Below are 144179 nucleotides of genomic sequence, written 5' to 3' on the forward strand. Positions count from 1 at the left end.
TTTTAAAAGTTTTTTTTTTGGTTAGCTCCCGGTACGCGTACCGGGAAGCTAAACCGGAAGCGAACCAAAAGAAATAGAGCTTGCCAGAGTGCTAAACATTCTAGCAATTTTTTTGGAAAGGGAAGGTAGTTCTGAAAAGAACTTTTTTTTTTATATTTTTGTTGTTTTATATTTTTTTTGTATTTTTTGAACATTTTTTGTTTTTTTTGTATTTTTTGAACGATTTTATATTTTTTTTGGTTTTTTTGGGGGGGGGGAACAACAAAAAACAGGCGTTGAAAAGGGCTCAACAGGAGCAAAAAAAAATTACTGGGGGCGGTTAGGGCAATTATGATTGTCATAAGCCAGGTTGATGGCATTAATACTCATGTTACCACATGATATCAACGCACCACAGTGCATACAAGTATGTTTCATGTGCCCAAAATTCTCTTGGATGTTTGGCACAGTTTCCCGTGCCTCTGCTGGTGTCAATGATATTGACGATGTTGACCTGGCCACAGGAGTTGCTGTTGGGTTTTGTTCCATATCCCGTATTTCCGCCCGGCTGTAATTAAGTGGATGCTTCCTGGTCATGTGCCGATGCATGGTATAGTTCCCATAGCTATACTTTTTATCAGTCCCTCTTGATAATTTCTCTTTGCAGATGAGGCAGGTGACATACCTCGCATTCACTTTCTTTTGCCCTGGAGGGATTGAATAAAACTGCCAGATGAAACTGGCTTTCCTATGGGAAACCCGGGGCACCTCTTCCAAGAACTGTGGTTCTTCTCTCTCCTCTTCCTCTAGTTCTTCCTCTTCCTCCTCTGTGTTGGTGATCACCTGGGGAGGTGGTCCTCTCTTCCCATGAGGAGGTGGAGGTGGTGGTGGGGGTCCACCAGCTGAAGCAAGTACTGAAGTCATTTCTCAAGTATTAATAAAGGTCTTCCTCTCACAATGATGAAAGTCAGAGTGAGGAAAGAAGGAGGGGTTTTCATCATTTGGAAAAAACAATACTTCTCAACCAATGAAAAGTGTTATTTTTAGGTCACCTGACCTAGCCTTCCATAATTATGAAACTAAAAGTGAAATGAACCAATGAAAAGCTTTATTAACAAGTCACATGACTCTAACTTTCATGTTACGCGCTGCGGAACGCTTCCCGGTTAGCTTCCGGTTCGCTGCGCTTCGCGCCTCGGTCCGCGCCCGGGGACACTTCCGGGTGCGCTAACGCAGTACGTCACAAGACGCATTTCGCGGCAACGCGATACGTCGCGCTTTCGCGCCGCGGATCGCTTCCGGGGAGTTGCGTTTCGCGCCTCGGTCCGCGCCCCGGGGCACTTCCGGGTGCGCTAACGCAGTACGTCATAAGACGCATTACGCGGCAACGCGATACCGTCACTATGTTGATTTGTTACCGGTTCGCGGACCGGATCGCGGAATCGAATTGAGCTAACGGGAAGCTTCCCGGTTCGCGGACCGGGAGCGAAACAAAAAAAATATTAAAAAAAAATTATTAAGAAACATATAAAATATATTTTTGGATTTAAAGAAGAATACATTTTACTTCTGTAGATATTAGCTTTTAAAAAACCAATGAAATTCACTGAAAAAACCATAGGTTATAGACCATATATAGTTAGGAATTAGCATTTACAAAACCTTGAAAATTCACTGAAAAAACCATAGGTTATAGACCATATATAGTTAGGAATTAGCATTTAAAAAACCTTATTTTACTCACACAAAACCATTGAAATTCCATATATAGTTAGTTGCACTAACTATATATCGCGCACCCGCAATCCACTGCTGATCATGTCACATATTACATCATTCATGACATGGTCAGTGACATCACTGATGACATCACTGATGACATCTCAAATGACATCACTGATGACATCACTGATGACATCTCAAATGACATCACTGATGACATCTCAAATGACATCACTGATGACATCACTGATGACATCTCATTTGACATTACTGATCACATCACTGATGACATCATTCATGTGATAATATGATGAACCTCTTCAGACTCTAATATAACCTTAGATACACTCAGTGTAAACAGACACTCATAGACTGTCACTCATCCATGGAGTTACTCAGACACTTAGTCAGTCATGCAAAGAATCAATCACACCTTCATTTCCTCAACTATACAGTTATACACACCTTACTTATTCAAACATATACTAAAACATATTTACTCACTTATACAATCCTGTATACAAGTTCACAATGATCCATACAGCCACTCACACATTCACTGGCTCTTATGCACAGTTATTTATATATGTCAACTTTCACATGTACTGTGTTTTACATATGTACTTACTTTGACATGTAGCACTGAGATATCCATTCACTCACCAATACACTCATGCACACAGTCAACCGCCCATACAGCTGTTTCCACATGCACTTTTGAACCCATACATCTAGTCAATCAACTGCTCACACATCTATGCAGAGAGTCATACACCTCCCAGCCACCCACACACACACTCAGTCTCCCATACAAATGCTTTGGCAACCAATCAATAACCCATACAGTTAATCATATAGCTAATGATCAACACATGCAGCAGCTTACACACCAACAGACATAATGATGCACAAATTAAGACAGTTTAGTCACTAACCCATGCACTCAGTGAGACACATTTAATCAGTCACTCATACAGTCAGCCATGCCCCTACTAAATCCTTCATCAAGACACTTATACATCCACTCATTCTTCAATATGTAAGACATATTTTAACTTTACAGAATTATACAGTCACTGGATGTAGTCATCAGTGATGTCATTTGAGATGTCATCAGTGATGTCATCAGTGATGTCATTTGAGATGTCATCAGTGATGTCATCAGTGATGTCACTGACCATGTCATGAATGATGTAATATGTGACATGATCAGCAGTGGATTGCGGGTGCGCGATATATAGTTAGTGCAACTAACTATATATGGAATTTCAATGGTTTTGTGTGAGTAAAATAAGGTTTTTTAAATGCTAATTCCTAACTATATATGGTCTATAACCTATGGTTTTTTCAGTGAATTTTCAAGGTTTTGTAAATGCTAATTCCTAACTATATATGGTCTATAACCTATGGTTTTTTCAGTGAATATATATATATATATATTTTTTTTTTCTAAAACTCCTCCATTTTAACTTCTTTTCCTCAGGAAAACTACCTCCAGCCTTCTCCTGACTACTATTGCTCCTTCACATCAAAATGCTTAGTTTATGGATTGCGGACCACAGCTATATCTATTGGGATAAAAAAAAAATGCAAAACAGAGAGGTATTGACAGGGACTTGGGTTTGCCAAATGCGCAGATTACTCGGTTTGGCCAGGGAGGGTTAAAGTTTCATCAGTTGCTGGCTTTGATTAAACCCATTGTGGATTACCAAACAACTCACCTCATGGTTGTGCACATTGGTGGCAATGACCTAGGCTCAAAGACTGGGGTAGTGCTGGACATCCTAATAAAAGATACATTGGCAGAACTGATGTCACTTTTTTCTCACAGTGTCTTGAAGTGCTGTGATATATGGCAAAGACAGAAATAGAGTGGTCAAATGAATTCTGTCCACAGATTGACAAAGCCAGGAAACATGTTAATAAAACGGTTGTTGCATTCCTCATAGACCATCATATGAGCTGTATCTATAACAACAATCTGTGTTTTGAAGTACATGGAATTTTTAGAAACGATGGAGTGCACTTTACAGATGAAGGCAACAGGGTGTTTCTAAGTAACCTGAAACTTAGCATCGGTATTATGTGTAGCAGCCATATACACACAACCAACACAACAGCTCTTGTCAGAGTCACCCTAGTACCCAAAATATTGTGAAGTTCTTTTCTAAAGTTTTTTTTTTCTTTAATATTTGGGGATCTTTGCGACAATGTCGCGATCCCCATGGACACATCGCGAAAACGGAAAACAAAAGCAGACATTCAATGGCCACCAACAAACCCAAAAAGAATATGTAAAAAAAAAATCCATTCTGAACATTGGCCTACACACATTATTATATACTCACTTCTTTTAAAGAATGTTTAAACTCATATTTTTGTAGTAAGTTTCTTTAAAAACCATTGTTCTGACCTATTTTACGTGTTTGTGGTTATTTGGGACATTGCGTTGACGTCGTTAACCACGACAATCGCAACTTTCCCATAAAGTACAACACATACATGCACACACATTACAGCATTCTACACACTAACGGTTTATTACCTTTCAAACTCATGTTTTTCTACTGTATTTCTAGGACAACCATCTCTAAAACCTATTTTCCATTTTCGAAGTGATTCCGGATATCGCAAGGACATAATGATCCACATGAAAGAGGAGTGCAAAAGCTTGATTTCAATAGCCACCACCACATTTGAAAATTATAATTATATAATTAATTCTAACCCTCACAGTAGATAACTCACTATATAAATATTGAAACATTTATCAGAATCGCAATATCCCTATAGGAATTTGCATTAAAGAGTCACCAATGTTCGCGATGACGATGATAGTCATGTTGTCCCCATGATGGTACACAGAGGACCATGCTGGCAGTCACGGCGTCATTGCGAATATCGCACACAAAGAAAAATTCAATTTTAGACACATAACTTGAACACCTCAATTTCTCAACTATGGGGTCTGAGTATACTCACCCTGACCGTTCACGTGGGCATTCACACACATTGTCAGTCCAAAGAACCGTTCCTGATGGATGAAATATCAGCCTCAACTTTCTATTCAGGTTGTGACCAGCTAATCAGAGCATTCCCCTTGGTTCATGCATTCGTGATTCATCACGAAACCACCATGAAATATACGCGGCCAGAGATATCACTATAATTTTAAACTTACAATTCTCAAAAACGACTGATTGCATTGACACCAAATAGGCAAAAGGCACTTCCTTGAACCAAGATCAATGTCCATGACAAATTTGGTGCAAGGTTGTTCATCGGCTCGGGTTGTAGAGGTGGCTAAAGGTTCTTATGGGACTTACCATTATAAACACAACCTTATTTCATGCCCCAAATTCTCAGTCCCCACTGCACGGATCACCCCCACACTTACCCAATCAAGAGTACCCACCATGGCACTTTCTGGCAAAGTTTCATCCAGATTGGTCAAACAACGCCAAAGTTATAGCCAATTCAAAAAACACTTTCCTATGGAAACTAGGTCCTAACTATACCTACCTACGGGTGACCATCAGTAGGTAATATATGTGTATATATACATATATACATTACCTACTGGCGGTCGCCAGTAGGTATATATAGTTAGGATTTTTTCTCTATGGGATTTTTGAAAATTCTATGTCTAATAACTTTGGCGTTTGTGGACGGAAATGGCTGAAATTTTCAGGAAAATGGCACATTTTGTTTCTGAGTAGCCCATGAAATTTTGGGGGGGGTTTGTCAAGGGGGGGGCCGAGAAAAAAGGGGGGTCCCAAAACATGTTTTTAACATTGAGTTTTCCATAGGGCGGTTGGCCTCACTTTTAGCCCGAACGGCTGAATGGATTTGCACGAAACTTGGCAAAATTGTAGGAACTGGTAGCCCGATGTGCCTTTGCTAGGTCTCAATATATGTGCTTCAGTGGATTTTGAGAAATTAACGTTCAAAAAAAGATATATATCTGTAACAGCGGACCGGGCAGCGCTCCGGTTCGCGGACTTTTCGCGGTACGGAGCTTTGTGAAGCGAAGCTGATTGGTTCTCCGGCGTCTGTGAACATTCCAAACAGTCCGTAGCGGCCGCCATCTTGTCTCTCGGTAGGATCGAGAGACAAGAGGAGGCCAAAGCGAAGGGGCAAATGACCATAAGGGGGCATAGTAGATCCTCGCTGACCCCCTAGGTTTGATGTGGAGGTTTTAAAAGGGCCCCGTGGGGCAAAAAAAAAAAATAATAATAATAATCGAACGGCTGAATGGATTTGCACAAAACTTAATAAAATATTAGGGACTGGTAGCCCGATGTGCCTTTGCTAGGTCTCAATATATGTGCTCCAGTGGATTTTGAGAAATTAACGTTCAAAAAAAGATATATATCTGTAACAGCGCTCCGCTTCGCGTAACGGAGGTTTGCGAAGCTGATTGGTTCTCCGGCGTCTGTAAACATTGCAAACAGTCCGTAGCGGCAGCCATCTTGTCTCTCGGTAGGATCGAGAGACAAGAGGAGGCCAAAGCGAAGGGGCAAATGACCATAAGGGGGCATAGTAGATCCTCCTTGACCTCTTAGGTTTGATGTGGAGGTTTTAAAAGGGCCCCGCGGGGCAAAAAAAAAAATTATAATAATAATCGAACGGCTGAATGGATTTGCACGAAACTTGGCAAAATTGTAGGGACTGGTAGCTCGATGTGCCTTTGCTAGGTCTCAATATATGTGCTTCAGTGGATTTTGAGAAATTAACGTTCAAAAAGAAGATATATATCTGTAACAGCGCTCCGCTTCGTGGAGATAAAATTATATCTGTATTACCTAGCTGTTGCTAACACCAGTTAGCGACGGCTAGTAGGAGATAGCGACCATCTTGGGCCCCACTTTGCATGTGAGTGATATTTATCACTAATGACATGCAAAGTGGGCATGCCAAGATGTTAGCGACTGGAAACAGTCGCTAACATCGCTATCTCCTATTATCAACTTTTGGAAATATTCGCGATAAGCGCGAATATCTCCAAAAGCTAGCACCTGCCCTGAGCAGTTCTTAGCCATGTTATCCAATGGGAGGTGGATAACATGGCTAAGAGCATTAGCTCGGTAATGCATGAATATCGCTGAGTTTTCAGCGATATTAATGCATTGCGGTCGTTTTTTATCGTATTTGCGATAAACCTTGATAATAGCAAGGTTTATCTGCGATAATTTCTGACGATGCTTAGCGGTAAAAAAATCGTTGCTAAGCATCGTTAGGGATAAATATCGCTTAACTTTGGTAATATGCCCCAACGTCTGTTAACGTTCGATTCGAAGGAAATCAGGAAGTGTTGAAAAACATTGTCTGAGCCATCTTGCCTTTTTTCAAATGCCACACTTTTGTCGTGCACGGCAGTCATTTTAGATGCCTTGACCAGACCCACTCTGTGCACGCTGTCGATCCTTAGCATGGCTCCCCACCCTCGCAAGCATCTCCCCCAGGCAGTGGTCACCCCCGCTCTCTGTCTTATGCATGGCTAATAAACCACCCCCCATCTGCGCTGCTCTTCCCTGAGAATCACACCCTGTGCCCGCCCGACACCTCCCTTTTGCCATCTTCACTTCCGCACCCTCTGACACTCCTTTTCCTCTGTGTCCGATTGTCCAGGCCGGTCCTAGGGTATCAGCTAGCCCTGCAGATGTAGTTTATGGCCCCAGCTGTAAAGAATCACCCCTCTTCAAAGGAGTTATAGTAGATCAAGGCCCACACTCGATGAGATCCGTCACAGCAGACGCGTTCCTATTATCTGAAAACCATCCTGTATTGTGATTGGGGAGGGGACCGAGCCTGAAGCGGAAGATTCCAGGGATGACTCTTTGTACATCAAATTTTTTACAATTATGTGTCACATTAAAAATATATAGCACTCCAACAAAGTAGTAAGATTATAAAACTTTAATAACTTATAAATATATACAAGAAAACAAAAACAGTAATAACATATAAACATTTTTAGGGAAAAACAACGAAGTAGCGGTCGGCTGTGCGAATAGTCCCAACGCAGCACAACGTCCAGATTTCTGGTGTGGGGCGTCGCGGGGGGTGGGTCATCAGTAGCAAACTGTTGTGCGAATAGTTCCAAGGCAGCAGAACGATGGCACCAAGGTGATGTCCAGTAAGTTACCGCACTGGTTTTGGTATCCTACAATACTGCTCCGAATAACGGCGTGGGGCGCCCCGGGGGAGGCGGCGTGAACGGGCCTCTCCAGGTGGAGTCTCGTCTGTTGTAGTGGGGCGCCCCTTTACCGTTTCAGTTGCCATTCCGTCCGCTTTTGGTCCACTGTGTCAAAAGCCGCAATTCAGCTGAGTTGCGCCCACTCTTGCGGTGCAGCGATAGGCGGCTGTCACAGGACTCTCAAAATGGCGGCAGGCTGTTTCATTTTTGGGCCTGGTCCACTGAAATGGCCCTGGGACACCTTGGAAATCGGACGCTTGTCTGCTAGGTCTTGGACCCCATTCTAGAAAGCGTCCCCTCCGCCTTGAAGATTCTACAAAAGTCTTGGGGGCCCCCGACTCCTGCAGGTTTCCGGTGGGGAGCGGCTGCCATGATTGCTCGCGGAATGACCACGACGAAGCTACGAGATGGTGGTGCTCTCATGCTGACGCCAGCTTCAGTCTCAAACATCCAGAAACAAGGTGGGGCTTTCATCGTTTGGGAAAAAAAAAAAGTTTTCATCCAATGAAAAGTGTTGTTTTTAGGTCATATGATCAAGCCTTCCATCATTAGGAAACCAAAAGTAAAATGAACCAATGAAAAGTTTTATAAACAAGTCACATGACCTGTTATGCGGCATAGGGTATAAAATGCGGAGAAAATACGTTGGCACGTGAGGCGGCGTCAGTAGCGGACCGATGTGCGAATAGGCCGAAGGCAACACAACGCGCCAAGATCCGGATGGCACCGAGGTGGTGTCCAGCAAGTTGCAGCACTGGTGTGGCCATCCTACAATGCTGAAAGTCGGCGTGGGGCGCCCCGTTGGCCTGTGAGTTTGCGTCAGTAGCGGACCGATGTGCGAATAGGCCGAAGGCAGCACAACGCGCCAAGATCCGGATGGCACCGAGGTGGTGTCTAGTAAGTTGCCGCACTGGTGTGGCCATCCTACAATGTTGAAAGTCAGCGTGGGGCGCCCCGTTGGCCTGTGAGATGGCGTCAGTAGCGGACCGATGTGCGAATGGGGCCAAAGGCAGCGCAACAATATTTTCTGACTAGAAGACACGACAAGGCGCTGAGATGCCAAGATTCGGATGGCACCGAGGTGGTGTCTAGCAAGTTGTGGCACTGGTGTGGCCATCCTACAATGGTAAAAGTCAGCGTGGGGCGCCCTGTTGGCCTGTGAGATGGTGTCAGTTGCGGACCGATGTGCGAATGGGGCCAAAGGCAGCGCAACAATATTTTCTGAATAGAAGACACCACAAGGCGCTGAGATGACAAGATCCGGATGGCACCGAGGTGGTGTCTAGCAAGTTGTGGCACTGGTGTGGCCATCCTACAATGGTAAAAGTCGGCGTGGGGCGCCCTGTTGGCCTGTGAGATGGTGTCAGTAGCGGACCGATGTGCGAATGGGGCCAAAGGCAGCGCAACAATATTTTCTGTATGGAAGATACCACTAGGCGTTGAGATGCCAAGATCCGGATGGCACCGAGGTGATGTCTAGCAAGTTGCTGTACTGGTGTGGCCATCCTACAATGCTGAAACTCGGCGTGGGGCGCCCCGTTGGCCTGTGAGGTGGCGTCAGTAGCGGACCGATGTGTGAATAGGCCCGAACCAGCACAAGGCGCCAAGATCCGGATGTCACCGTGGTGGTTTCATAGTTGAGAGGCACTTCATCTTCAGTGGGGCGCCGAGATCCGGATGGCACCGAGGTGATGTCTAGCAAGTTGCTGTACTGGTGTGGTCATCCTACAATGCTGAAACTCGGCGTGGGGCGCCCCATTAGCCTGTGAGATGGCGTCAGTAGCGGACCGATGTGCGAATGGGGCCAAAGGCAGCGCAACAATATTTTTGGAATAGAAGACACCACAAGGCGCTGAGATTCGGTTACCACCGAGGTGATGTCTAGCAAGTTGCCGCACTGGTGTGGCCATCCTACAATACTGCTCCGAAGGGGGAGGGGGGGAGGCGGCGTGAACGGGCCTTCCTAGGTGGAGGCTCGTCTGCTGTAGTGGGGCGCCCCTTTACCGTTTCAGTTGCCATTCAGCTGAGTTTCGGCTGCTCTTGATGCTACAGCGAAAGGCGGCTGCAACAGGACTCTCAAAATGGCGGCCTGTTCTTTGGATTTGGGCCTGGTCCACTAAAATGGCCCTGGGACACCTTAGAACTCGGACGCTCGATTTCTTTTTCCTTTCCTGTACATGCAAAAAAAGGTAAATGCCCGGTACGTTACACGCTTCATCTGCCACGATGAACTCTCCAGAGGAACCGAAAAAAAATATAGTTATGGTAACTATACCATGCATCGTCATATGGAGAGGTGGCACCAATTAATTATAGTGCTGCATAAAAGAGAGATTTGGAGGAGAACCCCTGACCTGCTAGTACATTCATCAAAGAAGTGGCACTGACAGCATCAGAGGCAAGGGAAACGGTCCCAAATATTTAGAAGAACTTTGGAAAGATTAAAATGACATGTTTAGATTGTGGCAAATTAATTTCATGTGGACAGATGAGTGTTACTCTAATAAATACAGCATATGAACATCATCATAGTCGATGGTTGGTAGAGACATTTTGACTATATCCTGGACCTGCCCGTCCTCGCCCAAAATGGCGCCGGAATAAATGGGACTCGTAACTCCTTGTTGTGTACTGGTTGCAGAACCTTGAAATCACGAGATACGTATGCAGTTTTGAAGCACATGGCGGGCGGGGACGAGAATTGATTGAATATTTCGACATCCCTATTGATATTAAGTTCTGATGTGTTATTGATTACTGTACTATTGAAAGTTCGAATTAACGTCACCCATGGTACTTGCCCGCAAATGTATATCTAGATAATTTTATTGTAACTGGCCCTGTCGTATTTTAATTATAAAATGTACGTCCACCGATTCCGTAACTGTTAGACACCTTAGTTCTTGCAACCTAATGGCCCGCCCGTTACGTTCCTCTACAGTGTAAATGTCTACTCATCATATACGATTACAGTTTGCTCCGTGGCCGGCCCACGTGGTTATAGGCTCGTATTTGTATAATGAAATTTTCACAATAAAGGTTTTTAAAAGAAAACATGGTAGTAGTATATACATTGGTAAAGTTTTTAATAATAGTCACTGTTTTAGAATCATTAAAAGGCAAGTGAAATAAAGCAGACCAATTACATGAAGGGTAAAAGGTATAATACGAAGGAACGCAGTAAAGATAAATGGTCAAGGGCTGTTGTGTTTTCTACTCCTGCAACATAAAGTGATCGATAAGAATCTCATATTCAGGCGTATCGGCGACTAAGACAGCAGGTCGACCCTCTTTTGCTCAACGGCTCCATCATGGGACGAAGAAACGCTCTTTTTCTCGAAAAAAGAATATATTTTACTTGCAGGACAGTTGTAAATTTTCCGGGAAAGTACATTAGCCTGGAACATTATAACATATATTTAAGAAAAAATAATGTTCGGAAGTAATAAAAAGCGTAATTTTTAGGTCATATGACCAAGCCTTTCATCATTAGAATAAGAAAAGTAAAATGAACCAATGAAAAGTTTTAACAAGTCACATGACTTGTTATGCTTACGTTACGCGCTGCGCGCCCCGGATGACTTCCGGATGCGCTAACGCGGCGCGTCATATGACGCATTACGCGACAACTATATATGGTCTATAACCTATGGTTTTTTCAGTGAATATATAGTTAGGAATTAGCATTTAAAAAACCTTATTTTACTCACACAAAACCATTGAAATTCCATATATAGTTAGTTGCACTAACTATATATCGCGCACCCGCAATCCACTGCTGATGATGTCACATATTACATCATTCATGACATGGTCAGTGACATCACTGATGACATCACTGATGACATCTCAAATGACATCACTGATGACATCACTGATGACAACATCCAGTGACTGTATGTTTCTGTAAACTTAAAATATGTCTTACATATTGAAGAATGAGTAGATGTATAAGTGTCTGGACGAAGGATTTAGTAGGTGCATGACTGAATGTATGAGTGAGTGATTAAATGTGTCTCACTGAGTGCATGGGTTAGTGACTAAACTGTCTTAATTTGTGCATCATTATGTCTTTTGTTCTGTAAACTGCTGCATGTGTTGATCAGTAGCTATATGAGTAACTATATGGGTTATTGATTGATTGCCCAAGTATTTGTATGGGAGACTGAGTGTGTGTGTGGCTGGCTGGGAGGTGTGTGACTCTGTGCAGATCAATGTGTACTTGTATCAATGATTGTATAAGAGAGTAAGTATGTGTTAGTATATGTTTGAAAATGTAAGGTGCTCTATGTTTAACTGTATAGATTAGAAAATGGAAGTGTGATTGATTCTTTACAGGACTGACTAGGTGTGTGAGTAACTCCATGGATGAGTGGCAGAGTGTGAGTGTCTGTATAGGTGTATGAGTGCATATGATAGTGTTGTAAAGATGAGTGATTGTATGTATGAATGATTGTATGGGTGAATAAGTGAGTGTTTGTGTAAACATAGGAATCAGTGAGTGCGTATGTAGTAACTAGTATTGGTGTGTCAATGGTTTAAAAAATTATACTCTGTATTTAACACTGGGTGTAACAGAGGTTATATGAAAGTGTGAGGAGATGCATTGTATTGTCACATGAATGATATCATCAGTGATGTGACCAATGATGTCAAATGAGATGTCATCAGTGATGTCATCAGTGATGTCATTTGAGATGTCATCAGTGATGTCATTTGAGATGTTATCAGTGATGTCATTTGAGATGTCATCAGTGATGTAATCAGTGATGTCATTTGAGATGTCATCAGTGATGTCATCAGTGATGTCATTTGAGATGTCATCAGTGATGTCATCAGTGATGTCACTGACCATGTCATGAATGATGTAATATGTGACATCATCAGCAGTGAATTGCGGGTGCGCGATATATAGTTAGTGCAACTAACTATATATGGAATTTCAATGGTTTTGTGTGAGTAAAATAAGGTTTTGTAAATGCTAATTCCTAACTATATATGGTCTATAACCTATGGTTTTTTCAGTGAATTTTCAAGGTTTTGTAAATGCTAATTCCTAACTATATATGGTCTATAACCTATGGTTTTTTCAGTGAATTTCATTGGTTTTTTAAAAGCTAATATCTGTAGCTGTAAAATGTATTCTTCTTTAAATCCAAAAATATATTTTATATGTTTATTAATAAAAAAAAAAAATTATATTTTTTTTTCTTCGCTCCCGCTTCGCGAATCGGGAAGTTTCCCGTTAGGTGACCTTGATGCCGCGAAATAGTCTGCGAACCGGTAAACGTTCCTTTAGCGCAACTGCCGCGTTAGAAAACAACATCGTGACGCCTCGCGTCCGCATGACGTTTCGCGTTGTCGCGTGATACGTCATATGACGTGCTACGTTAGCGTACCCGAAAGCGAACTGGTACGCGAACCGAGGCGCGAAGCGCAGGTTCACGGAAGCAAACCGGGAGGCGGCGCAAAGCGCGTAACGTAAACACAGCAGGTCATGTGACTTGGTAATAACACTTTTCATTGGTTCATTTCACTTTTGGTTTCCTAATGATGTAAGACTAGGTCATGTAATCTAAAGTTAACACTTTTCATTGGTTGAGAACTATTGTTTTTCCCAAATGATGAAAACCCCTCCTTCTTTCCTCACACTGACTTTCATCTTTGTGAGGGAAAGACCCTTTGTTACCAGTGAGCAATGGCTTCTTTAGTACCTTCAGCTGGTGCTTCCCCACCACCTCCACCACATCCAAGGAAGAGAGGACCACCTGCTGAAGTTATAATTCAGCAAGAAGAGGAAGAAGAGGAAGAGGAGGAAGAGCAGGAAGAGAGGCAGTTTTTGCCTGAAGAGCCCAGGAGGTCTCACCGGAAAGAAAACTTCATTTGGCAATTTTTTAAAATTCCCAAAGGCCAGAAAAAAGTAAATGCAAGATACGTAACTTGCCTTATATGTCAAGATAGACTGTCCAGAGGACCGAGAAGAAATACAGTTACGGAAACTACACAATGCATCGCCATATGACTAGGTGGCATCCTAACAACTACAGTGCTGCACAGTTTCGTAACGATCTAGATAATCCCCCTATTATGGCCAGAAGATCTGTTGTACCGGAAGTGACGGGACCAGAGGGCAGGGAGATGGTGCCAAATATACAAATGAGATTTGGGGAAGTAAAACAAATCTGCGTACATTGCAATGGATTCATTTGCTACAGAGAAAGTAGCATCACTCTGATCAACAGAGCTATTGACAATCATCTTCCAGTTTGTCCGAAACGCCCCAAATAATAAATTCTTTTTGTTTTGTTGCTCCTGTTGAGCCCTTTACAATGAATCGTTTTCGTTTCCCCCCCCAAAAAAAACCCAAAAAAATATAAAACCGTTCAGAAAAATTCAAAAAAAGTAAAAAAATGTTCAGAAAAATAATAAAAAAAATATAAAACAACAAAAACAATTACGAAAAAAGTTCTTTTCAGAACTACCTCCCCGTTATTAAAAAATTGGTAGAATATTTGGAACTCTGCCAACCTCTATTTCTCTTGGTTCGCTTCCCAGTTCGCTCGCCGGTACGCGAACCGGGAGCGAACCAAAACATTTTTTTTTTAAAAAAGAACAGTAAGTATAAGGGAAGGAAACAGACAGTTATGTTAAAAGAAAGACAGCTATAGGGGAGTAAACTAGAGATACTATTACCCGTAATCCACTGCTGATGATGTCACATATTACATCATTCATGACATGGTCAGTGACATCATCAGCAGAGGATTGCGGGTAACAGTATCCCTAGTTTACTCCCTATAGCTGTCTTTCTTTTAACATAACTGTCTGTTTCCTTCCCTTATACTTACTGTTCTTTTTAAAAAAAAAATTTAGATCAGTCAGAAACAGTGAAAGTAATAGAGACAGAGTGAGTGACCAAGAGTGAAGAAGTATGAGAAGAGAGGGACTAAGAAAAATAGTGAAGGAGTAGAGTAATTAAGTAATAGAGAAAGGAATGAGGGAAGTAGCAAAGGCAGGAAAGTGATTCTTAAACAAATGAAGCAGTGGAAGTAATAGAAGTTAAATGTGATAGAATTATAACAAAAAGAGTACAAAACATTTACCTTATAATTGTCGTTAAGTTAGTCATTTGTTCTTTTTATACTAAAAAATCTGTGAAAGAGAGAACAAACATTTGAAAAATATTAAAACATGTTTTTAATAAATTAGAAAAAACAAGGGAAAAGATTGAAGGACAAATAGTTTTTCAAGAACTTTGACACTTACAGAAGCCTCTGCTTCTCCATGCCCCTACACAGTCCTAAAAATATACATTTTAAACTAATAGTATCTTGATGCAGATGAAGTGAGTCCTATCTTGCAACATTGTGCATCTTTTGCATGACTGCTGCATCGGTTTCGTGTGGCATTGTTTTTTTACAGCATGACACATCTGCCTAGATTCATCATTTTATAATTTTGTCCCCTCATAGCAAATCTTTTCAACCGCGACTGCGTCACAAAAGTGACGCACAGTGGCGCAAAAGAGGCATACACCTATCATAAATCTGTCCCTAACATGTTAAATAATTGATTCAGGATGACAATAAGGTGTGGCCTATCCAGAGGTTTGTTTAAGGTGAGGCCTACTCAGGGTTGCAGATCAAATTTACACTTATTGAAGAATACAGAGGAGATAATACATGTGAACGCCTACTAATGAAGTAAGTCATGTCCACTTCACTCTTGAACAAAGGCTAGACCTCTTCTGTGTCCGTGGACAGACCTAAACTTCATCTGCACAATGTCATTCGTAAACTTAGGAAACACAGGTGATGTAATTGAAAAATGTGGAGTTTATTTTCCTCATTTCACAATCACATTACCTGTTTTGCCTTTGCTTAGGTATCTCATAGTGCAGATGGAGTCTACCATATCAAACAGTACACAGAAGTTGAGCAGTGTATACAACAATTTTGACACTTAGAAAAGCTTCAGCTTCTGCATGTCCCCTACACAGTGCTAATTATCTACATTTCAAAGTGATGGTATCTTGCTGGAGATGAACTGAAAGCTATCTTGCAACATGGTGCATGTTTTACACAAAAGTGACCCACAGCGGAGCAAATGAGGCGCACGGTCATCATAAATCTCAGCCTAACATTTTAAATCATTGTTTCAAGATGCCGATAAGGTGTAACCTATTCACAGATTTGTTTCAGGTAAGTCCTACTCAGAGTTGCAGATGAAATTTAGGTTTGTTGAAGAATACAGAGAAGAAAATACATGTGCAGGCCTACCAACCAAGTGTGTCATGTCGACTGCACTCTTGGACAAATGTTAGACCTCCTCTGTCTCCAGGAACAGGCCTAAACCTCATCTACACAATGTGATGTGTAATGTTAAGAAACACAGGTAATATAATTGAAAAACGTGCAATTTTTTTTCCTCATTCCACAATCATATCACCTGCGTTTCCTTTGCTTAGGTATCTCATTGTGGAAATGTAGTCTATCATATGAAAGACTACGTAGAATATGAGCACTGTATGCAACAACTTTGACACTTACAGAAGCCTCACCTTCTCCATGCCTCCTACACAGTTCTACATGTACATCATAAATGCAAACAGAACAGAATTAATTATACATGTTAAATGGTTTATTTTTGCTGTTCTCAGAATGTATCAAATTTCACTAAAAACAGTGACTTGAAGGTATTCATCATATAACAGCGGGGAAAGAAAAACACAATCAAAATGATTGTGTTTAAAAAACCCATACAACATAACAAATCAGAATTCAGAACTCCTTAAAGTTAACTTACTTTCCATGACGGCGAAGGATGTCCTATGAACAGCTTACACTCTGTTGTGCTGTTATTACTTTCAACCCGCCACTTTCTGAAAGAAAACCTCCATCGTTTTCAAAAACATGTTACATACAATAAATGACTTCTCGCTCTCTACCACACGTTTCCACAAGGCCAAATCGTGTCAGAGCCATTTATAACTCTTGGAATTCTTGTAAGCCAATCCCGTCATGTTGTATTTCCGCAACTTTCAGAATTAAAATGTTGAAGATCATTTTCACAATCCTGGATTACTAATATCTTACCTTTCTTGCTCACTCATGTTCTACATTTCCTATGACACTGATACTGCTTACTATAAAGCAGACTTACACTATCTCTATGACTACTACAATTATTAAATTCTCTACATCACTTTTAATCACAAAGCAATATAAAACAGTAGACAGCATTGCAGACTTACATTCCCTCTACTCCATGTTTTGATTGGCTGCTTGAATTTGCTTATAAAAAGAAACAGTTTTTCTGAATTCATTCAAAGTGCAGTTATTTCAACATGACGTCCAGTGTTATGGTAAGAAGTTATGTCTCTGTACTACACTTATCCTCAAGGCCAAATCGTGTAGGAGCCATTAGAACTTCTTGAAATTCCTCAGAGCACATCCCGAGATTTTTTCCCTAAAATTTTGGTTTTAAAAACACCAGGTAAGAGTTTTTAAGGTCATACGGCAATTTTTTTGGGAAAATTAAAACAGAATCATTGCAGAATGACCAGCCGTTTCTAGACTTTAAATAAGCTGTGTAATGTCCTGATGTTATTGAAGGACCGTCAAGATATATAATTGCTGCAGTTACAAAAGTCCTTCCTGATATTGACAACTGTGAAGCCACAACATTTTTAATTAAAGTTGTCAATTTTGTTCCATCAGGCCTACATCGTTGGAACATTAAAATAACATACTGGCCATATGTTCGTATAAATAATGTGGACATCATTTCAGATTTACATTGGCTACACTCCATGTTGTGATCAGCTGCTTTTACTAGTTTATTAAAAGAGACTGATTTACTGTCTGGCAAAGTTAAATATATAAATCTTTCTGAGTCTACACTAGTACTACTTGATACCCTACAGTTCTCGCAGTCATGCTGCCATTGATAAGAAAGCCCAAACAGGTGATCTACATCTACACCTTCAGCATGCAATACATCAAGTATATACATTAAAAACTCCTGACAATCTTGCTGAATATTTTGAGAGAATTGTGTTTGGCCTGAACATCTGTCTAACAGATTTCGAATTTCAGACACACTTTCTATTTTTGTTCTATCTGTGTTACATTTCTCTAACACAGAATTTAACAAACTGCAAAATCTTTGATCAGAATTGACCACAATCTCTTCTTTTACATTTTCTAGAGAAAACAAAACATTAACCACTACATTAGCATAGCAGTTGACACCAGAACTGTTTTCAAATTGAAAACCAACAACATCTTCAACAGAATCCTTTTTGTTTCTGCTTATAATTTCAGGTTCATCGACTTTTCGTCTTTTTGCTGCAACCTCCCTAGTATTTGTCACATTTCTTCGTTTCCGACCTACCACACGTTTCTCAAACAAAGGATATTGAGGCAAATGTGGCGCATACTCTCTTCTTAACCTATTGTATTCCTTAACACAATCTAGATCCGCACAAATGTTTGTGACATCACACTCAATCAAGTACAATCCCGATAAAGTTCTAACTCGTGACAATGCCACATATGCCATACCCTCCTTGAACACAGAACTGCCAATATTCACCAATGCACTGTCTACACTTGAACCTTGCGATTTATGGATTGTCACCGCATATGCCAAGCAAACAGGAAACTGCTTACGGCGAACATATAAGTCTTTTACAAGCAAAAATCTAGCAGAGCAACGACCAATTACCTGTACTTCCTCAATGCCATCAAATTTAATTTTTAAAAATTCAATTCCATCTCTATTTCTGTATTTCACAAAATCAACAACATTACCCATTGATCCATTTACCAGACCTCTTTCAACATGTAAATTCCTTCTTAAAATTATACGGCAGTTCAAGCACACGTTCAGAGTCTTTTCAAAACCTGCAGTTTTAGATATAGTCTTCTCTAATGAATCCAATTTTGATTTCAAATTCTCAGACAAAATATTTGTTGATCCCATATGCTCTACTCTCTCAATAGCTTCTAGTTTCACAATCTCCTGCTTTTCCAAATGCAACATTTTGTTGTTGAATTTGGCACATTCTGCAAGAGTTGGCATCAAACATATTCCAGATTTCTTCTCAGTAATTTTCTGAAAAATATTCTCAGGCACAACATCTTGTTCTGGATATAAATTTGACAGTAATCGTGCATGTAAAGCTTCTTTCCCATGCTCGGTCACTTTTCCAATTCTAACATCTTGTAGAATACTCTTGTAAACTTCATCCTTCGCCTGACGCATATTTTCATGCAGTTCAGCATAATTGAAGTTTAACCATATATTGACGTTGCCAATGCTCCCTAGGCACTTCCTGGTATCTTCATGCGTGAGCATTTTGAACACAGGTTGCCCTTTCACTGGTGTCAGCTGCAGAAGATCTCCGAAAACAATGATGTGTTTGCCACCAAATAACACATCATACTCTGTTTTGAGAACTTCTTGCATTCTCAAATGCACAAACGCAAGCATGACATTGGAAACCATGCTTACTTCGTCAATGATAAGAAGTTTCATTTTCCTCAAGATTCTTGAAACTTCAAAACAAGCATCTCCAGATAGCTTGTGATATTGTAATCTGTTGTCATGCTCCACTGGCAGCATCAGTAAACGATGTAAAGTAATCCCTTTATTGTTATGTGCTGCCAGTCCAGTTGGAGCGGTGACAACACAAGACAGCGATGACTCTGTCCTTTCCTGCAAATAGCATGAAATTGCTTTAATAAGGAAACTTTTTCTAGTTCCCGCTTCTCCACTCACGTACAGTCGGACAGGCTTCAACGACGTACATGAACACTCTTTCTTCTCATGACTTAATCCATGATCAATTTGCATGGTAACTTCGTCATATATTTTCCTCTGCTCAACGTTGAGTTGTCTTTCCAACTCTTCTAAGTTAACCGCATCCTCCTGAGCATGTGCCATGGCTCTTTCCACTTCATTCATAGCAGTGGCAGCTTCATTTTCGATAACAGGTCCTCCTAGTGGATCCTGACTCAATGAAGCAGAACTCTGACTGTCCTGAGAACTGTCTCTGGCAATCTCGGCTGCAATCGTTGCTTCCTGCTCAATTTCCGCATTCAACATTTCTACATATTTGGGAAAAGCAGGACATTGTATGGTCTCCTTGGCAGCATTGAAAGAGTCTTCATAACAGAGGAAATCTCCAAGCAGTTCCTCTTCTGCACGTCAAGGCTTGAAAAGTTGCAAAAGTGCTAAATAGAAAAACTCCTTTTTTTCAGGAGATTCGCCACTCAATTTTCGATGGTTTACCAAGTGGCATTTTCTTTGCTTGACCAGACATCCCTCACTTCCTATTACAGCATACACTCCTTTCTCAGTATCTTCTTTGATGTTCCTCTTGAATATGTAATTTTGAAGAACCTCATACAGACAAACATTGTCGAGGTGTTTGCTTCGATTTGGATAATATGTATCCAACATGTTGGTCTTCAAAATGTCGGTACTGTTTGGCTCCTTTTCCGCCAAATACTCAATTTCCCGCACAGGTTTCAGAACTCGATTACGCGTTGCAGCAAGACCAAGACTCGCCCAAACGATACTCCTGGACTTGGCATAGAGACTTGCTGAAGACAACCGGTCAGAGCATTCGTAAGCTCCGATTTCTCGATGCGACAACATCTTCAGACTGAAACTGTACAACTTCTTGCTGAGGCTCTTTTCATGTGAAATGTCCTCCCACATATCCTTCAATTCTGTCTTCTCTTTTTTGGTGATGTAAGATGTCACATACCGAGCCACAGCCATACAGTTATCAGCCACAAACTGTATATCCATGTTAGCATTCCACATGGACAAAATCACCGGGTTGTAGTCATTGATGTACTTGGACTCTTCGTTCCTCTTCAAATTGTATGTGTTTTTAGGTGATTTCTTCATCACATTATGTTGCAGCGAAGACATCAAACTGTTTACTCTTCCTTTAGAAATCACCGGTCGTGGAAAGCCGAAACGACATTTGGTGTAGAACTTGTCCTTGTTTCGGAATTTACGACGACAGTACTTTCCACATCGATGGCTTTGGAAATGTAGAACTTTTTCTCTTAGGCTTTTCTTCTCCTTTGCGTTTGGAACAGCACACGTAGAATACTGTTGTATGAAACTCATCACTGACTCTTCTGGATCCGTTCCAAATTTAGGTGCATCCTTGATCCACAGCAGCATATGTATATGAGGAGCACCTCTTGCTTGGTACTCCTTTCTCCAGAAGAAATCCAACACCTCTCCAAGAGGTGGATTCGTCTTATTCATGATGAAAGACATCATAGCTTCAAATCTATGATTGAAGTACCTGCATACATTGACTGGATCCAAAGAGCACAGTTCTCCGGGTGTCTTGAATTCGATGTTTTCGATGTTTGCATTTGCCTCTCGTAGAAATTCAAGTAAGTCTTCCCAGCCATACTCGGCACAGCTCAGAGTGAGGAACCATGTGGGAGTTCCTAAGTTCCTCAGCATACATTTTAAATCACCATGATGACGGTACCAGTACTCATTAGTACCACGCTGACACGCCATGAGATTAATCAGGTGAGAATCCAAAATACTGTCTTGGACATTGACTTTATCCATAAAGTCACTTGCCGACATGTTTTGCATGTGTATACCACTTTTCAAGATGTGGTTCACTGCATATGACAGTCCAGACAGATCGCTTTCAAACAGGAGATGAAACAAATAGGGAATGCATTGTCGAAACCTAGCATCTCCTGCATACAATCGCAAAGTCCGGTATTCAGAAGCAGGAATTTGATGAGGTCGCTCATCATATCTTCCTCCCTGACCTGTTGGAAAAAGCTGTGGGAAACACCGAGCTTCCAAACTTTCCTCCCAAACACTAATGGGACTCCCTTTGGCTTGTTTCATTTGAAACAACTCAATAGCATTCCCCATGACTTCCTTGGAATGCAAAGGATGAACACTATAATGTTCATATATTTCTTCACTAGTACAGGGTTCTACTTTCTCAATTTGACCAGCACACAAATCGCTATCCTCTTCCTCACTTACTTCCTCTTCTGCAACATATACATTTTTATAGTATTTATTATTTTTTTTCAAATACAATGTTGCCTTTTTGAATTTCCTAACATCCACTAAATCTTGCCATATTTTCTTATTCTTTGTCGGAACCCCATTAACTAAGATAACCAGAGGTTCCTCTTCCACTTTTTCTACTCCAATTATGTTAATGTTTTTCTTCAAATCTAGAGGCAAATAAACAACTCTTCCCTTTAATCCTCTCTGTAAATCTGATGGAGGCAATTTCCATGTCTTTGGCTCCATTCTTACAATAGCCTGAAAGGGATGGATACTTTGAATCAAAATAGATTCATAAGAATTTAAATCCTTCAATTCAGAAGGAATCTCAACCAATTCCAGATTATTATGAACTGCTCTAGCAGGCATCTGGTTTTGATTTAATTTGTTACAACAATAAGTACACACACGTTGATCCAATCCCAAATCAAAACAATTTTCTACCATCAAGTATGTTGTAAAATCCTTCCATTCACTATTATTTTCCCTTTCACTTTTTGCATATAAATCCACTAACTTAGTCTGATTCTTATAATAAGTGCGTCGACAACACACACAAGTGAAATTTGGCCTCTCACTTGATTTCACCTCAAACGTTGCAATTTCCCTGTACTGGAAACCTGTACACTATCTTCCACATTACTCTCTTCTTCTTGGTCAATTTCAACATTCTCCTCTTTACTTCCAAAGTAACAAAACTCAATTTCTTCACATATATTCTTCACATCTATTTCAGAACCATGCAAAAGAGCAGCGCATAATTGTTTAAGCATAATTGCTGGACTCTTAGCATAATACAACATTCTAAGTAATTTCCTCACTTTATTATGATGCACTGCTAGCATCCTGAAATGATGAAAAACACTCTGGCATACTCTCCTGGAAAGACAAGCCAGTGAATGCCCATGCAAACCTGTCACTTCTCTCACTCTGCAAGGATCTAATTCTTGCAACAACTTCATTTTCTGCTTCAAACTTTTCTTATTAAATGACCGTATAAAATCACAAAGCAAATTGATGGAATCCTGTCGTACACTGCAAATACTACTACACTTCCAGGTGTACACAGGACCCTTAGGACGTCTTCCTAAAACCTCATTACCTAACACCTCTTCTATCTCTGTTGTCACAAGTTTTTCTTTTTCAACTGGACAACCATCTTTCACTTCATAAGCTCGACCACTGGTGTCAACTGCATGCACCAAATCATTATCCTGGAAATAACTCTCCTCATTAAAAAATGCCTCAGAGCTTGAACTATGCATCCATTCTCCAGAAAAAACTTCACAAAAATTACTACGATTAACTATTCTCTTCCATCTACTATTTCTTTTGAAATCATAAATTGCCTTGTTTACCTTCCTAATTCTATTGATTATCAAAATAAATAACTTACGTTTAATTTCAAATGCCTGATCAATGACTTTCTCAACTATTTGTTTTCTCTTATAAAAAAACACTTTCTGTTCACCTTTCTTAATATTTTTTAACAAATTGCCAATTATCCTGTTGCGGAACATTCGTTTACGAATGTCCCTAAACTGTTGTTTCCTTCTACTATCATGCACAGAGTTATCTCTTGCTCTAGCAGTAACATTTTTCATTGGCCTTTCCTTTCCGTTTGAATTGCTTCTCCTTTTCTGGACTGAAACATTTTCTGTAGTAATATTTTTTTTACTACAGATATTTCTTATGAATGTTTTTGTACTCTTACCCGGTGCTTTCTTGGTGACTTGACAAATATTTTTGTTAGAGGACTGCTGCTTTTTTTCATTGACCTGCTGTCTTTGACGTTTTGCAGCCTTTCTCAGTCTTTCTTTGGTTGGCATGCTGAAATCTTCAAATGATCTGCAGTTGAATCTGTGGTAAAATATAATAAAAAATGTTATTAACCACTATTACCCAACAGTAAATCAATAACAGTCATCAAAAACTTAACACACTACTAAACATTTTTACATAGAAGATTTTTTAGTGCTTGGCAAATTTAGATTACAGAAATAGCAGAAAAGAAATGGAATTTATATTCATTTTACCTGTGCTGTTTTATATGTGAATCTGATCTAATTTTATGAGCATATTTTAATATTTTATTGAAGACACTACACATAACCTGTTTTTGAAGGTGTCTTTATTTTTAAATTAAACGGTTTACATTTTTACTTTTTATTTGTTATACATTTTTTAAATAAATGTTTATAGTTCCATAGGCTCAAGCACGTCAGCTTCCCATCCTATGTCATACAATTCTGACAAATCTGCATCCTCATCACGTTCTTCTTCATCCTCAGGATTTAAATCATCCAAGGGATCAACATCCACTGATGTTTCAATTACGAGTTCAATGATGAGGTCGAAATCAACTGATTGCTGATTGTCGCTCATGTTGATGTTGTCTTTATCTTTAAAGAAAGATAACAACAATGAGATGTTGCAGAGTAAGAGACAAATCTCAGAGATTATAATAGTAAAATTGTTTAACAAGAGTAACATTTTGCAGCTATTATTTAGCCATGTCCAGCGATGCTGAGGAGGTGAAGCCTATGTCCAATTTTTCAGTGAACAGGACTCATATCTTCTTAACCTTGGATAAGCCTCACCGACTCTGTGTCCTCTGCACATACTTAAATGTAAAGGGGCAGATTGATGTTAACTAGCACATCCCCAGGAATGCACCAGTTAACGTGCACCGCTGCTCTGCCACCCATGGTGTGCCGCATTTACAATCAGATAGGACAAAGCTGCGTCAAAACCCTGCGCCTGGTTGAAGCAGGCATACGTCTTGACGCACGTAGGCTGAAAGCTAAAGCAACAACTAAGTGTCGTGTGCAGAAGTTGCAAAAAAGGAAAAATGGCGTTTAAACCGGTAATGAGCCCATGCTAACTTAACACGGTGTAAAGATATCCAGGATCTACATCAGTTTGTGGTTCACAAACCTGGCAGGTACAAGGCACTGAGGCTTTGCACCGTGCATGTCTCATCCCGAATCATATGTTGTTTCTGAATGAAACAATTTCCCAGACCACATGCTTTGGATTGGCTACTTCTAAAAAATTAAACACCCCTACTATCCCGGAGTTAGAGGAATATAATGGTTGGAGTAATTTTACTCGGTTGTCCATTAGTGATTTACAGGCCCTACTCCGTAATTCTTCCTTTAACATTTCCAGTATAAATCCAAAAGGTTGGCTGCTTTGGCAACGTAGTTCAGATTCTTGCAATTTGCTTGGACCCTTCAAACTCTGAAAAATGGTAAAGTTCCCTGGGAATACATGAACGTTTCTTCTTTATTTGCCCCATTCAATTTGACTAACAAACAACGCTTGCTGTCAATGCGTGATGCTTCCTTTTCAATGTTACATATTGAAAGGTTAGAATCTTTGCCTTTTTCAGTGGCAGAGGCCAATGCTGCAACGTGCCTTATCCACGGTTTAATAACGCTGCCTTTTGCTTTATATAAGTTTTCAAATTGTATGAAATATGTACCAATAGGTCGTTATGAACCTTTAGGTAGTGGTTTTCTTCATGAGGTCTGGTCGCTTCCATACACATACAGATGTTTCAAAGATGACCAAGAAGTTTATCTGAATGGAGAGGAATGCACTGAGACGCCAGATCATTCACTAATGTGTAGGCACATACAGTTACACGGTTCATACAACAAAGACCGACCAAATATGGCTTGCGTGTTGCAAGGCACGCCAGTTCCTGCTATCATCCCCACGTTCAAGTTGTTGGAAAATGGTAGTTATTTGATGCTCAATAATGAAGATTGTTGTGGGTTAATTACAAGTATTCCTTTTATCGTAACAGTAAGTGAACGGGTTATTTGCTGCAGAAATGTTCTATTTCCTCCCACACATGAACATAGGGAGTTTTCAATCTGGCCACAAATACCAACCTTGGGTGCAGATTTCAACGGCATGGCAAGAATAAGGGCTCTTTTGTCTCAGAGAGAGGTGGCCTTGAGTTCGGCCCGTGAAACTTTCGTGCTTCACATAGCGAACACCCGTACAGAGGTGCAGGCCCTTTTAAATACTGATTCGCCTTTGCATTTCACCGAGATGGTTCGGACTATCTTTAACGCGTCCTCCACAAAGGACCTGGCACATTTTTATAAAGTTGTTAGCAGTGGTCTCGTGACTTCATTTGAGAAAATCTTTGGAGTCATCCCTGCTTTCTTTCATTCTATTTTTTCCACTTTGTTTGGTGGATTCCCAGTTTTACTTGCATTAGCAGCGGACGCTCTTGTGCTTTTTTACATTTTTAAATATGGATGTCCTTCCTGTGCAAGGTCCCGCCCTGCAGCTGCTGACGCTGTTCCGCAATCGCATGCTTGAATATTATGGCCCAATGCCGTTGGCGATATTAAGCACGGCATATGGATTATCTTTTCGATTCTCCTACTTCACCTGTGTCCAGCCTGTATTTCACTGCCTGACCTGTGATTTCGATTGGGCCATTGATTTGTGTCTTTCCGGACCGGTTTCTCCTGACGTCGACTTTAATCAGCTGATGAGTCCTATCATTACTCACGAGTTGGTTTGTCCTGGCGAAAGGATTATGGCTGTGGCATTGATGCATGGACTAATTGGTCCCTGGAATTTACTGGCGGCAACACAGTCTTTCTTGGAACAGAGCTTTCTTGAAAACCCACCGAGCTGTCCTCTGATGGTGATAGAGGATCCGGTGCTGGGAGAGCACGTATGTTCTTTTCCGCTTTTAAGTTGGATGGCTGAACTGTTTTCGGATGAAGACGGTGACTTCCTATTGGAGGCTGTTGCAGCTTATTTTGCATACACAGTTATGTCATAGACCTTTTTCATGTTTGATATGCTGAGTACTAGCATTTCATTGACAATTCATTGACTTATTTGTCAAGTTTTTATTATTTAGCTTGCCTATTGGCTTAAGCCTCGATAAAGTAGTTGGCTGTTTTATTTTTTTTTAGCATTAAATTTTGCTAGTTTTTAATGTTTTACCTTGTGGACCGTGCACATATAAAGTTGCAATCTGCTCTCATGAGATGGCACTTCTATTATCTTATTCAGTTCGTTTCCGGATCATGGGGGGGGTGTCATGTAGATCCTGGATATCTTTACACCGTGTTAAGTTAGCATGGGCTCATTACCGGTTTAAACGCCATTTTTCCTTTTTTGCAACTTCTGCACACGACACTTAGTTGTTGCTTTAGCTTTCAACCTAGTAGTTCATCGTGGTTTACATGAGAATAATATGTTATTGCTCTACTATCTGCTTTGCTTGTTAAACTATATCTGTACAGCGAGTGCTGAAGTTTCAAGAACAACACGATACAGAATTGTTATGAGGTCTGATCTCCACGACTTCATAGTCATAACATAAGTGCAGCTTCTGCCAATTCTGGGCATGAGGCGGGTTTTATATTGCTTTGCCGAACACACATACACAACACTTGATGCGGTTCACATGAAGAGAGAGCTGGTGTATGCTGATGTGTGTGATTCCTTCAAATCTAGGACACTAAGGTATGGGCCCGCCCTAAACCAACCCAAAGAGACCTTCTTAACAAATAATATAATATGTGTATTAGGGAGGGTGAAATATAAGTGTTGCTAACTCTTATTCATTTACAGCATGTTAACATACTGTCACCATTCCCTTTTTATGTACTAGTAACTATGCTGGTAATTTTGCTACTGATAATATGTGTACTTGTATTATCTAAGATACTACGCCTGAGAAGACGGCATTAGTAAATAAACATTTCAAATGCACATGTGTTCTTCTTAACTCCATGTTCTCGTTTGTAATGAATATATAACGACCGAGTGTTCATGAGTTCCACGTATCCAGAGGTACTGTAAGTTCATGTTCTGAATTGTCTAAAGATTGGGAGTTTGTTATATCCAATGTGACACTGTACCTAGCTTGTTAGGGGGTTTTTGGGTACTAAGGTCAGTTTTGGGGCACCCTAATTCGCCGAGGTTCCAATCCTCTGTGCTTAGTTCTGTGTGAGAACAGAAACCCTACGACAGGGGCACCCCTGAGCCTTGCTGGAGCTTCATCACACTTGCGATACAACTCCAGCAATGCGCCACCTTTACGGCACAGATGCGTCACGCATCTGTGGTGTTTTTGCCCCATGGTGTGCCGCATTGTAAATGCAGCACACCATGGGTGTCGGAACAGCGACGCAGGATGACTGGCACATCCCTGGTGATGCGCCAGTCATCATAAATCTATCCCTAAGCTTCTTATCTTGTTAGAGATGAACCGCCATATGTATCATCAAAGTTTTTTGCATTTCCTAAATAGCGAACTTTAAGGAATAAATAGCGATTCTTTACCATTCCTAATTTGCGATGAGCAAATTGCTAATTGCAAATTACCCATTCATTTCCATGGAGCAGGAGACCCATAGGAATGAAGGTGCAATTAGCTCATCGCAAATTTGGAATTTTTTCGAGGGTGCAGGGGTCTCTCAAGAACACCCTGCTGCACCCCTGAAAAAGAAATTTGGAGGCATATGGCCCACATAAATTTTAAAAACATTCCTTTACCTCAAAAACGATTTTCAACTCATAATTTGAAAACACTGCCACGGGGAAATGACTTAAAATGTCCTCAAGACACATGAAAGTGTTTTTTTAAAGCCTTTGCAACTTTTTTGGGTCACTTTTAACATGGCTATGTAACTCAAACAGTCAAAATTTAAATTTACCATGCACAGGTGGGAGCATATTTACAAGGAATTTGCTCCACGGGGAAAGGTCTTTTAATTTAATATTGGAAAAATAACTTCAGAGACACTGAAATGCCTTATAAAGAAGCATACACCATTATGTCCTTGTCATAAATTTTAAAAGCATTCCTTTTCCCCCAAAACGATTTTCAAGTCATAATTTAAAAACACTCCACATGGGGAAATGACTTAAAATGTCCTTAAGACACATGAAAGCGTTTTTTGATTGCCTTTGCAGCATGCTTGGGTCACTTTTAACACGGCTATGTAACGCAAACATTCAAAATCTAAATTTGCCATGCACAGGTGGGAGCATATTTACAAGCAATTTGCTCCACAGGGAAAGGTCTTACATTAAAATGGAAAAAATAACATCAGAGACACTCAATTGCCTTATAAAGAAGCATCCACCATTATGTCCTTGTCCTCAAAAATGTTTTACAAGTCATAATTTGAAAACACTCCACAGCTCCTATGCACATAAAAACCCTGTCAGTACTAATACTTCACATTTTCTCCAATTACAATTTCTCAAAGAAACAAAATCTATTTGTAAAACACTTGACACAAAGCAACATTTGAAAAACACAACTTTCTTCATAATTTTCTCCTTAAAGCACACTATTCTGTATCTAAATTAAAGAAATCTTTTCTCACCTAAGCAAATACTTTGAGTTTCAAAACAGTCTCAGAAACACACCAATTTGTCTTCAGCAGAGCAAAAGGTATGCACTCCAGAGTCTGCAGCTATCAAAAGCACAGAAATGCTGTAATTCTTCACACATATCTCTCATGTCACCCAATCAAAACTCTTCCCTCACTTTTTTTCAAATTAAAACCCTTCCCCCCCCCTCTGCCCTCTCTGCTTTTTTTGCATAGCAACCACCTCTTGGAAGACCTCTGGTGTTTGCAAGTTCACACAACAATGTTGCAATTGAACTCTGAACTCTCAGTGCACCTGCATATCCAGTGCATTCTTTCATTTAATGATTTTTTCTTCACCACTCAAAATACATCTTTCAAAGAACTCATCCATGCACCCTAACTTTCTGTTTTCAGTAATCAAAATCCACCAATCACTCTTACTGCTTCATTAACACAGAAACTCCACAGTTTTTTTCATTTTACACTCCTATTTTTTCAACTGCCATTTCATTGCCACACTTCATCTGACTGCAGGAGAACCTTCTCTCACCATGTTTTCTGTCTGGATTGTTGGACATAGTTACATCTATTGGGCTCAGAGGTACGCTGAGAACAGGAATTTACCTAACCTCAATTTACAAGATGTGGAAATTAAGTGGTTTGGCCACAGAGGATTAAAATGTCACCAATTGATACCATTGGTGAAAACCTTTATGCATTTGCCAAAACCTGACCTGTTAATTGTGCACTGTGGAGGTAATGATTTGGGCACTTTGACTGGGGTAGGTCTGGAAATGCTTTTAAAGGACACCTTTGAGCAATTGATGGCACTTTTTCCTCAGACTGCCTTGGTATATTCAAATATATGCCAAAGACAGAAATGGAGGTGGTCGAACCAATTTTGTCCACAAATTGAGAAGTCGAGGAAACATGTAAACAAATCTGTTTCAGCTTACATGAGAGACCATGGAATGGGCTCCTTGTACAACAATAACTTGCGTTACTACATGCAAGATATCTACAGAGGAGATGGAGTTCACTTCTCAGATGAGGGCAACAGAATTTTCATTCTGAATTTAAAAATGTGCATTGGTACCTACTTATAAGTACCTAAATGTACCATAAACCCAAAAGCTCTTCTCAGAGCTACCCTACATCTGATCACTCACAATTATTATTTTACTCTAACTTTTTTCACTAATTTTCAACAAAGTACGCTCCCCAGAACGCTTCCAGGTTCGCGAACCGGACGCTCCCCACGCAAAAAAACTATTTTTTTTTTTTTTTTGCCCTTCGGGGCCCTTTTAAAGCCTCCACATCATACCTAGGGGGTCAGGGAGGATCTACTATGCCCCCTTATGGTCATTTGCCACTTCGCTTTGGCCTCCTCTTGTCTCTCGATCCTACCGAGAGACAAGATGGCGGCCGCTACAGACTGTTTGGAATGTTTACAGACGCCGGAGAACCAATCAGCTTCGCAAAGCTCAGTAACGTGAAAAGTACGCAAAGCGGAGCGCTGTTACAGATATATATCTTTTTTTGAACGTTAATTTCTCAAAATCCACTGGAGCACATATATTGAGACGTAGCAAAGGCACATCGGGCTACCAGTCCCTACATTTTTTTAAAAATTTAGCGAGGTTAGCTCCCGGTTCGCGTACCCCAGGGAGCGTACTTTGTTGAAAATTAGTGAAAAATGTTAGAGTAAAATAATAATTGTGAGTGATCAGATATAGGGTAGCTCTGAGAAGAGCTTTTGGGTTTATGGTACATTTAGGTACTTATAAGTAGGTACCAATGCACAGTCTTAAATTCAGAATGAAAATTCTGTTGCCCTCATCTGAGAAGTGAACTCCATCTCCTCTGTAGATATCTTGCATGTAGTAACGCAAGTTATTGTTGTACAGGGAGCCCATTCCATGGTCTCTCATGTAAGCTGAAACAGATTTGTTTACATGCTTCCTCGACTTCTCAATTTGTGGACAAAATTGGTTTGACCACCTCCATTTCTGTCTTTGGCATATATTTGAATATACCAAGGCAGTCTGAGGAAAAAGTGCAATCAATTGCTCAAAGGTGTCCTTTAAAAGCATTTCCAGACCTACCCCAGTCAAAGTGCCCAAATCATTACCTCCACAGTGCACAATTAACAGGTCAGGTTTTGGCAAATGCATAAAGGTTTTCACCAATGGTATCAATTGGTGACATTTTAATCCTCTGTGGCCAAACCACTTAATTTCCACATCTTGTAGATTGAGGTTAGGTAAATTCCTGTTCTCAGCATACCTCTGAGCCCAATAGATGTAACTATGTCCAACAATCCAGACAGAAAACATGGTGAGAGAAGCTTCTCCTGCAGTCAGATGAAGTGTGGCAATGAAATGGCAGTTGAAAAAATAAGAGTTTAAAATGAAAAAAAACTGTGGAGTTTCTGTGTTATTGAAGCAGTAACAGTGATTGGTGGATTTTGATTGCTGAAAACAGAAAGTTAGGGTGCATGGATGAGTTGTTTGAAAGATGTATTTTGAGTGGTCAAGAAAAAATCATTAAATGAAAGAATGCACTGGATATGAGGTGCACTGAGAGTTCAGAGTTCAATTGCAACATTGTTGTGTGAACTTGCAAACACCAGAGGTCTTCCAAGAGGTGGTTGCCATGCAGAAAAGGCATGAAATGGCAGAGGGGGGAAGGGTTTTGATTTGAAAAAAGTGAGGGAAGAGTTTTGATTGGGTGACATGAGAGATATGTGTGAAGAATTACAGCATTTCTGTGCTTTTGATAGCTGCAGACTCTGGAGTGCATACCTTTTGCTCTGCTGAAGACAAATTGGTGTGTTTCTGAGACTGTTTTGAAACTCAAAGTATTTGCTAAGGTGAGAAAAGATTTCTTTAATTTAGATAGAGAATAGTGTGCTTTAAGGAGAAAATTATGAAGAAAGTTGTGTTCTTCAAATGTTGCTTTGTCTCAAGTGTTTTACAAATAGATTTTGTTTCTTTGAGAAAATGTAATTGGAGAAAATGTGAAGTATTAGTACTGACAGGGTGTTATTGTGCATAGGAGCTGTGGAGTCTTTTCAAATTATGATTTGAAAATCGTTTTTGAGGCAAATGAATGGTTATAATATTTATGACAAGGACATAATGGTGAATGCTTCATTATAAGGCAATTGAGTGTCTCTGATGTTATTTTTCCCATTTTAATGTAAGACCTTTCTCTGTGAAGCATATTGCTTGTAAATATGCTCCCACCTGTGCATGGCAAATTTAGATTTTGAATGATTGTGTTACATAGCTATGTTAAAAGTGACCCAACCATGCTGCAAAGGCAATCAAAAAACGCTTTTCTGTGTCTTAAGGACATTTTAAGTCATTTCCCTATGTGCAGTGTTTTCAAATTATGATTTGAAAATCGTTTTTGGGGAAAAGGAATGGTTTGTAAATTTATGACAAGGATATAATGGTGTATGCTTCTTTATAAGGCATTTCAGTGTCTCTGATGTAATTTTTCCCATATTACATTAAAAGACCTTTCCCCGTGGGGCACATTCCTTGTAAATATGCTCCCACCTGTGCATGGCAAATTTAGATTTTGAATGTTTGTGTTACATAGCTATGTTAAAAGTGACCCAACCATGCTGGAAAGGCAATCAAAAAACGCTTTCATGTGTCTTAAGGACATTTTAAGTCATTTCCCTATGTGCAGTGTTTTCAAATTATGATTTGAAAATCGTTTTTGGGGAAAAGGAATGGTTTGTAAATTTATGACAAGGATATAATGGTGTATGCTTCTTTATAAGGCATTTCAGTGTCTCTGATGTCATTTTTCCCATATTACATTAAAAGACTTTTCCCCGTGGGGCACATTCCTTGTAAATATGGTCCCACCTGTGCATGGTAAATTTAGATTTTGACTGTTTGAGTTACATAGCCATGTTAAAAGTGACCCAAAAACTTGCAAAGGCTTTAAAAAAACACTTTCATGTGTCTTAAGGACATTTTAAGTCATTTCCCCCCTGGTGCAGTGTTTTCAAATTATGACTTGAAAATCGTTTTTGACGTAAAGGAATGTTGTTAAAATTTATGTGCGCCATATGCCCCCAAATTTCTTTTTCAGGGGTGCAGCAGGGTGTTCTTGAGACACCCCTGCACCTTTGGAAAAATTCCTAATTTGCGATGAGCTAATTGCTAATCGCAAATTGCACCTTCATTCCTATGGGCCTCCTGGCCCATGGAAATGAATGGGAAATTTGCAATTAGCAATTTGCTCATTGCAAATTAGGAATGGTAAAGAATCGCTATTTATTCCTTAAAATTCGCTATTTTGGAAATGCAAAATAGTTTGATGATACATATGGCGGTTCATCTCTAACAAGATAAGAAGCTTAGGGATACATTTATGATGACTGGCGCAATGAAGCGGACATCACTTACTTCATTGGTAGAGCTTTACATGTATTATCTCCTCTGTATTCTTCGTCAAGCGTAACTTTCATCTGCAATCCTGAGTAGGCCTCACCTTAAACAAACCTCTGGATAGGGCACACCTTATCGTCATCCTGAATTAATCATTTAAAATGCTAGGGACAGATTTATGATAGGTGTATGCCTCTTTTGCGCCACTGTGCGTCACTTTTGTGATGCAGCGGCGGTGCAAAAGATTTGCTATGAGGCGACAAAATTACAAATTGATGCATTTAGGCAGATGTGTCATGGTGTAAAAAACACCGTGCCACATGAAACTGATGCAGCAGTGATGCAAAAGATGCACCATGTTGCAAGACAGGCCTCACTTGGGGCCATATGTATGAAGCTAATTAGCATTTGCAAAGGTCGAAGTTCTGTGAATTTTGGCCTTTGCGAATGCTAATTAGACAAATGGTATGTATCAAACAAGTTTGATGCAAAATAAGGAATAGCAAAATTTACTATTCTTTATTTTGCGATTGCACTGAAGGATTTGCAAATTTTGGGATTTCTTAAATGCAATGTATCAAACAAAAAATTTGCAAAAAATGCCATTAAGGATTTGCAAATTACCACCAACTTCTAGTTGGTGGTATTTTGCGAATTCTTTTCAAAAAGCTTTTTTTCCAAAAAAAAAAAGGTGCCATATGACGCCCATACATGCCCTTAGGGCATGTATGTGCGCCATATGCCCCCAAATTTCTTTTTCAGGGGGTGCAGCAGGGTGTTCTTGAGACACCCATGCACCCTTGGAAAAATTCCTAATTTGCGATGAGCTAATTGCTAATCGCAAATTGCACCTTCATTCCTATGGGCCTCCTGGCCCATGGAAATGAAGGAGTAATTTGCAATTAGCAATTTGCTCATTGCAAATTAGGAATGGTAAAGAATCGCTATTTATTCCTTAAAATTCGCTATTTAGGAAATGCAAAATAGTTTGATGATACATATGGCAGTTCATCTCTAACAAGATAAGAAGCATAGGGATAGATTTATGATGACTGGCACAATGAAGTGGACATTACTTACTTCATTGGTAGGCCTTTACATGTATTATCTCCTCTGTATTGTTCATCAAGTGTAACTTTGATCTGAAATCCTGAGTAGGCCTCACCTTAAACAAACCTCTGGATAGGCCACACCTTATCGTCATCCTGAATTAATCATTTAAAATGCTAGGGACAGATTTATGATAGGTGTATGCCTCTTTTGCGCCACTGTGCGTCACTTTTCTGATGCAGCGGCGGTGCAAAAGATTTCCTATGAGGTGACAAAATTACAAATTGATGCATTTAGGCAGATGTGTCATGGTGTAAAAAAACCGTGCCACATGAAACCGATGCAGCAGTGATGCAAAAGATGCACCATGTTGCAAGACAGGCCTCACTTGGGGCTATATGTATCAAGCTAATTAGCATTCGCAAAGGCCTAAATTCTGCGAATTTCAGCGTTTGCGAATGCTAATTAGACAAATGGTATGTATCAAACAAGTTTGATGCAAAATAAGGAATAGCAAAATTTGCTATTCCTTATTTTGCGATTGCACTGAAGGATTTGCAAATTTTGCGATTCTTTAAATGCAATGTATCAAACAAAAAATATGCAAAAAATGCCATTAAGGATTTGCAAATTACCACCAACTTCTAGTTGGTGTTAATTTGCGAATTCTTTTCAAAATGCTTTTTTTCCAAAAAACAAAAGGTGCCATATGACGCCCATACATGCCCTTAGGGCATGTATGTGCGCCATATGCCCCCAAATTTCTTTTTGAGGGGTGCAGCAGGGTGTTCTTAAGACACCCCTGCACCCTTGGAAAAATTCCTAATTTGCGATGAGCTAATTGCTAATCGCAACTTGCACCTTCATTCCTATGGGCCTCCTGGCCCATGGAAATGAATGGGTAATTTGCAATTAGCAATTTGCTCATTGCAAATTAGGAATGGTAAAGAATCGCTATTTATTCCTTAAAATTCGCTATTTAGGAAATGCAAAATAGTTTGATGATACATATGGCGGTTCATCTGTAACAAGATAAGAAGCTTAGGGATACATTTATGATGACTGGCGCAATGAAGTGGACATTACTTACTTCATTGGTAGGCCTTTACATGTATTATCTCCTCTGTATTCTTCATCAAGCGTAACTTTAATCTGCAATCCTGAGTAGGCCTCACCTTAAACAAACCTCTGGATAGGCCACACCTTATCGTCATCCTGAATTAATCATTTAAAATGCTAGGGACAGATTTATGATAGGTGTATGCCTCTTTTGCGCCACTTACAAAACACTGCCCACGGGGAAATGACTTAAAATGTCCTTAAGACACATGAAAGTGTTTTTTTTAAGCCTTTGCAACTTTTTTGGGTCACTTTTAACATGGCTATGTAACTCAAACAGTCAAAATCTAAATTTACCATGCACAGGTGGGAGCATATTTACAAGGAATGTGCTCCACGGGGAAAGGTCTTTTAATGTAATATGGGAAAAATGACATCAGAGACACTGAAATGCCTTATAAAGAAGCATACACCATTATGTCCTTGTCATAAATTTATAAACCATTCCTTTTCCCTAAAAACGATTTTCAAATCATAATTTGAAAACACTGTACATGGGGAAATGACTTAAAATGTCCTTAATTCAAAATTTGCTATTCCTTATTTTGCGATTGCATTGAAGGATTTGCAAATTTTGCGATTCCTTAAATGCAATGTATCAAACAAAAAATATGCAAAAAATGCCATTAAGGATTTGCAAATTACCACCAACTTCTAGTTGGTGGTAATTTGCGAATTCTTTTCAAAAAGCTTTTTTTCCAAAAAACAAAAGGTGACATATGACGCCCATACATGCCCTTAGGGCATGTATGTGCGCCATATGCCCCCAAATTTCTTTTTCAGGGGTGCAGCAGGGTGTTCTTGAGACACCCCTGCACCCTTGGAAAAATTCCTAATTTGCGATGAGCTAATTGCTAATCGCAAATTGCACCTTCATTCCTATGGGCCTCCTGGCCCATGCAAATGAATGGGTAATTTGCAATTAGCAATTTGCTCATTGCAAATTAGGAATGGTAAAGAATCGCTATTTATTCCTTAAAATTCGCTATTTAGGAAATGCAAAATAGTTTGATGATACATATGGCGGTTCATCTGTAACAAGATAAGAAGCTTAGGGATACATTTATGATGACTGGCGCAATAAAGTGGACATTACTTACTTCATTGGTAGGCCTTTACATGTATTATCTCCTCTGTATTCTTCATCAAGCGTAACTTTAATCTGCAATCCTGAATAGGCCTCACCTTAAACAAACCTCTGGATAGGCCACACCTTATCGTCATCCTGAATTAATCATTTAAAATGCTAGGGACAGATTTATGATAGGTGTATGCCTCTTTTGCGCCACTGTGCGTCACTTTTGTGATGCAGCGGTGGTGCAAAAGATTTGCTATGAGGCGACAAAATTACAAATTGATGCATTTAGGCAGATGTGTCATGGTGTAAAAAAAACGTGCCACATGAAACCGATGCAGCAGTGATGCAAAAGATGCACCATGTTGCAAGACAGGCCTCACTTGGGGCCATATGTATCAAGCTAATTACCATTCGGAAAGGTCAAAATTCTGCGAATTTCGGCCTTTGCGAATGCTAATTAGACAAATGGTATGTATCAAACAAGTTTGATGCAAAATAAGGAATAGCAAAATTTGCTATTACTTATTTTGCAAATGCACTGAAGGATTTGCAAATTTTGCGATTCCTTAAATGCAATGTATCAAACAAAAAATATGCAAAAAATGCCATTAAGGATTTGCAAACTACCACCAACTTCTAGTTGGTGGTAATTTGCGAATTCTTTTCAAAAAGCTTTTTTTCCAAAAAACAAAAGGTGCCATATGACGCCCATACATGCCCTTAGGGCATGTATGTGCGCCATATGCCCCCAAATTTCTTTTTCAGGGGTGCAGCAGGGTGTTCTTGAGACACCCCTGCACCTTTGGAAAAATTCCTAATTTGTGATGAGCTAATTGCTAATCGTAAATTGCACCTTCATTCCTATGGGCCTCCTGGCCCATGGAAATGAATGGGTAATTTGCAATTAGCAATTTGCTCATCGCAAATTAGGAATGGTAAAGAATCGCTATTTATCCCTTAAAATTCGCTATTTAGGAAATGCAAAATAGTTTGATGATACATATGGCGGTTCATCTGTAACAAGATAAGAAGCTTAGGGATAGATATATGATGACTGGCGCATCACCAGGGATGTGCCAGTCATCCTGCGCCACTGTTCCGCCACCCATGGTGTGCTGCATTTACAATGCGGCGCAGCATGGGGCAAAAATGGCACAGATGCGTGACGCATCTGTGCCGTAAAGGTGGCGCATTGCTGGAGTTGTATCGCAAGTGCGATGCAGCTCCAGCAAGGCTCAGGGGTGCCCCATCTCCACAATGTTGCGTCAAGACCTATGCCTGCTTAAAGCAGGCGCAGGGTTTTGACGCAGCTTTTTCCTATCTGATTGTAAATGCGGCACACCATGGGTGGCAGAGCAGTGGTGCACGTTAACTGGTGCATGCCTGGGGATGTGCCATTTAACATAAATCTGCCCCTTTACATTTAAGTATGTGCAGGGGACACAGAGTCGGTGAGGCTTATCCAAGGTTAAGAAGAGATGAGTCGTGTTCACTGAAAAATTAGACATAGGCTTCACCTGCTCAGCATCGCTGGACATGGCTAAATAATAGCTGCAAAATGTTACTCTTGTTAAACAATTTTACTATTATAATCTCTGAGATTTGTCTCTTACTCTGCAACATCTCATTGTTGTTATCTTTCTTTAAAGATAAAGACAACATCAACATGAGCGACAATCAGCAATCAGTTGATTTCGACCTCATCATTGAACTCGTAATTGAAACATCAGTGGATGTTGATCCCTTGGATGATTTAAATCCTGAGGATGAAGAAGAACGTGATGAGGATGCAGATTTGTCCGAATTATATGACATAGGGTGGGAAGCTGACCTGCTTGAGCCTATGGAACTATAAACATTTATTTTTTAAATTTACAATAAATGAAAAGTAAAAATGTAAACTGTTTAATTTTAAATTAAACACACCTTCAAAAACAGGTTATGTGTAGTGTCTTCAATAAAATATTAAAATATGCTCATAAAATTAGATCAGATTCACATATAAAACAGGATAGGTAAATGAAGAAGAATTCCATTTCTTTTCTGCTATTTCTGTATTCTAAATTTGCCAAAGCACTAAAAAATATTATATGTAAAAATGTTAAGTAGTGTGTTAAGTTTTTGTTGACTGTTATTGTTTTACTGTTTGGTAATAGTGGTTAATAACATTTTTTATTATATTTTACCACAGATTCAACTGCAGATAATTTAAAATTTTGAGAATGCCAACTAAGGAGAGAATGAGAAAGGCTACAAAACGTCAAAGACAGCAGGTCCATCATTTACAGCAGCAGTCTTCTACAAAAAAAAATCGTCAAGTCACCAAGAAAGCACCGGGTAAGAGTACAAAAACATTCATAAGAAATATTTGTAGTAAAAAAAATATTACTACAGAAAATGTTTCAGTCCAGAAAAAGAGAAGCAATTCAAACGAAAAGGAAAGGCCAATCAAAAATGTTACTGCTAGAGCAAGAGATAACTCTGTGCATGATAGTAGAAGGAAACAACAGTTTTGGGACATTCGTAAACGAATGTTCCGCAACAGGATAATTGGCAATTTGTTAAAAAATATTAAGAAAGGTCAACAGAAAGTGCTTTTTTATAAGAGAAAAAAAAAAGTTGAGAAAGTTATTGATCAGGCATTTGAAATTAAACGTAAGTTATTTATTTTGATAATCAATAGAATTAGGAAGCTAAACAAGGCAATTTATGATTTCAAAAGAAATAGTAGATGGAAGAGAATAGTTAATCGTAGTAATTTTTGTGAAGTTTTTTCTGGAGAATGGATGCATAGTTCAAGCTGTGAGGCATTTTTTAATGAGGAGAGTTATTTCCAGGATAATGATTTGGTGCATGCAGTTGACACCAGTGGTCGTGCTTATGAAGTGAAAGATGGTTGTCCAGTTGAAAAAGAAAAACCTGTGACAACAGAGGCAGAAGAGGTGTTAGGTAATGAGGTTTTAGGAAGACGTGCTAAGGGTCCTGTGTACACCTGGAAGTGTAGTAGTATTTGCAGTGTGCGACAGGATTCCATCAATTTGCTTTGTGATTTTGTACGGTCATTTAATAAGAAAAGTTTGAAGCAGAAAATGAGGTTGTTGCAAGAATTAGATCCTTGCAGAGTGAGAGAAGTGACAGGTTTGCATGGTCATTCACTGGCTTGTCTTTCCAGGAGAGTATGCCAGAGTGTTTTTCATCAGTTCAGGATGCTAGCAGTGCATCATAATAAAGTGAGGAAATTAGTTAGAATGTTGTATTATGCTAAGAGTCCAGCAATTATGCTTAAACAATTATGCGCTGCTCTTTTGCATGGTTCTGAAATAGATGTGAAGAATATATGTGAAGAAATTGAGTTTTGTTACTTTGGAAGTAAAGAGGAGAATGTTGAAATTGACCAAGAAGAAGCGGGTAATGTGGAAGATAGTGTACAGGTTTCCAGTACAGATAATTTCCAGAGGGAAATTGCGACGTTTCAGGTCAAATCAAGTGAGAGGCCAAATTTCACTTGTGTGTGTTGTCGACGCACTTATTATAAGAATCAGACTAAGTTAGTGGATTTATATGCAAAAAGTGAAAGGGAAAATAATAGTGAATGGAAGGATTTCACAACATACTTGATGGTAGAAAATTGTTTTGATTTGGGATTGTGTGTACTTATTGTTGTTGCAAATTAAATCAAAACCAGATGCCTGCTAGAGCAGTTCATAATAATCTGGAATTGGTTGAGATTCCTTCTGAATTGAAGGATTTAAATACTTATGAATCTATTTTGATTCAAAGTATCCATCCCTTTCAGGCTATTGTATGAATGGAGCCAAAGACAGGGAAATTGGCTCCATCAGATTTACAGAGAGGATTAAAGGGAAGAGTTGTTTATTTGCCTCTAGATTTGAAGAAAAACATTAACACAATTGGAGTAGAAAAAGTGGAAGAGGAACCTCTGGTTATCTTAGTTAATGGGGTTCCGACAAAGAATAAGAAAATATGGCAAGATTTAGTGGATGTTAGGAAAGTTAAAAAGGCAACATTGTATTTGAAAAAAAATAATAAATACTATAAGAATGTATATGTTGCAGAAGAGGAAGTAAGTGAGGAAGAGGATAGCGATTTGTGTGCTGGTCAAATTGAGAAAGTAGAACCCTCTACTAGTGAAGAAATATATGAACATTATAGTGTTCATCCTTTGCATTCCAAGGAAGTCATGGGGAATGCTATTGAGTTGTTTCAAATGAAACAAGCCAAAGGGAGTCCCATTAGTGTTTGGGAGGAAAGTTTGGAAGCTCGGTGTTTCCCACAGCTTTTTCCAACAGGTCAGGGAGGAAGATATGATGAGCGACCTCATCAAATTCCTGCTTCTTTGCGATTGTATGCAGGAGATGCTAGGTTTCGACAATGCATTCCCTATTTGTTTCATCTCCTGTTTGAAAGCGATCTGTCTGGACTGTCATATGCAGTGAACCACATCTTGAAAAGTGGTATACACATGCAAAACATCTCGGCAAGTGACTTTATGGATAAAGTCAATGTCCAAGACAGTATTTTGGATTCTCACCTGATTAATCTCATGGCGTGTCAGCGTGGTACTAATGAGTACTGGTAGCGTCGTCATGGTGATTTAAAATGTATGCTGAGGAACTTAGGAACTCCCACATGGTTCCTCACTCTGAGCTGTGCCGAGTATGGCTGGGAAGACTTACTTGAATTTCTACGAGAGGCAAATGCTAACGTAGAAAACATCGAATTCGAGACACCCGGAGAACTGTGCTCTTTGGATCCAGTCAATGTATGTAGGTACTTCAATCATAGATTTGAAGCTATGATGTCTTTCATCATGAATAAGAAGAATCCACCTCTTGGAGAGGTGTTGGATTTCTTCTGGAGAAAGGAGTACCAAGCAAGAGGTGCTCCTCATATACATATGTTGCTGTGGATCAAGGATGCACCTAAATTTGGAACGGATCCAGAAGACTCAGTGATGAGTTTTATACAAGAGTATTCTACGTGTGCTGTTCCAAACGCAAAGGAGAAGAAAAGCCTAAGAGAAAAAGTTCTGCGTTTCCAAAGCCATCAATGTGGAAAGTACTGTCGTCGTAAATTCCGAAACAAGGACAAGTTCTACACCAAATGTCGTTTCGGCTTTCCACGACCGGTGATTTCTAAAGGAAGAGTTTGATGTCTTCGCTGCGACATAATGTGATGAAGAAATCACCTAAAAACACATACAATTTGAAGAGGAACGAAGAGTCCAAGTACATCAACGACTACAACCCGGTGATTTTGTCCATGTGGAATGCTAACATGGATATACAGTTTGTGGCTGATAACTGTATGGCTGTGGCTCGGTATGTGACGTCTTACATCACCAAAAAAGAGAAGACAGAATTGAAGGATATGTGGGAGGACATTTCCCATGAAAAGAGCCTCAGCAAGAAGTTGTACAGTTTCAGTCTGAAGATGTTGTCGCATCGAGAAATTGGAGCGTACGAATGTTCTGACCGGTTGTCTTCAGCAAGTCTCTATGCCAAGTCCAGGAGTATCATTTGGGCGAGTCTTGGTCTTGCTGCAACGCGTAATCGAGTTCTCAAACCTGTGCGGGAAATTGAGTATTTGGCGGAAAAGGAGCCAAACAGTACCGACATTTTGAAGACCAACATGTTGGATACATATTATCCAAATCGAAGCATTCACCTCGAGAATGTTTGTTTATATGAGGTTCTTCAAAATTACATATTCAAGAGGAACATCAAAGAAGATACTGAGAAAGGAGTGTATGCTGTAATAGGAAGTGAGGCATGTCTGGTCAAGCAAAGAAAATGCCACTTGGTAAACCATCGAAAATTGAGTGGCGAATCTCCTGAAAAAAAGGAGTTTTTCTATTTAGCACTTTTGCAACTTTTCAAGCCTTGGCGTGCAGAAGAGGAACTGCTTGGAGATTTTCTCTGTTACGAAGACTCTTTCAATGCTGCCAAGGAGACCATAGAATGTCCTGCTTTTCCCAAATATGTAGAAATGTTGAATGCGGAAATTGAGCAGGAAGCAATGATTGCAGCCGAGATTGCCAGAGACAGTTCTCAGGACAGTCAGAGTTCTGCTTCATTGAGTCAGGATCCACTAGGAGGACCTGTTATCGAAAATGAAGCTGCCGCTGCTATGAATGAAGTGGAAAGAGCCATGGCACATGCTCAGGAGGATGCGGTTAACTTAGAAGAGTTGGAAAGACAACTCAACGTTGAGCAGAGGAAAATATATGACGAAGTTACCATGCAAATTGATCATGGATTAAGTCATGACAAGAAAGAGTGCTCATGTACGTCGTTGAAGCCTGTCCGACTGTACGTGAGTGGAGAAGCGGGAACTGGAAAAAGTTTCCTTATTAAAGTAATTTCATGTTATTTGCAGGAAAGGACAGAGTCATCGCTGTCTTGTGTTGTCACCGCTCCAACTGGACTGGCAGCACATAACATTAAAGGGATTACTTTACATCGTTTACTGATGCTGCCAGTGGAGCATGACAACAAATTACAATATCACAAGCTATCTTGAGATGCTTGTTTTGAAGTTTCAAGAATCTTGAGGAAAATGAAACTTCTTATCATTGACGAAGTAAGCATGGTTTCCAATGTCATGCTTGCCTTTGTGCATTTGAGAATGCAAGAAGTTCTCAAAACAGAGTATGATGTGTTATTTGATGGCAAACACATCATTGTTTTCGGAGATCTTCTGCAGCTGACACCAGTGAAAGGGCAACCTGTGTTCAAAATGCTCACGCATGAAGATACCAGGAAGTGCCTAGGCAGCATTGGCAACGTCAATATATGGTTAAACTTCAATTATGCTGAACTGCATGAAAATATGCGTCAGGCGAAGGATGAAGTTTACAAGACTATTCTACAAGATGTTAGAATTGGAAAAGTGACCGAGCATGGGAAAGAAGCTTTACATGCACGATTACTGTCAAATTTATATCCAGAACAAGATGTTGTGCCTGAGAATATTTTTCAGAAAATTACTGAGAAGAAATCTGGAATATGTTTGATGCCAACTCTTGCAGAATGTGCCAAATTCAACAACAAAATGTTGCATTTAGAAAAGCAAGAGATTGTGAAACTGGAAGCTATTGACAGAGTAGAGCATATGGGATCAACAATTATTTTGTCTGAGAATCTGAAAACAAAATTGGATTCATTAGAGAAGAGTATATCTAAAACTGCAGGTTTTGAAAAGACTCTGAATGTGTGCTTGAACTGTCGTATAATTTTAAGAAGGAATTTACATGTTGAAAGAGGTCTGGTAAATGGATCAATGGGTAATGTTGTTGATTTTGTGAAATACAGAAATAGAGATGGAATTGAATTTTTAAAAATTAAATTTGATGGCATTGAGGAAGTACAGCTAATTGGTCGTTGTTCTGCTAGATTTTTGCTTGTAAAAGACTTATATGTTCGCCGTAAGCAGTTTCCTGTTTCCTTTGCATATGCGGTGACAATCCATAAATCGCAAGGTTTAAGTGTAGACAGTGCATTGGTGAATATTGGCAGTTCTGTGTTCAAGGAGGGTATGGCAGAGTTAGAACTTTATCGGGATTGTACTTGATTGAGTGTGATGTCACAAACATTTGTGCGGATCTAGATTGTGTTAAGGAATACAATAGGTTAAGAAGAGAGTATGCGCCACATTTGCCTCAATATCCTTTGTTTGAGAAACGTGTGGTAGGCCGGAAACGAAGAAATGTGACCAATACTAGGGAGGTTGTAGCAAAAAGACGAAAAGTCGATGAACGTGAAATTATAAGCAGAAACAAAAAGGATTCTGTTGAAGATGTTGTTGGTTTTCAATTTGAAAACAGTTCTGGTGTCAACTGCTATGCTAATGTAGTGGTTAATGTTTTGTTTTCTCTAGAAAATGTAAAAGAAGAGATTGTGGTCAATTCTGATCAAAGATTTTGCAGTTTGTTAAATTCTGTCTTAGAAAAATGTAGCACTGATAGAACAAACATAGAAAGTGTGTCTGAAATTCGAAATCTGTTAGACAGATGTTCAGGCCAAACACAATTCTCTCAAAATATTCAGCAAGATTGTCAGGAGTTTTTAATGTATATGCTTGATGTATTGCATGCTGAAGGTGTAGATGTAGATCAGCTGTTTGGGCTTTCTTATCAATGGCAGCATGACTGCGAGAACTGTATGGTATCAAGTACTACTAGTGTAGACTCAGAAAGATTTATATATTTAACTTTGCCAGACAGTAAATCAGTCTCCTTTAATAAGCTAGTAAAAGCAGCTGATCACAACATGGAGTGTAGCCAATGTAAATCTGAAATGATGTCCACATTATTTATACAAACATATGGCCAGTATGTCATTTTAATGTTCCAACGATGTAGGCCTGATGGAACAAAATTGACAACTTTAATTAAAAATGTTGTGGCTTTGCAGTTGTCAATATCAGGAAGGACTTTTGTAACTGCAGCAATTATATATCATGACGGTCCTTCAATAACATCAGGACATTAAACAGCTTATTTAAAGTCTAGAAATGGCTGGTCATTCTGCAATGATTCTGTTTTAATTTAAAAAAAAAAAATTGCCGTATGACCGTAAAAACTCTTACCTGGTGTTTTTAAAACCAAAATTTTAGGGAAAGAATCTCGGGATGTGCTCTGAGGAATTTCAAGAAGTTCTAATGGCTCCTACACAATTTGGCCTTGAGGATAAGTGTAGTTCAGAGACATAACTTCTAACCATAAGACTGGATGAATGAGTTCAGAAAAACTATTTCTTTTTATAAGCTAATTGAAGCAGCCAATCAAAACATAGAGTAGAGGGAATGTAAGTCTGCAATGCTGTCTACTGTTTTACATTTCTTTGTGATTAAAAGTGATGTAGAGAATTAAATAATTGTAGTAGTCATAGAGGTAGTGTAAGTCTGCTTCATAGTAAGCAGTATCAGTGTCATAGGAAATGTAGAACATGACTGAGGAAGAAGGGGAAGATATTACTAGTCCAGGATTGTGAAAATGATCTTCAACATTTTAATTCTGAAAGTTGCGGAAATGCCAAATGACGGGATTGGCTTACAAGAAATCCAAGAGTTATAAATGGCTCTGACAAGATTTGGCCTTGTGGAAACTTGTGGTAGAGAGCAAGAAGTCATTTATTGTATGTAACATGTTTTTCAAAACGATGGAGGTTTTCTTTCAGAAAGTGGCGGGCTGAAAGTAATAACAGCACAACAGAGTGTAAGCTGTTCATAGGACATCCTTTGACGTCATGGAAAGTAAGTTAACTTTAAGGAGTTCTGAATTCTGATTTGTTATGTTGTATGGGTTTTTTAAACACAATCATTTTGATTGTGTTTTTTTTTTCCCGCTGTTATATGATGAATACCTTCAAGTCACTGTTTTTAGTGAAATTTGATACATTCTGAGAACAGCAAAAATAAACCATTTAACATGTATAATTAATTCTGTACTGTTTCCATTTATGATGTACATTTAGAACTGTGTAGGAGGGATGGAGAAGGAGAGGCTTCTGTAAGTGTCAAAGTTCTTGCATACAGTGCTCATATTCTACGTAGTCTTTCATATGATAGACTACATTTCCACAATGAGATACCTAAGCAAAGGAAACACAGGTCATATGATTGTGGAATGAGCAAAAAAATTTGCATGTTTTTCAATTATATTACCTGTGTTTCCTAACATTACACACCACATTGTGTAGATGAGGTTTAGGCCTGTTCCTGGAGACAGAGGAGGTCTGACATTTGTTCAAGAGTGCAGTGGACATTAATTACTTGGTTGGTAGGCCTCCACATGTATTATGTCCTCTGTTCTCTTCAAACAACTCGAAATTTCATTTGGAACCCTGAGTAGGTCTCACCTCAAACAAACCTCTGGATAGGACACATCTTATTGGCATCCTGAAGCAATCATTTAAAATGTTAGTGTCTTGCGACACTTTTCTGAGACAACAGCAGTGCAAAAGATGCACCATGTTTTAAGATAGGCCTCACTTCATCTGCATCAAGATACTGTTAGTTTAAAATGTATATCTTTAGGACTGTGTAGGGGGCCTGGAGAAGCAGAAGCTTCTGTCAGTGTCAAAGTTGTTGAAAAACTGTTTGTCCTTCAATCTTTCCCCTTGTCTTTTGTAATTTTTAAATACACGTTTTAATATTTTTCAAATGTCTGTTCTCTCTTTCACAGATTGAAAGTATAAAAACAAAAAGTGAGTAATTTAACGACAATTATAAGGTAAATGTTTTGTATTCTTTTCATTACATTTCTATCACATTCACCTACTATTAGTTCCACAGCTTTATTTCTTTAACCCTCAGTTTCCTGCCTTTGCTACTTTCCTCATTCCTTTCTCTTTTACCTACTTACTCAACTCCTTCCACTCCTTTTCTCAGTCCCTCTCTTCTCATAGTTCCTCACTCTTGTTCACTCACTCCGTCTCTATTACTCTTAGTGTCTTTGACTGATCACTTTTTCACTACTTGTTCATAATGCTTTCTCTGTGTAGTTGAAGCACACTAAGGGGCATATTATGAACACAGCCAATAAAATTATTGCTGTTTTTATTGGCAGAAAACTGGTGCAAAAGGGGTTTTAGCGGCAGTTTTCTGCCGCAAAAGCGGCTTTGGTGACATATTTCTGCCGATAAAAGCTGCAAAACTTTTATTGCCTATGTTGATGATATGGCTCTATGTTATTTACATTTCTTTGCTGTTTCAATTAATCTTTTTCTGTTATTTTTTGTTTTCTGTTTTCTATTTTTTCTCTCTGTTATTCCCCATGTTTTAATCTTATTTTGAACATTCACTCACATTCTCCAAGAAACTCTTCTTTGTTATTGTTCTACTCTCTTTTTTTTCTTTCACTTCCTTATCTATTTTGTTTTCCACAATTATACCCTCTTCCGTCTTTTCTTCGGTAAATATATCTATTAAACAGTATCTCTGGTTTACTCCCTATAGCTGTCTTTCTTTTAACATCACTCTCTGTTTACTTTCCTTATACTTACTCTTCTTTTTTTTTTTTTTTTTAATTTTTGGTTCGCTCCCGGTTCGCGAACCGGGAAGCGAACTGGGAGTGAACTAAAAGAAATAGAGCTTGCTAGAGTGCTAAACATTCTAGCAATTTTTTTTGAAAGGGGAGGTAGTTCTGAAAAGAACTTTTTTTTTAATGTTTTTGTTTTATATATTTTTTTATTTTTTGAACATTTTTTGTTTTTTTTGTATTTTTTGAACAATTTTATATTTTTTTTGGTTTTTTTGGGATGGGGGAAACAACAAAAAACAGGCATTGAAAAGGGCTCAACAGGAGCAAAAAAAAAATTACTGTGTGGGGCGGTTAGGGCAATTATGATTGTTGTAAGCTAGGTTTATTTAATTGATACTCATGTTGCCACATGATATCAATGCACCGCAGTGCAGACAAGTAAACTTCATATGCCCAAAATTATCCTGGATGTTTGGCACGGTTTCCCGTGCCTCTGCTGCTGTCAAAGAAATCAACGAAGTTGACCTGGCCACAGGAGTTGCTGTTGGGTTCTGTTCCATGTCTCGTATTTCCGCCCGGCTGTAATTGAGTGGATGCCACCTGCTCATGTGCCTATGCATGGTATAGTTCCCATAGCTATACTTTTTATCAGTCCCTCTTGATAATTTTTCTTTGCAAATGAGGCAGGTGACATACCTCGCATTCACTTTCTTCTGGCCTGGAGGGATTGAAAAAAACTGCCAAATGAAACTGGCTTTCCTATGGGAAACCCGGGGCACCTCTTCCAAGAACTGTGGTCCTTCTCTCTCCTCTTCCTCTATTTCTTCCTCTTCCTCCTCTGTGTTGGTGATGACCTGGGGAGGTGGTCCTCTCTTCCCATGAGGAGGTGGTGGTGGTGGTGGGGGTCCACCAGCTGAAGCTACCATTGAAGCCATTGCTCTAGTATGAAATAAGGTCTTCCTCTCACAAAGATGAAAGTCAGAGTGAGGAAAGAAGGAGGGGTTTTCATCATTTGGGAAAAACAATAGTTCTAAACCAATGAAAAGTGTTATTTTTAGGTCACCTGACCTAGCCTTACATGATTATGAAACCAAAAGTTAAATGAACCAATGAAAAGTTTTATTAACAAGTCACATGACCTCTCACGCTTATGTTACACGCTGCGGAACGCGCCCCGGATCGCTTCCGGGTCGCTGCGCTTCGTGCCTCGGTTCGCGTACCGGAGCACTTCCGGGTGCGCTAACGCAGCGCGTCATAAGACGCATTACGCGACAACGTGATACGTCGCGCTTCCGCGACGCGTCACGATGTTGATTTCTAACGCGGCAGTTGCGCTAACGGAACGTTTACCGGTTCGCGGACCGGGTCGCGGCATCAAATTGAGCTAACGGAAAGCTTCCCGGTTCGCGAACCGGGAGCGAAACAAAAAAAATATTTAAAAAAAAATTATTAATAAACATATAAAATATATTTTTGGATTTAAAGAAGAATACATTTTACAGCTATAGATATTAGCTTTTAAAAAACCAATGAAATTCACTGAAAAAACCATAGGTTATAGACCATATATAGTTAGGAATTAGCATTTACAAAACCTTGAAAATTCACTGAAAAAACCATAGGTTATAGACCATATTTAGTTAGGAATTAGCATTTACAAAACCTTGAAAATTCACTGAAAAAACCATAGGTTATAGACCATATATAGTTAGGAATTAGCATTTAAAAAACCTTATTTTACTCACACAAAACCATTGAAATTCCATATATAGTTAGTTGTACTAACTATATATCGCGCACCCGCAATCCACTGCTGATCATGTCACATATTACATCATTCATGACATGGTCAGTGACATCACTGATGACATCACTGATGACATCTCAAATGACATCACTGATGACATCACTGATGACATCTCAATGACATGACTGATGACATCACTGATGACATCTCAAATGGAGGCGGTTGCCAGTAGGTAGTTATAGTTAGGATTGTTTTCTATCTATCTATCTATCTGGGCATTTGTATAGCGCACTACTCACCCGGAGGGTCTCAAGGCGCTGGGGGGGGGGGGTCCGCTACTGCTCGAATAGCCAGGTCTTGAGCTGCTTCCTGAAGGCGAGGTGGTCCTGGGTCAGGCGGAGGTGGGTCGGAAGGGAGTTCCAAGTCTTGGCGGCCAGGTAGGTGAAGGACCTTCCTCCTGTGGTGGCTCTTCGGATGCGGGGGACGGCGGCGAGGGCTGATGACATCACTGATGACATCTCAAATGACATCACTGATGACATCACTGATGACATCTCAAATGACATCACTGATGACATCACTGATGACATCTCAAATGACATCACTGATGACAATAAGGTTTTTTAAATGCTAATTCCTAACTATATATGGTCTATAACCTATGGTTTTTTCAGTGAATTTTCAAGGTTTTGTAAATGCTAATTCCTAACTATATATGGTCTATAACCTATGGTTTTTTCAGTGAATTTTCAAGGTTTTGTAAATGCTAATTCCTAACTATATATGGTCTATAACCTATGGTTTTTTCAGTGAATATATATATATATATGAACCCAATCCTGTGTTCAAGTCTTTCAGAAAGCAGGCACCGACTCCATGGGATTTAATATCAAGGTTCTTTATTAACAAGAAAGACGACCAGATGCGTTTTGGCGGACAAGTGTGTAAAACATATTTATAGTGATACAATGTAACCCATTCGTTCTTTGAAAAACTACAAAAATGACATGTGACACAAACCATAGACATAGAGGGTTAAAAAAAGGGCATATATTTTGAAAATCATCTATTGGACTTTGTAACATTAAATGCGTAAATAAATCTTTACAATTTAAGTTAGTTTTACCCTCATAATTTGAAAACCTCCTGTGTTTCTAACCACTTGGAAATATATCTAATTAGGGATTCCTTTGTGTGAGGCTTGGCACTGCCTATACGAGTCTGTTTGTTATGTGTGCTTGTGCGTGCATTCCAGTCTAAGTGTATGTTGCTATGGACATGGAAGAAAGGTTACGCTTTGTTTAAAGCCTATCAGCGCATGTCAAATCTGTACCTTTCCAGCACATGCATCTGTCAAGCCTCGTGTTAATGGCGGCAGTTAGAAAACGTAAGTAGAAGCTTGTCCCCGTTGGTGGTGTTTGTGTGCCCAAGCAGCACCAGGACACACCCATGGACCCTTCGCCTGCCACTCCTGCAAATTCGACGGCACCAAGTCCAACTCCACATCCACTAAAACCAAACTGAGACCTGACACCAACCACCTAAAATGCATCCTGCTCAACACCCGCTCGGTCCACAGACATGCCATCGACCTTTGGAATCTACTAGACACCACCTCCCCGGACGTCGCCTTCCTAACAGAAACATGGATGAACGCCTCCTCAGCCCCAGACATCACCATTGCCATCCCGGAAGGCTACAAGATCATCCGGAAAGACCGCGCCAAGCAAACAGGAGGAGGCATCGCTATCGTCCATAAGAATTCCATCCGCATCTCAACCACCTCAGACGTCAACGTCGCTAGCGCCGAACACCTTCAGTTCCAGATCCACATTGACCCCAAGACCACTCTCAGAGGCACCCTCCTCTACAGGCCACCAGGACCCCGTGCTCAATTCAGTGAAGACATCACTGACTTTATCACCCCTCACGCCCTCCCCTCCGAGGACTACATTCTATTGGGAGACCTCAATTTTCACCTGGAAAAAAACAACGACAGCAACACCACCACCCTTCTGGACAATCTCGCCAACCTCGGACTCAAACAACTTGTTAATACCCCCACTCACGACGCAGGTCACACACTCGACCCTATCTTCACCTCCAGCAAACATATCTCCTTCAGTCACACCACAACCCTCCATTGGACGGACCACAGCTGCGTTCACTTTTTCTACAAAAAGCCTACAACCCACAACCATCCTCAACCTACTATGCGAAGAAACTGGAACAAAATCACCATCGACCAGATCTCCTCATCGCTTCTTCACTCAATGGCTAACCAACAGCGCCGACAACCTAGCACCCCTGAGAAAAGGTCAAATCAAACTAGGCAACAAAAACGCCCCCTGGTTCAACGATGATCTTAAGAAATCCAAGAAACTCTGCCGCTCCCTTGAGAGGGCATGGAAAAAAGACCCAAACACCAGTACGCCTTCAAAAACGCCACTCGCATACACCACCAACTGATACGGACTGCCAAGAAAGCCGCCTTCAAAGACCGACTCGACAACAACGCCCACAACAGCAAGGAATTATTCAACATCGTCAAAGAGTTTACCAACCCCGCCGCCAACTCTAACGACATCACTCCCTCCCAAGCCCTCTGCGACTCCCTAGCTTCGTTCTTCCACGACAAAATCGCAGACATCCACAACAGCTTCGTCAACCAACCCGGAGAACAACCCACCCAACCTTCCGCCGTACCTTCACCCCCCTTGAACATCCTTACTGACTGGAACCCAATCTCCACTGAGGACACCATCCGCCTGATGAACTCCATCCACTCAGGATCCCCCACAGACCCATGCCCTCACCACATCTTCAACAAAGCTGATTCCATCATAGCACCACACCTCCGAGACGTCATCAATTGCTCCCTCAACTCCGCCACCTTCCCGGAAAGCTGGAAACACGCCGAACTCAGCGCCCTTCTGAAAAACCCCACAGCTGACCCCTCTGAACTCAAAAACTACCGCCCCATCTCGCTACTTCCATTCCCGGCCAAAGTCATCGAGAAAGCTGTCAACAACCAACTTGCCGCCTTCCTCGAAACCAACAAATCCCTCAACGCCTCACAGTCCGGCTTCCGAGCAAAACACAGCACGGAGACCGCACTTATCGCAGCAACAGACGACATTCGAACTCTACTGGACAATGGAGACACAGTCGCCCTCATCCTCCTTGACCTCTCCGCAGCCTTCGACACAGTCTGCCATATAACCCTGTTACAACGCCTCAGAAACATCGGAATCCAAGGAAAAGCACTGGAATGGATCACCTCGTTCCTTGCCGGAAGAACTCAGAGAGTCCGCCTCCCACCATTCAAGTCAGAGGCCACTGAAGTCAGCTGTGGCGTGCCACAAGGATCTTCACTCAGTCCCACCCTCTTCAACGTATACATGAGCCCCCTCGCGGCCATCGCACGCCAACACAACCTCAACATCATCTCCTACGCTGATGACACTCAACTGATCCTCTCACTCACCAAAGACCCTAACACCACCAAAACAAACCTACATGAAGGAATGAAAGAAGTAGCCGATTGGATGAAGCACAGCCGTCTGAAACTGAATTCCGACAAAACAGAAGTCCTTATCCTAGGATCCTCCCCCTCTGCCTGGGACGACTCTTGGTGGCCAGAAGCACTTGGAAAAGCACCCATCCCAATGGATCACGCACGGAACCTAGGCGTCATCCTGGATTCCTCACTCTCGATGACCAGACAAGTCAACGCCGTCTCCTCATCTTGCTTCAACATTCTTCGCATGCTCAAAAAAACATTTCACTGGATCCCCACCGAAACTAGAAAAACGGTCACCCACGCACTGGTTACAAGCCGCCTTGACTACGGAAACACCCTTTACGCCGGTACCACCGCAAAACTTCAGAAAAAACTCCAACGCATCCAGAACACATCAGCCAGACTCATATTAGACATCCCGCGTAAAGAACACATTTCTGGTCACCTGAAAAACCTCCACTGGCTCCCCGTCAATAAGAGAATAACTTTCCGCCTCCTCACCCATGCACACAAAGCTCTCTACGAACTTGGACCCGAATGCCTCAATTCACGTCTTTCCTTCTACACCCCCTCCCGCCAGCTGCGCTCTTCCAACCAAGCCCTCGCTACTGTTCCCCGCGTCAACAAAACCACCATGGGAGGAAGATCATTCTCCTACCTAGCGGCCAAAACCTGGAAACTCACTTCCCACGTACCTTCGCCTCACTCAAAACCACCTAGCATTCAGAAAGCAGCTTAAAACCTGGATATTCGAGAAGTACCCCACCCCTCCTCAAGCGCCTTGAGACCCTCTGGGTATGTAGCGCGCTATATAAATTTATTGACTTGACTTGACTTGAGCATGATATAGTGGAAGCGCTATAAGTATCAAACCCCAACCTTGTTTTGATAATTACCATGTGGTTAATGTTTACGGTACGGTTTGGGAGAGAGTAATAAAGGCGCACGGGCGTAGTTGGAGCATCAGAGACACAGATGCCGTTAAGGAAAACCGGGTATGGCAAAGTGCCGAACAGCAAATTGTGGTTATAAGTATATGCTGTCGTTGATATTGCCCATAAATTCGATTATGGCCTGGTGCAGTGTGTAGCGGACTGAAAATGCTGTACAGTACTTATATAATGACTATTGCGGTTTTAGCCCAAGTGGGCAGTAAAACACCCAGGGATAATTTCCTGCGGTCCTCCTATCTTAAAAAATATATATGATAGGGTTCCAGGTTTGCCCGCACCTAATTGTTAGCTGTGTGTATTGCTCCCTCCAAAGAAAGGGGGTTCTGGTGAGTTGGAGTGACAAAGGGAGGCTATGTGCTATGTGTCAAATGCTCATGGCACTGTGGTTGGTGGTGGGGAGGCCTGTCTAACGTAAGTCCTATTGTCGCTAAGTAAAAATGTGACTAATATTTAAAGGTGATTGTGTATGTGTGTGTGGGTTAAAAACTTGTTCAAGATGGTAAAGCTAGATGTTATGCAACTTAATGGGTCTAATGTCATGGCACGGGGATTTGCCTGTGGAATATCTTTCTATATGTAGTGCAAGTTTACAGATGGACGCTGAGTGCTTCGTCTGCGTTGTGGCCATTAGGTATCTTGGAGTTCAGCTGGATGATGTATCTGGACTCTAAACGTCTCATTGCTTGTAGTCTATTACCGCCTCTTGGTTGAGGTGCCACATTGTCGATTATAAAGTATGTAAGGTGTTATATATAAATATGAAACGAAAATCCTCTGCGGGAATCGCAGAAAAGAGACGAGCCACACTAGATTGTAGTTCGGGTTTATTCAGCAGCAGACAAAAGGGATATATGTATATATATATATATATATATATATATATATATATATATATATATATATATATATATATATATATATATATATACATTACCTACTGGCGGTCGCCAGTAGGTATATATAGTTAGGATTTTTTCCCTATGGGATTTTTGAAAATTCTATGTTGAATAACTTTGGCGTTTGTGGATGAAATTGGCTGAAATTTTCTGGAAAATGGAACATTTTGTTTCTGAGCAGCCCCTGAAAATTTGGGGGGGGGTTCGTCCAGGGGGGGCCGAGAAAAAAGGGGGGTCCCAAAACGTGTTTTTAACATTGAGTTTTCCATAGGGCGGTTGGCCTCACTTTTAGCCCGAACGGCTGAATGGATTTGCACGAAACTTGGCAAAATTGTAGGGACTGGTAGCCCGATGTGCCTTTTCTAGGTCTCAATATATGTGCTCCAGTGGATTTTGAGAAATTAACGTTTAAAAAAAGATATATATCTGTAAGCGCGCTCCGGGCAGCGCTCCGGTCCGCGGACCTTAAGCGTACCAAAACTTCGCGTAGCTAAGCTGATTGGCTCTCCGGTGTCTGTCAACATTCCAAACAGTCCGGAGCGGCCGCCATCTTGTCTCTCGGTAGGATTGAGAGACAAGAGGAGGCCAAAACAAAGGCGAAAATGACCATAAGGGGGCATACTAGAACCTCCCTGACCCCCTAGGTTTAATGTGGAGGTTTTAAAAGGGCCCCGCGGGGCAAAAAAAACAAAAAAAAAAATTTTTTTTTTTTTGCGTGGGGAGCGCCCGGTCCGCGAACCGGGAAGCGTTCTGGGCAGCGTACTGCAATGAAAAATGAATGATAGACTTTTCAAATGCTGTATGTTAATTGATTGTTGTTTTTGTTGATTATTTTTTATTTTCTTTATTTTTTAAGCATTTTTTTTAATGTGATTGTGTTTCATAATTTATTAAACTTTCTAACATTTCATTGTCAGAAATTTCATAATTATCATGGAATATACATTGTAGTCTCTGAGGTTGTAAAATGTCCTCATTTGCAAGGAGGTTATCTACTGCTTGTACACATTGCAGTAGTTCATTGTCCCAAGTTTCATCGAAGAATTCAATGTCAATTTGATCAATTGTATCAATCAATTCTTGGCTGCTGTCTTGCAGGTCCATTTCAAAAGAAACTTGGTTTTCGCCTTCCATTTTGCCTGAAATTTGAATTAAAAAAATATATATTAGTAGAGATAGGGCAATGTTGGGAATAATTTTAGATAGGCATTTTTTATCAGTGAATTTATCTTTGGGCAGTGTATAGTATCAGAGTGGAAGTAGGAATATAAAAATGTGTATGTGATTTAACGTAAGTAAATTCATAATTATACAAGAGAAGCCTAACTCCATCATTAACTATAACAGAGAAGTCTCTCTAAATCTATAACTACTACAGAGGGATAGTATATATCTATCAGAAAAAGTTTACCATATTAACTTATAGTGCACAATATACTTCAGTTTTAAAAATAAAAACTTACCTTTAGAAAGAAGTTGAAGGAATTAGTGAAAATACTATTGAAATGTACAGCAAGAAGTAGTAGTCAAAATGGCTGTGTTTTCTTCTCTTCCTTTATATATATTCAGGTATATAACCAATGAAATGTCAGGTAAAAAAAATAGAAAATGAAAGTAACATTTTCATTGGTTGTCAATTCCAACACTTCAGATGTGTTTTGTGAAGTAATTTACCTCAGGGTATTTAGAGAGGTCTACAGGCTAAATGACTAAATGGAATTCCAATCAAATTTGTGAAAATGGTAGGGATTGGTATGTAGTATGAGCTAATCTATATTTGGTGAAATTGTCTCCAGTGGCTTTTCTGTGAACTACTTTCCCACCTTTTTTGATGGTGCGCTTCCCAGGGAGCGACCCGGTACGCGAACCGTTGAGCGCCCCGGTTCGCGAACCTTAAGCGTTCCGGGAGTCCACCATTTTGTGTTTCGGTCGAATTTAGATACAAGATGGAGGGCAAATAATGTTCAGAATGGGTAGAAGGGGGCACGGTAGACTTATCTTGACCCCCTAGGTTTTGTGAGGGTGGCTGAGGAGGCCCATATGTGCGAAAAAAAAACATTTTTTAAAAAAATTTCGCGAGGTTAGCTTCCGGTTCGCGTACCGGGTAGCGCCCCGGGGAGCGTACTTTGTTGAAAATTAGTGAAAAATGTTAGAGTAAAATAATAATTGTGAGTGATTAGATGTAGGGTAGCTCTGAGAAGAGCTTTTGGGTTTATGGTACATTTAGGTACTTATAAGTAGGTACCAATGCACATTCTTAAATTCAGAGTGAAAACTCTGTTGCCCTCATCTGAGAAGTGAACTCCATCTCCTCTGTAGATATCTTGCATGTAGTAACGCAAGTTATTGTTGTACAGGGAGCCCATTCCATGGTCTCTCATGTAAGCTGAAACAGATTTGTTTACATGCTTCCTCGACTTCTCAATTTGTGGACAAAATTGGTTTGACCACCTCCATTTCTGTCTATGGCATATATTTGAATATACCAAGGCAGTCTGAGGAAAAAGTGCCATTAATTGCTCAAAGGTGTCCTTTAAAAGCATTTCCAGACCTACACCAGTCAAAGTGCCCAAGTCATTACCTCCACAGTGCACAATTAACAGGTCAGGTTTGGGCAAATGCATAAAGGTTTTCACCAATGGTATCAATTGGTGACATTTTAATCCTCTGTGGCCAAACCACTTAATTTCCACATCTTGTAAATTGAGGTTAGGTAATTTCCTGTTTTCAACGTACCTTTGAGCCCAGTGAATATAACTATGTCCAACAATCCAGACAGAAAACATGGTGAGAGAAGGTTCTCCTGCAGTCAGATGAAGTGTGGCAATGAAATGGCAGTTGAAAAAATGAGAGTTTAAAATGAAAAAAACTGTGGAGTTTCTGTGTTCATGAAGCAGTAACAGTGATTGGTGGATTTTGATTGCTGAAAACAGAAAGTTAGGGTGCACGGATGTGTTCTTTGAAAGATGTATTTTGAATGGTCAATAAAAAACCATTAAATGAAAGAATGCACTGGATATGCAGGTGCACTGAGAGTTCAGAGTTCAATTGCAACAAAGTTGTGTGAACTTGCAAACACCAGAAGTCTTCCAAGAGGTGGTTGCCATGCAGAAAAGACAGAAAGGGCAGAGGGGGAAAGGGTTTTCATTTGAAAAAAAGTGAGGGAAGAGTTTTGATTGGGTGACATGAGAAATATGTCTGAAGAATTACAGCATTTCTGGGCTTTTGATAGCTGCAGACTCTGGAGTGCATACTTTTTGCTCTGCTGAAGACAAATTGGTGTGTTTCTGAGACTGTTTTCAAACTCAAAGTATTTGCTAAGGTGAGAAAATATTTCTTTAATTTAGATAGAGAATAGTGTGCTTTAAGGAGAAAATTATGAATTATGTGGCGCAAATTGATTGTAAATATGCTCCCACCTGTGCATGGAAAATTTAGATTTTGAATGTTTGTGTTACATAGCCATGTTAAAAGTGACCCAACCATGCAGGAAAGGCAATCAAAAAACGCTTTTATGTGTCTTAAGGACATTTTAAGTAATTTTCCCATGTGCAGTGTTTTGAAATTATGAATTGAAAATCGTTTTTGAGGTAAAGGAATTGTTTTTAAATTTATGACAAGGACATAATGGTGTATGCTTCTTTATAAGGCAATTGACTGTCCCTGATGTTATTTTTCCCATTTTAATGTAAGACTTTTCTCTGTGGCGCAAATTGCTTGTAAATATGCTCCCACCTGTGCATGGTAATTTTAAATTTTAAATGTTTGTGTTACATAGCCATGTTAAAAGTGACCCAACCATGCTGGAAAGGCAATCAAAAAACGCTTTCATGTGTCTTAATGACATTTTAAGTCATTTTCCCATGTGCAGTGTTTTGAAATTATGATTTGAAAATCGTTTTTGGGGTAAAGGAATTGTTTTTAAATTCATGACAAGGACATAATGGTGTATGCTTCTTTATAAGGCAATTGACTGTCCCTGATGTTATTTTTCTCATTTTAGTGTAAGACCTTTCTCTGTGGTGCAAATTGCTTGTAAACATGCTCACACATGTGCATGGAAAATTTAGATTTTGAATGTTTGTGTTACATAGCCATGTTAAAAGTGACCCAACCATGCAGGAAAGGCAATCAAAAAACGCTTTTATGTGTCTTAAGGACATTTTAAGTAATTTTCCCATGTGTAGTGTTTTGAAATTATGATTTGAAAATCGTTTTTGAGGTAAAGGAATGTTGTTAAAATTTATGTGCGCCATATGCCCCCAAATTTATTTTTCAGGGGTGCAGCAGGGTGTTATTGAGACACCCCTGCAGCTTTGGAAAAATTCCTAATTTGTGATGAGCACATTGTTAATCGCAAATTGCACCTTCATTTATATGAGCCTCCTAGCCCATGGAAATGAATGGGTAATTTGCAATTAGCAATTTTCTCATCGCAAATTTGGAATGGTAAAGAATCGCTATTTATTCCTTAAAATTCGCTTTTTTGGAAATGCAATATAGTTATATGATACATATGGCGGTTGATGTCTAACAAGATAAGAAGCTTAGGCATACATTTATGATGACTGGCGCAATGAAGTAGAAATCACTTACTTCATTGGTAGAGCTTTACATGTATTATCTCCTCTTTATTCTTCATCAAGCGTAACTTTAATCTGCAATCCTGAGTAGGCCTCACTTTAAACAAACCTCTGGATAGGCCACATCTTGTTGTTATCTTGATTTAATCATTTAAAATGCTAGGGACAGATTTATGATAGGTGTATGCCTCTTTTGCGCCACTTAGAAAACATTGTCCATGGGGAAATGACTTAAAATGTCCTTAAGACACATGAATGTGTTTTTTTAAAACGTTTGCAATTTTTTTGGGTCACTTTTAACATGGCTATGTGACTCAAACAGTCAAAATCTAAATTCGCCATGCACAGGTGGGAGCATATTTACAAGGAATGTGCTCCATGGGGAAAGGTCTTATAATGTAATATGGGAAAAATGACATCAGAGACATTGAAATGCCTTATAGAGAAGCATACACCATTATGTCCTTGTCATAAATTTGCAAACCATTACTTTTCCCCAAAAACGATTTTCAAATCATAATTTGAAAACACTGCACATGTGGAAATGACTTAAAATGTCCTTAATTCAAAATGTGCGATTCCTTAAATGCAATGTATCAAACAAAAAATATGTAAAAAATGATATTAAGGATTTGGAAACTACCACCAACTTCTAGTTTGTGGTAATTTGCGAATTCTTTTCAAAAAGCATTTTTTTCCAAAAAACAAAAGGTCCCATATGACGCCCATACATGCCCTTAGGGCATGTAGGTGTGCCATATGCCCCCAAATTTATTTTTCAGGGGTGCAGCAGGGTGTTCTTGAGATACCCCTGCACGCTTGAAAAAATTCCTATTTTGTGATGAGCTAATTGCTAATCGCAAATTGCAACCTTCATTCCTATGAGCCTCCTAGCCCATGGAAATGAATGGGTAATTTGCAATTAGCAATTTGCTCATTGCAAATTAGGAATAGTAAAGAATTCCTATTTATTCCTTAAAATTTGCTATTTAGGAAATGCAAAATAGTTTGATGGTAGATATGGTGGTTGATCTGTAACAAGATAAGAAGCTTAGGGATACATTTATGATGACTGGCGCAATAAAGTGCACATTACTTACTTCATTGGTAGGCCTTTACATGTATTATCTCCTCTGTATTCTTCATCAAGCGTAACTTTAATCTGCAATCCTGAGTAGGCCTCACCTTAAACAAACCTCTGGATAGGCCACACTTTATCGTCATCCTGGATTAATCATTTAAAATGCTAGGGACAGACTTATGATAGGTTTATGCCTCTTTTGTGCCACTGTGCGTCACTTTTATGATGCAGCGGTGGTGCAAAAGATTTGCTATGAGGCGACAACATTACAAATTGATGCATTTAGGCAGATATGTCATGGTGTAAAAAAAACGTACCACATGAAACCGATGCAGCAGTGATGCAAAAGATGCACCATGTCGTAAGACAGGCCTCACTTGGGGCCATATGTATCAAGCTAATTAGCATTCGCAAAGATCAAAATTCTACGAATTTTGGCCTTTGCGAATGTTAATTAGACAAATGGTATGTATCAAACAAGTTTGATGCAAAATAAGGAGTAGCAAAATTTGCTATTCCTTATTTTGCAATTGCACTGAAGGATTTGCAAATTTTGTGACTACTTAAATGCAATGTATCAAACAAAAAATATGTAAAAAATGACATTAAGGATTTGGAAACTATTGTGGTAAATTGGTGGTAATTTGTGAATTCTTTTCAAAAAGCTTTTTTTTAAAAAAACAAAAGGTCCCATATGACGCCAACACATGCCCTTAGGGCATGTATGTGTGCCATATGCCCCCAAATTTCTTTTTCAGGGGTGCAGCAGGGTGTTCTTGAGACACCCCTGCACCCTTGGAAAAATTCCTAATTTGTGATGAGCAAATTGCTAATCGCAAATTAAACCTTCATTCCTATGAGCCTCCTAGCCCATGGAAATGAATGGGTAACTTGCAATTAGCAATTTGCTCATCGCAAATTAGGAATGGTAAAGAATCGCTATTTATTCCTTAAAATTCGCTATTTAGGAAATGCAAAATATTTTGATGATACATATGGCAGTTCATATCTAACAAGATAAGAAGCTTAGGGATAGATTTATGATGACTGGTGCATCACCAGGGATGTGCCAGTCATCTTGCGCCGCTGTTCCGCCACCCATGGTGTGCTGCATTTACAATGCGGCGCAGCATGGGGCAAAAACGGCACAGATGCTTGACGCATCTGTGCCGTTAAGGTGGCGCATTGCTGGAGTTGTATCGCAAGTGCGATGCAGCTCCAGCAAGGCTCAGGGGTGCACCATCTCCACAATGTTGCGTCAAGACCTATGCCTGCTTCAAGCAGGTGCAGGGTTTTGACACAGGTTTCTCCTATCTGATTGTAAATGCGGCACACCATGGGTGGCAGAGCAGTGGTGCACGTTAACTGGTGCATGCCTGGGGATGTGCCATTTAACATAAATCTGCCCCTTTACATTTAAGTATGTGCAGGGGACACAGAGTCGGTGAGGCTTATCCAAGGTTAAGAACAGATGAGTCCTGTTCAGTGAAAAATTAGACATAGGCTTCACCTGCTCAGCATCGCTGGACATGGCTAAATAATAGCTGCAAAATGTTACTCTTGTTAAACAATTTTACTATTATAATCTGTGAGATTTGTCTCTTACTCTGCAACATCTCATTGTTGTTATCTTTCTTTAAAGATAAAGACAACCTCAACATGAGCGACAATCTGCAATCAGTTGATTTTGACCTCATCATTGAACTTGTAATTGAAACATCAGTGGATGTTGATCCATTGGATGATTTAAATCCTGAGGATGAAGAAGAGCGTGATGAGGATGCAGATTTGTCCGAATTATATGATATAGGATGGGAAGCTGACCTGCTTGAGCCTTTGGAAATATAAACATTTATTTTTAAAATTTATAATTAATAAAAAGTAAAAAGGAAACCGTTTAATTTAAAAATAAAGACACCTTCAAAAGCAGGTTATGTGTAGTGTCTTCAATAAAATATTAAAATATGCTCATAAAATTAGATCAGATTCACATATAAAATAGCATAGGTAACATAAATATAAATGTCATTTCTTTTCTGGTATTTCTGTATTGTAAATTTGCCAACGACTAAAAAATCTTCTAATTAAAATGTCAAGTAGTGTGTTAAGTTTTTTATCACTGTTACTGATTTACTGTTTGGTAATAATGGTTAATAACATTATTTATTATATTTTTCCACAGATTCAACTGCAGATCATTTCAAGATTTCACCATGCCTACAATAGAAAGACAGAGAAAGGCTGCAAAACGTCAAAGACAGCAGGTGAAAAATAATACGCAGCAGTCCTCTAACAAAAAGATTTGTCAAGTCACGAAGAAAGCACCGGGTAAGAGCACAAAACACTTTATAAGAAATATGTGTAATAAAAAAAATATTACTACAGAGAATGTTTCAGTCCATAAAACGAGAAGGAAATCAAATGGAAAAGAAAGGCCAATGAAAAATGTTACTGCTAGAGCAAGAGATAACTCTGTGCATGATAGTAGAAGGAAACAACAGTTTAGGGAGATTCGTAAACGAATGTTCCGGAACAGGATAATTGGCAATTTGTTAAAAAGATATTAAGAAAGGTCAACATAAACTAGTTTTTTATAAGACAAAAAAAAAAGTTGAGAAAGTTATTGATCAGGCATTTGAAATTAAACGTAAGTTATTTATTTTGATAATCAATAGAATTAGGAAGCTAAACAAGGCAATTTTTGATTTCAAAAGAAATAGTAGATGGAAGAGAATAGTTAATCGTAGTAATTTTTGTGAAGTTTTTTCTGGAGAATGGATGCATAGTTCAAGCTGTGAGGCATTTTTTAATGAGGAGAGTTATTTCCAGGATAATGATTTGGTGCATGCAGTTGACACCAGTGGTCGTGCTTATGAAGTGAAAGATGGTTGTCCAGTTGAAAAAGAAAAACTTGTGACAACAGAGGCAGAAGAGGTGTTAGGTAATGAGGTTTTAGGAAGACGTGCTAAGGGTCCTGTGTACACCTGGAAGTGTAGTAGTATTTGCAGTGTGCGACAGGATTCCATCAATTTGCTTTGTGATTTTGTACGGTCATTTAATAAGAAAAGTTTGAAGCAGAAAATGATGTTGTTGCAAGAATTAGATCCTTGCAGAGTAAGAGAAGTGACAGGTTTGCATGGACATTCACTGGCTTGTCTTTCCAGGAGAGTATGCCAGAGTGTTTTTCATCATTTCAGGATGCTAGCAGTGCATCATAACAAAGTGAGGAAATTAGTTAGAATGTTGTATTATGCTAAGAGTCCAGCAATTATGCTTAAACAATTATGCGCTGCTCTTTTGCATGGTTCTGAAATAGATGTGAAGAATATATGTGAAGAAATTGAGTTTTGTTACTTTGGAAGTAAAGAGGAGAATGTTGAAATTGACCAAGAAGAAGAGGGTCTTGTGGAAGATAGTGTACAGGTTTCCAGTACAGATAATTTCCAGAGGGAAATTGCGACGTTTGAGGTGAAATCAAGTGAGAGGCCGAATTTCACTTGTGTGTGTTGTCGACGCACTTATTATAAGAATCAGACTAAGTTAGTGGATTTATATGCAAAAAGTGAAAGGGAAAATAATAGTGAATGGAAGGATTTTGCAACATACTTGATGGTAGAAAATTGTTTTGATTTGGGATTGGATCAACGTGTGTGTACTTATTGTTCTTGCAAATTAAATCAAAACCAGATGCCTGCTAGAGCAGTTCATAATAATCTGGAATTGGTTGAGATTCCTTCTGAATTGAAGGATTTAAATACTTATGAATCTATTTTGATTCAAAGTATCCATCCCTTTCAGGCTATTGTAAGAATGGAGCCAAAGACAGGGAAATTGCCTCCATCAGATTTACAGAGAGGATTAAAGGGAAGAGTTGTTTATTTGCCTCTAGATTTGAAGAAAAACATTAACACAATTGGAGTAGAAAAAGTGGAAGAGGAACCTCTGGTTATCTTAGTTAATGGGGTTCCGACAAAGAATAAGAAAATATGGCAAGATTTAGTAGATGTTAGGAAAGTTAAAAAGGCAACATTGTATTTGAAAAAAAATAATAAATACTATAAGAATGTATATGTTGCAGAAGAGGAAGTAAGTGAGGAAGAGGATAGCGATTTGTGTGCTGGTCAAATTGAGAAAGTAGAACCCTCTAATAGTGAAGAAATATATGAACATTATAGTGTTCATCCTTTGCATTCCAAGGAAGTCATGGGGAATGCTATTGAGTTGTTTCAAATGAAACATGCCAAAGGGAGTCCCATTAGTGTTTGGGAGGAAAGTTTGGAAGCTCGGTGTTTCCCACAGCTTTTTCCAACAGGTCAGGGAGGAAGATATGATGAGCGACCTCATCAAATTCCTGCTTCTGAATACCGGACTTTGCGATTGTATGCAGGAGATGCTAGGTTTCGACAATGCATTCCTTATTTGTTTCATCTCCTGTTTGAAAGCGATCTGTCTGGACTGTCATATGCAGTGAACCACATCTTGAAAAGTGGTATACACATGCAAAACATCTCGGCAAGTGACTTTATGGATAAAGTCAATGTCCAAGACAGTATTTTGGATTCTCACCTGATTAATCTCATGGCGTGTCAGCGTGGTACTAATGAGTACTGGTACCGTCGTCATGGTGATTTAAAATGTATGCTGAGGAACTTAGGTACTCCCACATGGTTCCTCACTCTGAGCTGTGCCGAGTATGGCTGGGAAGACTTACTTGAATTTCTACGAGAGGCAAATGCTAACGTAGATAACATCGAATTCAAGACACCCGGAGAACTGTGCTCTTTGGATCCAGTCAATGTATGTAGGTACTTCAATCATAGATTTGAAGCTATGATGTCTTTCATCATGAATAAGAAGAATCCACCTCTTGGAGAGGTGTTGGATTTCTTCTGGAGAAAAGAGTACCAAGCAAGAGGTGCTCCTCATATACATATGTTGCTGTGGATCAAGGATGCACCTAAATTTGGAACGGATCCAGAAGACTCAGTGATGAGTTTCATCCAACAGTATTCTACGTGTGCTGTTCCAAACGCAAAGGAGAAGAAAAGCCTAAGAGAAAAAGTTCTGCGTTTCCAAAGCCATCGATGTGGAAAGTACTGCCGTCGTAAATTCCGAAACAAGGACAAGTTCTACACTAAATGTCGTTTCGGCTTTCCACGACCGGTGATTTATAAAGGAAGAGTAAACAGTTTGATGTCTTCGCTGCGACACAATGTCATGAAGAAATCACCTAAAAACACTTACAATTTGAAGAGGAACGAAGAGTTCAAGTACATCAACGACTACAACCCGGTGATTTTGTCCATGTGGAATGCTAACATGGATATACAGTTTGTGGCTGATAACTGTATGGCTGTGGCTCGGTATGTGACGTCTTACATCACCAAAAAAGAGAAGACAGAATTGAAGAATATGTGGGAGGACATTTCCCATGAAAAGAGCCTCAGCAAGAAGTTGTACAGTTTCAGTCTGAAGATGTTGTCGCATCGAGAAATCGGAGCGTACGAATGTTCTGACCGGTTGTCTTCAGCAAGTCTCTATGCCAAGTCCAGGAGTATCGTTTGGGCGAGTCTTGGTCTTGCTGCAACGCGTAATCGAGTTCTCAAACCTGTGCGGGAAATTGAGTATTTGGCGGAAAAGGAGCCAAACAGTACCGACATTTTGAAGACAAACATGTTGGATACATATTATCCAAATCGAAGCAGTCACCTCGAGAATGTTTGTCTGTATGAGGTTCTGCAAAATTACATATTCAAGAGGAACATCAAAGAAGATACTGAGAAAGGAGTGTATGCTGTAATAGGAAGTGAGGGATGTCTGGTCAAGCAAAGAAAATGCCACTTGGTAAACCATCGAAAATTGAGTGGCGAATCTCCTGAAAAAAAGGAGTTTTTCTATTTAGCACTTTTGCAACTTTTCAAGCCTTGGCGTGCAGAAGAGGAACTGCTTGGAGATTTCCTCTGTTACGAAGACTCTTTCAATGCCGCCAAGGAGACCATAGAATGTCCTGCTTTTCCCAAATATGTAGAAATGTTGAATGCGGAAATTGAGCAGGAAGCAACGATTGCAGCCGAGATTGCCAGAGACAGTTCTCAGGACAGTCAGAGTTCTGCTTCATTGAGTCAGGATCCACTAGGAGGACCTGTTATTGAAAATGAAGCTGCCACTGCTATGAATGAAGTGGAAAGAGCCATGGCACATGCTCAGGAGGATGCGGTTAACTTAGAAGAGTTGGAAAGACAACTTAACGTTGAGCAGAGGAAAATATATGACGAAGTTACCATGCAAATTGATCATGGATTAAGTCATGATAAGAAAGAGTGCTCATGTACGTCGTTGAAGCCTGTCCGACTGTACGTGAGTGGAGAAGCGGGAACTGGAAAAAGTTTCCTCATTAAAGCAATTTCATGCTATTTGCAGGAAAGGACAGAGTCATCGCTGTCTTGTGTTGTCACTGCTCCAACTGGACTGGCAGCACATAATATTAAAGGGATTACTTTACATCGTTTACTGATGCTGCCAGTGGAGCATGACAACAAATTACAATATCACAAGCTATCTGGAGATGCTTGTTTTGAAGTTTCAAGAATCTTGAGGAAAATGAAACTTCTTATCATTGACGAAGTAAGCATGGTTTCCAATGTCATGCTTGCTTTTGTGCATTTGAGGATGCAAGAAGTTCTCAAAACAGAGTATGATGTGTTATTTGGTGGCAAACACATCATTGTTTTCGGAGATCTTTTGCAGCTGACACCAGTGAAAGGGCAACCTGTGTTCAAAATGCTCACGCATGAAGATACCAGGAAGTGCCTAGGCAGCATTGGCAACGTCAATATATGGTTAAACTTCAATTATGCTGAACTGCATGAAAATATGCGTCAGGCGAAGGATGAAGTTTACAAGACTATTCTACAAGATGTTAGAATTGGAAAAGTGACCGAGCATGGGAAAGAAGCTTTACATGCACGATTACTGTCAAATTTATATCCAGAACAAGATGTTGTGCCTGAGAATATTTTTCAGAAAATTACTGAGAAGAAATCTGGAATATGTTTGATGCCAACTCTTGCAGAATGTGCCAAATTTAACAACAAAATGTTGCATTTAGAAAAGCAAGAGATTGTGAAACTGGAAGCTATTGATAGAGTAGAGCATATGGGATCAACAATTATTTTGTCTGAGAATCTGAAAACAAAATTGGATTCATTAGAGAAGAGTATATCTAAAACTGCAGGTTTTGAAAAGACTCTGAATGTGTGCTTGAACTGCCGTATAATTTTAAGAAGGAATTTACATGTTGAAAGAGGTCTGGTAAATGGATCAATGGGTAATGTTGTTGATTTTGTGAAATACAGAAATAGAGATGGAATTGAATTTTTAAAAATTAAATTTGATGGCATTGAGGAAGTACAGCTAATTGCTCGTTGTTCTGCTAGATTTTTGCTTGTAAAAGACTTATATGTTCGCCGTAAGCAGTTTCCTGTTTGCTTGGCATATGCGGTGACAATTCATAAATCGCAAGGTTTAAGCGTAGACAGTGCATTGGTGAATATTGGCAGTTCTGTGTTCAAGGAGGGTATGGCATATGTGGCATTGTCACGAGTTAGAACTTTATCGGGATTGTACTTGATTGAGTGTGATGTCACAAACATTTGTGCGGATCTAGATTGTGTTAAGGAATACAATAGGTTAAGAAGAGAGTATGCGCCACATTTGCCTCAGTATCCTTTGTTTGAGAAACGTGTGGTAGGCCGGAAACGAAGAAATGAGAACAATACTGGGGAGGTTGTAGCAAAAAGACAAAAAGTCAATGAACCTAAAATCACAAGCAGAAACAAAAAGGATTCTGTTGAAGATGTTGTTGGTTTTCAGTTTGAAAACAGTTCTGGTGTCAACTGCTATGCTAATGTAGTGGTAAATGTTTTATTTTCTCTAAAAAATGTAAAAGAAGAGATTGTGGTCAATTCTGATCAAAGATTTTGCAGTTTGTTAAATTCTGTGTTAGAGAAATGTACCACTGATAGAAGAAACATAGAAAGTGTGTCTGAAATTCGAAATCTGTTAGACAGATGTTCAGGCCAAACACAATTCTCTCAAAATATTCAGCAAGATTGTCAGGAGTTTTTAATGTATATGCTTGATGTATTACATGCTGAAGGTGTAGATGTAGATCAGCTGTTTGGGCTTTCTTATCAATGGCAGCATGACTGCGAGAACTGTATGGTATCAAGTACTACTAGTGTAGACTCAGAAAGATTTATATATTTAACTTTGCCAGACAGTAAATCAGTCTCTTTTAATAAGCTAGTAAAAGCAGCTGATCACAACATGGAGTGTAGCCAATGTAAATCTGAAATGATGTCCACATTATTTATACGAACATATGGCTAGTATGTCATTTTAATGTTCCAACGATGTAGGCCTGATGGAACAAAATTGACAACTTTAATTAAAAATTTTGTGGCTTCACAGTTGTCAATATCAGGAAGGACTTTTGTAACTGCAGCAATTATATATCATGACGGTCCTTCAACAACATCAGGACATTACACAGCTTATTTAAAGTCTAGAAATGGCTGGTCATTTTGCAATGATTCTGTTTTAATTTTCAAAAAAAAATTGCCGTATGACCTTAAAAACTCTTACCTGGTGTTTTTAAAACCAAAATTTTAGGGAAAGAATCTCGGGATGTGCTCTGTGGAATTTCAAGAAGTTCTAATGGCTCCTACACAATTTGGCCTTGAGGATAAGTGTAGTTCAGAGACATAACTTCTAACCATAGGACTGGACATTATGGAGAAATACGTGCACTTTGAATGAGTTCAGAAAAACTGTTTCTTTTTATAAACTAATTGAAGCAGCCAATCAAAACATGGAGTAGAGGGAATGTAAGTCTGCAATGCTGTCTACTGTTTTACATTGCTTTGTGATTAAAAGTGATGTAGAGAATTAAATAATTGTAGTAGTCATAGGGGTAGTGTAAGTCTGCTTGTATCAGTGTCATAGGAAAAGTAGAACATGACTGAGCAAGAAGGGGAAGATATTACTATTCCAGGATTGTGAAAATGATCTTCAACATTTTAATTCTGAAAGTTGCGGAAATGCCAAATGACGGGATTGGCTTACAAGAAATCCAAGAGTTATCAATGGCTCTGACAAGATTTGGCCTTGTGGAAAATTGTGGTAGAGAGCAAGAAGTCATTTATTGCATGTAACGTGTTTTTAAAAATGATGGAGATTTTCTTTCAGAAAGTGGCGGGCTGAAAGTAATAACAGCACAAAAGAGTGTAAGCTGTTCATAGGACATCCTTGGACGTCATGGAAAGTAAGTTAACTTTAAGGAGTTCTGAATTTTGATTTCTGATGTTGTATGGGTTTTTTAAACACAATCATTTTGATTGTGTTTTTTTTTTCCCGCTGTTACATGATGAATACCTTCAAGTCACTGTTTTTAGTGAATTTTGATACATTCTGAGAACAGCAAAAATAAACCATTTAACATGTATAATTAATTCTGTACTGTTTGCATTTATGATGTATATGTAGAACTGAGTAGGAGGCATGGAGAAGGTGAGGCTTCTGTAAGTGTCAAAGTTGTTGCATGCAGTGCTGCACTTCTGCGTATTCTTTCATATGCTAGACTACATCTGCACAATGAGATACCTAAGCAAAGGAAACGCAAGTGATGTGATTGAGAAATGAGCAAAATAAATTGCACGTATTTCAATTACATCACCTGTGTTTCCTATCATTACGAATCACATTGTGCAGATCAAGTTTAGGTCTGTCCAGGGAAACATAGGAGGTTTCTACTTTGTTGAAGAGTGCAGTGGACATGACTCACTTCATTGGTAGACTTTCACAGATATTATCTCCTCTGAACACTTCAACAAGTGTAAATCTCATCTTGAACTCTGAGTAGGCCTCACCTCAAACAAACCTCTGGATAGGAGACATGTTATTGGAATCCTGAAGCGACACTTTTCTGAAACAAGAGCAATGCAAAAGATGCACCATGTTTTAAGATAGGCCTCACTTCATCTGTATCAAGATACTGTTAGTTTAAAATGTATATCTTTAGGACTGTGTAGGGGACCTGGAGAAGCAGAAGCTTCTGTCAGTGTCAAAGTTGTTGAAAAACTATTTGTCCTTCAATCTTTTCCCTTGTCTTTTGTAATTTTTAAATACATGTTTTAATATTTTTCAAATGTTGGTTCTCTCTTTCACAGATTGAAAGTATAAAAATAAAAAGTGAGTAATTTAACGGCAATTATAAGGTAAATAGTTGTACTCTTTTCGTTACATTTCTATCACATTCACCTACTATTAGATCCACTGCTTCACTTCTTTAACCCTCAGTTTCCTGCCTTTGCTACTTTCCTCATTCCTTTCTCTATTACCTACTTACTCAACTCCTTCCACTCTTTTTCTCAGTCCCTCTGTTCTCATAGTTCCTCAGTCTTGTTCACTCACTCCGTCTCTATTACTCTTAGTGTCTGTGAATTACTTTCCCACCTTTTTTTTTGGACCGCTTCCCGGGAAGGGGCCCGGTTCGCAAACCAGCAGCGTTACGGGAGTCCACCATTTTGTGTTTCGGTCGAATCAAGATACAAGATGGAGGGCAAATAATGTTCAGAATGGGTAGAAGGGGGCACGGTAGATGTATCTTGACCCCCTTGGTTTTCTGAGGGTGGCTGAGGAGGACCATAGTTCTTCACTCTTGTTCGCTCTCTCTGTTTCTATTAATGTCACTGTTTCTGACTGATCAAAAAATTTTTTTAAAAAAAAGAACAGTAACTATAAGGGAAGGAAACAGACAGTTATGTTAAAAGAAAGACAGCTATAGGAGTAAACTAAGGATACTGTTACCCGCAATCCACTGCTGATGATGTTACTGACCATGTCATGAATGATGTAATATGTGACATCATCAGCAGTGGATTGTAGGTAACAGTATCTCTTGTTTACTCCCTAGAGCTGTCTTTCTTTTCACATAACTGTCTGTTTGCTTACCTTATACTTACTGTTCTTTTTTTTAAAAAATATTTTTTTTGGTTAGCTTCCGGTACGCGTACCGGGTAGCGCTCCGGGGAGCGAACTAAGAGAAATAGAGGTTGGCAGAGTTCCAAATATTCTACCAATTTTTTTATAACGGGGAGGTAGTTCTGAAAAGAACTTTTTTTTTAATGTTTTTGTTGTTTTATATTTTTTTTAGTATTTTTTGAAATTTTTTTTACTATTTTTTGTATTTTCTGAACGTTTTTATATTTTTTTTGGTTTTTTTTTGAGGGGGGGGAAACAAAAACGATCCATTGTAAAGGGCTCAACAGGAGCAACAAAAAAAAAAGAATTTATTTTTTGGGGCGTCTCGGACAAACATTAACATGATTCTGAATAGCTCTCATAATCAAAATGATGCTACTTTCCCTGTAGCAGATGAAATCGCCGCAGTGCACGCACACTTGCTTCACGTGCCCAAACAACATTTGAATGTTTGGGATCATCTCCCTCGCCTCTGGTCCCGACACCTCTGGAACAACCGATCTTCTTGCCATTGGGAGGGGATTTGGTTGCTCATCACGTAGCTGGGCAGCACTATAATTATTTGGGTGCCACCTACTCATATGCCGATGCATAGTGTGATTGCCGTAACTGTATTTTTTTTCAGTTCCCCTTGACAATCTATCACCGCATATACGGCAAAACACGTAGCGTGCATTCACTTTTTTTTGCCCCTCAGGAAATCTATAGAATTGCCAAATGTAATTCTCTTTTCGATTGTACCTCCTGGGCTCCTCTGGCAAAAACCTTGGCTCTTCCTCCTCTTCCTCCTCTTCCTGTTCTTCCTCTTCTTGCAAAATTACTTCAGCAGGTGGTCCTCTCTTCTTTGGATTTGGTGGAGGTGGTGGGTTAGAACCAGCTGAAGCTACTAATGAAGCCATGTCAAAGTGTAAATAAAGGGTCTTTCTCTCACCAAGATGAAAGTCAGAGTGAGGAAAGAAGGAGGGGTTTTCATCATTTGGGAAAAGCAAAAGTTCTAAACCAATGAAAAGTGTTCATTTTAGATCACATGACCTAGTATTACATCATTAGGAAACCAAAAGTGAAATGAACCAATGAAAAGTGTTATTACCGAGTCACATGACCTGCTGTGTTTACGTTACGCGGTCGGCGCCGCGCCGCGGATCGCTTCCGGTTCGCGTACCGCTGCGCTTCCGGGTACGCGAACGTAGCACGTCATATGACGTATCACGCGAGAACGCGAAACGTCATGCTGACGCGACGCGTCACGATGTTTTTTTCTAACGCGAGAGGTGCGCAAACGGAACGTTTACCGGTTCGCGGACCGGGTCGCGGCTCCGAATTGAGCTAACGGGAAGCTAACCGGTTCGCGTACCGGGAGCGAAACAATAAAAATAATTAAAAAAAATTGTATTAAAAACATGTAAAAAATATTTTTCGATTTAAAGAAGAATACATTGTAAAGGTTTTGATATTTGCTATTAAAAAACCATTGAAATTCACTGAAAAAACCATAGGTTATAGACCATATATAGTTAGGAATTAGCATTTACAAAACCTTGAAAATTCACTGAAAAAACCATAGGTTATAGACCATATATTACTCACACAAAACCATTGAAATTCCATATATAGTTAGTTGTACTAACTATATATCGCGCACCCGCAATCCACTGCTGATCATGTCACATATTACATCATTCATGACATGGTCAGTGACATCACTGATGACATCACTGATGACATCTCAAATGACATCACTGATGACATCACTGATGACATCTCAATGACATGACTGATGACATCACTGATGACATCTCAAATGGAGGCGGTTGCCAGTAGGTAGTTATAGTTAGGATTGTTTTCTATCTATCTATCTATCTGGGCATTTGTATAGCGCACTACTCACCCGGAGGGTCTCAAGGCGCTGGGGGGGGGGGGTCCGCTACTGCTCGAATAGCCAGGTCTTGAGCTGCTTCCTGAAGGCGAGGTGGTCCTGGGTCAGGCGGAGGTGGGTCGGAAGGGAGTTCCAAGTCTTGGCGGCCAGGTAGGTGAAGGACCTTCCTCCTGTGGTGGCTCTTCGGATGCGGGGGACGGCGGCGAGGGCGTGGCTGGTTGATCGAAGCTGGCGCGTGGGAGCGTAGAAGTTGAGGCGGCTGTTGAGGTATCCTGGTCCTTGGTTGTGTAAGGCTTTGTGTGCGTGGATGAGGAGCCGGAAGGTGATTCTCTTGTTGACCGGGAGCCAGTGCAGGTCTCTCAGGTGTCCGGAGATGTGGCTGCGGCGGGGGATGTCCAGGATGAGTCGTGCTGAGGTGTTCTGGATCCGCTGGAGTCTCTTAGGGAATCCGCAACATTCTATTGGGAATAACTTTGGCGCAGATTGAGGGATCTGCCTGTAATTTTCCTCACATTTGCTTCGCAGTGGTCCGCTCCTTCCCTGAAAGTTTAGGGGGGATTCGTCAAGCGGGGGCCGAGATAAAAGGGGGTCCCAAAACGTGTTTTTCCCATGTTAATTTCCATAGGGCGGTTGGACTCACTTTTAGTCCGAACGGCTGAATGGATTCCCACGAAACTTGGCAAAATTGTAGGGACTGGTAGCCCGATGTGCCTTTGCTATGTCTCAAGATATGTGATCCTGTGGATTTTGAGTAATTTAGGTTCAAAAATATATATATATCTATAAGCACGCCCCGGTACGCGCACCGGGGAGCGCTCCCGGCGCGCACCGCGGGTTCGCGAGCGGAAAGCTGATTGGCTCTCGGGTGTCTGTCAACATTCGAAACAGTCCGGAGCGGCCGCCATCTTGTGTCTTGGTAGGATCGAGACACAAGAGGTGGCAAAAACAAAGGGGGAAATGACCATAAGGGGGCAGGGTAGACCCCTCCTGACCCCCTAGGTTTGATATGGGGGCCATAAAAGGGCGATTTTCGCAGGGGGAGCGCCCGGTACGCGCACCGGGGAGCGTACCGGGGAGCGTACTTTGGTGAAAAATAGTGAAAAAAGTTAATGTAAAATAATTATTTTGAGTGTTCAGAGGTAGGGTAGCTGAGAAAAGAGCTTTTGGGTTATGTGGCTGATTTAGGTACCTATAAGTACATCCCACACATATCCACAAGCACACACTCCACACACACCCAAACACCCCACACACCCACACCCACACACACACCTTACACACCCACACCCCCACCCACACTCACACACCCCACACACTCACACCCACACCCACACCTCCCCCCCACACACACACACACCTCACAGACACACCCCACACATCCCCCACACACACCTCCTCCCCCCCCTCACACATGGGGAAAACCCAGTGAAACAGTAAAATAATAATTTAAAGTGCTTAGATGTAGGGTAGCTCTGAATACACACACCTTACACCCCCACACCCCCACCCACACTCACACACCCCACACACCTACACCCACACACACACCTCCCCCCATACACACACACCTCACAGACACACCCCACACATCCCCCACACACACCTCCCCCCCTCACACATGGGGAAAACCCAGTGAAACAGTAAAATAATAATTTAAAGTGCTTAGAGGTAGGGTAGCTCTGAATAGAGTTGTTTTGTTGTGTGGGTGAGTTAAGTAGCAGCATGTAGGTACCAATACAGAGTCTTAAATTCATTGTACACCGTCTCCTCTGTAGATATCTTGCATGTTGTTACAGAAGTTATTGTGGTATATGGAATCTATACCATAGTCTCTCAGGAAAGCAGAAACAACATGGAGGCAGGAGATGAAAAAGAGATGTCAAATACACATTGGAGATAATATAGTGGGAGAAAGGAAGTAACTATGAGCAAAATTACTATGTAGGACAAAAACGTTGCACAGTATACTATAAGTCTCACTTTATGTTATATTCATTTTGGTACTATTTCTTGAATTACATATAAAATTTAATAACACTTCCAACATTATTTCGTCAGGAAGGTCCTCATTTGGATTCCATGATTCCATTTCTTCCACATATTTAAGAAACTCTTGATCAAGAGACTGATCCAAAAAGTCTAAGTCATCAATCTCTTCCTCTGGGTTGTTCTCGAGATCAATTTCGAATGAAATATTAAATTTCTTTTGTTCTCCTTCCATTTTGTTGCTGTAAATTGCATAAAAAATAAATATATCAGTAGAGATAGGGCACTGTTAGGTTTAAGTTCAGACAGGTACTTCTGAGTTTTTAACAGTGAAGTTATCTTTGGGCAGTGTATGGTATCAGGCAGGAAGTAGAACTATTAAAAAGTGCATGTGATGAAGCCTAAGTAAAATCATAATTATACTAGAGAAGCCTAACTTAATCCATAAATATAATAGAGATGCGTATCTCAAGCTATAACTATAACAGAGGGACAATAAATAACTATCAGAAAACGTTTTTACTAATTAATTTAAAGTGCTCCTTACAAATTAACAACTTACTTTTGAGAGAAGTGAAGAAGACAAAATGTGAAAATACTTTCAAGATGTACCTCAGGTAGTTGTAGTCAAAATGGCTGTGTTTCCCTCTTTTTTCATTTATATTCATGTACATAACCAATCAAATGTCAGGAAATAATACTAGAAATTGAAAGTAACATTTTAATTGGTTGTAAATTCTAACACTTTAGATGTGTTTTTGTCATGTAATTTACCTCAGGATATTTAGACAGGGCTACAGGCGAAATGGCTCAATGGAATTCCATCAAATTTGGGAAAATGGTAGGGACTGGTATGTAGTATGGCCTATTCTATATTTGGTGAACATCTCTGCAGAGGTTTTTATGTAAATTAACTTTTAAAAAATTGGGGAGTGCTTACCGGTGCGCGTCCCGCAACAGGAGTCCTCCATCTTGTGTTTCGGTAGATTTGAAACACAAGATGGAGGACAAACAACGTTGGGAATGGGTAAAAGGGGGCACGGTGGACACTTCCTGACCCCCTAGGTTTTCTGAGGGGGGCTTAGGAGGCCCATATAGGCCCCCCAATTTTTTTTTAAAATTTTCGCGGGGTGAGCGCCCGGTACGCGCACCGGGGAGCGTACCGGGGAGCGTACTTTGGTGAAAATTTGTGAAAAAAGTTAGAGTAAAATATTCATTTTGAGTGATCAGATGTAGGGTAGCCCTGAAAAGAGCTTTTGGGTTCTGTGGCTGATTTAGGTACCTACAAGTAGGTTCCAATGCACAGTCTTAAATTCAGGAGGAATATTCTATTCCCCTCCTCTGAGAAGTGCACACCATCTCCTCTGTAGATATCTTGCATGTTGTAATGCAAGTTGTTGTTGTATATTGAACCCATTCCATAGTCTCTCATGTAAGCAGAAACAGATTTATTCACATGTTTCCGTGCTTTCTCAAATTGTGGACAACATTGGTTGGACCACTTCCATTTCTCTCTTTGGCATATATTGGAAAATACCAAGGCAGTTTGAGGAAAAAGTGCCATCAATTGTTCAAAGGTGTCCTTTAAAAGCATTTCCAGACCTACCCCTGTCAAAGTGCCTAAGTTATTTCCACCACAGTGCAGAATTATGAGGTGAGGGTGTGGCAGATGCAAAAAGGTTTTCACCAATGGTATCAATTGATGACATCTCAATCCTTTCAGGCCAATCCATTTAATGTTCACATTTGGTAAATCAAGGTTGTGAAAATTTCTGGTAGCTGCATACCTTTGAGCCCAGTGGATGTAGGTATGTCCAATAATCCAGACAGAATACATGGTAAGAGGAGGTTCTGGTGCAGTCAGATGAAGTGTGGGAATGAAATGGCAGTTTGAACAGTAGGAGTTTGCAAAAAAAACTGTGGAGTTTCAGTGCTCTTGAATCACAAGCAATGATTGGTGGATTCAGATAGTTGAAAATGAAAGTTAGGGTGCATGGTTCTGTTTTGTGAAAGAAGCAATTTGAATGGTTAAGAAAAAGTCATTTAAATAAACATTGCACTGGATAAGCTGGGGTATTAAGAGGTCAAACATCTTTGCTAAGTTGAATTGCAACATTGTAGAATAAACTTTTAAACCTGAGAGCTCAGTGAGGAGGGAGTTGCTCTGGTAACAGGTAGAAAGGGCTGAGGGGGGGAAGGGTGTTGCTTTGAAAATAGAGAGGGAAGAGTTTTGATTGGTTACCATGAGGAATATGTGTGTAGAATTAGAGGTTCTCTGTGCCATTCATGGTTGCAGTGGCTGGAGTACATATCTTTTGCTCTGCTAAAGAAATATTGGTGTGTGTGTCTGACACTGTTCTCAATCTCCCAAAGCATTTGTAAAGGTGAGTAATGATTCATTTAATATAGATAGAGAGTTGTTTACTCTATAGAGAATATTTGGAAGCAAAATGTGGTTTTTTAATGTTGCTTTGTGTCATGTTTTTGATAATGCTTGGAATTTTTTTTGCTGCATAGAGGAATTGTATTTTGTAAAATTGTGAAGTTTCAGTAGTGACATGGGATGCTTGTACATAGGACCTGTGCTGTGTTTGTTAAATGTTATTTAAAAAACGATTTTGAGGCAAATGAATGGCTTTTACATTTTTGAGAAGGAATACATAGTGTCTGCATGATTAAATAAATATATTTGAACCTTTCACAATCATGTCACCTGTGTTACCTCAGATTAGGAAGCACATTGAGTTTCTTTGCATAGAGGAATTGTATTTTGTAAAATTGTGAAGTTCCAGTAGTGACATGGAATGCTTGTACATAGAACCTGTGCTGTGTTTCTTAAATGTGATGTCAAAAACGATTTTGGGGAAAATGAATGGCTTTTACATTTTTGATAAGGAATAAATAGTGTCTGAATGCTGAAATAAATAAATTTGACCCTTTCACAATGATGTTACCTGTGTTAACTCAGTGTAGGAAGCACATTGAGTTTATTTGCATAGAGGAATTGTATTTTGTAAAATTGTGAAGTTTTAGTAGTGACATTAAATGCTTGTACATAGGACCTGTGCTGTGTTTCTTAAATGTGATGTCAAAAACGATTTTGGGGAAAATGAATGGCTTTTACATTTTTGAGAAGGAATAAATAGTGTCTGCATGCTTAAAGAAATAAATTTGACCCTTTCACAATGATGTTACTTGTATTAACTCAGAGTAGGAAGCACATTGAGCTTCTTTGCAATTAGTTCGTGTGATGTTTTTTGATAATGCTTGGTATCAACATTTGCAAGAAAGAGGATTTGTATTTTGTGAAATAGTGAGGTTTCAGTAGTTGAATTGAATGCTTGTACATAGGACCTGTGCTGTGTTTCTTAAATGTAATGTAAAAAACGATTATGGGGAAAATTAATGGGTTTTACATTTTTGAGAAGGAATAAATAGTGTCTGCATGATTAAAGAAATACATTGGAACCTTTTACAATGATGTCACCTGTGTTACCTCATACTAGGAAGCACATTGAGCTTCTTTGCTGTTGGTTTGTGTCATGTTTTTTGATTCTTGGTATGAATATTTGCAAGATAGGGGATTTGTATTTTGTGAAATTGTGAAGTTTCAGTACTGACATGGAATGCTTGTACATAGGACCTGTGCTGTGTTTCTTAAATGTGATGTGAAAAACGATTTTGGGGAAAATGAATGGCTTTTACATTTTTGAGAAGGAATAAATAGTGTCTGCATGATTAAATAAATATATTTCAACTTTTCACAATGATGTCACCTGTGTTACCTCAGATTAGGAAGTAGATTGTGCAGAAGGGGTGAGGCATGTCCAGAGGGACAGAGGAGGTGAGGTCTGTGTTCAAGATGGTAGTGGGAGAGAGGCCTTTCCTGGGGAGCATAGGTGGTGAGGCCTGTGTCTAAGAGTGCAGTGGACTAGACTTCATGAAGCCTATCCCTCACTGCAGTCTTAGACACAGGTCTCACCTTCTTTGTACCCCTGGACAGACCTCTCTTCCACTACACTCTTCAATACAGGCCTCACCTCCTCTGCACCCCTGGACAATCCTCACCTCATCTGCAACCCTGAATAGACTTCAACTAATCTGCATCCTTAGACAGGCCTCAGCTTATTTACACCCTTGGACATGCGTCACCTCATCTGCACCCAGTTACCATCAATTATACTCAATACATTGAGGCCTGTCCAGAGGACACAGATGAGGTAAGGCTTGTCCAAGGGTCAGAGGAGGTCAGTCCTCTCCACTGTACTCATGGACACTGAATGCGTGTACATAGGACCTGCACTGTGTGTCTAAAATGTTATTTGAAAAACGATTTTTGTGCAAATCAATGACTTTTAGATTTTTGAGAAGGAATAAATAGTGTCTGCATGATTAAATAAATATATTTCAAATTTTCACAATGATGTCACCTGTGGTACCTCAGATTAGGAAGTAGATTGTGCAGAAGGGGTGAGGCATGTCCAGAGGGACAGAGGAGGTGAGGTCTGTGTTCAAGACGGTAGTGGGAGAGAGGCCTTTCCTGGGGAGCATAGGTGGTGAGGCCTGTGTCTAAGAGTGCAGTGGACTAGACTTCATGAAGCCTATCCCCCTCTGCAGTCTTAGACACAGGCCTCACCTTCTTTGTACCCCTGGACAGACCTCTCTTCCACTACACTCTTCAATACAGGCCTCACCTCCTCTGCTCCCCTGGACAATCCTCACCTCATCTGCAACCCTGAATAGACTTCAACTAATCTGCATCCTTAGACAGGCCTCAGCTTATTTACACCCTTGGACATGTGTCACCTCATCTGCACCCAGTTACCATCAATCATACTCAATACATTGAGGCCTGTCCAGAGGACACAGATGAGGTAAGGCTTGTCCAAGGGTCAGAGGAGGTCAGTCCTCTCCACTGTACTCATGGACACTGAATGCTTGTACATAGGACCTGCACTGTGTGTCTAAAATGTTATTTGAAAAACGATTTAGGGGCAAATCAATGACTTTTAGATTTTTGAGAAGGAATAAATAGTGTCTGCATGATTAAATAAATATATTTCAACTTTTCACAATGATGTCACCTGTGTTACCTCAGATTAGGAAGTAGATTGTGCAGAAGGGGTGAGGCATGTCCAGAGGGACAGAGGAGGTGAGGTCTGTGTTCAAGACGGTAGTGGGAGAGAGGCCTTTCCTGGGGAGCATAGGTGGTGAGGCCTGTGTCTAAGAGTGCAGTGGACTAGACTTCATGAAGCCTATCCCCCTCTGCAGTCTTAGACACAGGCCTCACCTTCTTTGTACCCCTGGACAGACCTCTCTTCCACTACACTCTTCAATACAGGCCTCACCTCCTCTGCTCCCCTGGACAATCCTCACCTCATCTGCAACCCTGAATAGACTTCAACTAATCTGCATCCTTAGACAGGCCTCAGCTTATTTACACCCTTGGACATGTGTCACCTCATCTGCACCCAGTTACCATCACTTATACTCAATACATTGAGGCCTGTCCAGAGGACACAGATGAGGTAAGGCTTGTCCAAGGGTCAGAGGAGGTCAGTCCTCTCCACTGTACTCATGGACACTGAATGCTTGTACATAGGACCTGCACTGTGTGTCTAAAATGTTATTTGAAAAACGATTTTTGTGCAAATCAATGACTTTTAGATTTTTGAGAAGGAATAAATAGTGTCTGCATGATTAAATAAATATATTTCAACTTTTCACAATGATGTCACCTGTGTTACCTCAGATTAGGAAGTAGATTGTGCAGAAGGGGTGAGGCATGTCCAGAGGGACAGAGGAGGTGAGGTCTGTGTTCAAGATGGTAGTGGGAGAGAGGCCTTTCCTGGGGAGCATAGGTGGTGAGGCCTGTGTCTAAGAGTGCAGTGGACTAGACTTCATGAAGCCTATCCCCCTCTGCAGTCTTAGACACAGGCCTCACCTTCTTTGTACCCCTGGACAGACCTCTCTTCCACTACACTCTTCAATACAGGCCTCACCTCCTCTGCACCCCTGGACAATCCTCACCTCATCTGCAACCCTGAATAGACTTCAACTAACCTGCATCCTTAGACAGGCCTCAGCTTATTTACACCCTTGGACATGTGTCACCTCATCTGCACCCAGTTACCATCAATTATACTCAATACATTGAGGCCTGTCCAGAGGACACAGATGAGGTAAGGCTTGTCCAAGGGTCAGAGGAGGTCAGTCCTCTCCACTGTACTCATGGACACTGAATGCTTGTACATAGGACCTGCACTGTGTGTCTAAAATGTTATTTGAAAAACGATTTAGGGGCAAATCAATGACTTTTAGATTTTTGAGAAGGAATAAATAGTGTCTGCATGATTAAATAAATATATTTCAACTTTTCACAATAATGTCACCTGTGTTATGTCAGATTAGGAAGTAGATTGTGCAGAAGAGGTGAAGCATGTCCAGAGGGACAGAGGAGGTGAGGCCTGTGTTCAAGACTGTAGTGGGAGAGAGGCCTTTCCTGGGAAGCATAGGTTTTGAAGTTAGTGTGTAAGAGTGCAGTGTACTAGACTTCATGAAGGCTCTCCCCCACTGCACTCTTAGACACAGGTCTCACCTTCTTTGTACTTGTGTACAGACCTCTCTTCCACTACACTCTTCAATGCAGGCTTCCCTCCTCTGCACCCCTGGACAATCGTCACCTCATCTGCAACCCTGAATAGACCATTTGCTTTTTGTCATTGTTTTGTTGTTTGGTAATAGTGGTCTATAATGTGCTATTTTTTTCTTTACCACAGATTGAAATCAAGATTTCAAGAGTAAGGAAATATGCCCTCAAGGCAGAGGAGAAGGAAAGATGATAAGCGGAAAAAATCAAAAACAGCAACCGAATTACAGCACTCCTCTACAACAAATACTTAAAAAAACAGGAAAAAAGCTCCTGGTAAGACAACTAAGTATTTCTTACGGAACATATGTAGATCAAAAACAAATGTTGGACAGAATGTAGAAAAAGAGAAGGAGAGAGCAAATTTGAAAAGGAAGGAGAGGCCCTCAAAAAAAATTATTACTGGAGCAGGAGAGAACAATATGTATAGGAATAGAGGCAGAATCAGTTTAGAGACATTCGTAATTGAATGTTTCGCAATAGGGTGGTTTTAAATTTGTTAAAAAACATTAGGAAAGGTAAACAGAGAGCTGCTTTTTATAAGAAAAAGAAAAATGTAGAGAAGATTGTTGATCAGGCTTTTGAAGTTAAGAAAAAATTATTTATTTTAATAATCAATAGAATTAGGACACTTAACAAGACAATTGATGTTTTCAAATCGCACAGTAGATGGAAAAGAGTAATTAATCGGACTAATTTTTGTAAAGTTTTTTCAGGAGAATGGATGCACAGTTCAAGTTGTGAGCCATTTTATAATGAGGAGAGTTACTTTCAGGAGAATGATTTAGTGCATGCAGTTGACACCAGTGGTCGAGCATATGAGGTGAAAGACGGTTGTCCGATTGAAAAAGAGAAACTTGTGCCTAGAGAACCAGAAGAGGTGTTAACTGATGAAGTTTTAGGGAGACGTACTAAGGGTCCAGTGTACACTTGGAAGTGTAGTAGTATTTGTAGTGTGCGAAAGGAATCAATTGATTTGTTTTGTAATTTCTTACGTACATATAGTAAGAAAAGTCTAAAACAGAAAATGAAGATGTTGCAAGACTTAGATCCTTGCAGAGTGAGAGAAAACACAGGTTTGCAAGGGCATTCACTGGCTGGTCTTTCTAGAAAAGTCTGTCAGAGTATTTTTCATCATTTTAGGATGTTAGCAGTGCCTCATAACAAAATGAGGAAATTAGTGAGAAGGTTGCATTATGCAAAAAGTCCAGCACTTAAGCTTAAACAATTAAACAGTGCTCTTTTGAATGGAACTTATTTAGATGTGAAGAAGATTTGTGAAGAAATTGAGATTTGTTATTTTGGTGAAAAAGAGGACAGTGTAGAAATTGACACAGAAATTCAAGGTAATGTGGAAGACAATGTACAGATTTTAAGTACAGAAAAGTTTGACCAGGAAATTACTAGGTTTAAGGTGAAATCGAGTGAAAGGCCGAATTTTATTTGTGTGTGTTGTCGACAAACTCATTATAAGCATCAAACTAGATTAGTTGATTTATACGTAAAAAGTGAAAAGATAAATAATTATGAGTGGAAGGATTTTGCTACTTATTTGTGGGTGGAGAATTGTTTTGATTTGAGTTCTGATCAGCGTATTTGTAAATATTGTTATGATAAATTAAATCAAAACAGAATGCCTGCTTGAGCTGTTCATAATAATCTGGAGTTGGTAGACATTCCTCCTGAATTGATTGATTTAAATACATATGAGTCTATTTTGATTCAATGTGTCCATCCTTTTCAGGCTTTTGTTCGCATGGAGCCTAAGATAGGGAAATTGCCTCCTTCAGATTTACAGAGAGGATTAAAGAGAAGAGTTGTTTATTTGCCTCTAGATTTCAAGAAAAATATTGATACCATTGGTGGTGAGAAAGTGGAAGTTCAAGTTCAAGTTCAAAATTTGTATAGCGCACTACTCACCCAGAGGGTCTGAAGGCGCTTGAGGGAGGGTGGGGTACTTTATTTATCGAATATCCATGTTTTTAGTTGCTTTCTGAAGGAGAGGTGGTTCTGTGTAAGGCAGAGGTGGGTGGGGAGAGAATTCCAGGTTTTGGCCGCTAAGTAGGAGAAGGATCTTCCCCCCATGGTGGATCTACGGAATTGCGGCTAGGGCTTGATTGGACGATCGTAGTTGGCGGGTGGGGGTGTAAAAGGACAAGCGTGTGTTGAGGCATTCGGGTCCTAGGTCGTAGAGGGCTTTGTGTGCGTGGGTGAGGAGTCGGAAAGTAATCCTTTTGTTGATGGGGAGCCAGTGGAGGTTTTTCAGGTGACCGGAAATGTGAACTTGGCGGGGGATGTCTAGGATGAGTCTGGCTGAGGCGTTTTGGATGCGTTGGAGTTTTTTCTGTAATTTGGCTGTGATTCCGGCGTAAAGGGTGTTTCCGTAATCCAGTCGGCTTGTGACCAGTGCGTGGGTGATTGTTTTTCTTGTTTCGGTGGGGATCCAATGGAATATTTTTTTGAGCATGCGTAGGATGTTGAAGCATGATGATGAGACGGCGTTGACTTGTCTGGTCATAGAGAGGGAGGAGTCCAAGATGAAGCCCAGGTTACGTGCCTGTTCCGTTGGTATGGGTGCTGCTCCCAGGGCCGGTGGCCACCATGAGTCGTCCCAAGCGGAGGGGGATGAGCCTAAGATGAGGACTTCCGTTTTGTCCGAGTTCAGTTTTAAACGGCTGTTCTTCATCCACTCGGCTACATCTTTTATTCCTTCATGTAAGTTGGTTTTGGCGGTGTTTGGGTCTTTGGTGAGGGAGATGATCAGCTGGGTGTCATCTGCGTAGGAGATGATGTTGAGGTTGTGTTGGCGCGCGATGGAAGCGAGGGGACTCATGTATACGTTGAAGAGGGTGGGACTGAGTGAGGATCCTTGTGGTACGCCGCAGATGACTTCAGTGGCCTCCGATCTGAAAGGGGGAGGCGGACGCTCTGGGTTCTTCCGGCGAGGAACGAGATGATCCAGTCCAATGCTTTTCCTTGTATTCCGACGTTGCTGAGGCGTTGTATGAGGGTGCTATGACAGACTGTGTTGAAGGCTGCGGAGAGGTCAAGTAGGATGAGGGCAACTGTTTCTCCGTTGTCCAGTAGTGTTCGAATGTCGTCTGTTGCTGCGATGAGGGCGGTTTCGGTGCTGTGTTTGGCTCGGAAGCCGGACTGTGAGGGGTCGAGGGATATGTTGGATTCGAGGAAGGGGGCGAGCTGACTGTTGACGGCTTTCTCAATAACTTTGGCAGGGAATGGGAGGAGCGAGATGGGGCGGTAGTTCTTAAGTTCAGTGGGGTCTGCTGTGGGTTTCTTCAGAAGGGCGCTGAGTTCGGCATGTTTCCAGCTTTCCGGGAAGGTAGCGGAGTTGAGGGAGGAGTTGATGACGTCTCGGAGATGGGGTGCGATGATGGAGTCTGCTTTGTTGAAAATGTGGTGGGGACATGGGTCGGTTGGCGATCCTGAGTGGATGGAGTTCATCAGGCGGATGGTGTCTTCAGTGGTGATTGGGTTCCAGGCACAAAGGTTGTTAGAGGTGGGTTTTGGTTCGGAGGTGGGTGGGGTGGACTGGTCTCCGGACTGGTTTTCAAAGCTGTTATGTATGTCGGCGATTTTATTGTGGAAGAAAGAGCCTAGGGAGTCGCAGAGGTCTTGGGAGGGAGTGATGTCGTTGGTGCCGGCGGTGGCGTTGGTAAATTCTTTGACGATGTTGAATAGTTCCTTGCTGTTGTGGGCGTTGTTGTCAAGTCGATCCTTGAATGCTGATTTCTTGGTGGACCGGATCAGTTGGTGGCGTGTGCGGATGGCGTTCTTGAAGGTGGTCAGGTTGTCAGTGGTTGGGTTTTTTCTCCAGGCTTTCTCGAGGATAAGACATAGCTTCTTGGATTTCTTAAGGTCATCGTTGAACATGGGGGCTTTTTTGCTACCATGCTTGATATGATGTTTTTTCAAGGGTGTTAGTTCGTCGGCGCTGAGGTTGATCCATTGTGTGAGGTTGGTGGCTGCCTGGTTTGGGTCCGATGATTTGGTAGGAGGGTTTTGGTGAAGCGAAGTGAAGAGTTGTTCGGTGGTAGTTTTGTTCCAGTTTCTTCGGGGGATTGGTTGTGGGAGGTTGTGGGTCATGGTCTTTTTGTAGTTGAAGTGAACGCAGCTGTGGTCCGTCCAGTGGAGAGCTGTGGTGTGGTTGAAGGAGATGTGCTTGCTGGAGGTGAAGATTGGGTCGAGCGTGTGTCCGGCATAGTGGGTGGGGGTATCAACAAGTTGTTTGAGTCCGAGGTTAGCAAGGTAGTCCAGAAGGGTGGTGGTGTTGCTGTCGTTTTTCTTTTCCATGTGGAAGTTGAGATCTCCCAGTAGAATGTAGTCCTCGGAGGGGAGGGCGTGTGGACTGATGAAGTCAGTGATGTCTTCGCTGAATTGTGTGCGGGGTCCTGGTGGTCTGTAGATGAGGGTGCCTCTGAGTGTGGTCTTAGGGTCGGTGTGAATCTGGAAGTGAAGGTGTTCGGCGGCTGTGAGGTTGTCGTCGGAACTGGTCGTGATGCGGATGGTGTTCTTATGGACGATGGCGATGCCTCCTCCTGTTTGGATGGTGCGGTCCTTTCGGATGATCTTGTAGCCGTCCGGGATGGCTATGGCGATGTCGGGAACTGATGAGGCGTTCATCCAGGTTTCTGTAAGGAAGGTGACGTCCGACGATGTGGTGTCAAGTAGGTTCCAAAGTTCAATGGCGTGTCTGTGGACCGAGCGGGTGTTGAGTAGGATGCACTTCAGGTGGTTCGTGTCAGAGCTCTGTTTGGAGTCTGTGGATTTGGTGTGGGTCCTGATGCAGTCGAACTTGCAGGAGTGGCAGGTGAAGGGTCCATTGGTGTGCCCTGGGGCGGCTTGGTAGCAGTCTTGGAGACGGCCGGTGTTGAGTGCTGAGAGGGTGGCTGCGTCGTACGTTATGCGGGCGGAGTGGGTTTTGCGAGGACCAGGGGGTGTGGCGCTGGGCGCGGTCCAGGCGCGGACGGGCATAGACGGGCTTACCTTTTGCGCGCCTTTGGCGCGCATGGGGCGCGTCCGCTGCACGTGAATGCTGCACGCAAATGAATCTGTCATAAGTGGATAGTGGAGGGGGGTGGGGCGAGGGAGGAGCAGCTGGGAGGCGGGAGCGGGGTGGAGAGCCGGGCTGGGAGGCACAACAACAAACAACAAAATGGCAGCAAGCCAAGAGCCAAGCAGGACGAGATTGGGGCACAAGTATGATAATGGCAATGAAATGGTCAGTGGCACCGGCACAATCAGGCACAAATAGGTGAGCAGGCAAAGGCAGCAATGCACAACAGTGAATTAATTAATGCGCAGTCTAACAGTATAGCGCTACGATAAAATCGATTCAGGAATCAGGCACAAGTTTTTACAGGAGCAATGCGAGCAATGCGATATTGATTTAAGGTCAAAGAGCTGTCTTGCACGATAGCGCTACAATACCAGATACTGGGCTGGGAGCAGCGTGGGGAGCGACCGCTTCTGAGCAGCTCAGGACGGTCACAGTGCTTATTCCAATGGGTAGAGCCTAAACTTTCAGTGGGAGGGAGGAGCAGCTGGGAGGCGGGAGCAGGATGGAGAGCCGGGCTGGGAGGCTCAACAACAAACAACAAAATGGCAGCAAGCCAAGAGCCAAGCAGGACGAGATTGGGGCACAAGTATGATAATGGCAATGAAATGGTCAGTGGCACCGGCACAATCAGGCACAAATAGGTGAGCAGGCAAAGGCAGCAATGCACAACAGTGAATTAATTAATGCACAGTCTAACAGTATAGCGCTACGATAAAATTGATTCAGGAATCAGGCACAAGTTATTACAGGAGCAATGCGAGCAATGCGATATTGATTTAAGGTCAAAGAGCTGTCTTGCACGATAGCGCTAGGATACCAGATACTGGGCTGGGAGCAGCGTGGGGAGCGACCGCTTCTGAGCAGCTCAGGACGGTCACAGCGCTTATTCCAATGGGTAGAGCCTAAACTTTCAGTGGGAGGGAGGAGCAGCTGGGAGGCGGGAGCGGGGTGGAGAGCCGGGCTGGGAGACTCAACAACAAACAACAAAATGGCAGCAAGCCAAGAGCCAAGCAGGACGAGATTGGGGCACAAGTATGATAATGGCAATGAAATGGTCAGTGGCACCGGCACAATCAGGCACAAATAGGTGAGCAGGCAAAGGCAGCAATGCACAACAGTGAATTAATTAATGCGCAGTCTAACAGTATAGCGCTACGATAAAATCGATTCAGGAATCAGGCACAAGTTATTACAGGAGCAATGCGAGCAATGCGATATTGATTTAAGGTCAAAGAGCTGTCTTGCACGATAGCGCTACGATACCAGATACTGGGTTGGGAGCAGCGTGGGGAGCGACCGCTTCTGAGCAGCTCAGGACGGTCACCTGAAGAGGAACCTCTGGTTATTCTAGTTAATGGGGTTCCGACAAACAGTAAGAAAATCTGGCAAGATTTAGTGGATGTTAGGAAAGTCAAAAAGGCAACGTTGTAGTTGGTCAAAAACAATGAGTACTACAAACATGTATGTGTTGAAGCAGAGGAAACAGCTGCAGATGAAGACAGTGATTGTTCAGCTGGCCAAATCGAAAAAGTTGATGTGTCCAGAAGTGAAGAAATATATGAACATTATACTGTTCATCCTTTGCATTCCAAAGAAGTGATGGGGGATACAATTGACTTGTTTCAAATGAAAGCAGCAAAAGAAAGTCCCATTAGTGTTTGGGAAGAAAGTTTGGAAGCTTGTTGTTTTCCACATTTATTTCCAACAGGTCGAGGTGGACGATATGACGATCGACCACTTCAAATTCCAGCATCTGAATACCGGACTTTAAGATTATATGCTGAAGATCCAAGGTTTTGTCAATGCATTCCATATTTTTTTCATCTACTGTATGAAAGTGACTTGTCTGGGCTTTCTTATGCAGTGAACCATATACTGAAAAGTGGAGCATATCTGCAAAATGTTTTGGCGAGGGACTTTATGGAGAAAGTCAATCTGCAAGACAATATTTTGGAATCTCATCTAATCAATCTCATGGCATGTCAGCGTGGGACAAATGAGTATTGGTACCGTCGTCATGGGGAATTGAAATGTATGCTAGGAAACTTAGGAACTCCTACATGGTTCCTCACTCGAGTATGCATGGGACGACTTACTTCAATTTCTACGAGAGGCAAATGCAAATATACAAAATATAGAATTCAAAACTGCTGGAGAACTGTGTTCTTTGGATCCAGTGAATGTATGCAGATATTTCAATCATAGATTTGAAGCTATGATGTCTTTTATTACCAACAAAAAAATTCCTCCCCTTGGAGAGGTTTTGGATTTCTTTTGGAGAAAGGAGTATCAAGCGAGAGGTGCTCCTCACATATATATGTTGTTGTGGATTAAAGATGCACCCAAATTTAGAACAGATTCGGATGAGACAGTGATGAGGTTCATTGAAGAGTATTCAACATGTGCTGTTCCGAAAAGTACCGAAGAAAACAGTTTAAGGCAACAAGTTTTACGCTTTCAATCCCATCGTTGTGGAAAGTACTGTCGTCGAAAATTCAGAAACAAAGACAAGTTCTATACAAAATGTCGTTTCGCGTTTCCACGACCAGTGATTTCTAAAGGAAGAGTAAATAATTTGATGTCTTCTCTGCGACATACTGTGACGAGGAAATCACCAAAAAATACATACAATTTAAAAAGAACGAAGAGTCCAAGTACATCAACGACTACAACCCAGTGATTTTGTCCATGTGGAATGCTAACATGGATATTCAGTTCGTTGCTGACAACTCTATTGCTGTGGCTCGATATGTGACGTCTTACATCACAAAAAAAGAAAAGACAGAACTGAAGGAAATGTGGGAGGACATTTCACATGAAAAGAGTCTAAGCAAGAAATTATACAGTTACAGTCTGAAGATGTTGTCACATCGAGAAATTGGAGCATATGAATGTTCTGATCGATTGTCATCAGCAAGTCTATATGCCAAATCTAGAACCATCATTTGGGTGAGTCTAGGTCTTGCTGCAACACGAAACCGAGTTTTGAAATCTGTACAAGAAATTGAGTATTTGGCGGAGAAAGAACCAGAAAGTACAGATATTTTGAAGACAAACATGTTGGATACATACTATCCAAATAGAAGTCCTTACCTTGAGAACGCTTGTCTCTATGAAGTTCTGCAAAGATATATTTATAAGAAGAACATCAGAGAAGATATCAATAATGGAATATATGCTGTCATTGGGTGTGAAGGATGTCTAGTGAAGCAGAGAAAAGGCCATTTGATTAATCATCGAAAATTGAGTTGCGAAAATCCAGAGAAAAGGGAATTTTACTATTTAGCTCTTTTGCAACTCTTTAAGCCAAGGCGTACAGAAGAGGAACTACTTGGAGATTTTCTCTGTTACGAAGATTCTTTTAATGCAACCAAGGATACCATAGAATGTCCTGTTTTTCCAAATTATCTGCAAATGTTGAACGAAGAAATAGAGCAAGAAGCCGCAATTGCTGTAGAGATTGCTAGAGACAGTTCTCACGACAGTCAGAGTTCTGCTTCATTGAGTCAGGATCCACTAGGAGGACCAATTATCCAAAATGAAGCTGCCACTGCCATGGATGAGGTGGAAAGAGCTATGGAACAAGCTCAAGATGATGTAGTTAACTTAGAAGATTTGGTGAAACAACTAAACCTTGAACAGAAACAGATATATGACGAAGTCACAGAACAGGTTGAACATGGATTCAGTCATGAGAAAAAAGAGTGCTCATGTACATCATTTAAGCCTGTCCAACTGTACGTGAGTGGAGAAGCGGGAACTGGAAAACGTTTTCTGATTAAAGCAATTGCAACTTATCTGCAGAAAAGGACTGAATCACCGCTGTCTTGTGTTGTTACCGCTCCAACTGGGCTGGCAGCACATTGTCGTGTTTTGGCAGCTCCTGAGTTAGCGTTTAGCACAGCTACACGGTCTTTTTCTGTTAACTTGACCAAAACGAACGGGGGCCATTTTGAATCCCTCTGACTTCCGTTTCCTATGAACACTGCCTCGTGGTCAGTGTGCCCTTTCGTCCTTTCTCGATACCCATGGTCACTAGTCTGCTCGGCAACAGGCTATTTTTAGTACTGGTCAAGCACACATGCGCACTACGCACCAATTGGTCGCTCTTTAGGAATGTTCACACTAACTGACCAGTGCTGTTGAAACTCCTCCCACATGTTGGCTGTGTTCCAAAAATGACCTTATATGTACCTAAAATGTGTAACTTGTACCCGCCTATCTTTTTATTGCTATTAAACTGTATAAAAGAGGTCACGCATCGATGTTCGGTGTGCTACTTCTTACATTGCCGAAGGGTGCTGTAGGAATGTATCACCACCCCATGGGGTCTTAATAAACTTGTCTTTTACCTCTTCCAGTGTCCGTGCCAACTTCTATACTAAGGTGTTCGAGAGTTTAGCAGAGTATGTAGGCCTGATTTGAACCCTGTACCACAATTGGCGACCACGAAGGGACTCATCGGCGACTCGGATGCCCGAAGGAGAGGTCGTGACGAAGGTCAGGAAACTCGCCATGGACGCGTACGCTGCCACTGAGTGACCCGAGTCTCGGCACCCACGGTGTGTTTTCCCGTCCTTCCGATCTGACCTTCCAGGTGGCGCCGGTCTTCGACTGAGATTCTGATCTTGGATTGTCGTGATGTGCCGTTTTGGCTGATTTGACCACAGAACTTGGCAGTTGGACTTTGGACGTTTGAAAAGAAAATTGGTAAGCTTTTGATTGGTGAGGTAGTCTACTGACACTTACTGTGGCTTTTTGAAACTTTGAATTTGAATTTGAATTTGTTAGCTAACGTTTTGAATCTTTGAATTTGAATTTGAATATGTGAAGTGCACCTCACATAGGCAGGCATGTAGGGATATTTCTCTGATTTATTTGATTTGAATAGTGCACCGTGTTAGGTGGCATTTTTGTAGTATCGCGTTTTCGTGGTACTTTTTGAAACATGCCTGTTTTTAGCACACTCCGTAGGATGTGCTGTTCTGAAAATGGTACCAATTATCGATTAAGTGCAAAACAGCCGGCTCCCCCAGAGGGGACTCCAAATCGTGAAATGTATGTCAAATTCGGTATTCCACCAATAATGTATAGTACATTATGGCATAAGTATACTAAAACTGATCGTGAATTACAGTGGCCACTATATGGGTCGTTTGACCTTCGAAAGGTACAGTATGTAGAACAATGTTTGTTTCAGCGAAGGTCTAGGCAAGATATGTTTGATTGTGTGCGTATGTGGGAGAAAGAGGTGCGTGAACGAGCGAAGCGTGAGGTAGCCTTGGCGGAGAAAGTGCAGCAGAAGGCTGCACATGACAAAGCTTTACAGCTGCAGGAGAAGGAATTACAGGAAAAGAAAGAGAGGGAGAGACGAGAACGAAATTTACAGGTTAATGGTCAATTCCCTATCAGGCGTCCTCTTTATCCGGTCCTTACTAATGAAATAGATGATTTTTCCTTACTAGATCGTTGTCCGCCTCCGTACGTCGTACCTACGGCTCCGAACGAGGACTCGGACGAGGATAGTGATCGAACACAGCGTACCAGGTTACATGCGGAACGAGCTGCGGAATTACGCTCATTTGCACGAAAGCTAAATATTAATACTGTTACTGTTTCTGATGTTACTAAACAAATGGAACAGTGGCCTGATAAGGAACGACTGTATTTTTTAGATCATTTTGGAGATGAAGTTGTTGAGCGGTATAGAAAATATTCTCTCGAGTTAGAACCAAAGGAGATATCCAAGAGTCGTGAGAATTTTCGTAAAGGTCTTTTTGTTCTTTCAGATGCGGACGACTTCTTCAAGCGTTTGATTGAACTACGTAATGAAGCGACACGACTACGGGAGGTGGCAACGTCGAAGAATTCGTCTGCGTCCGGAGCGACGGGGATATCCAAAGAATGCCCTATCTTTGAAACAGATAAGATCGCTGCGATTAATGTTAGACCTATGCGAGAAGCTGCGCCTTTATATGTCCCTCATAAAGGGGATGGCACAGATGATGATAAAAGATCCAAAGACGCGAAAGGGTATTTTGTATATAATTGGGTTTATACGCCTTGGAATAGAGCAGATGTCATGGCGCTTAGGAATGCTTTACCTGATCCCCGTAAAAACCCTGCGGCTTTTTATGAAAATGTTGAAAGTGCAATTTCTTCGTGTATCATGACGTTAGTTGATATTGATCTATTTTTCGGGTTGATATTGCCCCCTGATATGTGGAGAGCGATTCGTAGGTTTGATGACCTCACGACTCTCGGGGCCACTTGGAAAGATCTTGTTCAGGCTGATTTAGATAGAGAACCAGCATGTAAGCCGTGTCAATTAATATTAGACCTTCCAGGGGCCATACTGACAAAACTAAAAACTCTTGCCCCCGCTAAAAAGATTGATTGGACTATATTAGCCTCTTGTAAGCAGAAAGCGGATGAATCAGTTTCCGATTTTTTCTCTCGCTTCGAGGAAGCGTTCCATGATTACAGTGGTCAATTATTGACAGAAGATACTGGCAGGCATCTATTCGTTGATAAGTATGTAGCTAATCTCCTACCGGAGATTGCGAAACGATTAAAAGCGAGTGAAAGTTCATGGACCACAGCAACCCCTGCTTCTTTATTGACTATGGCTCAATATTATGAAAGACAGGAATTGGAGGCGAAAGAAAGTAGTGAAAAGAAGGCGAAAGAATTGAAAACGAAGGTAATGTTAGCTCAGGTTCAGGCTACGAGAGGGAACAATAGAGGGGGGCGAGGATCGTACAGTAATGCTCCTCCCCCTCGTTCTGACATTTCTGTGAATCAATGTGCATACTGCAAACAGTTTGGGCATTGGATTGCAGACTGTCCGGTGTTTCGAGAGCAGCGTAATTTGAGGGGACGAGGAAGTGGAAGGTCTAGAAGTTATTATGGAGGGTCAAGAGGAGGTTATGGCACGAATGATCGTGGGGGATATGGAGCAAGGGGTCGTGGTCAGTCAGATTATAATACGTTTGATAATCGCAATCAATATCAGATAAATGAGGGTGGTCCTGCTGAACTACGGGATGAGCATTACGCATAGGATTGCGTAGGATGGGGTGTGGAATCGGTTGAGGTACCAGTTGATCAAAGGGGTCCATACATAGAAGCACATGTTCTGGGTTCCACTGATCAATTTCTGGTCGATACAGGAGCTACTCGTAGCGCTTTGTCCAAATACTTGGTTCCAAGGGCTCCCCTGTCTGGCGAGGTAATTACAGCAATAGGGTTCGATGGAACACCTACTTCTAGCCCACTGTCTCAACCAGTTACATTTCATGTTGATAAATTTGCTGCCCCTTGTCCCTTTTTGTTGTCTCCAAATACACCAGATAATATTATTGGACTCGATATGTTAAAACACTTTCGAGCTACTATTCGCTGTGCCCCAGAAAGAGTGCGAGTTGTGTTGAATGAGAATTACCCGGAATTAGAGCAAGTGTGTTTTCTCCATGAATCTGAAGTTCTGGCCTCCTTACCGAAAACGTTGTGGGCCACTTCCGATACGGATGTAGGGCAGATGATAATTCCTCCAGTGCGTATTACTGTAAAGGAGGGAGTATCTCTGCCACGTGTCCCACAATATAAGATTTCTAGAGAAGGTGAACTTGCTTTGATACACATTGTAGATGATTTAATTTCGGCAGGAGTAGTTGAGGAAGTCCCCTACAATGTTTGTAATAGCCCGATTTTACCAATCCTTAAAAGAGATACAGATGCTAAGGTTTACCGTTTCATTATTGATTTGAGGGAAATAAACAAGATAGTAGTGCCTCAGTATCCGGTGGTGTCTGACATCACCACATTGCTTACGTTGGTTCCACCGACGGCAACTACTTTTACAGTCATCGATTTGAAGAATGCCTTCTTTTCGATCCCTGTACATCCTGACAGTCGATATCTATTCGGCTTTACATTAAATAATAAATTGTACAGATTCTGTCGAGTTCCTCAAGGCTATACTGAAAGTCCTAGCATTTATAGTCAGGCATTAAAAAGACAGCTTGATTCCTTTGACTTACAGGAGGGAGTGGTTCTCATTCAATATGTAGATGATATCTTACTTGCTGCAGACACGCCAGAACAATGTGAGAAGAGTACCTTTTCCTTGCTTTCCTTCCTGGCCAAACATAATCATAAAGTTTCGAAGAAAAAGCTGCAATATTGTAGACCAAAGGTGACCTACCTCGGTCATCTTTTGTCTAAGGAGGGCCGTGCATTGACACCAGATCGAATTCAAGCAATTCTAGATACTCCAGTCCCTCGCACTCAGAAGGATGTTCGCGCCTTTATAGGTTTGACGTCTTTTTGTAGGCAATGGATATTGAGTTTTTCACATATTGTTAAACCATTGTTAGCATTGTTGTCTAAAGATACACCGATTCCCATTGAATGGACGGATGAATGTCAGAATGCTTTTGAACAATTGAGACAAGCTCTTTGTTCTGCACCAGTGTTAGGTACACCTGATTACACGAAGGTTTTCACATTATATGTACACGAGAAGGATGGGTGCGCATTGTCAGTCTTAGTGCAGACACACGGAGACAAACAGAGGCCTTGTGCATACTTCTCGGCGGTACTCGACCCTGTGGCTCGAGGATTGCCTGGATGTTTTCGAGCAGTTGCAGCAACAGCAGTTGCGATACGACAAAGTGAGGGAATAGTTTTGTCGCACAAATTGTTGGTGCTAGTTCCCCATGCGGTAGATGCGTTACTGAATCAAACGAAAACGCAGCATCTAACCAGTGCCCGTCTGACAGGATATGAGCTAACGTTGTTGGCGCCTCACATCACACTAAAACGATGTGCAACACTAAATCCTGCTACTTTATTGCCGGACCCTGTTGCTGAGACCCAGAAGGAAGAACAACATGATTGTGTTTTTCTGACTGAGGAACAGACAAAGGGTCGTATCGACTTACAGGATACGCCATTTCCAGATGTAGATGGGGAACTGTGGGTTGATGGATCGTGCGTGAGGTTACCAGATGGTACGACTTCCGCAGCTTATGCGATCACGACACTTAAGACTGTGGTAGAAGCAGCACGGATACCCCAAAAATCGGCTCAAGCAGCTGAGTTGATAGCCTTAACGAAGGCATGTGAGTTAAGTGCTGGACTATGTGTGAACATTTACACGGATAGTCGTTACGCTTTTGGAGTAGTGCATGATTTTGGCCTACTTTGGAAGGAACGAGGATTCCTGACTTCACACGGAGTACACATCATGCATGGAGAATTGGTACGCGATCTCCTTAATGCACTGTTATGCCCAGAAAAAGTTGCAATAGTCAAGTGCAGTGCACACAAAAAGGTGACGGACAAAATAGGACAAGGCAATGCTTTTGCAGACCGTATTGCAAGAGAGACCGCTATGCTGCAAAATAATTTCCCCATGTATGTGGTGAAGTCACAAGCTGAACGGTGGCATGATGCTAGAGAAGAAATATTAGATATACAGAAGTCAGCATCAGAGGCAGAACTTGTGAAATGGGCCACTGAAGGAGTATTGGATGATGAGGGTTGCTGGCGTAGTAAAGATATGGAGAGATGGAAACTACCCATGGCCTATTTACAAACAATGGTGCAAATGACACACGGGCTGGCACACATTGGAGCTCTCGCAATTACTAAATTGCTTACACGAGTTTGGGAAAATGCTGACATTGCTAGCACGGCTAAGAGAGTAGTGCAGACCTGTCTGATATGTTTGCAGCACAATCCTTGACAAGGGACTCATACTCCTAAAGGTGGGTTTGTTCCACCTACTGCACCATTCGAAGTACTACAAATGGATTACATCCAGCTGGAGCGCTGTAATAATCTCAAGTATGTCCTAGTAGTGGTGTGTGCCTTCAGCAAATGGATTGAGGCTTACCCTACGAAAGACAATACAGCATTGACAACAGCTAAGGTGTTACTCAAGGAATACTTCCCGCGCTACGGAGTTTGTAAACTTATGTGGAGTGATAATGGCCCTCATTTCATTGGAAAAGTAGTGGAATTTGTCCTGAAGGGATTGGGAATCAAGCAACGATTCCATGCTGTTTTTCATCCGCAATCAGCAGGTTTAGTAGAACGATACAATGCAACTCTGAAGCTGAAGTTAGCAAAGATAGTGGCATCGACATCTCTGAAATGGCTGGACGCCTTGCCTCTGGCATTGTTGTCCATTCGGTCAGTGCCACATTCTAGATCTGGCCTCACACCCTACGAAGTGGTGTTTGGAAGGCCTATGAATATTTGGGGGGTTCCAAAGCCTCGTTTGATACATGATATGCCTTGTATAATGATGAACGATTATCTGGCACGATTAACAAATTATTTGCTTTCTATTCATCAACAGGTTCGAGAGGCGCTCCCTGATAACTCCACTGGTGAGGCTCACGATCTCCGCCCTGGAGACCACGTGATGGTCAAAGTATTTGAGCGATCCAGCAGTTTGGAACCGAGATGGCATGGCCCTGAGCAAGTGCTGCTGGCTACGCGAACTGCTGTGAGAGTCACCAACAAGAAGCGGTGGATACATTCAACGCATTGCCGACGTGTCTCTCCGGATCTGGTGAGCCCTGTGGTGCTATCCGACTACAGAAAGATTTTGGATACAGAAAAGAGCCCAGCTGTCACGCCTGATGAATTGGAGGGAGCCTTCCCGGACCACGTTGTTTCAGATAAAGTAAAGTACAATCTACGCCCCAGGAAATAAGATTCCTTTTGTGTTTTTGAAACTGGTTGGTAACCGCTCTGAGGTTTGTGAAACGGAAGCCGGGAATATCAAGGGGGGGGATCAGTTCTGCCCAGTGTAGCGACACCCGTCTTGAATCCCGGAGAACAAATCAACGGCAGCCTCGGTTCAGAACCATCGTTTTTTTTTTCGCTTAGTGTTGCTTGTGAAGAGTATTGTTTTGTGAACTATGGCATCTCCTTCGACACAAAAAGGGAGAATTCTTGGTGCTGTTTTGTTTGTCTTGACCGTAGTGGTGATCGCAGTATTAGCCTGGACTATAGAACTATTGTTTCCTGTACGAGAACATTTGCTGCCCACCACTCCAAGTCCATCTGAACATTTTCATTTCACTCTGCCTTTTCACGAAGAAAGACATAGGCAGACTTATTTGAACAACAGCTTTATTAAGATTTTGCATCATACTCATAATATGACCAACACGTCCAATTGTTGGGTATGTGGAATGTTGCCCGGACACCAGAAGAAGGGAGGAACACCACTCATTCCTCTCCCGTTTTCTCATAATGGTTCTTGTCATGCTTGGTACACTCTTCTTTTTACTCTGCGATGGCCACCGAAAGGTGGATTACTTTTTCGGTTGAATAAAATATGCTATAACGATAAAGATGGCTATCCACACGCTGAAGGAACTAAATTCGAATGGGAAGAATATCGTCCGGACAATGTTTCTGCACCTCGTGTATATACGAATCAAAGACTTATAAATGTGACGGGCATGCATATAATAACCGTTATCGATACAAAAGCAGATTTGTGTATTAGAAATAAAGGTACAATCCCTGTAGGCCGCAGTGAATGTAATATCACGCTTACCTTTGATACACCAACTGGAATTACATTTGTAGCTTCACGTAACACATATTTCATTTGTGGAAATAAGGGATACCATCGTCTACCGTTGGGATGGTTAGGAACGTGTTATATAGCTTTTGTATTACCACCTGTATTTATTGCTCCTCCCATGTACCACAATGATTATGTTCTGTACCATGATTTCATACTGAACAGAGTAAAACGAACAATAGATCTTGATGAAATAGACCAGACTGATACCACATTACAACAATATGTAGATTTCAATTTGGGGTTATTTTCATTCGTAGGAGCTGCACTGAATAGCAGGAAGATAAGGCGGCTTACACGTGTGGTGGAAGCCGTCGCTAATGAAACTGCCTCTGCTTTAGGGAATATTACTGAAGAATTACAAATTACCAGAATTGTGGCGCTCCAGAATCGAATGGTTCTAGATGTGATACTAGCTGATAGGGGTGGAGCATGCCGCGTCATCGGAAGTAGTTGTTGCGTTTACGTACCAGATAACTCACCTTCTGTATATGATTCAATTACAAAATTGCATAAGATAGCTGCTGAGATCCACCCAGAAAATGGAACATGGACCTTTTCTGGTTGGTTCTGGACCCTGCTTAGTACTTGGGGTTGGAAATTATTAACGATTCTCTGTGTTTTTATTGGAGTACTATTTTTCCTTTGTTTATGTATTCAATGTGGCCCTACATTATGTTCTGTATGTATCACAGCCTGTATTCCGTCCAAACGAGCTATTGTCAAGCAAGAGAAAATGATCAATGATGAAGTATTGAAAATAATGGCTATTGACATTGAGGATGAACATTCCGACTACGTTCACTATGAGGTAGCTTTTGCTAAACGCTAAAAGGGCCGTCTGTCGTGTTTTGGCAGCTCCTGAGTTAGCGTTTAGCACAGCTACACGGTCTTTTTCTGTTAACTTGACCAAAACGAACGGGGGCCATTTTGAATCCCTCTGACTTCCGTTTCCTATGAACACTGCCTCGTGGTCAGTGTGCCCTTTCGTCCTTTCTCGATACCCATGGTCACTAGTCTGCTCGGCAACAGGCTATTTTTAGTACTGGTCAAGCGCACATGCGCACTACGCACCAATTGGTCGCTCTTTAGGAATGTTCACACTAACTGACCAGTGCTGTTGAAACTCCTCCCACATGTTGGCTGTGTTCCAAAAATGACCTTATATGTACCTAAAATGTGTAACTTGTACCCGCCTATCTTTTTATTGCTATTAAACTGTATAAAAGAGGTCGCGCATCGATGTTCGGTGTGCTACTTCTTACATTGCCGAAGGGTGCTGTAGGAATGTATCACCACCCCATGGGGTCTTAATAAACTTGTCTTTTACCTCTTCCAGTGTCCGTGCCAACTTCTATACTAAGGTGTTCGAGAGTTTAGCAGAGTATGTAGGCCTGATTTGAACCCTGTACCACAACATAATATTAAAGGGATTACTTTACATCGTTTACTGATGCTGCCAGTGGAGCATGATAACAAATTGCAATACCACAAGCTATCTGGAGATGCGTGTTCCGAAGTTTCCAGAGTCCTGAAGAAAATGAAACTTCTTATCATTGATGAAGTAAGCATGGTCTCAAATCTAATGCTTGCTTTTGTGCATTTGAGAATGCAAGAAATTCTTAGAACAGAGTATGATGTGTTATTCGGAGGAAAACACATTATTGTTTTTGGAGATCTACTGCAGTTGACTCCAGTGAAAGGACAACCAGTGTTTAAAATGGTCAAGCATGAAGATACCAGGAAGTGCCTAGGAAGCATTGAAAACGTTAATATATGGTTACATTTCAAATATGCATAACTACCCCAAAATATGCGGCAGGCAAAGGATGAAGATTATAAAAATATTCTACAAGATGTAAGAATCGGAAAAGTAAGTCAGCATGGGAAACAAGCTTTACATGGACGATTAATTTCAAATTTGTACCCAAATGAAAACATTCTTCCAGAGAATATTTTTAAGAAAATTAACGAGAAAAAATCTGGCATATGTTTGATGCCAACTCTGAAAGAATGTTCCATGTTCAACAACAAAATGTTAAAGTTAGAAAATGAAGAGATAGTGAAACTGGAAGCTATAGATAAAATAGAGCATATGGGAGCAACAATTATTTTGTCAGAAAATTTGAAATCAAAATTGGATTCATTAGAGAAGACTATATCTAAAACTGCTGGTTTTGAAAAGACTCTGAATGTGTGTTTAAATTGTCGTATCATTTTGAGAAGGAATTTAAATGTTGAAAGAGGTCTGGTAAATGGAGCAATGGGTCATGTTGTTGGTTTTGTGAATTACAAAAATAGAGATGGAATTGAAATTTTAAAGATTAAATTTGATGGCATTGACGAAATAGAACAAATTTGTCGTTGTTCAGCTAAATTTTTGCTTGTGAAAGACTTATATGTTCGCCGAAAACAGTTTCCTGTTTGTTTAGCATATGCGGTGACAATTCATAAATCTCAAGGTTTAAGCGTAGATAGTGCTTTGGTGAACATTGGAAGTTCTGTGTTTAAAGAGGGTATGGCATATGTGGCATTATCACAAGTCAGAACTTTATCAGGATTGTACTTGATTGAGTGTGATGAAACAAAGATTTGTGCTGATCTAGATTGTGTTAAAGAATACAATAGGTTAAGAAGAGAGTATGCTCCACATTTGCCTCAATATCCTCTGTTTGAAAAACGTGTGGTAGGCCGAAAAAGAAGAAATGAGAATAACTGCAGTGATGTAGTAGCAAAAAGACAAAAAGTAGATGGAACTGTAATTGTAAGTAGAAAGAAAAAGGATTCTGTTGAAGATGTTGTTGGATTTGAGTTTGAAAACAGCTCTGGTGTCAACTGCTATGCTAATGTAGTGGTTAATGTTGGTTTTTTTCTTCAAAATTGACAAGAACAGATTGTTGAAAATCGGGATCAAACATTCTGCTGTTTATTGAATTCTGTGTTTGAGAAATGTAGCAGTGATAGAGCAAAAATAGAAAGTGTTTCAGAAATTCGAAATCTTCTAGACATATGTTCTGGTCAAAATCAATTTTCACAGAATATTCAGCAGGATTGTCAGGAATTTTTAATGTATATGTTTGATGTTTTGGAAGATGAAGGTGTAGAGATAAAAAATCTTTTTAGCCTTTCTTATCAATGGCAGCATGACTGCGACAACTGTAGTTTATCAAGTAGTACTACAATAGACACTGAAAGATTTATATATTTGCCTTTACCAGACTGCAAATCAGTGTCTTTTAATAATCTAGTTAAAGCAGCTGATAACAATATGGTGTGTACCCAATGTAAGTCTGCAATGCTGTCTACATTATTTTTACAAACTTATGGTAAATATGTGATTTTAATGTTCCAACGATGTAGACGTGATGGAAGTAAATTGTCAACTTCTATTAAAAATGTTGTGGCTTCTCAGTTATCAATTTCAGGAAGAACCTTTGCAACTGTAGCTATTATTTATCATGACGGTCCTTCAACAACATCAGGGCATTACACATGCTATTTAAAAAGTCGTAAAGGTTGGACCCACTGTAATGACACTCATTTGACTTTCAAACAACGTTTGCCTTTTGACTTAAAAAATTCATACCTAGTGTTTTTAGAACAAAAATTTAAGTAAAGGTAATTGGCCTATGAAGACGGGAGCAGTTAATAAAGGTTAGTTTGCTGTTTAAAATTATATTCTGAGTAAAAGTGATCAAGATAATATAAAAAATTGAGTTGTCATATAGGTACTTTAAGTGAATCTCATAGTAAGTGATATCAGTATTATAGGAAATGATGAACATGAGTGAGTCAGAGATGGAATTACGAAAATTTAAATATTGTGAAAATGTTGTTTGAACCTTCAGAACGTCGGAAAAACTGTAATTTTAGAGTTTGTTTTAATTAATTTGAAAATATACTGATAATCTGACACTATTTGGTCTTAAGGAATGGTGAAGGAATGAGCAAAGAGTTATGACTGAACAGAAGGAGTATATGAAAATAATGAAAATATTTCAGATGTTCTTCGAGGTTTTCTTCTAGAAAGTCGATGAAATGGAATTTTTAGAGAACAGCAGAGTACTTTCCAACGAAAAGGACCTTGATGATATACTATTTGGCCTAAAGGAAAAGTAAGTGAATCAAAAATTAGTGTACATTTGTTATTTTTAAGTTTAGATGTTTTTTTTTAAAACACAATCTTTTTGATTGTGTTTTTTTCCCCCGCTGTCATATGATGAGTAGTTTGAACTCACTTTTCTGAGAACAGCAAAAATAAACTATGTAACATGTTGTACAAGTTAATCTATAGTTTGTATTCTGTAATTTAAATTATATTCCCATTGTCTCACACTCACTTTCCTTTTTCCACCCTCTTTCAGCTCTTTTTACTCACTTATAATGTCTTTCTTTCACTCTCTTTCAACCCCGTTCTCTCTTTCAACCCCGTTCTTTTACTCCACTTCTTTCACAACCCCTCATTCTCATTTCAACTGTCTACATCCCCTCTCTCCCTTGCATAACTATTCAGCTTTCAGTCTGTCTGCTTTACTTTCCTTTTCCATGTTTTCCTCCTATGATCTTTTAGTAATTCCTCTTTACTCACTCACCAGTATTGTCGCACTCTATCACTGTAAATCACCCACTCTCCCTCGCTTATCTTTGTTTCCTCCTTTCTTTTGACCTCTTCTCTCTATTTTCCGTTCACTACCTCTATGTCCTCAGTCCCTCACTCTCCTTGTGTTATGTTCACTTGTGTTTATCTACCTTCTATCATTTCTCTTACAACAACTTCACTGCTCCTCTCTCATCGTTCTTCAACCTATTTCTTTTAGTCCGGTTCCATTTCTAACCCTCATTTCCTATCTTTCAGTGTCCTTCTCTTTACTTTCATCACCGAATCACTTTCTCTCAGTACCACTGCTTTAGTCCTCTTCTCCTCTCTTTCCTTCTTTTGCTCCCTTACTCATTTTTCTTTCCTAACTCATTGTACTCCACTTCACTCAGTCCTTCCCTTAGTCTCTCTGTCTACTAACTTCCTCACTCCTTTTCCCTCAATCCTTCTATATTATCCTCTCTCCCTTCATCCCTTCACTCTATGACTCTCCTTCACTTACTCTCAGTTATCTTCCATTCCTCATTCTTCTAAATGCATCCTTTATTAGAATCCTTTCCCTCTCAGTCATTATCTTTTTACTTACTCCTGTTTCCTGATTTAGTTTTGCTAACTCATATTCTTTTAGTATCTTTCTTACCTTCAGTTCATTTTTCTCTTCTTCTCTTCCTTTCTGTCAGTGAACCTATATGCCTTACTCTTAGTAATTTGCTCTCCTTCTATTTCTTTTTCCCTCTTTTTGTCCTTCTACCTTACTTTATTTCTAAATACACTGTTATGATTTTTAACCTCTTCATTTGTATCTTTAATTTTAAATATATATTTTACTAATTATAACTTATTTTTTCTTCTCTCTTTACAGATACAAAATGTAGTAAAAAAATGTAATTAAAGTTACATTTATTATATGGTAAGTGTGACTAAAAAAATGTAGTTTGTCATGACCCTTTGCTTTAACCTCACTACTATTTTCTCAACCTATCTCACTCCTGTTTCTTTACTGTGCTTCTCTCACTTATTTATATTCTCCATGTTTAATACCCTTTCCCTATTTCCCCTCCCACATTCAACTTCTTTCAGTCCCCATTCTTTACTTCCCTTACTCTCTGTTCCCTTCCTTTGCTCCCTCACTCATTCTCTTTACCTTAATCATTTACTTCACTCCTACACACACACCTCCCCCAACACACACACCTCTGACATACACCCCAGACACACACCACACACACACACCTCACACACAAACACACACACAACCACACACACACTCTTCACAGACACACACCCACACATCCCACACACACACACACACTCCACACACATACCCCCCACACTCACACCCCCCCACACATATCTTACACACCCACACCTCCACCCATACCCAAACACCCCACACACTAACACACAGACACACACATGTTACACCCCCACACCCCCACCTACACCCACTGACTCCCTATAAGTCACCCACACTGCCTTACTTACCTTTCTTTCCTGTTGCACTCAGACCCTTTCAGTCACTGTTTCCTTTACTCTCTCTCTCTTTTCTGTCTGTCACTCCCCATGTCTTACGCTAATTCAGTTTTTTCACCCTCTTTCACCCCTCTTTACTTACACTCACTGCTCTTTTCTCACCCTCCCTCACCGTTGTTCATTTATCCCGGTTCCGTCACTACCCTTCTTTCCCCATTCTTTACTGTCCTTCCTTTTTCTTTCAACACCCACTCACATTCTCCCAGTACCTCTACTTTACTCTTCTTCGTCTCTCTTCCCTAATTTCGCTCCCTTATTAATTTTCCTTTTCTCAATAACATCCTATTACACCTTATCTGTTTTTTACTATGTAATAAACAATCCCTCTGTGTTGCTCTCTCTAGCTCTCTTCCTCTTAATATTACTCTCTCTGTGTTCTTCCCTCATGCTCACTCCTTCATTAATTTTTTTTTCTGTTTTTTTGGTGCGCGCCCCGGTGCGTGTACCCTAAGGAAAAAAGCATGACAGAGATTCTTTAAAAATATAGGTTTATTTTTATAAATTAAAGGTAGTTCTAAAAAGAACTGTTTTTTTATTCTTTTTGTTGTATTATATTTTTTTTATTGTTTTTTTGAACATTTATTACTTTTTTTGGCTTTTCTGAACACTTTTATATTTTTTTTGTATTTTTTATGGGGAGAAACAAAAAAACAGGGAATTGTAAATGGCTCAACTGGAGCAAAAAAAAATCAGGAAAAAATTAGGGTTTTTGGGGCAAATGTGGTTGTCACCAGCAAGAACGATGAGCTTTACGCTCTGCTCACCATAGCTGATGGTCTTACCACAAAAAATACAAGTGACCCTGAATTCACCAAACCGTGGTTGTATTATTGACATTGTCTCCCTTGTGTCTGGTCCCGATGGAGTGGGTTGCTTTCTTTTGGAGGTGCTGGGTGAAGATTGGGGAAGGTTACTGGCCATTTCTCTCATCTCTGCAGCAGCATAGTTGTTGGGATGCTTGCGCTGCATATGCCTAATCATGGTGTAATTACCAAATTAATATTTCCTATTAGGGTTCCCCCTTGAAAGTTCCATGCCACAGATTCGGCAAGTCACCTTTGGCGCATTCACTTTTTTCTTGCCCTCTGGGATGGAAAAAAACTCCCATACAATATGTTCCTTTGGCCTATATGGGGTATTGTCTTCTGGGAGGAATGTCCTTCTCCCCTCCTCGTCCTCCTCCTCCTCTTCTTCTTCTTGACCACCAATGTGATGTTGTGGTGGTCCTCTTGGTGGTGGTGGTGGTGCAGATGCTCCAGCTGCTGCTGCTACTGTAGCCATTTTAAAGTAGAAAAGATTAGAGACAGATCTCCAAACAGGTCTTCCTGCGCCTACACCGGCCTGGTCGCTCCCACGCTCCACATGCCTCCTGCTCCTGTGCCTTACCTGCCTCCTGCTCCTGTGCCTTACCTGCCTCCTGCTGCCTGTGCCTTTCTGCTCGCCTACGCCTACGCCGACTGCTTCTTCTTTCCAGCGCCCCAGCCGCCGCAGGGCCGCCCGCCAGCCCGCACTCGTTTTTCCCGCCGCTGCCTGCGGCCCCGCCCCCCCCGCCAGCCGATAGGATCCCACGCTCCCGCCTCCCAGCGGACCCTCCCTCCCGGCTCCTTTCTTATGACGCCCCCAGAGCGACTGCGCAGCGGACGCACGCAGCGGGAGCATCGAATGAGCGCCGAAGGTGCGCCAAAGGTAAGCCCGTCCGCGCCTGGACCGCGCCCAGTGCCAGGACCCCTGGCCCTCCCCCCCGCCGATGCAAGACGACCCGACTGACCTACGACGCCGCCACTCTCAACGCACTCAATGCCGGCCGAACCCACGCCTGCTGCCGAGCCACCCCGAGACGCACCCACGGACCCTTCACCTGCTGCACCTGCAAGTTCACCTGCCTCCGAACCTACCCCGCACCCGCCAAGACCAACACCAGCAGCAACCACCTCAAGTGCATCCTGCTCAACACCCGCTCCGTCCACAGACACGCCGTGGAACTCTGGAACCTCCTCGACGCTACTTCACCGGACGTCGCCTTCCTCACGGAGACCTGGATGAACGCCTCCTCTGCACCCGACATCGCCATCGCCATCCCGGACGGGTACAAGATCATCAGGAAGGACCGCATCAACCAGACCGGAGGAGGCATCGCCATCATCCACCGGAACACCATCCGCATCACGACTGACGCCAGCGACTCCTTCGCCGCAGCCGAACATCTCCACTTCCAGATTCACACCGACCCTAAGACGACCCTCAGAGGCACCCTCGTCTACAGACCCCCGGGACCACGCACACAATTCAACGAAGACATCGCGGACTTCATCAGCCCACACGTCCTCCCCTCCGCCAACTACATCCTCCTTGGGGACCTCAACTTCCACCTGGAGAACAACAAGGACCGCAACACCGTCACCCTGCGGACAACCTCGCCAACCTCAGACTCAAGCAACTGGACAACACCCCCACACACTACGCCGGCCACACGCTTGATCCTGTCTTCTCATCCAGCAAGCACATCACCTTCAGCCACTCCACCGGACTTCACTGGACCGACCACAGCTGCGTCCACTTCAGCTTCAGAAAAACCACTACCCACCACCACCCGCAACAGGTTCCTCACAGGAATTGGAGCAAGATCACCGCGGACCAGCTCACCACCTCCCCCAGCCAGCGCCCATCCGCCAACACAACGGACCCCAACGAAGCAGCCCGCAACTTCACACAGTGGCTGACCGCGTGCGCCGACGACCTCGCGCCACTAAAGAACCCTCCCAGCAGACCCAGAAGCAAGAAGGCATCCTGGTTCACCGACGAACTCAAGGACTCCAAGAAGACCTGCCGCACCCTCGAGAAAACCTGGCTCCTCGACGGATCACCGACAACATGACCGCCCTCAAACACGCAACCCGCAAGCACCACCAGCTCATCCGCACCACCAAGAAGAAATCACTGAAGGAACGACTGGACAACAACGCCCACGACAGCAAAGAGCTCTTCACCATCATCAAGGAGTTCTCCAACCCCAGCACCGGCACCAACGACATCACTCCGTCACAAGACATCTGCAACTCCCTCACCTCGTTCTTCCACCGCAAGATCGCCGACATCCACAACAGCTTCGGCGCACCACCCATGCACCCAACCGTCGAACCAACGCCCCGCACCGCCACCCTCCGCACCTGGACCACGGTGACCACCGAAGACACAGCCCGCACGATGAACACCATCCACTCCGGATCACCGACCGACCCCTGCCCACACCACGTCTTCAACAAGGCCGACTCCACCATCGCACCCCAACTCCGGAACATCATCAACACCTCATTCAACACCGCCACCTTCCCGGAGAGCTGGAAGCACGCCGAGCTCAGCGCCCTCCTGAAGAAACCTAGAGCGGACCCCACCGACCTCAAGAACTTCCGCCCCATCTCGCTCCTCCCTTTTCCTGCCAAAGTCATCGAGAAGATCGTCAACAGACAGCTGACCGCCTTCCTCGAGACAAACGGATCTCTCGACCGCTCGCAGTCCGGATTCAGAGCCAACCACAGCACCGAGACCGCCCTCATCGCAGCCACTGACGACATCCGGACCTTGCTAGACAAAGGGGAAACAGTGGCCCTCATCCTCCTGGACCTCTCCGCGGCGTTCGACACTGTCTGCCACTGCACCCTAGTCCAGCGCCTCAGCAGCATCGGTATCCAAGAGAAGGCACTGGAGTGGATCATCTCGTTCCTCGACGGAAGAACACAAAGAGTCCGCCCCCCCCCGTTTCGCTCCGAGGCCACCGAAGTCATCTGCGGCGTCCCGCAAGGATCTTCACTCAGCCCCACTCTCTTCAACGTCTACATGAAACCGCTTGCAGCCATCGCACGCCAGCACAACCTCAACATCATCTCTTACGCCGACGACACTCAGCTGATCCTCTCCCTCACCAGAGACCCCGACACCACCAGAACCTGCCTACACGAAGGGATGAAATACGTCGCCGAGTGGATGAAGGACAGCCGCCTGAAACTGAACTGACAAGACGGAAGTCCTCATCCTGGGATCTTCGCCCTCCGCCTGGGACGACTCCTGGTGGCCCCCAGCCCTAGGCACCGCACCCAAACCAACCGACCAAGCACGCAACCTGGGCTTCATCCTGGACTCCTCCCTCTCGATGACCAGACAAGTCAACGCCGTCTCCTCATCGTGTTTCAACACCCTGCGTATGCTTCGCAAAATCTTCTGCTGGATCCCGACCGAGACCAGGAAGACTGTCACCCATGCACTCGTCAACAGCCGACTGGACTACGGAAACGCCCTCTACGCCGGAACAACAGCCAAGCTACAGAAAAGACTCCAGCACATCCAGAACGCCTCCGCCCGACTCATCCTGGATGTCCCCCGATGCAGCCACATCTCCAGCCACCTGAGGAACCTGCACTGGCTCCCCGTCGACAAGAGGATCACGTTCCGGCTCCTCACCCACGCACACAAGTCTCTCCACGACCTGGGCCCCAAGTACCTCAACGACCGCCTGACCTTCTACACGCCCACCCGCCAGCTACGGTCCACCAGCCTCGCCCTCGCAGCCGTACCACGCATCCGAAGAGCAACCGCCGGAGGAAGATCCTTCTCTTACCTGGCTGCCAAGACGTGGAACTCCCTCCCCATCCACCTTCGGCTGACCCAGGACCATCTCGCCGTCAGGAAACAACTCAAGACCTGGCTGTTCGAGCAGTAGCATACCCCCTCCCCCAAGCGCCTTGAGACCCTCCCGGGTGAGTAGTGCGCTATACAAATGGTTTGATTGATTGATTGATTGAGTCAAAGGACAAAGTCAGAATAAGGAAAAAAGGTGGGGGCTTTCATCATTTGGAAAACAAAACTGTTCTGGACCAATGAAAAGTGTTATTTTCAGATCACATGACCCGACGCGCTTACGCTACGCGCCCCGGGGCGCGCCCCAGGGTGCGCCCGGGGGCACGTAGCGTAAGCACGTCAGGACGTTGCGCGATCGTATGCGCTCGCGTGTTTCCGGGTGCGCTTACGCAGTGCGTCATATGACGCATCACGCGGCTACGCGATACGTCACGATGTTGTTTTCGTTCGCGGGAATAGCGCTAATGGGACGCTCACCGGTACGCGCCCCGGGGCGCGCCGTAGCACTGCGCTTACCCGTGAGCGCATCGGTACGCGCCCCGGGAGCGCTCCAGGGCAAAAAATAAAATAAAAAACTATTACATAATTATACAATATAAAACTCGTTATAACATTTTTTACTTTTTATACCTATAGAGATTTGCTATTAAAAAACCATTGAAATTCACTGAAAAAACCATAGGTTTCACACCAGTTGTAGTTAGGAATTAGCATTTAAAAAACCTATTAAATTCACTGAAAAAACCATAGGTTTCACACCTGTTATAGTTAGCTGGAAGTTTTACTCGCATAAAACCATTGAAATTCCCACGTTATAGTTAGTTGGACTCACTGTAACTTGCGCGTGCAATGCACTGCTGATGACATCACATATTACATCACTCATGACATGGTCAGTGACATCACTCATGACATCACTGATGACACCATCCTTGTGACAGAGTGACAGACCTCCTTTCACTGTAATGTAACCCTTGAAACACATATTCAAAAATAGAAACTAACATTTTCAAAAAAATGGAGATACCCATACCAGTTACAACAACCAATTCAATAATTCCACCATCTATATACACATCCACTCATTCACCAAGAGTTCTATTTAATCACTCATACGTATACTCACTCATCATATGTAGTGATATACCTATACATCCTGTTACACACCGACAGTCATCCAAAAGATACTCTCACACATACTCACACATGCAAATAAACTATTGAACATCCATTTATTTGCATATACAGCTATACACACAGTACCACCTTACTTCTAATGAACCTTACACATACTTACTCTCTTAAACAATCACTTATAGAAACACATACTTATTTAAACAGGAACTCTTACAATCTCTTCCTCTCACATATACTCACTTATATACATCAATATTCACATATATTGGATTAAAACATATGTAGTTACTGATAAAGATACTATTGAGACAGTCATTATGTCACTAACACACACATATATACACTCATCCACCCATACAGTCCTGCACATATGCTGTCTTGAAAACACATACAAAGAGAGAGTCAGTCATTCATGCATCTATGTGCTAAGTAATAACCCCAGCAAACCATACAAACACTCATACTGATTTTTTTGTTTGAATATGTTTATTATATTTTGTCATTATACAACAGTACACATATGCAAGCATAGCTAGTGAAAGACGCTGTCACTTAAGCCATGAAGTCCCAGAGTATGTGGATCATCCCCCCCCACACAGAAGCATGGCGGTAAGGAGCAAACTATAGCGGTGCACAGGTAGACCGCATAACAAAGTGGGAATGCAATAGCTGTTGTGTATTACATTTACGTCCAGTAATGACAGTGCCCAGTAGCGGCGTAAAGGAACTGCTGCATTGTGTCAGCTTACCTTAGACTCGTTTCGTATAGCGCTCAAAGCATACCATGACCGGAGAAACAGAGCTAGCATTTACATTGGCAACATATTACACATTTCAAAATTGCATTAGTAAACTATTAACTATACAAAACAATTCCAGATACATAGGAAACCATAAACCAGGTGGTGTCTGTCATCAGACATGGGTGTGTGTGTGGAGCTGGAGGTGCGGTGAGGAGTGTCATTCAAATGTGTCATAACAACAGAAATGTAATAGTCGTAGGAGTCAGCACCCATGCAGCGGGGTGTGAGGGAAGCGCCGCGGAGAAGTGGGGGGGGCAGGGAGGAGGGAGAAAGAGGAGGGGGCGGAAGGCTTGGAGCAAGAGGAACATTGGATGCGTCACAGGTGAATATGATGTAAACACTCATTCAATACCATTCCGCAGGCACTGTCGGTGGTAGGCCACCAGGACACCATCCCACTCCAGCGCAATAGGGTACATCCGGAGACCCGCCGTCTCCTCCCGGTGCAATGCCACACTCTCAGCACTCGCCCAAGCATCCAGTGAGCGACGCCACTGCACCGCCTGGGGGGGCAGACCATGCTTCCAACGCCTGGTAATGAGACGTTTCGCCGTTATCAGGCCCAGATCCCAAAATCTCGCTTGGACTTTAGTCTGCTTCGTCCTTTTAAACAGCCCCAACAGGCAAGCTTCCCATGTGTGCCTTAAGGTACCTCCCGTCGCCCCCGCCAAGACAGTCGACACTGCAGTCCAATATGGCTGTAGTAGAGTGCAGGACCAGAGGACATGCAGGAACTGCGCGTCCACTAGCCCACATTTGGGGCATCCTGTCGTAGTGAGTCCAAAGTAGCGATTAATTTTGTCCGGGGACAGGTACGCTCGATGGATCACATAGTACTGTATGATCCTGAAGCGCGCATTACGTGGGACATGTAGAGCTCCAGCTAGCACCCCCGCCCACTCCTTGTCTGTCCAGTCCCGTCCTATATCAGCCACCCATTTGTCACGTAGGCGCTGAGGGGAGAATTGAGTGTGCGTGTGTAACGCTTGGGCAATCCAATGTACAAGGTGAGAGCCATGTCCCATCACGTGTAAGTATTGAATGAGTAGGTGTGTTGGTGGTTCTTCCGTCAGCGGTCCCCAGGCGTTCATCAGTATGTGTAGCAGCTTCGCATATGTCAGGAACTGTCCTGCCGGCAGTCCAGTGCTGACTGTCAGTGCCTCGAAAGGGAGCAATGCACCCTCCTCGAACAGATCGCCCAAGCTCTCTAAATCTGCCGCTCCCCAGCTGTCCAGCAGAGGCGCCGCAAGTATCCCGGAACCCCAAGGCGTGCCCAGCAATGGTAGGTTAGGCGCGTAGGGTGTCACCGCCGCAGTAAGTTTCAGGCTCCTCAAGAAGCACCTTCTCGCCACCTCAAGGTGGAGTGGGGTCTGAACAGGCGGCTTAGCCAAAGGATGAAACAACGCATGCACCTGCGGGACCGTCAGGATAGTCGTCATCGTGGCCGTATCACACAAGTTGCGCCCACTCAGCCAGTAGGCTACCCATTGCAGCTGTGCTGCCAGGTAATACAACTCGTGATTGGGAACCGACAGCCCGCCACTATCTGTCGCGGCATATAGGGTTTTTAAAGATACCCTGGGGCGACCTTTGTTCCAAATCAGTCGCCTGTGTATAGTCTCTAGCTCGCGAAAGGTGCGAACCGGCACATATACCGGCAGGTTTGCATAATAGTACAGTAGCCAAGGCAAAACAACCGCTTTTGCCAGGGCAATACGGCTGGGCACACTCAGCGGGAGAGTATTCCAGAAGGAGACCTGCGCCGTAATCGAAGAAATCGCTCTCGTAAGGTTGCCTTCCAGGAGGTCCGCGGGGTTGCGGTACACATGAACTCCTAGATAACGGAACACTGTGGGGTACCAGAGGAGCCGCTCGCCCATTACCATGACGTCGCACTCCGGTACATCTGCTGCAAAAGAGTACACCCCCGACTTTGCCCAATTGACGCGCAACTCCGACATTTCACCAAAGCTGCTGAAAATGTCCGTGAGCGCTCGGGGGAAGCAGGTCAGGTCCCTGACATAGAGTAATAGATCATCGGCATAAAGCGACACCGAATGCATCCCATCCATCAACGGGATCCCCCAATTCTCACCAGAAGCGCGCAATTGCGCCGCCAGTGGCTCCATCATGAGTGCAAAAATCAGGGGGGAGAGGGGACATCCCTGCCTCGTGCCCCTGCGGACACGAATCCGATCTGAGAAAAGCTTGCTCGTTCGGACCCGCACCACTGGTGCAGAATAAAGGAGTTCCACCAGGCGGAGGTAGGCTGCGCCCAGCCCAAATTTCTCCAGTACCAGCGCTAGGTAGGGCCACTCCACGGAATCGAACGCCTTTTCAAGATCAAGGATCACGCACCCTGAATGGGGCCACTGGGTCACCGCCAGATTCTGTACTCTAAATAGCCGTCTAATATTGTAAGACGTGCTGCGGGTAGGGACAAACCCGTTTTGGTCCGCGTGCACTAGGGTCGGGACCAGTGGTGCCAGCCTCTGGGCCAACGCTGATGCCAGAATTTTATAGTCCGTATTAAGGAGGGCAAGTGGCCTGTACGACCCCATATTCAATGCATCCTTGCCTGGTTTCAAGAGGGAGATCACATTGGCTTCGTTGAGGGACGAAGGAAGTACTGCATCCCGTACCACCGCCCCATACACCCGCAACAGTTCGGGAATGAGAATGGTGGAATACGCCTTATAAAACTCCGCCGGTAGACCATCAGGCCCGGGGGACTTGCCATTCGAAAGGGAGAATATTACAGCTCGGATTTCTTCTGCAGTGAACGGCGCACCCAATTCCTCACTCTGCGCATTAGTGACCGCCGGCAATAGGACGCCTGATAAATACTCAGCAATCTCCACTGCGGTGACCCTCAGGCGAGTACAATACAAGGATCTGTAGTGACTCGAGAATGCCTCGTGGATGGCCCTCTGTGTGTAGACCACCTCGCCCTGTGTAGTGCGGATCGACATCACCGGCAACGCTTGGGCGTCTCTCCTGACCAGCCAGGACAGAAGCTTGCCAGCTTTATCACCAGCATGATGCACGCGCGCAGAGTGTGCTGCATAATTCAAGTTTTTCAGTCTCTCAAGGAGCTGCGTGTGCTTACCGCGAGCGTCCAGCAAGTTTGAGTCGTCCCCTCCCACTGCCTCCCGTTCACCCGAAAGCAGTGACGTCTCCAAATGCGTCAGTTCCCTTTCCACCTGACGTCGCAATCCGGCCTGTGCTCCACAAACACTCATACTGATACTAAGAAAAACCTCTAATAACCCATATACATACACATGTAGCTACTCACCAACCCATGCAGCCACTTATACACAAAGTGAACCACTAATACATATATTTAAATATTTAAATATTACTCTCTAATATATGTATTCACTAAGATACACTTAATAAACCAGTTAACCAATCAATTTTTTTTTTAAAAACATCCATGTAAACACTTATTTAAACATTTATTCTTCCATCAACTTTTACATATACATATATAACACATATTTATTTTTTAAAAATACACACATTCACTGGATGGTGTCATCAGTGATGTCACTGACCTTGTCATGAGTGATGTAATATGTGATGTCATCAGCAGTGCATTGCACGCGCAAGTTATAGTGAGTCCAACTAACTATAATGTGGGAATTTCAATGGTTTTATGCGAGTAAAACTTCCAGCTAACTATAACAGGTGTGAAACCTATGGTTTTTTCAGTGAATTTAATAGGTTTTTTAAATGCTAATTCCTAACTATAACTGGTGTGAAACCTATGGTTTTTTCAGTGAATATATATACAATTAAAAAACCATAGGTTTCACACACGTTATAGTTAGGAATTAGCATTTAAAAAACCATGCAAATTCATTGAAAAAACCCTGGTTTTCACACGTTATAGTTAGCTGAACATTTCTCTCATACAAAACCTTTGAAATTTCTCTGTTATAGTTAGCTCAGCTAACTATAACTTGCGCGCCTGCAATGCAATGCTGATGACGTCACATATAACATCACTCATGACACGGTCAGTGACATCACTCATGACATCACTGATGACATCTCAAATGACATCACTGATGACATCACTGATGACATCATCCACTGAATGTGTGTCTTTCTGAAAAATAAATATTTTTATATATGTATATCTAAAGGTCGATGGAAGAATAAATGGGTAAATAAGTGTCTAAATTGATTTATTTTTGTAAATTTCATTGAAAAACTGACTTATTAAGTGTATCTCAGTGAATACATGTATAAGTGAGTAATGTTTAAATATGTAAATATCTATATCAGTGTCTCACTTTGTGTATAAGTGGCTGCATGGGTTGGTTAGTAGCTACACGAGTTTCTATATGGGTTATTAGTTGTTTTTTTGAGTATCAGAATGAGTGTCTGTATGGTTTGGTGGTGGGTATTACTTAGGGCACAGATGCATGAATTACTGACTCACTGTTTGTATGTGTTTTGAAGACAGCATGTGTGCAGGACTGCATGGGTGGATGAATGTGTGTATGGGTGTGCTAGTGAGTGAATGACTGCCTCAATAGTGTCTTTATGAGTAAGTACATTTGTTTTAAACAAGTATGTGTGAGTATCGATGTATATAAGTAAGGATATATGACAGTGACAGATTCAAAAAGTTCCTGTATAAATAAGTATGTGTTTCTATCACTGATTGTTTAAGAGAGTAAGTATGTGTACATTTCTGTAAAAGTAAGTGTAGTGGTATGTGTATAGCTGTATATGCAAACAAATGGATGTTTGATAGTTTAGTTGCATGTGTGAGTATGTGTGTGAGTAACTGTATGGATGAGTGTCGGTGTGTAACAGTATTTATAAGTATATGAGTACATATGATGAGTGAATACATGTTTAAGTGACTATATAGAACTGTTGGTGAATGAGTGCATGAGTATGTAGATGGCGGAATTACTGAATAGGTTGATGGTAAGTGGTATTGGTATCTCCATGGTTTTTTTTACTTTCCATTTCTGAAGGTGTGTATCAAAGGTTATATTACGCCAAAAGGAGGTCTGCCATTCTTTCACAAGGATGATATCATCAGTGATGTCATCAGTGATGTCATTTGAGATGTCATCAGTGATGTCATGAATGATGTCACTAACCATGTCATGAGTGATGTTATATGTGACGTCATCAGCAGTGCATTGCGGGCGCGCAAGTTATAGTTAGCTAAGTTAACTATAACGGAGGAATTTCAAAGGTTTTGTATGAGAAAAATGTTCAGCTAACTATAACGTGTGAAAACTATGTTTTTTTCAATGAATTTGCATGGTTTTTTAAATGCTAATTCCTTACTATAACGTGTGTGAAACCTATGTTTTTTTCAATGAATTTGCAAGGTTTTTTAAATGCTAACTCCTAACTATAACGTGTGTGAAACCTATGGTTTTTTCAATGAATTTGCAAGGTTTTTTAAATGCTAATTCCTAACTATAACGTTTGTGAAACCTATGCTTTTTTCAGTGAATTTCAAAGGTTTTGTAAATGATAAGTTATAAATGTATTAATTATTTTGTCTTTCTTTTTATACTAATTTCTTATATTTTTTATATAAATATTTATATGTATTTAATTTTTTAGATTATTTTTCATATTTTTATTATAAAATAATAACAAAACTAAATTGCAAAGTAATTTTTGGATTAATTATTGCTTGACTTCGGTTGCAAGTATAACATAACTCCAGCAATGCTCTGGGGTCCTATGCTCACAAAGCTGTATCAATCCTTACACCTGCTTCAAGCATGTGCAAGGTTTTGACGCAGCATAAGCTCAAAAGTGACTGAATGAAATGTTATACATTTCACTCAGTCACTTTTAGGAGGCGTTGCTGCACCCCCTTCTGCACAGGAAAGCCTCTTCTGGCGCAGGGCTTTACAATGTAATCCACCCTCCAGATGCGTCACATTGTTAATAGCACACACCATGGCACATCTTTTGCACCACCGCTGTGTCACAAAAGTGACGCAACGGCTGTGTAAAAGAGGCACAAGGGGATTGTAAATCCGTCCCTAACACATACAAATTCACCCAGGCAGTTTCACCAGCAGCGCAAATTGAAGCATAGACTTCTAACATTTTTTATGTACATATGTTACATTCAAGTGCTTCACACATACTACAGTATACTTTAGGTAAACACCTTATAGATTTATGCTGTAGCACTTCCTTATAGCTCTTCACTTTCACATTCTCCATACACTAGTAACATATTCATTCATTCATTTATGAACTACACATTCATTCTGACAAACTTTTACACACTAACATAGAAATATAGTTCTTTCTTTGACCAGTGAAGGTACTCCTAAAAAGAACTGTTTGTTTTGTTTTGTATTTTTTTTGTGTTTTCTCACCAAACTCCAAGCGGAACAAAAGAATGAAAAAAATAACCGCTAATGTCGAGGACAGCAATGATCCTGTATCCTGTGTTTCATCAGGTCTATAGACTGTTCCCTATAACACAAAAGTTTATCGCAATAAATGCAAAGAATTTTAACTTTAGCAAAGTCAGAATCAATATGTGGGTGTGGACTGCTTGCTGAAAATGCTGCCGCAGTTGATGTGCTTGGTGTAGCAGCAAGTGGGTTCTCGTGCAACCTCCTTCTTTCAGCTCGAGCAAAGTTCTTGAGGTGCAAGTTCTTCACGTGTCGCACCATATTTGCTGTGCCAAAGGAGTATTTTTTACATGGATCACCCCTTGTAAGAGTTCTTTGGAAAATTTTACAGGTTACTTTTGCAGCATTAACCTTTTTTTGACCTTCTGGAAAAGTGAAAAACTTCCAAATTAGAGCTTCTTTCCTCTTCTTTGGAGCTTCTTCAGGAATTAAATATTCCTCTGAAGATCTGCTGGAAGATGACTCCATTGCTCTTATTATGGTGATCTTCCTTCTATTTGAGAAGATTCTCACAACAAATGCATCTTCTTAGAAAGTCAAAGTCTAATAATTATAATGGGACTTTCAACACTCGCAATAGGAAAAGTTACGAACCAATCAAATCTCTACTTTTAAAGTCACATAGCTTTGCATACGCTTATGATGCGCTTGCGCAGCTCTTTCAAGTACGAGTACGCATGATGTTCTACCGCAATTTGTGTAATTCTTTTTAAAAGTAATATAGGATTATTAAAAGTATTAAAAAAAATCATAGTTATCCCAAATGTCTGTCATTAGTATCTACATTAAATACATACATGTTTTAAACCATGTAGAAACATTGCTCCCTTTCGCCTACAGAACGCCATACATGATGTCACACCGAAGCTTTAATGCGACACGTGTTGTAATTGGTTAGTGCACACACTCATACTTGCACATGCGCGGTGCATGCCCGCCCACACTACCCACATGCCACCACCTAGCATGCTTGCTATCATTTAGCCTGGAAACCAATACATTACCCAATGGCATGTAAGCCAGGGCCATCATTCTTGCAGACCGCGAAAACGCTACCAATAACGGCCCTGGCCTTGGTGTGATCAACCCCCGCGGTTCCCATATAATGTGGGCACTGACGTGAGCACGCTCTCTTTTGCCTGCCTGTGCTGCAATGACAGACTGTTGAAAACACCCCAGACTCAGCAAAACCGCAGCCTTTCAAGACACGACAAAAGACAACAGAAGCAATGGTAAGAGAAGACGTCACAACATCAGCCTCCACTGTAAATTGTATATAGATAATGCAATTTTTTTATCCTTCATATGGCTTTCCTATAAGTATGGGCGAAATTTGCGAATTCGCGTTCCGCGATTTCGCACGAAATCGAATTCGCAATCCGCAAAATCCGCGAATTCATGCGAATTTGCGGATTTTTGTTTTTTGCGTGTTCGCGGGGTTTTTTGCATGTTCGCTGGGTTTTTTGCGTGTTCGTAGGGCTTTTTGCGTGTTCGCGGGCCGCTTGCATGGCGAAGTTACCCATGCGGTCGTGTATGGGCAGGGCACCCTCTGGTTCACCACTGCCACCCTCTGGTTCATCACTGCCACCCACTGGTTAACCACTGTCACCCTCTGGTTCAGCACAGGCACCCTCTGGTTCACCACTGCCACCCTCTGGTTCACCCCTGCCACCCTCTGTATCACCACTGCCACCCTCTAGTTCATCACAGCACCCTCTGGTTCACCCCTGCCACCCTCTGATACAGCACTGTCACCCTCTGGTTCACCACTGCCACCCTCTGGTTCACGACTGCCACCCTTTGGTTCATCACAGCACCTCTGGTTCACCACTGCCACCATCTGGTTAACCACTGTCACCCTCTGGTTCAGCACTGCCACCCTCTGGTTCACCACAGCCAACTCTGGTTCACCCATGCCGCCCTCTGGTTCACCACTGCCACCCTCTGGTTCACCCCTGCCACCATCTGGTTCATCACTGCCACCCTCTGGTTCACCCCTGCCACCCTCTGGTTCAGCACTGCCACCCTCTGGTTCACCCCTGCCACCCTCTGGTTCATCACTGTCACCCTTTGGTTCATCACTGCCGCCCTCTGGTTCACCACTGCCACCCTCTACCGAGACCTTTTGTGATGCAGCGGCAGCACAAAAGATGAGCCATGGTGAGAGATGCGTCACGTTGTAAAGCCCTGCACCATCAGGAGGCGTTCCGGCGCAGGGGAGGGCGTTCCTGCACAGGAACGCCTCCTAAAAGTGACTGAGTGAAATCTACAAGATTTCACTCAGTCACTTTTAGGCCAATGCTGAGTCAAAACCCTGCGCCTGCTTGAAGCAGGCGCAAGGCTTGATGCAGCATTGGGGAGATAGGGCCCCCCAGAGCATTGCTGGAGCTGCGTCGCAAGCGCAACGCAGCTCCAGCAATGCGCTGCTTTTACGGCAGTTTTTGCCACACGGTGCGCCGCATTGTAAATGCGGCACATCATGGGTGGCGGAGCTGCGGCGCACAATAACTGGCGCATCCCCGAGGATGCGCCAGTTATTCTAAATCTACCCCTATACATTTAGCCAACGAGGGAGCACTTACTGATTAGACAGTAGAAAGTTGAGTAGTGGTATTGCACAAAAAGGTGGCATCTTCGTGGAAAAACACGCAGGGCGGGATTCATTCTGCCCCTGTTAGACTTGTTTTTTGTGCCCTGCTGCCCTCTGTTAGACTTGTTTTTCCCTTGTTTTTCTGCCCTTCTGCCTTCTGTTAGACTCGTTTTTCCCTTGTTTTTCTGCCCTTCTGCATCCTGTTAGACTCGTTTTTTGTGCCCTTCTGCCCTCTGTTAGACTCATTTTTCCCTTGTTTTTCTGCCCTTCTGCCCATCACTCAGCACCACCACAGCATCACTCAGCACCACCACATTATCACTCAGCAACACCACAGCACCACTCAGCACCACCACAGCATCACTCAGCACCACCACAGCATCACTCAGTACCACCACAGCATCACTCAGCACCACCACAGCATCACTCAGCTCCACCACAGCACCACTCAGCACCACCACAGCACCACTCAGCGCCACCACAGCATCACTCAGCGCCACCACAGCATCACTCAGCACCACCACATTATCACTCAGCACCACCACAGCACCACTCGTTTTTCCCTTGTTTTTCTGCCCTTCTGCCCTCTTTTAGACTCGTTTTTCCCTTGTTTTTCTGCCCTTCTGCATCCTGTTAGACTAGTTTTTTGTGCCCTTCTGCCCTCTGTTAGACTCATTTTTCCCTTGTTTTTCTGCCCTTCTGCCCTTCACTCAGCACCACCACAGCATCACTCAGCACCACCACATTATCACTCAGCACCACCACAGCATCACTCAGCACCACCACAGCATCACTCAGCACCACCACAGCACAACTCAGCACCACCCCAGCATCACTCAGCACCATCCCAGTATTACTCAGCACCACCACAGCACCACTCAGCATCACCACAGCACCACTCAGCACCACCACAACACCACTCAGTGACACCCCAGCATCAATCTGCGCAACCATTCAACAACAACTGGTTAAAATATGTTCTCTCAATGTTTCAAGCTTTATTACAAATGTCACCAAAAGATGTTATTATTTCACTTCTGTTCTTGGATTTTCGTCACAATAAAATACACTGACCATAATCTTCACAAAAGTTATTTACAAAAGTTTAAGCTATTACCATTATAAATTAAAATCACTTTCATTTAAGTATTAATTATTTAAAAACATTAAAAGCCATTGTAATTTGTAATATCAATACATCTAAGTCACGTAAATACAAAACATGTTGCATTACAAATGCTATAGGTGTCACATTTGCGAAAGTTATAACTATTGGCATTGTAAATGACAAAGCTATTAATTTAGGTATTTTCAAAACCAACACATAAATAAAAAAAATTGTCATTTACAAGACCAATAGCTCAAACTTTCCTAATGCGAGACCTATTGCATTGCAAATGCTTGTTTTTATATCTGTCAGTGCTTCCTGTTGAGGTTTAATTTTCGTGACAGGTGCCTCATTGCCTACTTGTAACTATTCTCTGACCCTGCTTCAAGGGTCAGAGCAGGGGCAGAGAATAGTTGCAAGTAGGCAACGAGGTGCCAGGAAGCACTTACAGGCTTACAGCAGCAGGTGCCCAAGTTAAAGTTAATTTCTTTGTAACCCTTTTGTAAAAGGTTACAAAAAATTGGCTTCAACTTTTGCACCTGCTGCTGTAACCCTGTAAGTGCTTGACTGAAAATTCGTCCCCGCTAATTCACGGATTTTATCGCGATTTTGCAAGAACCGCGGATCGCGAAATCGCGGAAAATCCGCAAATTCCGCGAGCGGAACGAATTTTCAGCCCATGCTTAGTTGAAAGTAGAAGTAGTGTCAGCAATTCCTTCCCTCTTCGCAGAGTATTGGGGACATTTCATTGGATAACGTGTTCCAAGCGGGACCTTACGAAGCTTAATGTTCTTTGGCTGTGAAGTATTAAAAGTAGAAGTTTTGGCAGTCATTCCTTCCTCCTTTGAGGTACAACATAGACATTTTATTGGCTAAAGTGTTTTGAGCACAAGTTGGCTCCTTATTGGGTGGGAACGGTTCACTGTTGTCAGTAATTTTGTGACACACTTCCAAAGGAGTATGGGAAAAGAAAGTAGTAGAGGGGAGGGTAGGAACACTATTAACTCTGTACAGTGGTCACAAGGTGGTGGACACGGAGTGTGAGGGTAAATATTATTTTTATATGTTTTAAGGGCCATTTATATAATTGCCGTGGGGTGTACAAATCATGGCGGAAAAATTACAGTGTCTTGTAGTGTTTTTTTTATCAAGTTTACGGGTGGGATACTTCCCTGGAGCACTATTTACTTATAATGTGGTGTTTACTTTGCTGATGGGGAGGTGTGTTTGCGCAGCAAAAATTTCAGTCTAGGTTTGAACCAGTTTTTATTTAGCAAATACAAATAAACTTTCTTCAGAAACTGACGTGGTATATATGAAAGGAGTGACAAATAAAAATGGAATTTCATAAACTATCAGTTAAGCGTGGCCATTTTCTTCTTTTTTCTGCTATAGTTTGTAAAAGTGTTGCCCCATATTCTTGATATTATAAGAGGGCATCAGTTACTTTTAGATAAAGTAAAATAGAAGTGCTACAACAAACACTCTTGCACTACATTATCTGAGGTCAGGAGAACAAGTAAAAAATTGTTAAATACAAGTGACTTTATATTACACAGAAATGTATGCATTTTTATTTTTCACATTTGTATTTTGTACAATTCAGGAACGTTCTGTTGTAGTGCTTAGAGGTCGCACACTGTTTCGCTAACAAATCACATACTCACTTAAGAATATATAGGATATTACTATTATAATATACAGTACTGTTCCTATATATTCTTTAGGGAGAAGGTGAATAGGAACCGTAACTCAGAAGAATAGAAATTAGAAAATAACATTCAGCTTAGGGTTTATCAAATATTTAAAGTAACAAAGTATGTATGAAGGCTATATTTTTTATTCTGCAATTTCGTAAAATATGCTCACTGAAAGAAATATCTCATCAAGTACGTTCTAATGTTTCATAAGCTGTATTACAGATGTCCTATTCTTCTTCTGTAACAATAGGACAATCTGTTACAATATAACAAATTATACGATTGTTACAGTAAAAAGAAAAGGAAAATAAAGTTATCTATTTAACAGAAGATCCATATCGAAGTACTTTCGAGCAGTAATTATTTTCTGAGCTACTTTTCTCTGGGAGGTCGAAAAGTTTGATCACCGTGGCGACGGGTCATAAACTCCTCTGAGATCATGACTGTGAAAATTATAATATATATATTCACAGTATATGATCAAAAGGGGGGAACAGACAAAAAACCAGAAGCTGGTGACGTTGCTTATATATCTTTACTCTTTGTGCCGACGGGTCATGAACTCCACTGAGATCAGCATAACTGTTAATAATATAATATACGTATTAACAGTATATGATCCCTAGGGGAAAACACACTAACAACTGGAAGGTGGTGACATTGATTGTAAATGTTTAGGGTTTGCACCGATGGGTCACCAACACCTCTGAAGCGAAGTACAGTGTCAATATAATAATATAGAAAGTCACAATATATAAGCTGAAAGGAGCCAGAAAAGGAGCAAATGTTTGCTGTAATCTATCTGTTTCTGAAAACAAGCTGCTGACGTTACATAGAAAAAAGGAAAAACATACTAGATATAAATGTTTAAATATTGACAAATTTTGACAAATTATAACTATCTACTATGCCATAATGAAACAACTTACAACTCCGGAATATGTTTTGTTGACGCAAAACAAGAATACGATGCTAGAAAAAGGAACCTGCATCACAGATTGGCGACACAGAAATAACTCGTGAAAACGAAACTAATCGCACAATAGGTGTGGTTTATACAGTTTTTGGTTGTTTAGTAGTCTATAGAAGGAAGATCCGGCTCCGCCTATGTAGACGTCACGTTTTACAGTTTACACTTGCTTACGCTTTAACTGTTTTACTTGTGCACGTGTTGGGAAAAGTTACAAACTTTGAAGCTATAAAGGTTTCGATTTCCATAGTAACACGTATAAGGTCCTTATTATCTACGTACATTCGAGAGTTTAAAAAGTTTTACCCGGTAAAATGTGTCCTTTGCATTCTCATGGTTAAAAATATCTACATAGAAGACATAAAAAAATACATAATTTGTAATAGAAGAAAAAAAAATTGTTAATATTTGTTAACACTATGCTGTTAAATTTAAAAAATGCCAGCATTTGTAAAGCGTAAAACGACCCCTGGAAAGGTGTGCTGGAGCTTGGGGCGTTGGGAAGATTAAGCAAGGTGTTCCCTACAGGGAGATAGTGGTGGGCTAAGATGCTGATGGACTTTGAAATCGAACTGTGAACTCTGTTGTTCGAAGTCAGGTATTATAGGTGTTGCGTCATACTTTTAGCACACTTAAATGTTAATTACTGCTAATTAAGTTGAAAACATTCTTAAATTATAAGTAGGGCTCCTTGTTTTCTGTTTTTACTGATTTTTACAGATAAATATAGACAGAAAAGTATTTATTTTCCACTCTGTATTTATTTTAAAGTGTGGATAAATACAGAAATTGGGTTATTTTTTGAGCGATTGTAAATGCTGTCAATGATGAGTACTAGGCCAATAGGTCTGTCATTCTAAAAGTAAAAGGATAAAAGCAATAAAAGACTTTTAGTAAAGAGCCTTAAAGAGCAATATATATCCTTGTATAAGAAAAGTTGCACATTTTAATATGAAGGTTGTGTATAGTTTATCATCTCAGTGTTTTAATGATTGAAAACAGTCAGTTTTGTCACCCATGAGTGCATATTTATCAGTAAAATAAATGTGGAAATATACTAATTTCAGATTCATTTTTTTACAAACCCCCCGAAATATATATGGGTAAATACAGATACAATTATTTAAAAAAAATATGGATAAATACAGATGGAAATGCCCAAAAAATAAATACCATAAAACCAGGAGGTATAATTATAAGATATAAAACAATACTGTTAAGTTTGTTTTTACTATAAAAGTATACATATGTTTTCAAAATTTACTTAAAAAACTCTATAGTTTATAGGGATATTGTAGTTAGATATTGACATTTAAAAAACCTTTGAAATTCACTGTAAAAACCATAGGCTTCAGGCAGGTTATAGTTAGGAATTATCATTTAAAAACCCTTAGAAATTCACTGAAAAAAACATAAGTTTCAGGGGTGTTATAGTTAGCTCGACATTTCACTCATACAAAACCATTGAAATTTCTCCGTTATAATTAGTTGTACTAACTGTAACTCCATTGACACACCAATGCAAGTATCTAAAAAAACCTACTCAATGATTTCTAGATCTACACACACATCTAATCAATTACCTATAGATTCACTCATACATGCTGTCAATAATCAATAGAACACTATCAAATATACTTATACACCTATATTGATATTACACTCTAGCACACATCCTATTCACGTATGCAGTCATCCTACTCACTTTTGGAAATAATGTATCATATGTACATTTACTCAGCTACATACGTATACTAATAGCACTTCATTTATTCATATAGATAGTAACTGATACTTAGTGTGTTATGAAATCACTATTACAAGTATAGAGTTATCTATATAGTCCTTCATGCAAATATTGAGTTTTATGTGTAGTTATTTATATTCGACCTTCATATATACTGCCATTTTACTTTTTCTGCTTTGTTGGACATGTACCATTGAGAAATATATTTGCTCATCACCACGCCCATAAAGATATTCACTCACCCAAACAACTATTATAACATGTAGTCTTAACGTCATATACCTACTAAATTAACTATTAACAGTCACAGATCCCCCACCGAACCATACCCAGATTCACTCTCCCATACAAATAATCAGTTAACTAACCAATAACTAATATATACTTTCAGGTAGCTAGGTACTAACTGGTGCAGAAGTTTACACAACAACTGACAAAATAATACAGATATTCACAAAGTTTAGTCACCATCTAATATATTTAGTGAGACACTATAAATTAGTCAAGTAAACAGTCAATCACACTGCTACTAAATCCTCTCTCAAGATAGGAATATATTCACTGATGTTTAAATGCAGATTGCTATTTATATAATAATACATATTTAAATATCGAACCAAACCACATTCACTGGATGATTTCATCAGTGATGTCATAAGTGATGTCACTGACCATGTCATGAATGATGTAATATGTGACATCATCATCAGTGGATTGCGGGCGCGAGAGCTACAGTTAGTACAACTAACTATAACGGAGCAATCTCAATGGTTTTGTATGAGTGAAATGTCGAGCTAACTATAACACCCCTGAAACCTATGTTTTTTTTCGGTGAAAAAAATAATACATATATATATATATATAGATATATATATATATATATATTCACGCTCCTGTTCCAATGAAGAAACACTGCACACGCGGGAACCCCTTTCAAAGATTCTTTATTGCAAGCACGCGTTTCGGCGAAGTTGCCTTCCTCAGCTTGCTTAAAGAACGACGTCCATATGACCGACTCCCGTGAATGGTGCTCAGTGGCTCTGAAGGTGGACGAGGGAGCCCCCGAAGAGGAGCTCATCAACAACGCTCTCTGGTTTGTGGCACTGGTCTGTTAGGGTGCCTGTATACAACAGGATGCATAACATTGGTATGAACACTCGCCAAACCCGCAGACCACATTTCCCAGAATGCATCTACATGGGATAAAGACTATGCTCCGTGGAACACGTTAGCCCCTCTTCCATGTCGAGCCGCCACAACCAATGGACATCAACCTACCTGGTTAAATACATTAACTGGTTGGAGGGCGTTTTCTTTAAGCAAGCTGAGGAAGGAGCCCAACCGCCATCTCAAGGGCTGATTAGTGAATACTTTCTCAGGCTCCACACAAAGGTCCCATTCACCATTCCCCTCTGCCAATGGTAGTTCGACAAGCTTTCAATGACCCTACGCAGCTAAAGCCAAGAGGAACCCCCGTGGCAGGGCCAATATCCCACAGACCACACTCCTGCCCAGGGCGACTTTGGGAGAATCAGCTCAGTGGGAAGATTCTTCTGCCTGACCCACCACTAGGTTTCCAAGAGACGCTGTCCCAGGGAACAGCCCCTGAGAGGCCAGAATCTGTAGGAGGCACAGACCTCCCAAATCCAATGAGTACAGATGACTGGGAAATGGAAAGAAAAGTCCTGCTTAGCATACTGTGCTCACACGCAGTAACAGTGACCACACAAGTGCACGAAAGTATGACTGTCCTTTCATCAAATTCAAATTCAAGATAGCCTGGCTGATGAGGATTATGAATCCGAAACCGGTCCCAGGATGCTTGTTTCCGGTCCATGGAAGACATGGCTTGGCAGTTCGGGCTGGACTGTTCCCATGAGGCACAGGGTCAGACTGATTTGCATATAGCCATGTCTGAAATGGGGTGGCTGAGTGGGCTAAAGAATGGGGATGGATTAAACCCAGATCAGTTGACTGGGGGTGAGTGTTTGATTTGCTTAAGCGCTCCGTCCATCATCCCCTTTTGTATCGCTTTGTCCTTTCATCTCAGACAATACCACTGAAACAGGAGCTGTCAAAACACATCTTAGAGGCGAACTTCACTCAGTCACCCTCAAAGAAGCAACGGAGGGAAAGAATATCTGATCAGGAACTGGGCAACTTAAGGGGCCTCTTTCTTGTGAATTTAAGCATCACTGGCCCAAACCTCTGTATTTGAAAGAGAGTACCAATGCAGGCCCATGAGCCCCATACAAACAAAGGCACCTATATTTCTCCTCTCTGGGCCTTCCAGCCCCTCCCTGGCCTCTCTGACTTCCATTAGTATTAAGCAAGACATGATTGGCAGGGAACTGTTATGGCAATATTAAAATATGGAGCTTCATATAGACGTAATCCAATCCATCACCTCAAGCTTAGCAAAGCTTGAGCTCAGACGAAGCATATTGAAAAATCTAATTTGGTAGGCAGTAGTTGACCAACTCTACACATGCTCAAACTAACAAACTAAGCTCTCTGCCCGAAATACTATGGACACTCATGGATAGTGTTAGGCTCAAGGCCTGCTGCCCAGGAACAAACATAAATGCATCGACTTAAAACAGACTCACCCAAGTAAAACCAACTGACACCAACTGTATTCCTTCTCTGGTCAAAGCAACATCAGGTCCCCCAGAAAAAGAAAAGGGGCCTCATCCTGCCATTGAACAGCCCGCTCTTACCTCATGCACCACAGGAGACAAGTCCTCCCCAAGTCTGCTTGAAGAGATCAAGCCCAACTACCCGAATCTTTAATACACCTTGCGTCCTTAAAAAACGCTAACCTCTTGAAAAGCATGGAAAAAAACTTATAAAACTAATCTAAAAAACAGCACCTAAAAAGGAGATACTTGACCGGGATACACCGAGACACTTGAACCCTCTAGATGTAGTACTAGCAGGACCACTAAAAGAAGTAGCAGCCTCTAGCTTCAGAAATTGTCCTAAAAAAACTAAAAGTGACTACCCAAGGGACCAACATGGCACAGGCACCAATGATCAGTATTCACACATCTGGGGTCATTCTAATGCCCACACCACCGCACAGTTCTCTAAGGCATATAAAGAAACCTTGGAAGGTACATGTACACCAAGCCATGCACCAGAAACAATTGGAATAAGGCCGCACACAATGTAGGTGAGACAATGCAGGTTTGACCATGTACAGAGGTCGCACTCATGAGCTCAATTACAAATCAAACAAACAAACTTACAGGAGCAACACATAGGACAAATGGCACTCAGTCATCAAAGCTCAGCATGCTGGGGCTTAGGGTCCCCACGTCTTCCCCTATGACACAAACGGCATAGACAAGTACCAGCACAACCCCTGCTCATACTGACTTACCCAACAGGTCTCCCTTCACAAAAGGCCCTCCTGGTCTCGTAAGCAGTGACCAAAACACTCCTTCTCCCCTAGCCACTTAGCTGCTTTGCCCAGCAATTTGGAGCAGGGAAACATACAGTACGGCTCGAACCATGAGCTGCAAAGATTCCAACTAATCAGCGGGCCCACCCCATACTCGGTGATAGCAGTGATCACAGAAACCAGCTACAAACACCATCAACCAACTGCCCAATGGTTGGAAAGAGAACGGCTCCACAAATGACACCTCACTTGAGCACACAAGAAGCCCTTAAGGTGAACTCAGGTCCCCACTCTTTGTGCCTTTATGTGTACCGGAGGGAGGAACAAACCATCCGACTGGCAGAAGCTACACATGCAGGTGCCATGGAACAACTCGAATTTGCATTCATTCCATACTATACTCCCAAAGACTCTCATGAGATTGTAAATAGAGGTAATCTATTTCGCCTCTCCAACACATCCCAACACTGAAGGACCTTACCATGGCTGACCTAACATCTGTAAAGTTCACTCAAATTCTATAAAAATGAACCTCAGACGACACTATAACCACATGGCTTAGAGTAGACCTCAGAGAAAGTATAGTGAGCGAATCAAGGATCTTTGAGAAATGGGGCATTGAGCTGTTGAAGTTACATGTTCCGAAATATCATCAGTAACCCTGGGCGAAGAACTACGCTCCGTTCACGGAGCTTGCGGAGTTTTGGCAACTCCGCGTTCCACGGAGAACGCGAAGCTGTCGATTACTCCGCGATCCGGTGCGTAGTTCTCGCGCGCTGAATAACATTATCGCGTGCGCGGCAATGGCTTACCTTGGTTCTGCGTTGGCTTTTTCCTGGTCGCGTGTGCCACCATGTTTGGAAACACTCTCGCACAATCCTGTGCGACTGTGCGAACGCGATAACGTCATTTGGATGCGCGATAGCGTCATAAGGATGCGCGAGGATGCTTGTTGGTAAGATCGAGTTGCCGAACACGCAGAAACTGCATTCTTGCACAGAATAACTCGCGAGCATGTTAAAACCATAATAAATTACCATTTTGGTTAGGAAAAAAAAGCAAAAAAAGTAAAAACCTTAAAGTTGTACCTTTGGCTGTATTTTTTGGGGGGAAGGAGCCCTCTTTTTGTTTCTACTCTTGTTTTGAACAGTAAGGAAGAAGGAGGAAGGGCCTTTGAGTTTACAACTTCCTGTTCCTGTCCACCAGGCTCCTCCCAGTGCTTTGTCCATGTGGTGCTCACTTTCCTTTGGATTTTGAGCTGGAAGGATCACTTTCTGTGTGTGTTGGCTGCATTACTGATTTTTCTTGGATTTATTGAGGACTTTTGGATTTGGAATTCTCTTTTTCAAGTAAGTTTGTGTAATGTATGAGTGAGTATGATGTAGACTTGTGTTTGTTTGATTTGAGTTTTTTTTAACTACAGTATTCAATCCTGGAATTAATTTATTGATGGAGGCCTGTACTTTTATGAGGTCCCAACTTGTATTTTTTTTTTAAATTTCATCCAGGCTACATAGAGAGGTACCCATGGGTCCAATCATGTTTCTGTACTGTGTGTTTAAATTTTTATTCCAGTTTGTAAACAAACATCATGGATGGCATTGGATTATGTTCATTATGCAATAGCAATGTCTGTTGTGGAATTTCTGTTTGTGGAATTTGAAATGTTTTTTTTTAAGCCAATAGCTGACCCTAGTACTCGATGTAGTTAGTGTGTAGGCATGCTTGAGTTCATTGTATTAACTTTCTGTGGTTGGCCTGGCCATGTGTTGGCGGCCATTTTATGTTTCCACTTTCCAGCCACTTTGCTCTTGCCATAGGCCTCCAACCTCGTGGCCTACTCTGCCAGTAGGCCAGAGGTACTACTCATAGGGTCATGAAAGTTAATCAACTGTTTTTGTGGTGTACCCTTATTTTGAAAATCATGGATGGCTTGGATTGATGTAGAAAATCTTATTTTTATGTGTGGGGTATTTCAGGTTTTGGGTGTGTTTAAATACTCTGTCAATTTCTGACATTAGGTAACCCTAGGAATACAGCTTGGGTAGTTTTGGTAACTTCGCACAGTGTGAGAATGTGACCTTACATTTTTTGTCTTGTTCGCGCACTCAATATACTTGCTCGGGAACGCGAAAACGACGTTTTCTTCCATTCGTGCTGCCGAACACGCCGAAACTGTTTAATGTGTTTCTTGTGCTATAAAAAGTCCTCATTTATGTTGTCATTTGGTTGTAGTTTTCTCTTTTTGGAGCATGGACCACTTCCATTTTCTGTCCTCTATGTAATGATTTCTTGTTTATGGGTGGGGTGACCAATTTGGGCGGTGGTGGTGTGTCCATTTTGTGAAGCAAAGCATTGTCCCTTTGCCATTGGCATTATTGTCTGTCTTCTCTTTCTTGTCATGTTGTTGTTGGTGGCCAGGCCATGTGGTGGTGGCCATTTTGTGTATGCTTCCTTTGTGATTTTCCCATGTTGTTGTTGGTGGCCAGGCCATGTGGTGGAGGCCATTTTGTGTATACATTAAAGTTGTCCATGTTGTTGTTGGTGGCCAGGCCCTATGGTGGCGGCCATTTTGTGTGTCCTTCCTTTGTGCTTTTGCCATAGGCATCCAAGGTTTTTGACTATTCTGGCAGTAGGGCAGAGTTACTACTACTCATAGCCATAGGTGCATTAAAGTTAATCAACTCTTGACACGCGACATTACATTTTTTGTCTTGTTCGCGCGCTCAATGTACTTGCTCGGGAACGCGAAAACGACGTTTTCTTCTATTCGCGCTGCCGAACACGCCGATTTTGCATTCTCGCGGACAATATGTCCCGAGTTGCATAAAAGTTTCTCGAAAATGTTGCATGTGTTTCTTGTGCACCCAAAAAAACAGAAGTTGTCATTTGGTTGTAGTTTTTGGAGCCTGGAACAATTCCTGTGTCTGTCTTCTTGTTTGTGGGTGGGCTGACCACGTGGGCAGCGGTGCGGCTACTTTGTGAAGCAAAACAAAGCATTGTCCCTTTCCCATAGGCATTTATTGTCTGTCTTCTTTTTTCTCTTTCTTTTCATGTTGCTGGGGGTGGCTAGGCCATGTGGTGGCGGCCATTTTGTAGGTACTTCCTTTGTGCATTCATCATTGGTCTCCCAGCTTTTGGTCTGATCTGACAGTAGGCCAGAGTCCCAGAGGTAGTAGTTAGCGGGGGTGCTGCCTTTATGTAGCTGTTTTAATTCGGTGTATGCAATTAACATCATTAGGGCATGTGTGTATGGCATTGCATTCCAAAATGTGTTGTCTGGGCAGGGGTTTGTTTGTATGTGTTTTTGCGGTGTTACGTTTACAACCTCTGTCTTAGCCATGGGGTATTTTATTCCTTGCATTAACCTGTCATGTGCAGCAGGCATCCTCCTTTTTCTGTCCATATTGGTATATATAGGCCTGCTTGACTTTATTGGTTCTTTCTGGACTTCATGTGGCTTTGAGCTGTGGTGCTGGACTGGTATTATTAGTCTTCTGTTTTGTCTTTTATACATTGGCCTGTGTGTCTTTCAATTGTTCATGTTGCCTTACTGCTTGTTTGACTGATGTTGTTCTGCCTTCTTTACTTGTAGGTGCACAAAAAAAGACTGAGGAGGTGCTGGTTGTTTTTTCATCCATCGCTCGTTCTACTGCCAGACGGACGTCCTTCAGTTGTACGCCACGTGTGGTGTGTGACTCATCTGACCAGACATCTCTGCAATTTGTGCTGCTGTGAGCTGACTGACATCAGAAGAAGATGGGCCCTAAGAAAGCTACCAGGTCCTCCACCACGAAGAAAGTTGCTGAGAAGAAGGAACAGAAGAAGGAAGTGTCACTTAAGTCTGGTATGGTCCCCAAAACCTTTTTTGGGACCCCAAAAGGTACGCCTGCAGCTGCGGTGTCTGGGGTGCAAGCTGGGACCAGCACATCCGCATTAGTGGGGGCAAGCCAGCATCCCAGGGCCAAGCACATGATGAGGGTCGAAGAGGTAGCCAGCCTTCTGTTTGCGAGCAGTGATACTGAGCCTGAACTAAACGTATCGCTGTCTCAAAGTAGTACACAATCCACGCAAGATGGAAGTGCTCAACAACCACCGCCAGCAGTAGATGTTCAACAACCACCGCCCGCAATAGGAGTTGTTCACCCACAACCACTTCCCGCAACAGTTGTTGAACAACCACAAGCACCGCCCGCAACAGTTGTTGAACAACCACAACCACCGGCCGCAACATTTGTTGTTGAAGAACCACAGCCCGCAATAGTACTTCCTCAAGAACAACAACCACCATCTCCGCACGCAATAGTAGTAGTTGTTCCTCCCGAAGTCGGGGCAGTTCAGGAAGTAGAGCCTCATTCCGAGCAAGAAGAAGAGGAAGCCACTTCTGGAGGTGATCTATTTCCTTTGAATTCACCAAGGGAAAGGAGGGTTAGTGCATCGAGTTCTTCGCCAAGCATCCCTTCCGATGACCTTGATACGGATTGACAGCCACAACTATCTGCGCATTCAAAGGAGAGACATCCCAAGAAGACCAGGCTAGGAAAAAGGAAGTTTCCAGGCAGGCTTGAACTTATGGAGGCCGATGTAGGTGAGCAGGATACTGCTGGTGATAAAGACGGGTCTGACACTGTCATCATCACGAGCGTTATTCCTGGTGCAGAGGATGTAGAGACCAACATTTTCACCCTATCCAGAAATGCTGCAATTAGTGATGAGCAGGTAGCACGCATAACTCCTACACACTCAACACCCAAAGTAACACCAGCTCCCATTTTTTCATCAGCGAAGGCCCGGCAGCATCCGACATCCAGCAGAAGCGCCACTTCAACAGAAGGAGGTAGTGGCAGTACTAGGACTGAGCTGTCACATAGTGAAATTCAACAATCCTCCAGTCCATCCGGCATTGGCAGTGGGTCCTCCTCTTCCTATGGCAGGAGACAAAAGTTTACCTCCCCAGTGTGGGACTTCTTTACGGTTCACCCAGTTCAGGAGAACATTGCTGTATGCACCATTTGTCATGTCAATGTTAGTCGTGGTAAGCTTGGTACAAACTATGGTACTGGAGGCCAAACGACCCATTTGAAAAAAACACACTTGATCAGGTGGGAGAACCACCTTGCAAGCTTAAAAAATGTTAGCACTGGTGTTGGTGGGGATACAGTGGTACAAGGTCCACTCATGGTTGACCAGGAGGTAGAAGAAGAGGGAGACGATGACCTTCTATCTAGGAGTGGTACACAAAGGAGCCCTGTCGCCAGCACTGGAGTGGTAAAGTCCACATCCTCCGCATCAGCAACTTCTCAGTGGCACCAGAGTCAGCTGGAAACACCAAGGAGTGCAAAGTCTGCGATGCAAGGTGGTCCGTCTAGCATAACTCAAAGAAATGCAAAGCAGCGTACCATTCCTAGCATGTTTAGGCAGGAGGGAAAGTACGAGCGGAACCACCCAGTAGCACGTTTGTACAATGCCAAACTTGCGAAAATGTTAGCACTGGACCTTCTCCCATTTTCATTTGTTGAGGCTGTTGGATTTCTGGAATTAGTGGCAACCCTCTGCCCAAAATGGAACGTTTCCAGTCGCTACTATTTTGCCCGAGTTGCTGTTCCAGCACTACACCACGACGTGCTGGAATTGATTGGGAAAGCCTTACAACAGAGTGTTGTCCATTGTATCCACCTGACAACAGACATGTGGAGCAGTTGCGATGCTACAGATTTCATGTGCATCACCGCACACTGGATCTCTTTTGCAGGTGTTAAAGACAAGTTAACTTCAGGCCTCCGTGACGTTGCTGGAATTTTTAATGATACGCGCAGACATGCAACTATAGCCATGTTTGGTATGGACAAAAGTCATACTGCTGAAAACATTTTGTCTGACTTTAACACCAAGGTCTTTGAATGGCTGAAACCAAGAGGCCTTAAGATTGGTTTTGTTGCCACCGACAATGGCAGTAATGTAGTGAAGGCAATGAGAGAAGGACATTATTTCAGGGTACCCTGTTTGGCACACTGCATTAACTTAGTCGTGCAAGACTTTCTGAAAACTGAAGCCAAAGTCAGCAACATACTGATCATCTGCAGAAGAATATGCACGCACTTTAACTATTCTTTTAAAGGACGGAAGCTGCTACGGGTCATTCAGCGTGAGCATAACTTGCCAGTCAAAGCACTGATCCAGGAGGTCCCAACACGTTGGAACTCAACTTATTTCATGCTTGAGCGTCTCTTTGAGCAGTGCATCCCACTGAATGCTTATGTCATGTCAAGAAGATTAGGGGATCCTACTGTTAATCTTAAAGCCCTGACCATTGAGATGTGGCAGTGGGACCTCATTAAATGCATCACAGAGATGCTACTACCCTTTGAGGTCTTCACACGTGCAGTTAGCAGGGAGGACTGTACTATGGGCCAAGCCATCCCATTGTTGTACATGCTTGAGCAACAGGTGAAGGAGGTCTGTCAAACATACGAAGGTGACGAACAAAAAGTTGATGCATATACCTTGGCCAAGGGCTTAACCAACCGCTTGTGTACAAACGCAAGGCTCAACAATATTGTGTCAGGTGAACATTACATAACTGCAACAATCTTGGATCCACGGTACAAATTATTTCTCAGCAGTAGCGTAGTAATTCCTTTTTCAGATGAGGATGTTGACAAGTACAAAACTTCCATAGCTGCGGAAGCTAATGAGTTAGAAACTGAACGGCTGTTACTTAAAGGCCTGCCACTGCCAGCCCAGGCCAGTCCAAGTACTCCTGACGCAAGTTCTTCACAGCATGAGAGCAGTGCGTCTGCTTTCCAGCAGGCACCAACAGTACCAAAAGCAGCACCTACACGATCTGATTCAGCAGACCCAACCAAAAGCATAACTGCTGTTTTTCTACAGAAAGGGATGGGTAAGTCCGTTGCTGTTGCAAAGGGAAAAGAGGACCAGCAAAGCCGAGCCCCAATGAACACTGAGCGGATGGTTCAGGCCTATCTGGATGACACAACAGAGGTGTTCATGGAGCAAAGCCCATTGGTCTATTGGTATGAAAGAAGGAGACAGTGGCCAGTGCTGAGCAGGCTGGCGATAAAGTATCTGGCTTGTCCTGTAGCCAGTGTCTCTTCTGAGCGGGTTTTCAGTGCTGCTGGTGCCATTGTCACATCGAAAAGGACTAGTCTCTCCCCCAAAAGCGTGGAGCGGCTGACAATGATAAAAATGAATCAACGCTTCATACCACCAGACTATCAAGTACGTGAATCAGCGCAGGATGAAGAAAGCGAGTCCGAAGACCTCCTCACTACTGGGTTACATGACCTACTTCTTTCCGAACGCACAGAGTTTGAGGACGAGCTCCTCTTCCCTGACAACTAGGCTTTTAAATTGTTACTTTCTCCCTTCCTTTATTTGTGTTATTTTCTTATTAACAATGGCTTTCTGGTGCTAAACTGCAAATAAAAAAAAAACCACAACCAAATCCATCCCCACAACTCATTCTTTTTATGTACCTACTGGAGTTGCACGACTGCTTTTATTTTCACTGTATCTTTTTATTTACCTACTGGAGTTGCACGCCTGTGCATTTGTTGACTGCAGCACTCCTCAGAGTCTTGCTCCATCTTCTTGCCTCCCACTCAAGTCAATACAATTCCATCTTGCCAGCCATACATTGGATGTTGTATGTAGATGGAGTATAGTACAATAATGTAGCCTCTAACAGTCCCTCCATAACAAGTGAACCGTACAGTCATGACTACAGCCATCCTCTATATCATTTGAAATCTGCAACTCATCACTGTCTTACTCTTAAGGCTACCACCTCTGTCTGCAGGCATTCATAGAGACTCTTCAGTGTCAATACTTGAGCAGGCATCCACAACTGAAGTCAACTTGATGTGATTTTTAAAAGGCTCGGCAGCATCTGTGATCAATCATCTGATAGTGAAAGACAAGAGCAAGACAGGTATATTAAATGAATGATGCAATGCATTGCATAGGATGTTTAGCTGACTCTGAGCAAATGTGCATGGAATTAAAGTATACTAGTAAGTTCAGACTCACGTGATGGGCAATTTTTCCATGTTATTTAATAATATAAATTATTTACGCACTTGTGATCCTACTACTACAGGTGCAGTCAGTACTTAATTTATCGTTCGTAGTCACTCACTACAGAGTAGACTGAGTTGCTGGTGCTGTTGGACTAGACGTGCCAGACCTGATAATGATGGTGACCCCACACATATCATTGCACGCTGCCAGTCAGTTCGATCTGCGCTGATTGATGTACGATGTTTCTTGGAGTGGAATACAAGGTAAATACAAATAAGAGGCACAGCACAGTAGAGTAGACCCAGGCTACTTCATGTGTGTGCACTGCACTGTGCAGTGGTACAGTACAATAGTGGTATTATAGCTGACTGAGAATGACGCATTGATTTAGTTGATTAATTTTGAAAACGCTAGGTTGCTTTTTTAATTTTTATGCCCCTTTCTCTGGCTCAGGCAAATTGTTAGGTAAATGCAGTTTGTGTTACTGCGACCCTGTGTCGTGGGTCTGTTCTGTGCTGGCTCCTATCTTTTCTTGTACTTCTAGATTAATAATGATGTGCAACTAGTAGACTTATACATAACATATTGTATCGAAGCCGCCTCAGTCTGAAAGTCCTCTCTCTCTTTACGACTATTCCGCTTGTATTATTTTGTTGATCTGCACTGTATTTCAAATACACTTTGTTTAGGTCATTCACATTCTTTTGTATTTGCCTTTTCTTTTTCTATCCACACAGGCTGGACGTTGTTCACCCACTGCTATTATACTATGAGCGTCTACTCACCGTCCATTACCACTAATCATCATCATCAAGCAATTGGATGGCGGGAAACAAAGAATGATATTCTGCGTATCCTGGTTCTACATTTATTCCTTACATTCATTGGCTAGTGGATCAAATTCAACATCATAAATCATCGTCTTCATTGTTTTGCTTTTGTTGTCTACATGCGTACTGTTTTTATTTCTCAAACCTTTCCGCAAACCCCCGTACCCATCCATTCAACAAACCCTAACCCTCTTCCCCCGGGCTGCGTGGTTTCATTGAGGTGCGATGTTTGTTACATTAAATATACACCAACAATTTGATCACGCGCTTGCTGGGGCAGATGTGGTGAAAAGCAACAATAGTGTCAGACTCATTTTCAACAAGGCATGGCTGGGATCTTCTTCTGCTTCCCAACTCAAGCTCTGTGTATAATGCCAATTAATTTACCATTACCATCAAACAACCAATACGTAATGAATTGGCGTCATTGTTTGTGTTTAAGTTTACAGCATTATGATTTAGAAAAGTTTGACGTTGACGTGAGTACTACAACTACAGTTGAACTTCTTATCTTCTCTTGCACTTACTTTCCAGTCCCCAAAACCATTGTTTTGTTTCAGTTTAGCAGTTGCAAAATTGTATTCGCTCAGTCGTGTAATCTACTGTACTTAATACTTATACTACCCCCACATTGTCTATCACGAAAATGACTGCCTCTTTCTTTTTGTCTCAAAATGCTACTGGCAGGGTCTGTCTACTACTATCTACTATCACAGAAGTTCAGAACAACAGATTCTTATCCATTGTCTTGGGAAACAAATGCAGCCCATGTCATCATCAGCAATCACAGGTAAGATAAGTTTGCTGTGAGGTATAACGCAAGACAGACTGGTAGTTCTTCTAATACTACAAATAGAACTCGGTGAGGGTTTAGCGCATCTACCTGTCTGCATGTTAAAGATGTGGACAATATATTTTTTAATTCGAAAGCACTGTCCCCCCTGACCTGCATGCCCAATTAAACGTTGTGATGTTGCACAACGTACATTATTTGGTGAAACAGTCCCCCCTCCACCCCCCCAACAAACACAAATGAACTTCAAATGTTTTCTTTTGAAAATATCTTTGTCTCATTTTTATTTTAACATAACGATGATAGAAAAATAAAATATATATCAAATGTTACCCCCAGGCCCAGAGCTGTCCCTACCCTCCCCTTACCCCAACCAAATTTCAAAGTTAAATGTACACCCCAACACCCACATCCCACCCACCAACAAAAGGATTTAAAAAGGGGCAAACAACAGGGTCCATTTCAAAGCTGGCGGGCTTTCAGGTGTTTGTCCACCATGATCTTTACACGCTCCTCTATTCCGTCCTCCAGCTTCTTCCGCTCCTCCTCAAACTTAGTCGCTACCCGGCGGAGAATCTTTTCTTGGAATTCCCGGCACCTACATTTGCACGCATGTTGTTGTGGGGGGGCCGCCGAAGATGTAACAACTCGGCGGCGGGCGGCTGCCTGACCACGGCGACGTAGTCCTGCAGGCTTGGGGGCCGGGGCATTGGAAGAGGCAGCAGCTGCTGCCGCCGCCTCCTCCTCCTCCTCCTCGGCCTGATCCACCAGCCAGCGGTAGGCCTCTACGATAGCCTGCAGTTTCCGCTGCCGGGCCCGGACTGCCAACTCCTTCCTTGTTGGTTTTTTGGAAGGAGTAACTATAAAGAAAGAAACAGAATTGTTGTAATCCAAAATCCCCGCAAATCAAGAACACAACATTGATTCAACACATAGTGGGCGGCACAGTAGCACTAGCAAGCAAGCTGAGTACAAAAAATTGTGTTGCATCTATCTTGAACATTCTACGGCCTATATTAATTTGTTGGACTTTTTGGCACGGCATTATGCCTGCCCTAGTAGCATGGGTGTACTTCTACGGTCACACACATTAGAACGAACACCTGTCTTTTTCATATCTCGTTTTATATTATATACTCTGATTCCGGGAAGGCGGGAACAGTCTCAAACTAACATTAATTAACAGGGGGCAGCTAGTAGTACATGTCTAGTAGAGACTATCATTCTTTATATCGCGCAATAAACCTTATTTGGTTTGTGTTTCACCAGCAACGACCCATGCACCCAGTCGTCCCCTCCTTCCCTTGCCTTTGGGTTTGCCCAAAACACCGCTGCTGCTGAGACTATCCACTAACCACCGGTATTGGGTGTGTCTCCCAACCACGCTGGCAGCTGTGTTTTCCCCTTTCCATGCTTCAACAACAACCCATGCATCCGACTGCTATCAGCCACCTGCATTACTGTAGTGGTAATGCTAAGCATGGTAATGACAAGTAAAGGTAACATCATATATTGTCCAGTAGAGTACAGTGAGGAAGTTTTCCCCTCCAACCAAGTAATGCGGATCACTATTGAATGTAACTTACTGTTGGCTCCCCCCCACTGCTGCTGGTGTAGGTGTAGGTGCCTCTGGTCCTCCTGTCCCCGCCGGGATCGCTGAAGCTGCGCCGCTGTCCCCGTCGGCACTGGTGGATGGTAAGGGTTCTGCACCTATAAAAATAAGTACACCTTTTTAGATGGATGCACAGCCCCCTTTGTACTTGTTCGCCAAGAATAGAGTTCTTCAAAACAGTTAAGTACAACGTACGTAATCAGTAGGAGTCCACATTGCATAGTACAGCAGAGTCACTACACATATTAGCATTCATTGTTATGGTATGGTACCCAAGCTCATCTCATCTGTCCTGCTACTCTAGTCCTTGGAAATTGGAAGTGAACTATGTAACCTTTGTACATCAATGTATCCAGTTTTGCGCATGCTAACTCGCAGCTTGTTGCGCAGTACGAGAAGACGCCTTTGAGGCAACACATCATTGTTCAATGCATACACCTGAAGAGGTTGGAAAATAAAAGTGCCCGTATTTAAGTTTTCTATGTGGATTGTGGAATAGAGTTTGCTTACAGGTTACAACTTCTTTTTAGCATGGCTGCATAAAACTGGCATAAATGTATTTCATACTGTCTAACGTGCACCACTTTTGTCATTAATTTTCGGCAGATGAAAAGATTTCCTTCTACGAAGCAGACATTTCCAGAGCTTACAAAAAAAGAGGCATATCTAACCAGTATACGTTAAATGGTGAGGGGTCTCCGATATTTCCCACATTTCCCTATTGTGCACTAGTAGCTGTACAAATGTTGATTACTTTATTCTGCCTTTTTTAACTCTGGATTTTTTCTGGTGGGCCCTTCGACGTATTTCACGGAACAACTTAAAAACATTGATGTTACTTACTTACTTCTAACAAAATAAAGCTTTTGAAGTACCACTTTGACTCTGAAGTTTATTTTCAGTGTCTGTTGTCTTGTAGACTCACACGAGTGAGTGAGCAAAAGGGGGTTTCTTAGGTAATGGTTTGTGTAATAAAAGCATTGGGCATCTATTGGGGTTCAGGAGTGTGATAATTGAATAATTGACCAATGACTGAGCCCATATAGGTTGTCGTTCAGTGAATTGTGCGTTCCTCAGGGTTCTGTGACTGAGGTGTAAGTAAGGTCCAACCTGCCTATCAGCACCAACATCAAATTTTCTGGTGCATACATAGTTATGTAATATGTATATGACTCCATAGAAGATAGAATACCCACAAGACTAGTAGTGGTATACTAACGTTTACAAAATACTAGACAAACATCATTCTGGATGCATACTTGGTTGGTGTCAATTGCCAAAGCTGACACATTACAGAGGAAAAAACAAGCACTGTTGGACTTACTGGGGACAGCAGCAGGATCCTAAGTAGAGGAGCTCTGTGTCCGTGGTTGTTCACCCGCCGACTCGGTCCCTGCATTCTGCTTGCCCCTGGGTTCTGTGGTTCATGTAAAAAATAATAAACAAAGAGAAAAACATTGAGTGCTGTGAACCATAGACATCATTGCAAAAATCACTGCTAGAACATTAAAAGGAACAAACATTGATCTAACAAATGACTACTGCCTTGCAGGATTCACTGACTGTATACTTGTAGAAAACAAATCACATGTTCCATAAACATTCTGATTGCAGATTAATAAGTAACACAGAGGCAGTAACACCTGAACAACACCACCGATTCAAGAGATTCAAGAATGGGGTAATCAATTATCTGTGAGTAGTCATTTCTTTTTCATTTTTGCCAGCAAAATGCCATAGATCATAAGGAGGAGACATGCAGAAATTTTGTGCATACACGAAATTGTACGTTCGTTGCATCATATTTTGTTCTGCTACTGACTGAATGCTACTGCTGCCAAGCCTACCACTCATTAAACAAACTACATCAGTTCTATGGAGGGCTGAGGCAGGGGTGGCTCTAGGCTCATGGTGGTCCTCCTGGGCAGGGAGCGTAGGTAGGGGGCCCCAGAAGAGGAGGTCGGGCGGAGGACGGAGGACAGTGAAGAGGGGGAGTCAGTCAGGGTGTTTGGAAGTGGAACAGAGCCGGAGGCAACAAATCCATGCCAGGGGCCGCAACGCAAATATGTATCCATCCTCAGAGGATTATTAAATTAAGGATATATATTGGTGCGGTGGCCCCTGAAGTTTGGTGGCCCTGTGCAGTTGCACAGCTTGCACATGCCTAGAGCCGGCCCTGGCTGAGGTAAGAAGAACAAAGTAACTTTAGCATTCATTGCCAGAGGAGGATTCGATTCATGCAGAAGAGAAGGCTGTGAAAAAAATGCTACAATATGCAAACTACGTACAATTATCCATCCACCGCTATTTCACTGACGGACAAAGGAAGGACAAGACTCTATTAAGAGCATTAACTAACTTCAGGTCTCTACAATAAAGAAAATCTCACATCAATAAACAGCAACAGCTAGCGCCAAGTTGAAACTACACGCAAGAGTCAGTGAAGAAGAACACTGTCATACAATTACAGTAGATATACCGGAATACATCGGAAATGTAACTAGGAGCAACAGTCATCGCGTTACTTATTCAGACAATATTTACAAAGATACAATAACAATATTTATACTCTATATATATATATATATATATATATAAAACTATATTACCTACTGGCGGTCGCCAGTAGGTATATATAGTTAGGATTTTTTCTCTATGGGTTTTTTGAAAATTCTATGTCTAATAACTTTGGCGTTTGTGGACGGAATCGGCTGAAATTTTCAGGAAAATGGCACATTTTGTTTCTGAGCAGCCCTTGAAAATTTGGGGGGGGTTCGTCCAGTGGGGGCCGAGAAAAAAGGGGGGTCCCAAAACGTGTTTTTAACATTGAGTTTTCCATAGGGCGGTTGGCCTCACTTTTAGCCCGAACGGCTGAATGGATTTGCACGAAACTTGGCAAAATTGTAGGGACTGGTAGCCCGATGTGCCTTTTGTAGGTCTCAATATATGTGCTCCAGTGGATTTTGAGCAATTAACGTTTAAAAAAAGATATATATCTGTAACAGCGGACCGGTTAGCGCTCTGGTTCGCGGACTTTTCGCGCAACGGAGCTTTGTGAAGCGAAGCTGATTGGTTCTCCGGCGTCTGTCAACATTCCAAACAGTCCGTAGCGGCCGCCATCTTGTCTCTCGGTAGGATCGATAGACAAGAGGAGGTCAAAACAAAGGGGGAAATAACTATAAGGGGGCATAGTAGATCCTCGCTGACCC

Source organism: Lissotriton helveticus, chromosome 4_1, assembly GCF_964261635.1.
Source record: "Lissotriton helveticus chromosome 4_1, aLisHel1.1, whole genome shotgun sequence".
In the NCBI taxonomy this organism is placed as follows: domain Eukaryota; kingdom Metazoa; phylum Chordata; class Amphibia; order Caudata; family Salamandridae; genus Lissotriton; species Lissotriton helveticus.